The sequence below is a fragment of a genome, unplaced genomic scaffold, assembly GCF_019419815.1.
Source record: "Pyrus x bretschneideri cultivar Hongxiangsu unplaced genomic scaffold, Pyrus_bretschneideri_v1 Contig18, whole genome shotgun sequence".
NCBI classification, from domain to species: Eukaryota; Viridiplantae; Streptophyta; class Magnoliopsida; order Rosales; family Rosaceae; genus Pyrus; species Pyrus x bretschneideri.
The window spans coordinates 6310017-6454195 of record NW_025999479.1 but is presented as its reverse complement, the minus strand read 5'-3'; the positions used below and the strand labels follow the sequence as shown (position 1 = coordinate 6454195).

Here is a 144179-nt window from a genome sequence, read left to right as displayed (position 1 = left end):
TTAGTGTATCGACAAAATTTATGAAATTATGCTACATCATGCGGGATGCACATGTATGCGTACTATGATGGGATGCCTTAATCATATTTATGGCCATAAATAGTATTATGTTGACTAGAATTATCAATTTAATGTTGCATGATCATATATACGTTATCTGCTCATCGTGTACTACACTGATGTAAGTATTCACCCGGCCAGGCCAGGTTTCACGTATATGTTGACATTGCACCATACGTTCACTTTGGATCCATTGTAGGTGCTAATTCTGTCCTAGATTGCTATAGGCAATTAGGACTCATAAGTGATGCTCATAGCGCCAGTTTTCACGTGATTGTAGAACTAGAACGTAAATCATTATTACACCCAGTATTGTTCCTGTCAGGATACCTCGGCATGAACTCATGTGTCAGTATATGTAGATGAGCACTTGATATGATATGTTTGTTAATGCGAGATTATGTGATTACCAGACGTTAGGTGTCTATTTACGAAATATTGTGATGAACTGAATTTTTGAGATACTGCAGGCTACGGTAAGTATTTTCATACTATATGTAGTATGTATATTTTGGAAACTATATTTGTTTCACGGCGAGGGGTTATTATGTTTTCGAAAAGGTTTTTACAAAGCTTTATTTTAGGCCCACTCACCCTTTTTTTTCTTTTCGCCCATCTAGGTTTTAGTGGCAGAGCTTCTGTGTGGACAAGGATTCTTGGCAAATGTTGGTAGAGGAGAGTACCTTCGATGGTATAATCTTTATCCTACTTATATTGTACTTTATACTTATGCTCTGACATCACGTGTGAAATGGGTTCATTCCGGCTCACATGCGCATTCTTCCATTTAGTCACTTTTAGGTTAATTTATTCACGTTTTCCACATCACTACACTTTATGGTTTCGTCACTTCTTGGGGTCAATCAGCATAGCTCGATTCGGAGTCCAAGTGGACCTTCTTGGTCAGGGTGTGTCAAGTGCAACTTGAAAAATAGACAGTTTGGATCATTAAAATTCGATGAGTAGGCCCCATAACTAGTTTTCATTTACAAAAAAAAAAAAAAAAAAAGAAATCCTTTGAATAATTTTTTTTTTAGTACATCGATATTTTTACATTAGGGGTAGGGGGATTTGGCTACGCCACACAATAGGCAACCTAATTTGGTATCGAATTCGCCATCTACGAAATTCAAACCTAAGACTTCTCACTTCTAAGCGAAGAGGAATACCACCAAACCGTAACACTGAGTGACAAAGGATCAATATCTATATATACGTTAATAAACTATTATATTTTAAAAATATGGGAACTGTTATTAGCACTTCAAAAATATCATTCTACAATCCTCACAAGTGTATTTTTCTTTCTAATTATAGAAAGTTTAGAGCGTCAAATGAGATTTTTAGAATGCTAATAACAATTCCCAAAAATATAATCCTTTGAAGTTTGATCTATCTGTTATTGAAGGGTCAGACAAGGAAAGGGGTGCATAATCTTAGAAAGCATGATAACCAAGAATCACAATTGTGAGCAGAAGCACATACTTCATGCAAATTTAAGAGTGTGTACAAAAGCAATGTGGTTGGAAATTTACATGTCGTTTGTGTTCTCAATCCAAAACAAACCAAAAAAGTCATATAATCTTCACATACGTAGACAGAATTCTACGGAATCGTGATTCATGAACCTCAATCTTTAGACATAGTTGCCTTGGTTACAGTAGATTGGAGTGATTGCTTTACTCAATCACATATAGGAACTAGCTTATGGCTGGATGGGTTATAGTCTTATAGAATACCCTAATATTCTCCTTCTAGTTTTATTGGTTATTTTTCATTTTACTTTCGTAACGTAATTCGATTTTCAACTCTTTGTAGTAAAGTTTGTTTTCTCTCAATCCGGTTAGTTTATCCGTTAAGTTCTCATTAAGAGTGCATGTGACTAATAATCCTCAATCTTAACCAGTCTCTTCTATCTCAAACCTAATAAAGAAATTTAAATTTTACTGTAATATATTTTCATGTAAATATCTTACTCATTACGTATGCTGATTACAATAAATATAAATATCATCTAAACATGACAAGAATTGGCTAGTGCGTTGAAACTCGAAAGAAAAAAAGTTGGTGGGTCAATTGAGATTACGTCAATTACTCAATAATGACTCAACAGTCAATAGTAGATAATTATATAAACTGAAATTCCACCGATTTGAATATATAAAGATGCGAAATTCAAATATTGTACGCAACAACAACCCTACTTTTGTAAATTAGTCTGTGAATATCCAGTTCTTAAACATAATAATATTGCCTAACCATGTAGATTTAGCGTTGCTTTTGTGTCAAGCAGGAGTCTCTAAGTTTGACCACATCTTTAAAAAAGTAAGAAAAGCAATCAATACTAATTAGGACAAACCCCACTAACTTTGTTTTTCCTCGTTCTTTCTACTTTTATTTCCCAACATAATAGTATTCCAAAGTGAGTTTCGATCCAATTCGGATGCTCTTTGTAGAGATGATAAGGATTCTTACACTCTATCTGTTCATTATATATCGTGTGATCAGAAATTATTTTTTAAATTTTTTTATTTAAAATAAAACACAAACAATGCCTAACTAAAGCTGACCGCACGATGTACGATGAACGAATATGATATGAGAATTCATAAGTTCCTCACAAAGAGGAAGTGAAAGGATCCTTATCCTCCAAAGGTAACCAACAACAACAACAACAAACTCATCGTATTTAGCCTCGAAGAATACGTAGAGTATTAGGCGATTTTGGGAGAAACTCGACCCCAACGATCCCACTGCCCCAATCAACAATCCCCATTCTCGCCTCTCAAGGTCCCAATTTGTTTGACACTCAGTACGAAGGGTGGAGGAGGATTAAAAAAGTGTGACATTACCAGCAAGATTGCAAATCACATTTTCCTATGTTTTCCTTATAATACCAATTAATTGTACATACCATTATTGTTGTTGTCCTTTTTCAATCAATAGATCAAATTTTTACTAAAGATTTTAGAATCCATGGTGGTGCAGGCGAACCATATGGAGTGACAGACACAGAGGGGCACGCAGTCCTCGCCTCTGAATTATGCATGCAGGCCCGTTGATATTTGACAAAAATGCTCACAAACCTCTATAACTTTTATGGAAAAATCCAGAGTACGTCTCCATTTTTAACAAATTAAACGGTGACAAATCTCGCTAATTTGTAAACGAGAATTCCACAGTACATCAACGCATAGCATGCAATATTGAATTAATGGCCGACGTACTTCTTTGAAAAATTGGAGGAATTAGGGAATAGATCAAGAAGCCCTTCTCTCTCACAAATTCACAATCTCACCATCATCGACTATTCCTCGACCGGATCGACTATCAATCGCTGCCATAGAGACAAGCAGTGCTGGTTCCCCAGCAACAGAAACTCTCTAAATGACCAAAATACCCCTGGCTTATTGTCCCTGTCTTACGCCCTCGCCGGCCCCTACCTCCTCCCCACAGCCCATTGGCCCACCCACCCCCCCAGTCCCTCCCTCGTGTCAAACACTTAATTTTCACCACCAATAGCCATCTCCAACTTAGTGCCCTCCCCCACTCTCTCTCTCTCTCTCTCTCCCTCCCTCCCTCCCCTCATCTCTTTCTCTCTCTAAACACGCACACACGGAATTGCAACACAGTTCCTCAGCTCCCTCTCTCTATTTTTTTTAACACCAATCTCTCTCTCTCTCTGTTTTCTCCAAAGCCCAAAATCCCAAACCTTCAAATTTACCAAAAGCAACCAAAGTTTCCCAAAACTTGACGTTTTTGCCCAGATGGGTTCTGCTCCTACTCCTGCTAGAACTGCTTCTACTTCTGCTATGTTATTGATAACTCTGCTAAACGTCGCTGTTTTCCGACCCACCACATCAGATCCGAGCGACGAGGCGTGCCTAACCCATCTGAGCGAATCCCTCCAAGACCCAACAAAATCCCTCCAGAATTGGACCAAATCCACCTTCGCCAACCCCTGCAGCGGCTTCACCTCCTACCTCCAGGGCGCCACCTGCAACAATGGCCGCATCTACAAGCTCTCTCTCACCAACCTCTCACTCCGCGGCTCCATCTCCCCCTTCCTCGCCAACTGCACCAACCTCCAGGCCCTCGACCTCTCCTCCAACTTCCTCGCCGGCCCCATCCCCTCCGACCTCCAGTACCTCGTCAACCTCGCCGTCCTCAACCTCTCCTCCAACCAATTATCCGGTCCGATTCCGCCGCAGCTCACATTGTGCGCCTACCTCAACGTCATCGACCTCCACGACAACTCCCTCACCGGCCCCATTCCCCAGCAATTGGGCCTTCTCGTCCGCCTCTCCGCCTTCGACGTCTCCAACAACAAGCTCGCGGGTCCGATTCCGGTCTCGCTGGGCAATCGGAGCGGGAACCTGCCGAGATTCAATGCGACATCGTTTGAGGGAAACAAGGAGCTTTATGGGTACCCTTTGCCGCCGCTGAAAAGCAAGGGGCTTTCGATTCTGGCGATCGTCGGCATCGGATTGGGAAGTGGGTTCGCGAGCTTGGTGCTTAGCTTTACCGGCGTCTGCATTTGGTTGAAAATTACAGAGCGGAAGATGGCGCTGGAAGAAGGGAAGATCAGCCACCTCATGCCTGATTACTGAGATGGGAGGAGGAAGAAAGAGAGGCTAATTTGGTAATTTTAATCATCCCCAATTGAAAAGCTTGAGCCAAAAATTTCAGGTATTTTTGGTTGTCTTTTACTGATGAGGGAATTTTTTGGTTTCTTTTTATTTTATTTTATATTTTTTGAGTTTTATTTGGTTTTTCTGAGTTTATTTTTACTTCTATTTTTTGTGCTTTCGATTCTCCATATAACTTCCTCACCAATCCAACTATGTACAAAAACCAAGTTCAAAACACAATGTTTTGGTCACAAAGTGCACTGTATGTAACTTTAGGTATATGGAAACATCACTGTAATGATATTTCAAACTAATTACGCATCGCAACACTGTCTTGAGCCGCTTCATGTAGTTTTAGTGTTTGGCTATTGTGAGCTGGTTGGAGACCAACAGAACCACATGGTCTGGTAATTGTCGACTTCTGAACCTCTCGAAGGCTTTAAATATAGTGATCATTTGCTCTCTCTCTCTCTCTCTGCCTTGCCCAACATTCTGCTCCTCTATCTCTATTTGGAGTTTGATATTAGTATATTACTGTACCAGTTTACAAAAGCATAAATATTTCGAAGTTTTTAATTAAATAAATAAAAAGCTGACTTATTGCACTGAATTTTAACAATAATTGACTGTGCCAATTGCCAAAGCTTCACATTACATTGATGATTACTGAAGGTTCTAAAAGACGTTGGGCGCTAGTCGGACGGCGGGTTGGGACCTAGCACCTAAACGGTTAGGCGGGCACCTAAGCGGATGAGGTAGATTTAACTAAATATATTATATTTCGTGTAAATAAATATCTGTTTATACTTAAAATATATATAATTTTATTATAAACTACAAAATAAAATGACATATATATTATGTAGTATTGGAACATAATGAAAACATGGGGAACAAACATATATGTGTGTTATTTTAATTATTCAACAAGTCTCTGACAATTTACTGAAAAAATTAAAATGCAAAATGAAAGTTATTTATTTTTTGTCTAAGTGAGATGCCCGCCTAGGTGGTCTAAGCGTCATTTCTTAATTTTCAAATGCCTAAGTATTAATTGGGATGATGGCCAACCGCTTAGACGGGGTAGCATGTTTGTATTATGTAGTAGGCTCCAACCTTATTTGCCCCACCCAAATAATTCGAGATTCCTTTTACTTTGTAAATTACAATTAGACATGTCAGTAAAATATGTTAAGAATGTGATTTGCTGACAAGGAGGAATTGTTGGTGTCAATTTTTTTGGTTTTTGTTTTTGTTTTTTGTGAGCGAGGGTCTCAGGCTCGTTGCTGGGACTTTTGTTAAACTATGTAATTAGAAATTTTAAGACAAAGGAGATGTAAAATTAAAGTATTTTCTAGTTCGTTTGTAATGCGTGTATTGGCGAATGCTGACATACATGAGTGGATGACTAATTGATCTTAGCAAAATCCGAGAACAAAAGCCATATTCCAACAATATGGGTAATGAAAAACATATAAAACTTGTTTAGTTAAATCCTCAACTCAACTAAACTGGACAAAGATCCTATGAAGAGACGCATGATGGAATTTTGTGACCAAAAGGGATCATGAAGGGGTATGTCAAATTCTTGAGCTTTCAAACGCTAGCCCCGCCAGACTTGTCTGTGTCTAATTAAAGATTAACTGATCTGATATGATCCGATCCAACGGCTGTGAAGATTCTAAATATTTTGTTATTCAACTTACACCGAAAGTAAAAGATGGTCAAATGAGGTTTCATTCCTCATTGAATGGGGTCCTCCTCCTAGAATGGCATGCATTACATCGTGATTGAGTGTGATTCTTTCAACTTGTGCATTTTCCATTTACTTTTTTCACTTGGGATTATGGTTTTGTCACTTAAACGGGATCTCAAATCATCTACCCTTTACCTTGCACTCCACTCCTAATTATGTTTCTATTTGGGCCTGAAATTCAGGAGGTCGGCCTAGAAGATGTGAGCTCAGAGATAAGGTTGTGGGTCTCGGCCCGGTGGTGATGCGTCTAGCCCAGGAAGTAAAGTACTCTGCCCAATGGTTAGACACTAGTAATTCGATCTAGTCCTAGGGAATTTGTTCTTTTTTTGACAAAGGATATTTTTTACACTAAGGGGAGGGGCGGGTTTAGCCTCATAATGAGCTAGCAATAATGTAGTTCAAATTTGCCTTTAGCGAAAATCAAACCTTAAGACCTCTCACACTTACAAGTGAAGAGGAATACCACTACACCGTAGTAGTAGTGAAATTAACAGAGCTAAAGAATATTTAGATGTTGATTCAGTTGAGTCTTGATTGAGTTAGGACTATTGATGAATTAGCACTAGCGCCGCCTAGACCCCACCTAGGTGCTAGGAACCGGCCACCGCCTCGATTAATGCCTAGGCGTTTGAAAATTAAGAAAGAGCGTCAAGACCTGCTAAGACGCCTGTCTAGCCCACCCAGACTTGCCTAGGCACCCGCCTAAGTTGTGACTCACTTAGACAGAAAATAAATAATTTTCATTTTGCAATTTGTTTTTTTCAAAAAATTGTAAGAGACTTGTTGAATACTTAAATGAGCACACATTATATGCGTGTTCCTCATGTTTTCATTATGTTCCAATACTTCATAATATATAAGTCACTTTATTTTGCAGTTCATGATGAAATTATATATATTTTAAGTATAAACAGACACTTATTTACACGAAATATAATAGATTTACTTAAATTCACCTAGTCCGCCTAGGCGCTAGGCCCCAGCCCGCCACCTGACTAATGCCTAGCGTATTTTAGAACCTTGAGAATTAGGTTGGGTTTTGATAAGATTCGAGTTATTCTAAGAATCAAAACATGTGGCTAATCACATAAGAAAATTAATTGTGTTTTCAATGAGAAAATTATGTAGTTTTATTGTTACAAAATTGCTGGTTTGTTGAAAATGGTAAGGACATTATGGTAGTGTTAATAAGATTTCAGTTAAAGAATATTAGTGGTAAGGGATCAGATCCAAATCTGCCTTTTTTTTATTTTTTTATTTTTTGCATCTTACAGTATGAATAATCATAATTGTCTATCTTGTAAAGTATGTTTTAAAGATTATTATTGTGAAAAAGCAACTAAATCGAAAACTAAAACAGACCAACCAAATGTTTTGAATAAAAACTTGATTGTTACATATTAATAAATGACCATTGGTCATTCACTTATCTTTTCAAGGCTTCTAATGGGGTACCTTGGTTTCTTTTGGTGGATTGAAAAATTATGACTTCATCAAATGAAATTTATTTATACACATATTTATCGAGAAGGAAATTAAACTGCAGATGTTTTAGCTTCATTTAGGGCCAATAATTATGCTTATCACGGTGGTCTCAAATCATCTACTCTTTCCTTTGCATTCCTCTTCTAGTTACGTTTCTATTTGGGCTTGAAATTCAGGAGTTGGGCCGAGAAGATGTGAGCTCAGAGACAAGGTTGTGGGTCTCAGCCGGATGGTGATTTGTCCAGCCAAGGAAGTAATTCGGCCTGGTCCTAGTGAAGTTAAGAGAGCTAAAGAATCAAATTTAGATACTGATTCGGTTCGAGTCTTGATTGAGTCAGGACTATTGAAGGACTAGGTTGGAATTTGATAAGATTTGAATTTTTAAAGATCAAGTCACTCAGTACTACGATCTGATGATATTCCTCTTAACTTAAAAAGAGAGGTTTAAAGTTCGAATCTCGTGGATAGTGAATTCGACACCAAATTAGGCTGTTCATTGCGTGGCTTAGCTGAATTCCCCCTTTCATAATGTAAAAATATCGATGTACTCCTAAAAAAAAAAATCAAAACATGTGGCTGGTCATATAAGGATTAAATTGAAGTATAAGGGGACTAGGTTCGTTGTTGTCAAATGTAAATAATCATATAATCATAGTCGTCACATTGAAAAACAAAAACTGTGGTGCATAATTTATTAAAATCAAACAGAATAAAGTATGGGTACAAATATTACTGATTCAAATTATGGGTAAGTCTCCCGTACGAAATTTCAACGAGAACAACTATCTACAACGTAAATAATTAACTGTGTTTTCAATGAGAATTTTAAGTCGTTTTACGGTTACAAAATTGCTGGTTTGTTTAAAAAGGTACGGACAATAATAGCAGTGTTAATATGCTAATGTATGTTTCAGTTAAAAAATATTAGTGGTAAGGGACCGTAACCAAAAACTTTTTTTTTTTTGACACTTTGGATGCGGTCCTTAACTACCAATGTTCTTTGACGGAAATCTGGTGGTTTTTAGTTTTTTATTGAAGTTTCGGGCATTAATGTAATAATGTATTTCTATATAGGTTATTATATTTTTAAATTAAAAATAAAATTTTTATTTATTTATATTAATGAGATTTTTAATAAAACCCATCATTTATGGGATTAAAAGTATTAAAGATGAATTCTACTCTCCAATATATTTTGTGTGTGTGTGTGTGTATACACACATGCATATGTTCATCAAAACCAACCAAAAAATTATTGTACCAAAGTATGAGTACATTTTTCAAAAGCACAAAAAAAAAAAAAAAAAAAAAAAAAGATATGAGGCTTAATAACATTATTAAATTTCTTTTATTAAACTTGACATGGATACATTCTCAAATCAACGAAATAGAATGTACCCATATAAGTTTGAAAAATGAATTAGAGAAAAATTGAATGAAATTTTATATAAAAAATGGGTACTTTTTAAATTAAAAAAGGGTACATTTTTAACAAATTGGTATATTTAAGAATGGATGCATATAAGATTAAAAAAATTGATTTTTTTTATAAAAATTTAATCGGTGTTGCAATCATATTTAGAATAGGAATGTGATTGTGTGAATCCTAGGGAATTTGGGAAAGTATTATATATATTCCTATTAGGATTAGATCATCTATTAAATGTTGTAATCCTAAAGGGAAATGTTTTACCCTTTCTACTACTATAAATAAAGACACAATGGGGTGAATCAAACACACCTCACAATTAAATCAATCTTTTTTCTCTCTCAATATTGCCAAACCCCTCTCTCTCTAAACCCTAGATCGTTCAATCAAATACGCCTACAATACGTTATCAGCACGCTCTTGCCAGAAGCTGAGGAATTGACGCATCGTAGGAGGAAGCTATCATCCACCACATTCAAAGGCTTATTCGTTTTCTGCTAATCAAGTACGCTTAAAATAAAGGAAGATATTTGAAATGTCCATGAAGCATGAAAACATTCCCCATGATGCATGAACCCTCCTATGTTTATATTTTCCTTCCGATATATATATATATATATATATTGTATATGTTCATATATTTGTTTCATGCATTGCACAATTAAATTGTTATGTGGAATTTGTGAGTCAAATTATATAAAATAAATTAGAAGCATAACTAAACCCTAAGTTTTTTTTTTTTTTTTTTTTTTTTTTTTTTTTTGAAAAAAAAGGGGAAATTGGACATTGGATGGCACCACCCATAACATCGGTAGCAGCCTCTGGGCTTTGCTGCACCTACTTGGATCCCCAGGCCTTCCGCCTGATTGATTAGAATAGGCCTGCAGCCTTAATTCTATCACTGAGGAGGCTCGTAGCATTTATGGATCCATACCAAACCCACAACAAGCCTTGCTTGATGGGTCCTTGTCCCGCATGCATCCAGGCCCACATACCCGCTCTCTCTGGTGCCAGTCCACTCGATTGGGCCTTGTTTCCTTGCGGCTTGCAGCACAGGAAGCCAGCCTATGCAGCTGGGCTCCTATTCGAACCCACATGCCAGCCCATGAGGCTGGGTTTTGTTCCCTCGTGCATCGCCCACAAGGCCAACACCTACTGGGCCTTGTCCCGTGCACCCCCCTTCAGCCTAAACTGAAACCCAATTGCGATTGGAGCTTCTCCCTCACCTATGTGGCCTACAACCCACCCCAAGGTCTTTTGGGCCTTGCCTTATACTTAAGGCACCCAAACCCGTGCCACTTAACCCACGGCACCAAGCCCAATATTATTTTGGGGCTATATTTTTGATCCAATAATATTATTTTAATATTATTTTGCTTCTACAATCGACTCGGTATGGCCCGATTTATTGAATTAATTAAAAGTGACCTGCAGTCCATTAATCTGATAATGAATCCAAAATTATTGACATGAAAATCACTTTTGGACATTAACGATTTAATACTTTATTTTTATACTTTGAACCGTCACATACTTTCGTAGTAACAAAGCTCTCACACTTAAGTTCCCGAAGAAACTCAAATCCACTATACTTAAATCAGCATATTGCATTCAGTGTTTCTTGCAGGAACCTCTCATTATGAACTAATTGTTCATAAAAACTAAATTGAACCTGTAGTTTCAAATTTAGTGCCTTTGAAACCTGAAGTTTTCATTCAAAACATACTACATGAAACCCGTAGTTTTCATGCATAACTTAAACCACTACATGTCTATAAAACCTGTATGTTTTACGATATATGTCTATGGCTTACCATATGACTAATCACGTTTTCTCCCTTCGTTTTAAGGACATGTCGAACTTGATTAAGCTTGATTTCTCCACTCTAGAAGTATCTAGAAGAACCTATCTGAAGTAGGTTCAAGACGTGAAGCTCCATCTCACTGCAAAGGGTATTAGAGCCACTATCGAGGTATCTATCACTGACAAACCTGTTGGCGAAGCTCAGAAGGCTACTGCAATGATCTTCATTCGAAGACATATCCATGATGCACTGCAGACTGAGTATCTCGCTGAGGAGGACCCACGCACCCTCTGGCTGATCGTTTCGATCACCAGAAAGACATATACTTGCCTGAAGCAAGACACGACTGGCAGCATCTTTGTTTCCAAGACTTTAGGTCCGTGAATGAATACAACTTTGAAGTTTGTAGAATCCATTCTTTGTTGAAATTCTGCAAAGTGGAACTAACCGAATTAGATCTCTTGGAGAAGACCTATTCGACCTTCCATGTAATCAATATTGTCCTGCAACAACAATATCGGGCACAGAAATTCACTAAGTTCTCGGATTTGATCTCTGTTTTACTTCTCGCTGAAAAGAAGAACCAGCTTTTGATGAAGAATCATCAAGCTCAACCCACTGGCTCGAACGTCGTGCCTGAAGCGCATACGACCAATTCTAATAGCCATCGACGATGAAAGAACTGTCGTGGCCATGGTAATGGGTGCCAAGCCCAACCACGGGCCCAAGGCCAATAGAGTGCTGCACCTAAAGGAAGAAATTTGACCCAGCAGCGTTCACCACTCTCCCCTAAGGCCCCAAACTTCAAGAACAAGGGCAAAGTTCCTGTTCAGGCTGCTTCTACTGAACTGGACATGTGCTATCGTTGTGGATCCAATGATCATTGGTCACGCGTATGCCGAGCTTCCCCTGAGGCCATTGCTAAGTATCATTCCCGTCATAAGTCTAACTTTGCACATGAGGATCATCCAGAAGATGCAACTACATCCATGGAGATATCGAACTTTTAGGAAGCATCAATGCCTATGGATGAATAAATTGGACACGTTTTTAGGGTGTTTTACCCCTAATGGCCGAACCCACTAGGAGTGGCTGGCCCTACCCGCCTCTTTTGTTAGGTTTATGGTTTAATTTTAAACAACTTTTCTATGTATTTGGAATAATTTGTTTGGTTTTGGTTTGTTTTGATTTATGCATTGTTATTTGAATGGATATTATTTTCTCGAATTGCTTAATTGAATGAATGGACTTATATTTTTGCATGTGACCAATTCAATCAATTTATTTCTTGGTATGTCTAGTGGGGAAGTTAGTTGTCTGGCAGACAGTGCAACCATGCATACCATGTTGCGTGAACGACACTATTTTACTAACTTAATACCCAAGAAAGCTCATTTGACAACTCTCTTAGGCCCATCCAACCTGATTGAAGGATACAGAAAGGCACGTATCATGTTGTCTAATGGTACAATCTTGACCATTAAGGAGGCAATCTATTCTCCAGGTTCCGGCAGAACGTTACTGAGTTTTAGAGATATTCGAGATAATAAATATCATCTTGAAACCACTAAAGATCATGGTTCTGAATTTCTTTGTATCACTTCATACAAATATGGCCAGAAGCATATTCACAAGAAGTTGGAACGTCTGTCGAGTGGGTTATACATCACAACCATTCGCGGCATATAAGCCCACAGTGTGGCCGGCCCTATGCCTGAGTTCTAGGACACTTTGTTGCTTTGGCATGATCGTTTTGGACATCCTAGACGTGACATGATGCGCCATATCCTCAAATATTCTCACGAGCATAAGTTACATCCCTATGTTGGATTTCCGTCATGCAAAACGTGTTCTTTAGAGAAGTTGAATATTCAACTTTCCTATACAAAGATTATTCATGACCCTTCTAAATTTCTTTAGAGGATTCAAGGGGATATTTGAGGACCTATCCAACCAACTTGCGGACCATTTAAATATTTTATGTTGTTGGGTGATGTATTGACAAGATGGTCACATGTTATCTTGTTGTCCACACGCAACGCCGTGTTTGCTAAACTCCTAGCTCAAATCATTAAGCTAAGGGCTCACCACCCTGATTATTCAATTAAGTCGATTCAACTGGATAACGCTGAAGAGTTTACGTCACAGACTTTTGACGATTATTGCATGTCAGTAGGGATTGATGTGGAACATCCTGTGCCCTATGTTCACACCCAAAACGGCTTGGCAGAAGCTTTCATAAAGCGCCTTCAATTGATAGCTCAAACTTTGGTTATGAGAACTAAACTGCCGGTATCTGCTTGGGGCTATGTAATATTGCATGCAGCTATGTTGGTCCACCTGAGGTCCACCATTACCCAACCACATTCATCGTTACAGTTGGTCACTGGATACGAGCCTGACGTCTCGCATTTACGGGTGTTTGGGTGTGCCATTTATGTGTCAATAGCTCCACCACTACGTACCAAAATGGGTCCTCAGAGAAAAATAGGAATCTATGTCGGTTATGATTCGCCATCAATTGTTCAATACTTAGAACCCTTGACAGAAGATCTCTTTACCGCATGTTTTGCGAATTGTCACTTTGATGAGTCAGTCTTCTCGTTATTAGGGGGAAATAAGCATGCTAATGTTCCCGTAGAATGTCGCGAATTGTCGTGGTATGCTCCCACTATGTCTCATTTAGATCCCCACATTGCCCAATCTGAAAATGAGGTACGACGAATTATAGATCTTCAGAGCATTGCTCAAAGCATGCCAGATGCTTTTAATGATCTAGCGAAGGTGACAAGATCACATATACCCACTGCAAACACACCTGCAAGGATAGATGTACTCCGCGTACATCAACTATCTATCAGGGAAGGCTGAACCGTCCCCGAAGGTGGGGTGGCCGCACCCTCCACATGGCAAGGTACATTGACGGTTAGCCAATCATTTGCTCTGACCCTGAAGCGTGGCAGACCCCCTGGTTCAAAGGATTCACAACCTCGGAAAAGGAAAATGGCACCAACTAGTGACCCTAGTTTGAATTCGACCATCGTTCACTCATCCGTTCCAACACATGAGGTTATTCTAGATTACGGTGATGCTTTAGACGAAACATGCAGGCCTTCCGAGAATCGCAAGATTTCGATCCACTACACAGTATTGGATGAGGTTTGGAATAGGAATGAGATAATCATCGACGATGCACTTGTGTACTCAGTAGCTACTGACATCATGCTTAGCGATGACATTGAACCATGTTCCGTCGATGAATGCCGACGTAGAACCGATTGGTCAAATTGGAAACAAGCAATCCAGGTCGAACTCGATTCGCTCGCGAAACGTAAATTGTTTGGACCTATCGTTCTTACACCATTACGCGTGAAAACTGTTGGCTACAAATGGGTTTTTATGAGGAAGCATAATGAGAAGAATGAAATAATACGATACAAAGCACGCCCCGTAGCGCAAGGCTTCTCTTAGCACCCTGGGATTGATTACGAGGAGACATATTCCCCCGTAATGGACGTTATAACGTTCCGCTACCTAATCAGTTTGGTAGTTTCTGAAAAACTGAATATGCAGCTTATGGATGTGGTAACCGCATATCTCTATGAGGATCTAGATACGGAAATCTATATGAAAGTTCTAGAAGGACTTCCATTGATTGGTTCAAATAGTTCTAGACCATGGAACACTCTCTCAATTAGGTTGATGAGGTCACTCTATGGATTGAAACAATTTGGGCAGATATGGTATAACCGTCTGAATGAATATTTGACAAGTCAGGGTTATGTGAACAATAAACAATGCCCATGCGTGTTCATAAAGAAGTCACATTCCAGATTTGCAATCGTTCTAGTTTATGTTGATGACATGAATTTCATTGGGACTCTTGCAGAGCTTGAGGAAATTGCTACACACCTGAAATCAGAATTTGAGATGAAGGATCTTGGGAAAACTCGATACTGTCTAGGCCTGAAGATCGAGCATTGTTCGAATGGAATCCTAGTACATCAATCGAACTACACCTAGAAGGTGTTGCGTCGTTTTAATGAGGATAAAGTGAAGCCTTCGAGTACACCCATGGTCATTCGGACTCTAGATGCTAAATGAGATCCTTTCCATCTAAAGAAGGATGAGGAAGAGATTTTGGAGCCCGAAGTTCCTTACCTAAGTGCAATTGAGGCTTTATTGTACTTGGCTCAGTGCACTAGACCCGACATCTCTTTCCCTGCGAATCTATTGGCTAGATACAGCAATGCGCTCATACGCATACACTGGAATGGTGTTAAAGACAATTTCCGCTACCTCAAAGGTACTACGGATTTGAGATTGTTCTATACCCGCGAATCTTCGATTGTTACCACCCCCTATAGCTCTCAGATTGATTCTTGCCTTGTTGGTTACCCAGATGCTGGATATCTGTCTAACCCACATAGAGCACGTTCTCAAACGGGCTATGTCTTTACCGTTGGAGACACCGCTATATCTTAGAGGTTTACCAAGCAAACGCTAGTTGTGACTTTGTCTAACCATGCTGAGATCTCGCCCTGCATGAAGCATCGCATGAGTGTTTTTGGCTGAGAGAAGTTATGGGACATATTCGAAGCACTAGTGGTCTTACATTAGTCGTTGACCTTCCTACGATGATCTTTGAAGACAATGCAGCATGTATCGAGCAGTTGAAGAAAGGATACATCAAGGGAGACAACACCAAGCATATAGCGCTGAAGTTCTTTTACTCACACCAGCAGCAGCAGCATCAGAACATTGAAGTCAAGCAAATCTGTTCCGAAGACAACTTGGTTGATCTTTTTACCAAGTCATTGCCCAAGTCAACATTTCAGAAGCTCGTCCAAGGAATCGGTATGCGTAAATTATCTCAGTTGAATCGCTTGTAGTTCTCTTATTTAGAAGTTATGTCTAACTCAAGGGAAGTATCTTGAAACATACTCACATGATCTTAATGTACTCTTTTTTCCTATGATTAGGAGCATTTTTCCCACTAAGTTTTTGCTACCTAACTAGGTTTTAATGAGACACCCATCCCGGGATGATCATACTTCATTGAGTTCACTATCTTCGTCCAGTTTGATGAGCGTTTTAGACATTATGCATATTTTCTTACTTTTCTCCTTAGTCTATAGGTTTTCCTCATTCCTTGAGTTTTACCATAGCAAGATTTTAGTGAGTTTTTACAAATGCATACTTCAAAGTAAATTTGAGACTCGCGATCACTTGTTGTGCCGATGACTTCATCAAGGGGAAGTGTTGCAGTTATTTTTAGAATAAGAATGTGATTGTATAAATCCTAGGGAATTTGGGAAAGTATTATATATTCCTATTAGGATTAGATTACCTATTAAATATTGTAATCCTAAAGGGCCCTTTCTACTACTATAAATAAAGGCACAATGGGGTGAATCAAACACACCTCACAATTAATCAATCTCTCTTCTCTCTCAATATTTCCGAACCCCTCTCTCTCTCTAAACCCTAGATCGTTCAATCAAATAGGCCTAGAACAATGGGTACAAACTTATTCTAATTTTATTTTTTATATTTGGCAAATATTTGAATTGAAAATTAATTAGGAGTTTAATAAGGTGTATAGTGAAGCGTTTGGTGCAGTATTGGACTAAGAAGCTGGATAATAACAAATTCTAATATTATTTTATTTAATATATAAATTATTAATATTTTATTATGATCTTATCTTTTTCTCCATCTTTTCCTACCATTTCCGTCCCACTCTTTTCCTCTTCTCTCATCGTCCCACCCTCTCCCTCTTTTTTTCCTCTCAGACCTTTCAATTCATGTCTCTTTCTCATTTCTGGTCAAACTCCTTATTGATTCCAGTCTCTATTTCTCTGTCCTCCCTCCCTCTCTAGCTATGCATTGTTCGAACGGAACCTCACGGCTCCAATTTTCCCGACGAGTTGCAGGTTTCCCGATGTGTTTTTTGGCCAACCCTCATTAAATTGGATGAAGTTAGCACCGCCAAAAAATTCATCACCATCCCTGGACCGAGATCTTAGCTTTGCATGCTCGAATTTGTCATGGATTTGAAGAAGCCCAAACAGGCCGAGACTTCCAGGCCATTTTCCGGCCACATTCGACCATATTTTGGCCTCGATTCAAGTAAAATCGTAATCTTGTCACTCCCAGCTTCAATTTGGTATATTTTATATGAAAGTTGGTTGTGAAATTGATCTGAAAGATAGTCGGGAAGTTAATGATTGATCTAGGTGACCGGCGATGACGAGGAGTCTGTCGGGAGTGGTCGTTGAGCATGACAAGGACGAGAAATAGAGGATAGTCTTAGCTAGTCCCATGGTTATTGGGGGGTCTCACTAAGACCTCTTAGTGAAGGGTTTTGTCCATGCTAGTCCCCTTTAGTCTCATTAATGTTAGTCCCAGCATGGAACAAACACAGTATTGGACTAATAGCTAGTTCAGTCCAGTCCAGTCCGAGTTAGTGAGGGCAAACAAACGCCCCCTAAGTCAATCACTATTTTTTTTATAAAAATTATGTAACTTACATGTAATCAATTAATATATTAATGCTAGGGACTTTGATCAAAATATAAAAACTGATAAGATCCAAAAATTTGATGCGAACTAAATAAGCACACAAATTAAAACCCTCTTGTGACAATTGCAGTATATGTATAAGTAGGGATCGTTCTAAACCGGGGATTAGGAGGGATTACTAAATCACTTGGAAACTGACTCAAAAACATAAAACAAAGGTTAAAACACTAAACTAGACTCAAAGAATGCAAAACTAAACACTTAAACACTAAAACAAATCAAAAGACTCAAAACAACACCAAAACACTCAAAACTGCCTTAAAAACACAATCTGGGCAGTTTTGAGCACTTTGACTACTTTGGACGAATTTGGGTAATAAATTGAATCAAAACACTTAGAAACACAAACTAAGACACTTTCTAACTAAATTGGACACTAAAGTAAATGGGGATTTAGTTTTTTAACGAAATTAAATAAAATTAGAAACTAGGGACCGAAAACTAATTTTTCCCTTTTTTTTTTTTTTTTTTTTTTTTCTTCCTTCATCCTACAATATGAGTAATCACAATTCAGGCCAACCAAATGTTTTGAATCAAAAGTTGATTGTTGCATTATTAATAAATCACTATTGGTTATTCACTATCTTTTCAAGACTTCTAATGCAATACCTTGGTTTTTTATGGTGAACTGAAAAAAATTGTCTATAATAACTTCATCAAATGTGATTTATTTGTACACATATTTATTAAGCAGGAAACTGGGCTGCAGATGTTTTAGCTTCATTTAGGGCAGATATTTTTAGATAATATATACTAAATTTATTTAAATCCGTCTAGCCGCCTAGATCGTTGCCTAAGTGATAGGCCATGTCCGCTGTCCAACTAGTGCTTAGCGTTATTTAGAACTTTGCTCATTATATAGTTATGTAATGGAACGATACAACAAGAAACAGTGCTTAAATCCTCCTTCAAATAATACTGTTAGTTTAAATCATTCTTCGAATTTTTCGTGTAGTTCAAGTCCTCTATTGAATATTTCAGTTTGTTCAAATCCTTCTTTGAATATTCTAGGTAGTTCACATAGTCTTTTGCAAACCTTGGACTTAGACCTCAAATGGGTGTCCCAATTTTAGCGGAACCTTTTACCCTTTTAAATTTTGTCCCTCCTGCTGACAATTCCTAGCTTTGCCACTGTCTATGGTTCTAGACTTTGTAGCCTCTACCCATGCTTGTGACATTTTGCTTTGTCCTTATTATTGTTTTCGTTGATTGTTTTGTCTTTGCATTGCTTGGCATAGTCACCACTTGAATCATTTTTGTTTACTTTCATGTTATCAATAAAATTAGTGGAGGGATAGGCATGAGGATTCTAGATGTAATGGTCTTCACCTCTTTTGGGGAGGGTAGGTGCCTTACATGTGATCATTGCCGAAGGATTAATTATCTATCATACATTGGAAGGGAACAATTTAATTATATATCATACAACATTGCAAATTAAAAAAAACAGAAAAAAAAAGATTTTCACTATTTTTTTATAGGGTCGGCTACAATGGTACATACCATTCAGAGTTTTATACAAAATCTAACCATTTATTTTTTGTACTACTCAATAGTTCGTACTATGTATTATGGAAGAAAAATTGTTCTTTCTTAGCCCAAATGGAATGTGGAGCTTCAACATATTTAATTGTAAGCAAATTGTAGCCATTTAGTACGGTCTAGTGATATTCCTTTTACTAGTAAGTGAGAGGTCTTAGGTTTAGATTCTTGCCAAAGGTGAATTCGAACCACATTAGTAAGCAAATTGTATGGTGAGCAAATTATAGTTTGTTTAAAAAAATTGTAGATAATATCGTTTGTTTAAAAAAAAAAAATTGTAAGCAAATTGTACGGGAAATAAAACCAGAAAAAAAAATTGTTTTATTACCTTTTCTTTTGGGTAAATTACATTTTACCCCTTCAGATTTGTGTTCAATTTCAATTCCTTACAACATCTTTAAAACATTTCAATTTCGTACATCCGTTAGAAAATCCGTTAAGGGATGACGTGTTAAATATGAGATCCACATTTGAACTGATGTGGCTGCCAAATTTATGTCACGTGGCAAAAAAAAAAAAAAAAAAAAAAAGAAAAATTTATGCATTTAAAATATTATAATAATTTACCCTATTTAAGAAAAAAAAGACCATCTTCCCCGAGCCCTTTCCCCTCCTTGCAACCCAAACACCACATCCCCCACCCCACCCAAAACCCCAAAAAACCTAGCTATTCACCTCCCCTCCCATCCAAAAAACCCACCACAAATTTCTCTAACACTGCCTCCACCATCTTCTCCCTTAACAGAGCTCTGCCATGCCTTTTAACCAAATCGAGATTTAGGTCAACCTCATCGGCACCGTTGACCTAATTGGCAAGCTTGGTCCTCCGTGCGCTTGGAAGTTGGGACTCCAACAATGTCCTTCAATTTGCCGGATTTAAGGAGCTCACTGAACTTGGAGACCACGAAGGTTGTGGTGGAGCCGATGCCGAGGCCGAGGACCATTCTTGATTTGACGTACTCGAAGGCCTTGTCGGCGGCGAGCTTCTTAAGGCATTGTGGGGGGAGAGGAGGGATAAGGAGGAGGAAGCCATTGGAAAGGTGGAGGGAGAAGTGGGTTGGGGGTTGCAGAGAGGTGAGGAGGAAGGAATGGGATTTGGGTGTGGGTTTGGGTTTTATTTTTATTTTTTATAAATAAATAGGGTAAATTATTATAATATTTTTAATGCATAAAAAATTATTATTTTTACACGTGGCACAAATTTGGCAATCACTTGCCACAAATGTGACAGTCACGTCAGTTCTTAACGGACCAATGGATGAAATGTAACAAATGTATTATATTGAAATAAAATAGTATGTGAGGTATGAAAGTAAAATGTTTTGAAGATGTTGTATGCGGTAAAGTGTAATTTACCTTTTTTCTTTTTGTTCGCTCCAAAAACCAAAACCCTAAACCCTCAGAGAGTTCGGCTCAAAGAGCTACAGACTTCAATGGGTGAACCTACAGAAAAGCCGCCCCAGGAAATTGAAAGTGAAGACGAAGAGGACCAGACCTTCGAAACCCTCGGACTCGACGGTCGTCTTATGCGTGCCCTAAACAAGAAGAAAATTCACAAACCCACGCCCATTCAGCTAGTCGCTATTCCTCTCACCTTGTAAGTTTTCCTTCCCAAAATTAATTTGATTCTATTTTCTGTTTGGATTCCTAGAAAGTTTCAGGAAATGGAAATTGAGTTCGAAGTTGAAAACTTTGTTAATTTTACTGTTTTTGTTGTATTTGGAAATGTGTCTCAGCAAGGTAAGACATTTGCTTCAGAAGCTGTTCGCTTCGGAATCAAAGAAGAAACTTGCTCCGAGTGCAATCGTTCTCGTCCCTACCCGGGAACTCTCTCAGCAGGTTTGTGTATTTTAACATTTGTTAAATGTCCGGTTCGAATTGATTATACCCTTTTGTATTTCTGGGTGTGTTTGGTTATAGAATGCGAATATTTATGGCGCGTATGCAGGTTTATTCAGAGGTTTCATCATCGATTGAATTCTGTAGAGCTCCTTTGAAAGTTGTACAGTTGACAAGCAGCATGCCTGCTCTTGATTGGGTACGTTCACCTTTTTCCAATTACATGAAGCGAACATGTGCGGGTGATTCCAGGACCCATTTGCTGATTCTTATCTTACCTACAATTTTACTTGCAGCGGACAGCTTTAGCGGCACTACCTGAGATTCTGGTTATTACACCAGCTTGCATAAAGAAATGCTTGTCTGATGGTGTTCTTCAACCAGCTTCCATTGATGATTCACTAGAAATTCTCGTTCTCGATGAGGTGAGGGAACTGTCTTTTAAACGGGCGCAGAAACATATTTGTCAGTTTAGTTGAGTGTGATGGCATGCATATTCATTGCTTGCCGCCTCAATAATTTTTTTCACCTTCAAAGACTATTTGCTTCTCACCTGAATTTGTATCTGGTAGTTTATGCCGGATGCGTTATTAATAGAGTTGTAATTGTAACTTGAAAACTCTGCTACATTGTTGTTTTACATGGTTTTATAATTTATAGGTGCATTGAATTTATAATTTCACCACTAATGTATGGCTGTTAGGTATACATACTCTATCACGATATTCACTTTGTTCCCTTTGACAGGTTTTGATGAATGTTGACTTAGTATTATTCCATTGATCGATCGCTAAACTGTATTTTGTTTCAGGCAGATCTTCTGTTGTCATATGGTTATGAGGCAGATATAAAAGCATTTACACCTGACATCCCTAAGCATTGTCAATTTCTTCTTATGTCAGCCACCGCAAAGTTTGTTATTTACAGAATAATTGCACCAGTCTTATTTTCAGAATTCAGAAAATTAAGAGTTGATGTTAAGGATGATGTATTTGGTGTCATTGTTTATCTTTAGATGGATCAACAAGCTATCAATCGCATACCTGGGTCAATCTGCAGCGCGATAGTAAAGGCTCCGTGTTGGCTGGGTGCAGTCGCTGGCTACGGGAGAGGATGAGGATGAGGATGAGGATGAAGGATGAAGAGAAGAGAAAGGCAGCAGGAGAGATGGTTAGAGTTTGTTTTATGATTTGGATGTTGTAAATATTGAAAAAGATAAGGGGCAATTTTGTCTTAAAATGTTAAAAATTTGTGTTTCATAGATGTGAAACTAGTCATTCCAGGGGAAGGATGGAACGAAAAATCAGCCAAATTTTGTCCCGTGGGACAACGCGTTCCATGGTTTTTGGGCACACCAAACGTGAGACGAAACACCTCGTCCCACTACGTTTCGTCCTGTACCACGTACCAAACGGTACCCAAAGCTCGTATCATCCCATCGAACAGTGCCAATTCCTCTTACAAGACATGAAGAGTTGTCCACAATTAAAACTTCCCTACTGCTGACTTCCTTGTAAGTATCGAACCATTCTCTTACTGCACACATATGAAACATGCATCTGGTATCCAAAATCCAATTTGTGCAAGCCTTGGAGCCTAATGTTACTGAAAGAAGCTCCCCATCACTCTCATGCTAGGTGACTGTACTAGCTGAACCTGAGCTTCTTTCCATCTTGGCTTGCTTCTCTTTCCAAATCTTGCAGTTCCTCTTCCAATGATCGGCTAAACCACATTTGAAGCAACCTTCCTTCTTTTCCTTTTTCTTCTTGGATTTTGACCTACCTCTGTTGCCAGTTTTCTCTTCCTTTGTCTTTTCCCACCCTCTCTCCTTGCCTTTTGCATAAAGGCCTTGAGAGCTTTCAGTTAAATCATCCAGTCGATTTTACCCCTTATCTTTTTAAACCAAACTGTTAATCTTCCTCCCAAAATGTCTATAAATACTCAGCTTATCCTCATTTGTATTTATACGCTCCCAAATCTTTAGAACTTCTTACCATTTCCAAAATTACTTGCCATCTGCTCCTAACCCAGAAAATAAACTTTCAAACCCAGAAAAACCTTCAAGTCTTCAACAATGGCCACCAATACTTTCATCACCAAGCTTGCCGAGAAGTGCGACAAATGCCGAAACTTTATCGATTAGAACACGATCAAACTCCTTCGACACGAGGGTGATTCGAGCGCTTTCCACCAAATTCTAGGACCACTATTCAAAGAAAGCATCCCAGAATCCCTCACCAATATGCTGAAGGCCCACTGCCTTGAACCTCTTTTCCAAGGTTACGATTGGTCAAAATGGGAATCAGCCAAACCCTAAGGAGCTTGGCCCTCGACCACTGCAGCCTGGGTCGCTTCGATTACCCACATGGAACCCTATTTCGACAGTGAATGGAAAAACCTTAGCATTTTTGATGCCATGAAGCTTTCGACCTATGAGATTGTCATGGACCGAGAGCTCCTGATGGTCGCCCTAAGTTTCTGGTGCTTGGCCACGAATATAATGGTTCTTCCCTTTATCTTATCGGCCTCACCGTGCTGTACATTGAGGCCATACTTGGCATTTCCCCATTTGGTCTCCCAATCGACGCCGTTTTTTCACAGTATGAATTCGACCTAGACCTGAAGGTGATCCTTGACATGCGTGCCGTCAAAGTTTTGACGAGGAAGAATCAAAGACCGTTGAAAAAAGACGTGCAAAAATTGCACAAAAATTTCTTCAACTACAACATCTTGATCAACCACTTTGGCGGCTTAGAAAGGGAGGGCCTCAAGAAGGGATAACACTGACGCTTTCTTGTTCTACTGGTACAATAAGTTCATCTTTTGCACCAAGTCAAACAAGTGCTTGGCCGAGAACATGTCGGTGGCCGAAGCCCTGGCTAACGGCTATGTCTTGGCCCTTAGTTCGGCTGTCTTTGCAAATCTCACTAGATGTTTGGTTGAGGCCTCTGCTGGGAAGATTTACCTGCTCTGGGTTTTCCAACTCTGGTTACAGGTCTAATTCTGCACGTTGAGGCTGGAGATCCCCAGCTTCAACTTTTCTGAAGCAATGGGTCTTCAACTGGTCTCGCAGCCCCTTCCTGCCCATTCGGTCGAAGACATATGCAAATATTTCTTCGGCCTCGAAGAACTTTCTGATGGGGAATTTCTGGTTTGCCTTTACTAGAAGTATCCGTCTTCTATCAGGCTTCCTATAACGGCGTGTGAAGAAGCAGAAAATGTCGATTTTCGACAGTCTTGGGGGTTATTCGTCTTGGCTTGCGACCTTCCTTTCGGTTGCGGCGCTCGATGGGCCAATTGGGAGATCTACCATCCCCACTTCATGTCTCGTCAACTAGGCTATCTCCAAGTCTGTCCTCTACCACTACTTACTTCTTGCTCACTCTTTGGTCGAGAATGTCTTTCTAGTTCCTCGGAGAGGGAATGCGATGAAGTTGTGAAAGAATTCCAAGAGGGTGTTCCAAATTCTACCTTTGGCCGTATACCCCATAAACTGACTATACTAGCACTTTCACCGATTGGTGGGATGCCTATGTCAAGGATTTCTTCGGTATTCTGGTCAAAGAAATCTCAAAAAAGCTCTTTGGCGATATACTGAAGAAGACTTTCGTCCCAAAATCCAAAGAAACAACACAAGGTAAATACCTTTCACTCCCTCTTGTTCAATCCACTTAATTCAAACTCCATTCTGACTTAAATTTAGTTTTTCCAAGTGGTCACACCATAAAACAGACCGACGTGGTTGCAATGGTCGCGGCTAAAAAGAAACTCACTTATCCTCTTAAAAAGGCTGCGACCATCGCTTATACTTTAGTCGAACTAATTTTAATAGTGGCCCCTGCTCTACTGGTCGCGTCAAGCAAATGGCCTCGCCTGAAGGTCAAAACTACAGGCAGCATTGCCCAGCCTCAAAAGTGCATCAAGAATAAGGCAAAGAAGGGGAAACGAGAAATTCACATCATATTAAGTCAGACCACAGGAGCAACCACTCCTAGTGTCCCTCTCTATTCTCCCTTCTTCCAGGCCTTGATGGGGGTGCTGCAAAACCCTCTAGCTCAAACGCCTGAAGTTTATCCCACCATGGAAGCTATGGTTGAACCAGTCGTTGCACCTATTGACCGAGGATCTTGTGATTCTAGGGCCAGTCGTTGCTCTTGAAGTCAGCCTAGTAACCGCTGCCTTAGAGAAGACGGCCACCACGGTCAAGAAGACCCCTTCCCTTAATCTAAATAAGCTTCCAATGATCATCCTGGAAGAAGAGGTACAACCATTATCCTTTGTCTTTTTATTTAAACTATATCTCCTGACTAACGACCAACTTTCTTTGTCTAGGAGGACGAGAGCGAGTGACCCTTGCTGGTGAGGCTTCCTCGACCGGCTGAACTTCATTCCACCAATCCTCAATCGGTGGTCGAGGCGTTTGGCCATCTCGACATTTCTATAGCCAAAGAAGGTGTAGGACATAGAACGACGCCTCTTGTTAAGCCCGAAGCTACGGTAGAGACGCCAGTTCATCCTTAGGACCAAAATTTCAACATTCCTCCTCATGAGGCTACTTCGGCCTTTGTAAGACTCATTTATCACTCTTATTAATTTTTTGCCTTAGAACTCTAAACCAAGAAAAATATTAAATGTCAGCTGCCCAATCGCTCAGTTTATCGAAAATTCTATGTGTCGAAGGGAGTTATTTACATTTCTTGGCCGGCCCAATGGCCATTAAACATAGATAACCTCTATCGGCCGCATGAACTAAAAGGCTACCTTAAACACTAGGCTCGGCCATTAAGCTCTCTGTGTTCGAGCAACGAACCAGCAGACATGGCCAAAATCTCTTCTAGGCAGGTCTAACACATCCCCTTTTTTTGCAACCCTTTTAACTTAGAACTTTTTCTAACAATTTTCTTTGTGTAGCCTTCATGGGAGATCAAGCTTGATGCCCTCCTTTCCAGTACTTTCGAAGTGGCTAGGCTTTTTGCCACCATGGCCAAGCCTTCTACAACTGTAGCTGAATGCAGGAGATTCTATCCCTTTCGGCCCCGTAAGTCCTTCAACGTAAAAGACTCGACTTCGTAGAAGAATGCCTGAATGACCTTGTAGCCAGCGGCTTGTTGAGCACTGAAAGTGTTGTTCATTTATCCAACGTTCTAGAGCGAACCCGGTAATACTTTACTACTTATGAAAGGGCTCTCCGGGCAGAGGATGACCTTAAGGCTGCAATGGTCTCTCATGAAGGTATTTGGCCGGAGCTCGAGGCTATAAAAGTAAAGACGAAATGATTAGCCGACCTCGATTGTTAAATCGCCGAACTTCAAAGTCAAAGATCGGCTGTTGCTTCGGAGCTTGAGGAGGATTTTGAGTCGAATAAATCTCGATTGACGGACTACGCGGCTGGTGAATAGTAGATACAACAACTACAATATGATAAAAGAACTAGGAAGGCTGCAGTCATGATGAGCGAAGTAAGGTGGTTGAAACTAAAAGCCGCTCTTGAAACCTTTCTTCCCTCGACCTCTTAGGACTTTGTTTTTAGTAGTAGGCTGGTGATTTTTTTTATTTTTTTTATTTTTTGTTTATTATTATTTTTTTTATAATTTTGCTTGTACGTCATTTTGCAAAATTAATGAAATGAATCTTTTATTCTTGCATTTCCCAAGTGACTGGATAATATTTCTTTAAGAATTTCCCATTGATTGGTAATTTATGAATTAAACTAGTTTGATCCTTGAGGTGGTATGCTCCCTTGCCGAGAACCTTGTGGACGATGAATTGTCCTTTCCAATTCGACGACCATTTTTCGAATGTAGGATCTTTAATTCCTACTGGCAACACAGTTTGCCAAACTAACTATCTTTCGCCGAACATCTTTTGTCTAACTCGTCAATTATGCTTGTTCGGCAATCTTTTTCTGCCCTGCTAATAAATTATAGGCATTAAGCCGAACTTCCTCCAAGTCCTCTAACTCTTGCCTCATGGCCTGATTGTACTCAGCACTAAACAAACTACTTTGTTTGATAACTCGCAACGGATTTATGCTTAGCTCGACCAATAACATGGCATCGTGTCCATAGGTTAACGTATATGGGGTCATTCCTATCGTTAATCGGAGTGAAGTTCGATATGCCCATAATGCTTCGTTTAACTACAAATGCCACATACCAAGCTTTACTTTTATCAAATTTTCAGGAATACCGATCAAAACTTTATTACTTGCTTCGGCCTAACCATTTGCATGTGGGTAATATGGCGTAGACTAATCGAGGTGAATTTTCAAACTCACCGTGTATTCCTTGAACCTATCAGATGTAAAAATCGTACCGTTGTCCATTATGATTGTTTCTTGTACGCTGAATCTTGCCACGATGTTTTCTTCCACGAACTTACAAACTTCTTTAAATGTTAACTCGACGTATAACTTTTCTTCTACCCACTTGGTGAAGTAGTTCGTCGAAACGAGTATCTATGCATGCTTTGCTAACCTGGAAGATGGCGTAATTTTGCCAATCACGTCCATGGCCCATCCTTTAAACTGTTATGGTTTGGTGATCGACTGAAGTAATTCAGTCGGGACTTTCTATATAAGCCCATAAATTTGACGTTGTACGCATCTTCGTGTATACTCAATGCAATCTTTCAACATACTCGACCAGAAAAAGCCGTGTCGTTGAAGCAGCGTGTTTTCCGTCCAGATTGATGAGCTCCGCATATTCCTTTGTGTACCTCTTAAATTGCTTGGGTAGCCTCTTGTGGGCCAAGGCATAATAACAATAGACCGTCCTCACCCTTTTGGTACAACTCATTTTGGTACATTACGTAATTTGTGGCATGTACCATTGTCTTGCGGTTATGTTTGCTATTGGGATTATCGAGATATTGCATGATTGGCTTTCTCTAGTCGTCTGGTAATGTCTCGACAACATAAACATCTACTAGATCTTCTTGTTCCAACAACGAAGGTAAGGACATGACTTGTGCACCGATCGCGTAGTCGTGCTGGAAAACTTGTTGATTAACCAAGGTCGGGTGTGGTCGTCGTATTACTAGTATTACTCGGCTTAGCTTGCCCTTCGAGAGTTATGCTTCAGAGGTTATTTGAGCCAGTTCGATTGCGTTAGTATTTCAAACTCGTGAGATGTGCTTGAATGTGATTCCTTCAAACAAGTCGACCAAATAGTTGGCAACCATGTGATAAGGCGCCAGAGTATAACTCATGCAACGAAAGATTCCGTTGAGTTGGTTAATCATAAGTTCTGAATCACCAAGGATGAGTACGCAGGATGCCCTCAAGTTGTTAAGGACGTTAAGGCCGATGATAAGGGCTTCGTATTCGGCTTGATTATATGTATAATCGAAATCTAGCTTGAGAGAAAAATACCAGCGGTGGTAATTTGGGGATTGGATGATAATTCCAACGCAGCCAAGGCTGAGGTACTAGAGCCATCAAAATACATCGTCCAACAATTATCACGTGTTTCCACCATGCCTATTTCGACATCATTGCCCCTAAAGACGTATGGAGAGGGATGTTGAGCTAAGAAATCTGCTAATGATTGTCTTTGACGGTATTTTGGGACACGTATTGTAAACTGAATTCGTATACTGCCATTGTCCATTTCCCAATTAGGCCTTTTATTATTGACCGAGTGAGCATGTAACGAATAACATCTGTTTGGGTGATGACCTGAGTAACCAATAGGAGCATATAATGCCTGAGTTTTGAAGCAGAGAAAAACAAGGCCAGACAAAGCTTCTCGACGGGTGAATAATTTATCTCAGCCGAGTTAAGATTTCAGCTAAGATAAAAAATGGCCTGCTCTTGTCCCATGTCATTGTCTTGTGCAAGAAGATAGCCAAAGGATTCCTTGGCGGCTGAAATATAGAACTTGAGTGGTTTACTGCGCCAAGGTGGCTCAAGGACAGGTGAGGTAGTGAGGGAGACCTTAATTTGTGTGAAAACATCTTGGTGCTCATCACGCCATTCGAATTTTCTGAATCTTTAAGTGTCAAGAGTGTGGAGAAAACTTTCATCTTCCTTGCCGAGTTAGAAATGAAACGGTGGAGGGAATTGATTTTACTAAGTAGTGATTGTAATTGTTTCTTGGTTGTCAGGGTTGGAGCATCGATGATCGCTTGAGGTTTATTTACGTCCACTTCAATGCCACGATGATGTACAAGACAACCTAAAAAGTTGCAGGCCGATACACCAAAGGTGCATTTGGCAGGATTCATTTTATGGTTATGTTGGCGCATACGAATGAAAGCTTGCCGAAGATCATCTAAATGTGTTCAACAAGGTTTCGATATGACTACAAAATCATCAATGAAGACTTTGACGATGGTACTAATTAAATCATGAAAAATAGTGCGAGTTGGTATGTGGCACTGGCGTTTTTCAAGCAGAATGGCATGATGACCCATTCATAAGTCCCGAGTGCCCCCGGGCAACGAAAAGTAGTTTTGTGGACGTCGGCCTCAGCAATGAAAATTTGGTTGTAACCAACATGACCATCTATGAAGGATAACATCTTGTGGTTTGCTGCTACATCGTATATTCATCTTTAGGGGTTGCCAAATTCAAATTTCGAAAATCGATACAAATACATAGAGCACCACTTTTCTTTAAAACTAGGACGATGTTCGCTAGCCATTTGACGTATCGAGCTATCCGAATAAACCCGACTTTTAAAAGTCGAACGAGTTCATCTTTTATGGATAGTTGTACTTTGGTCGAGAATCGTTTGAGGGGTTGGCGGAACGGTTTACAACTAGGTTTGATGCGTAATTCGTGCTTGACGAGCGTTCGGTCTAAACGAAGCATCTTATGGTAACTTCAAGCAAAACAATCCTTAAATTCCTTGAGTAAATTACAAAGTTTGGTTTTCATAGGTTGTGGTAACAAAAGCACTAATAAATAAAGGATGCGGGTCTTCAGCCATTCCAACATTTATTTCCTCTAAAAGGTTTTTGACTTGGGGCCGACTGTCTTGAGCTCGGCTAGGGCAGCTTGAACCTTGTCTAGTGATAGAACTAGACCGTTGTCTGATTCGGCAAGAAACTCTACTAAGTTTACGCCTAAATTTGGTTGCTTGAAAATAGCATACAATGGGCCAGCAGTCATTCTATAGTGGATGAAACTGCGGCCCGGCACCTGTCTTGTTTGGTATTACACATTAGGGTTAGCAATTAGGTAAGCCAACCCGAGTCTCGTCAAATCCTGGTGAACAATCTCGGCACCTACCTCGATGGCTTTCGGCACTGATTTTTGAATCGGTTGTCCTTCCTCGTTATAACCTTGCAGGGTGATGTAGTTGACGTGATCGTCGTAATGGCTGATTATCTGCCACATGATATTGGCTTTAAATGGCTGATTGTCGGCCACATGAATTACGACCAATTTGCGGTCCCAGAAGATAAGGACTTAGTATAATGACGTCGGGATACAACTCATTTGGTGGATCCAATCACCACTTAGCAAGGCATTATATTCAGTCTTTGAATCAACTATGAAAAACACGGTTATGTGATTGCGACCTGCGATATTTACTTCTAAAGGAAACACTCCTTTGGTCTGAGACTTGTCACCGACAAAGTTGATCATGTTTACCCCTGATAAGATAAGTTGGTTGTTGGAGCGTCGTAATGCCTTTATGATGGAAACGGGCATGATGTTGACTGTTGCCCCACAGTCGATGAAAATTTGGAGACTGGGTATCCTTCAATATGAGTCGTAACATACAATAGCTGCCTTAAGTTTATCTTCAATTTGCGGAGGAACTGTTCAGCAAGAGCTGCCTCAAATTTATCTTCTTTGTTTGTTTGCTCGGCCTCCTCGATGGCAACAAAGTTGACTTGAGTCCCTTCATCGGCAACCACGTTGCCATCCAGGAAATTTGGTTGGGATGTGGTTGGCTGGAACTTAGTAGGTAAAACGTGGACATCCTAATTTCCATATTTTTGAGGGCCGAAGGGCCTATCGGGTTGTGATCTTCTTCTTTTGGATTTTTGGGCGAGGTATCCTGTTCTTGAGTATTTTCTGCTTGATCATCTTTTGCTTCAGCAAGCAATTGTTCTTATGGTACGTCCACTGGACCTATTTCGTTTTGAATGTCAATCTCGAGCCCGCTCGACATTGGACTTGGTTATGCTTTTGTGAAGCCTTAAGAGTGCGCTCCTGATAGGCGATGCGGACGTCCCTTGTGTCCAGGAAAGCATCTAGACATGCTACGTGCTTTTTTTCGTCAGTCATAAGGCTGAAGAAAAACACAGCTGAAAAACTTCAAAATGGTATCGCAGATATTGGAGGTTCTCGAGAGAGAAAGGAAGCTCGGCAAGTATCTATATCAGTATATGGTTCAACCTTGAAGTCGAGAACTCGAGCCTCAGTGTATATGTTGGAACCTGGCCTTCATCCTCGGATCTGTTGTCTTCTGGATGATTTGTTCGGTATCAAGGCAAGTTAGCGTCAAGTCAAAAGCATTTTGGCATGCTTTTGGTAGGCCATATAGGTCATTAGCGGAATGCGTCTTATGAAACTTCCTCATGTATTCCATAGCTTCGCCGAGAAATTGTGGGTGAAGATTTCGTTGCACTTTAATTAATGGCTCTTGTGAAGGTAATGGAGGAAGTTTGCTTTCTGCTTCCTTCATGAAGTGCTCGAAATGAGCTTTCTTCTCCCCAGACCGAACGAAGAGTTTGATGCACTTTTTCAGATTCTTCAATTATGGTTTCAAAGTCGCGATTGATCACATTTTTTCCTTGAAGTAACTCGGCCATGATTACCGGAGGTTGTTGATCATCTTCACTACCTGCTATTTCTTTCGGCTGCATTTGGTAGCCAAAGTAGCCTGGGCCACTTGTCAGTGAGCCATGTAGTCTATTCGTTAGCGCCGACGTTTTTGCTATTTAGACAGTGCGGTATATACGTAGTAGGAGAGTTATAGCTATACCAACGTTGGTCGCGTGGCTCAGGTGGCTTGAAGGTTTTTTGGTTCGCGGATGAACTCGAACTGCTAGAGTTGCACGCGTAATAATCCTTATTATAAAATAGTGCGTCGAAATCAAGACGTTGTCTGGTTGAAAGCGGCCTATCATTCTGCATTTGAGGGTCGAGCCTATTGAAAACTTTCTAGCGTTGAGGTGTCGTTGTGGCTGTGGGTGGTTGTTGTGGTATTGTAGCCCAAAGTGGCTTCTCATTTGGCTCGGTTAAGATAATGTTTGCTTTGCACTGACTGCAAAATCATCAGTCCGTTTGTTTCCTCTGCTCTGAAGTCTAGCATGGGCTCAATGATAGCTGGTCCTGAAAAGTCTTCGGGCGACTCATTCGAAAACAAATCAATCTTCAGTCGTGGCCGAGAGTTCTGCTTTTGGATGAATTGCATTTAAAGGAACTCGACCTTCCATTTTCCTTTGTTTTTGGGTAGATGAGCATCTACCATGCTTACTGTTGCCGAAGGGAAATGATCAGCGTCAACTACCATTTGTTTTTCAGGGAAATTGAGCTTGCCATTATTGGTCCAGCTTTGAATGACATCGTGAAATACGACACAGTTGTTTGTTGCATGGTTGTTCGAGTTGTGATATTTGTAGTAAGGTTTTCCTTTAAGTCTTCGGGCTTGGGAATATTATGCCCTGGTTGAAGCTTGATAATTTTTTGCGCACAGTAACTGGTTGAAGATGGCATCGGCCTTGGTAATGTCGAAGGTGTAGACCTTTGATGGTTTAACGACAATTTCCACAGAGGCCGAGCTGGTTTTGACATCTTTGGAGCTATCGTAAACCAACGCTTTGCATACATATGGTTTGTGAATCACTATCTCTTCCGCATCTATGCTGGCGTATTGGGACTCTTCCCCGTTGACCGATGCATAATTGACCGTAGGGTTATTGTAGATTGTTCCTCGGGATGGGAATTTCGAGCTCTTTTCCTCTCGGAGCAAATACTCATATTGCTCGACATATTGAGCCAGTTTGTACATATCTCATAAATTTGCCCCAAGAATTTCTTTTTGTATTCTACATCCAAGCCATTTAGAGTGAGTCTAACAAACTTAACTTTAGGGAGAAATACTCGGCATCAATTTCTAGCCGACTTAAACCTCGTAAGGTATTCTATTGACGACTCGTCAGAGGCTTGATCCATCATGGCTAAAGAAGATACTAACACGTCCATCTCTGGTTGATAAAAATGTTCATGAAATTTCTTGACTAGTTCCTCCTAACTTTGGATGGAGTTGGGTGGGAGGTTGATATACCATGTGAATGCTGAGCCGGTTAACGAAAATTTGAACAATCGTAGCTTATGGAAATCATTGTTAACGTCCTCACATTGAGTAGTGAATCGAGCCACGTGTTTTAATGACGATAGGGACGACTATCCAGTGAAAAGGCTAAAGTCCAGGATCTTGAACCCCGTTGGGGTACTCAAACTTTTCCACATAAACAAGATATGAGTGAATGACTTTCGGAAAGTTCGGTCCCTTTATCAGTGCCGAATCAATCATTCTTTAGACTTTAACCATATCAACAGATGTTGTTTTTACCCTCTGATCGAAGCCGTCCGATTTGCTGGTTAACCCACCACTTTTTTTCCAAGTCAATCATTTTGAGCCAAGCGAATCATGTCTTGACCTGTATCGTTGGTAATGGGTTACTCTTGAAAAAAGGTTGCCTAATTCAATTGGTGGATCCACTATCATGGACTCTACTAACTAGGATATCACTCATTTCTTCACGTATGTTTTTTATTTCTTAGTTGAACATCTGCTCAAATTTCTGAGATTGCTCTTCAAGTCGCCGTCGAAGAAACAATCTGGTTGGTGGGTCAGAAGCATCACCACTGTCTTCATCACAATCATCCACTATTCCTTCAACAAAAATTCCTTTTGATGTTTTGGTGGGGATTTCTGTATCACGAGGTTGACCGTCGAGATTAACTTCATTTTCTTGGTGTGTCGCATTTATTACTTCAGGTGTCACTGCAGCAGGAAGAATCTGTGCCTGTAACAAGCCATCTTATTTTGCGTTCTTGATTGGAAGATTAGTCGTTGATTTTCCCATGGCTGTTTTCTTTTTTACTAACCGTGTCTCAATGGTCATGAACTTTGTTGCTTTAGCACTCGATCCCACCGGGTGTGCCAAAATATTGACCCTAAAAACTGCCAAGACGATGTGGCGCTCACAGAGAAGGCTGATAAGATGACCTCTACTAACAAGGACTCAAAAATCCTTATCGACCGAGACTTGGATAAATAACCAGTCGGTCTCAAAAATCCTTATCGACCGAGAATTTGGAAAATTCCTAAATTGGGACAAGTTGATGGCCCTAACATAAGGCAACTGCATCGAAAGTCACGCATAACGAGAGAATTACAAATCAATTCCATCATTACTCTTCCGCCATCATTACTAAATCTTTAAAGATAGGAAACCACAATTAGTTTTGATTCTTTGGCAGCAGTAATTAGTATACCATTGATAAAAATTCCTACGAAGTTTTCTTTCGTTGAGATTTCAGAAATGTCTTAAGTGACAACCTGGTGCTAAAGTGGTAGCACTCGAAAGAAGAACATCTGGGGGATAGCCACTTTTGGTCCCCAATATCACTAATCTTTTCCAAATGTACTAGTATAGTTTTGAATCTTCAGGAGGAAGATCGAATCTTTTTAGACATGTTCTGAAGTAAGTTTTTAGCAATTCTTTCGATGTTGTACTTATCATTTCAATGAGTATAGGACGGGGAGTATGACTTGTTGTACCTTCGGGTCGTAGAAATCCCAGAAGCAGTAATCAATTTTCCCTAGAAATATTGATACCACCTCACAGAACCAATTCCTTATCAATCATCCGAAATCGTCCACCCGAGCGGACTCTAACCTATAATCAACCTACAGTGGCACTACTAATTAACGATACTGTCTGATATCCAGGAACTGTCAAACAGTATTTAGGCAGTATGATTTTTTGATACTGGACACATACTAGTATCTGGGAGTAATGCCCTTATGCCAGAACCCAGTTCATACTTTCAAGGTAGCAAATAATATCAAAATATTGTATATGCGTTAATTAGCGGAGCTACTGATAGACTGATTAACAATGATTACTGGAGTCGAAGAAACTAAATCTCAAAAGGTTAGGAGCAAGCTTTGTATTAGGACAGTAAACTCATAGTTTTTTTTTACCTTATCACCTATCTTGGTAAACATAACCTCTCTGACTAGCCACCTGTTCGATCACTTCCACTTCTTGAAGTGGATCACTTGGTTGTAAGCAGCGATCAGTTCTTCATCCTGTGCATAAGCAACGGAGTGGAATTCAGAGATGACACGCTCAAGATCTTGAATATGAGGTATGTAACACTCGATCTCTTTCTCTACACTTTCATACTTCACGTGGATCGCGTGAAGCCTAGTCTTCAAATCCACGATCTCTTGGCGAGCGGTCTCAAGCTGCAGAGAAGTGGGGGCAGAGATATTAGACCCCTTCAAAGCAATAAGCTCAGATTCCAATTTCTTGACTGTCTCGGCCGAGGAGTAAGCTTTGGCTGCCATAGTTCTTGCCACCTCCTTAGCAGCCTTGGTATCCTCTTGATCAAAAAAGCATGGACTCAGCTACCAGAATCATCGTTTTCTACATCAAGGCCAGCAAAGCAATCCTCCTATACTCGGTTGTATGCTTTGCAAAGGAACTTGGGCCAACAACTCCTTTGACATCATCAATGAACTTGGCACATACATCAATGTCTTCGAGTAGATATGGTTTCAAAAGTGCACAAATCTCAGCAGCTTCCCTAGAAATAGACTTGGTGGATTTTTCAAGATTATCTACATGAACGGTCTTTTTTTTCTCAGCAGACGAGTCGGTCTCAGCAGCAGAGGGAACAGATTTTGGCCCTACTTTAGCAGGTAAGGGCACCTTGTCATTTTTCATAGTAGCAAGCCTCTCTAAAGGTGAACCAGACTTAGCTCTAAGCAGACGCTTTGGCATAAACTTCAACACTAGAGGCACAAAGGAATTTCTACGTTGGGCAATCCTATCAGCAATCAAACTAGTAACCTTCAGAACGACAGGCACCACTAGCACAAATCTAACAACCTCATCTTTCTCGCCCTTGGAGGAAGTCACGTCAATCACAAGCTTAAGAGCAGCCAATGAATCCTAGCGAGCAGCGGAAGAAGTCTTCGACTTCTTCTCAGCAGGTGTTTCTTGATCAGGTGGGGAATACCTTTTTTTTCCACCTTCATGTGTAGCAGGCTCCACCACAGTGATAGGATGAGCCAATGTCTTAGCTTTGATTGATTTTATCTCCTTTTTCGGAGCAGCCCACATTTTTCCCTACGAAGAGGACTTAGCAGTCAACGCCACTCACGGTACTCGGAGGGAATACCCAGAGCAACATGCACTTTCTTCATATCCATAGAAGTCTTAGGAGTGGAGCTGAATTTCAAATCTACAAAAGCAGTGAAAGACAATCAGAAAATTAAAGAGCAGTTTAGCACAAATACGAAGCAGTCGAGAGATAAAGCAGCTTACTTACAGGATATGAAGACCGTTAGAACATGCAGCTTAGGGGAAGAATCAAACTCCTATTCTCTACTTATCTCCAAAGTTTCCTTGGCCCAGTCAAGATCTCCCTAGCTCGAGTTATCAAAAAGCCTATAGCGAAATCGCAGCTGCCCAACTCATTCAATGTGACCTATGTTAAAGAAGTACCAAAATTTGTTGACAGTTAGATCTAAGTCAAAGAATTGGCTTAGATTATGGAATCCCACCATCACACAGACCGCATTCAGAGAACATTGGGCAATGACACATCTCATGGAGCAAAGCGCTTCTTGAAAGAAAGGCGGCATAGGACAAGTAAACCCCAACACAAAATAGTAAGGGTGGAACTTGATGGCTTTCTGAGCCCCATCACATGGTTCACGGCTGCTACCATCCTTAACATACTTCACACGCATTCCCAACGGAATGGCGTGCCAATATGCCTCGAGGAAGTCTCTAAACAAGTCATCGGAGCTAATCTTGAAGTGAGTAGCCTTGAAGTAACCAACCTTGCTCAAAGACCCGCCTTGACGGTACAATTATGGCACACCATCATAATCCTTGTGGTTCGAGGAAGACATGCTTGAAAAAATTCTACAAAGATACAAAAGGGATTTGTTAGAGGGCTGCCCAAAAAAAAAAAAAAAAAAAAAAAAAGAAAAAAAAAAAAGGGCATGGCATAACAGGCCCCAAGGCCCAAGAGAGTTATCGCCCTATCTTTTCCCCTCACTTGGACACGGGCTCAAGCCCAAGAAACAAATATATGATGATGAAGGCCCAAGTTGTAGGAGCCCAGTGCCCAAACCAGTCAAAGCCACACACGGCACCACCTTGTCGTGACTTCCCAAGTCAACCTCTCACAACTCCTTGACCCTAGTTGAGCCAAGTTTCAAACCCCGAGGCTCCCAAAAAATTAAGAAGACAAGAAAATTATATTTTTCTTACCTAGGAGTGGTGTGAAGATGAAGCACGCAACGAAAGACGATCCTTTGCATGGGCAAGATGTAGAAGATTACTAGAGGATGGGGAACAAATATCCTCTAAGCTTTTTCTCTCTTGTAGGGTAGAGTAAATCGCTCTACAAAGTTGATTTAATAATCCACTTAAGGTGGACTTAAATAGCTTTTGAGAGAAATTTATTTCCCTTTCCTAGAAGGATCTACTTTCCTATTAAAGAGGGAATCTACATCAAAATAGGAAAAAATCCTATATTTCTCAAAGGAAGGAAATCTCTGCACCTATTGCCCTTTTCTATAATCAGCTAACAGGAGTGGGGGCATTTATGGAGCCAAAAATAATCAAGAGGCGACACGTGGATTTTTGGGTTAAAAGGTCAAAATGACCCTCGAGACACATCGGAATTCCTACGCGCAACCAGTGGACAATCATCCCTCAATCAAGTCAAAAGTGCCCAAATAGGTATTTATTTATAACCTATTTCATCCATCCCTCATCATATCTTCTCCACAAGGTAACCCCTAAATCATTCCTTTTTTATTATATTAATTAGCTAATTAATTAATTAATTATTCAATTAATTTGCTAATTAAACACAAATCATGAACTTGACCCACAAATCCATCCAAGTGGCCGGTCCATCTCCTCCCATGGTGGCCGGCCACACTACTATATAAGCACCCTCATTCTCTTCAAAACTCAATTCCAATTCTCTTGCTAAATTCTCTAAATTCTCCAAACACTTTTCCATCAAAATTCTAACTTTGGCATCGAAGGTTCTTCGGCCAAACCCCCCCTCCCCCATTCATCGTGGGCGTGTGAGGCTCTTGGCCTTGACCTAAGGTGTTATTTGTTTTGTAAGTGCAATTTTGTCCAAGAACAATGAGGAAGAAATTTGCATCCACATTAGTGAGTTAGATATTAATTGTTAGAGGAAGAGAAAATCAATAAAGATCGAATCCGGAACATAATATATAAACATAATTGCTAATAACCATTGCAATAAAGCATCATCTACAAAACAAATTGGTACTACGAACTTCTACAACTAATATTTCATTTTTCTTAATAGACAATTCTTTCATCTACAAAACAAATTGGTACTACGAACTTCTACAACTAATATTTCATTTTTCTTAATAGACAATTCTTTCTCTTCTAAAGTTTTCCCAAAAGGTAAGTAATACAAGTCTAAAAACTTCATTCATTTAACACTACTACAATATAGGCTATCACCGGCGAAGCAAAAAGCGACAAGAAATCCAATTTTTGTCGGAACTATGGCAAAAATCCGACATAAAACAATGTAATGTCGGATTATGATAGCGACGCTAATGCTACCGTCACGAAAGGGCTTCAATGTCGGTTTGTTAGCTTAATCCGCCACTACACAACGTCGGTTAAAAGCGACACTAATGTTGACGTCGGTTTAAAGCGACGTATACTTCAACATTGCGTCAGTTTAAAGCGACGCATACTTCAACATTACGTCGGTTTAAAGCGACGTGTACTAGTAATTCAACTATAAAATATTCAACCTATTGTCGGTTTTAACCAACATCGTGATAAAATTAAACAAATAAAATATCCCATAACCGACGTCAGATAACAATTAAATAAATAAAATATGCAAACTAGTAACGGTTTTAACCGACACCACCTTTGTTAATAGTAATAAAAATATTTGGAAATCTGTCTCTGCATTCGTTTTCAATTAATTGTACCTAAAAAAAATTATATAACCAAAATAATAAATTTCAATTAATTTATTCAAGAATTCAACTGAGGTCTTTGGGTGTAGAATTTCTTGTTAAATGCATTCTATTTCATATAAACAAGTAAGTACAAAGCTATTAGAGAACCGGTTACAAGATGAAGATAAAAAAACTAACAATTACATATAATACTAATCAGAGCTCCATGCTTGCGTATAATACTAGCAGCTGCCATGATGCATTCCCGTGCTTGCCTTTGTCGAAGACCACATATTCTGTAGCTCCATGCTGCCATATATAATACTAGTAGCTCCATGCAACCATGCTTGCCATCATATCAATGCTCCAATACTTTACTACTTCAACATTAGGGCTCTAATCTTTATAGATTAAATTCAGGTTTTATACCTTTCAAAAATTATGGATCTGAAATTTCCAGTGTCCTTGCTCTTCAAATCCAAAATGAACATGCATGGATTTTTATATGGATTTTCGAACTGTTGATCTTACTGAACAAGAACATAAAAGAGGAGCTCAGTGGAGATTATAGCTTTAGTGAGTCATGCATTAGACTGCTTAGCATTCACATATTAATAGCTACATGGAAGATTATAAATACATCAAAAGTTCCACTTATTCTTCCTACCTTTTCACCACGAAATCATCCAATTAGAATAGATTTTGTTGTTATACCTTTAAATGATGGATCTAGAACGGAGACAATTCTCTGGTGGTTTTTCCTTGAGATGCGATTTGGGGCTGTACCAATGGTTGCATCGTCTTTTTTTTTTTTTTTCTTTTTTTTTTTTTTTGTACAGATCTCGGGTCCTTGCAAAAGAAACAACACAAGCATGAGGAGTTGAAGATTTTTTTCTTGTATGGTTTATTTCAATCTGTGAACCTGAGTGCATGAATCGGCAAAGGAGGGTGAGAAGTTTACCTGAGTGTGTCGGCACCAAGATCGGTGTTGCTACCCTTCTGGTGATGCAATAAATCCATGGTTGCAAGGTCTTATGGGTTGATGATGGAAGATTAAGGTTTGGTTTACAGAAAAGGAGGTTAGGGTATGAGAAAATGTGGAGAGAGAAGCTGTAGTTTTAGGGTGTGCTTGGAAGAAGGGAGAGATAAATGAGGGAGGTGAGCCTCTTGAAATAAGGAGACTGATATCCTCTTTTTCGTTTAAAAAATGGAGGGGAAATATCCCGCCCAAAAGAGAAGAAGATGGAGGGATGGGAAATGGAGAAGTCGAGGAAAAAGAGAGAGAATAGGAATGAGAGAGGGAAGGATGAAAGAAGCTTGAGTGTGGGTACAGAGAGAGACATTATGGAGACGGAAAAGAGAGGGTGAAGAAGAACCAGTTAAAAAAATAATAATGTGAGAGAAATGAGGCATGTGTGTCAGAGAGAGATAAAGAACCCATGTGAGGAACCGACCAAAGAGAAAGAAAATAAAAAATGATGTGACACTGATGTGTGTGTAAGAGAGAGAGAGTCACGTGAAGTCTGACATTCTTTATTGGAAATCACAGTGTCGGTTTAAATTAATGTTGGTGTCGGTCTAAACCGACACTAACTTCTGACACACTTTTTAAAATTCACGTAGCGTCGGTTTAATGAAACTCGCGTCGAATTAAAAAATGATAGCGTCGCTTAAAACCGACACCAACATTTTAAGATTTTAACAAATAAAATACTTAATAAAAAAACAGAAATATAATTTTATTATAAAATATCATCACATTCTAATTGAAACATAGTCTAATTAATACTTAAAATACATAAAATTAATTAATATATTTTAACTCAGATTTTGATTATTTTTTATAGCTACACTTATTGATCCTATATGAATATAATAAATGAATTCAATCTTCATTTTAAAATATTTATACTAGTGGATACCACAAAATCTTATGTTATACTCAATGAAAGTATAAATAAACTCTAAGTGTTAGTGAATCTATCGTTTTGATGGGATACGCATATTACGAAACTAATTTCAACGATCTAATTGTCAAACTTGTTTGTATATGCTTCGAGATCGCATACACCAAAAATCGCAAAAAACAAACATTCAGAGATCAAGTAACGGTACAAAACTTTTCGACAATTATAAACGAAAAATCACGATTTAACGGTTATTTTAACTTCGATTTTGATGATTTTTTACAGCTACACTCCTTCATCCTATATGAATACAATGAACTAATTTGATCGTCAATTTAAAATATTTACAGAAGTGGATACCACAAAATCTTATGTTATACTTAATGAAAGTATAAATAAATTCTAAGTGTTAGTGAATCTATCGTTTTGATGGGATACGCATCCTTCGAAACTAATTTCTACGATCCAACCGTCAAAATTGTTTATATATGCTTCGAGATCGTATACTCCAAAAATCACAAAAAACAAACATTCAGAGATCAAGTAACGGGACAAAACTTTTCGACGGTTATAAACAAAAAATCACGATTTAACGGTTATTTTAACTCTGATTTTGATTATTTTTTATAGCTACACTCCTTGATCCTATATGAATACAATGGATGAATTCGATCTTCAATTTAAAATATTTACACTAGTAGATACCGCAAAATCTTATGTTATACTTAACAAAAGTATAAATAAACTCTAAGTGTTAGCGAATCTATCGTTTTGATGGGATACGCATATTACGAAACTAATTTCAACGATCCAACCGACAAACTTGTTTGTATATGCTTCAAGATCGCATATGCCAAAAATGACAAAAAATAAACATTCAGATATCAAGTAAGGGGACAAAACTTTTTGACGGTTATAAATGAAAAATCACGATTTAACGGTTATTTTAACTCCAATTTTGATGATTTTTTACAACTACACTCCTTAACCCTATATGAATACAATGAATGAATTCGATCTTCAATTTAAAATATTTACACTAGTGGATACCACAAAATCTTATGTTATATTTAATGAAAGTATAAATAAATTCTAAGTGTTAGTGAATCTATCATTTTGATAGGATACACATTCTACAAAACTAATTTCAATGATCCAACCGTCAAACTTGTTTATATATGCTTCGAGATCGCATACGCCAAAAATCGCAAAAAAACAAACATTCAGAGATCAAGTAACGGGACAAAACTTTTCGACAGTTATCAACGAAAACCCACAATTTAATAGTGATTTTAACTCCGATTTTGATGATTTTTTATAGCTGCACTCCTTGACCCTATATGAATACAATGAATGAACTCGATCTTCAATTTAAAATATTTACATTAGTGGATACCACAAAATCTTATGTTATACTTAATGAAAGTACGAATAAACACTTAAGTGTTAGTTAATCTATTGTTTTGATGGGAAACACATTATACTAAACTAGTTTCAACAATCGAACCATCAAATATGTTTGTATATACTTCGAGATCGGATACGCCAAAAATTGCAAAAAACAAACATTCAGAGATCACGATTTAACGGTTATTTAATAAAAAACTAAAAAGAAAAATTGGAAGAACGAATAAGAAAAATGCAAGCGATGAAGATGAAAACACGGGGGAGAGTACATAAAAACCATCAATTTGTCGCTTACAACCGACACCAGGTTTCAAAATATTTAAAAAAAACTAAAAACTATGTTGCTCAGAACCGACGTAGGCTTTAAAATATTTAAAAACAATACTTTATGTCGCTTAAAAGTGACACCCATACTTTGTGTCACTTAAAAGCGGACTTTTCTTTGTTTAAAGTGACGCTAATATTTAAAAATTATTAAAACATATGTCGGTTATAAGCGACATTAAATGTTTACGTCGGTTTAAAAGCGACGTAGACATTTTATGACGCTTATAAGCGACAGTAAATCCGACGTCATGTTTAGTTAGTGTCGCAACTGTCTTGTTCGCCACTATATTATATTAAACCGACACCACCTACTGACACTATAAGGCCCTTTTGTAGTAGTGTAAAAGAGTAACTTACGTAAATAGAGTTATAGCATTTCCCTAGTACATTGCTATGTGAAAAAAAATTGAAGTATAATAATGCATTATTTAACTAAATTGTGAATTCGTTCCATACAAGTCTTCGTCCTATGTAGTCTAGAGTCGTAGAAGCTGGCAACACTTTATGAAGTTACATGTCTAATTGGAAGTATCATAATCAAAGCCAAATGACTACGACACTATCAATAATCACATACGAAACAAATGAGCCTTCAATTGCCCACCCAACCCAAAAATGGTCCAACAAAACCCCCCCACGCCTACATCCCTTCTCCATCCTCAACCACAACAATTATTTCGAATTCACAGAAGCAGCAACAGAAGCATTCTCACCTTTCACCTCCATAACCACAACTCTCATCCCCCTCCATTCTCTCTCTCCTCCCATAATTCTAAACCAACCACCACACCCACCATAAGAACACCCAAAACTACTAGTTGCACCCTACTCCTGCATTTGTTCATCTGGCTTGTCTTCTTCTTCTTCTTTTTCTCCATCTGGGCCTTCTTCTTTCTCATCTGGGCGTTCCTTTCGTCACCTGGGTTTTCTTCTAAAATGGCGGGAATGGTGGCTGTTGATCCGTACGTTCTCTTGACCTTCTTCGCCTCCCTCTTAGGTTTCCTCGTTCTGTCTGTTCTCCGACGCCGTAATTACAGCAAAGCCAAGAGCAAGGCTCAAAACAACAATAATACGACGAACGTTCCAGAAAAAAGTATCAACCGCTTCGATGACGGAGAAGTCTCGCTAGTTCACGGCTCTGGCACCGACGTCATCGTTGTCGGTGCGGGCGTTGCTGGCGGTGCTCTCGCCCTTACCCTCGCTAAGGTAAACAAAAGAAAAAAAAAAAAAAACGAGAAAGCAAAATTTGAATTTTTATTGTTTTATTTAGGGTGCTTTGGATTTTGGCCCGTACGATTCATTATTTTTAGATAAAAATCCATCTATTTTTAAAGATCTAGTTTAAGCTCAAATTTAAAATTTGCAAACATATAGGAACACTATTGACCTATTAATACAATTTATTTACATTCATGCCACTCATACTTTATGGTCCCTTTTGCAAATTCCTAAATTTATGCCAAATTAAAAGTAGTAGAAAAAGTGAATAAGATGAAAAAAGTGTTTGCATTGACCGTATCTATGTCAAACTAGACAAGTAGTTTTTTTTTTTCGTGATATATTTTGTAGCAATTTTATCCATATTAATTGGTAGGTAAATTAGTTTGTTCCAATTATTTAAAAAAAAAAAATACTACACCTATATTATATATTTTGAATCAAATAACATTCCTCTAACTTGTAGGAAAATTATTTTCTATGTATTGTTATATATGTTAGACACGTTTTGTTGTTGTATAAACATGAGTGGAACATAATATTGTTGATTTTATACATTAAACTGCATTTCTTTTGTTATGGGTAAATTATTTTCCATGTACAAGTACTTATGTTAGGCAAGTTTTGTTGGTACATACAATATTTTGTATCATTGTAAAGAAAGATATTACATTACACCCATGGTATAATTGTTGTAGGTAAATTATTGGAAATTAATTTGTAGTTAGGTAATGAACATTTTGCACCATTGGAAATGAACGTTTCAAAGAGTAGGTAGGTAAATTATTTTGTTCTAATTATATAAAAAAAATTACACTACACCTAGTTATATTTAATTTTTCCAATTATTAAAAAAATTTATACTACACCCAACCAAATAACATTTCTCTAACTTGTAGGTAAATTATGTTTAATGTATTGTTAGATATGTTACGCACGTTTTATTGTTGTATAAATATGGGTGTAACATAGTATTTTTAATACTACGCATGGAACTACATTTCTTCTTAATATAGGTAAATTATTTTCCATGTATTAGTAAATATGTTAGGCACGCTTTGTTGTCGGTATAAACATTATTTTGCATCATTGTTAAAAAGAGATATTATATTACACCCATGGTATAATTGTTCGTAGGTAAATTAATGTGCATGTAGATAATGAAATACAATGTTCTAATATATTAATAAAAAAAAGGATAAATTCAAAAGTATTCAAGAGTATGGTGAAAGAACTGAATCGAATAGTTTCATGAAAATTCAAAACCTTTCTAAAAAATTAAAATGCAATAAATTTTTAACATTAATTTCTTTCTTTTTTTTTTTGGTTACAAAATCATTTACTATTTCCTTACAATTAATTGTCTACATCAAGTATGTAATAGGGGTATTTCAGGCATGTGAAAAATGTAAAATGTGTGAATTAATATGAAGTTAATGAATTTGCTTATGTGGATCCTAGTCATTGGGTTTTCTTTGAGTAAAAAAGTTATGTAGGGTTTTCTATGAAGAAAATTGAGTTTGAAAGGTTAAAGTCATATTTTCACTTTTATTTATTTATTGGAAATTCAGCTTTCTTTGTTTATTTGTGAACGTGGGTAGAGTAACGTGTCAGATTGAGAAAACTTGCTTTTGGTTTGCAAGAAGGTGTTTGCTTATTAAGTTTTCTTTGGTCGTTTTTGTGTTACGAATACTACTATTAACTAACAAGTAATGTTTGCTTATGAATACATATATTTTTCAATATAAAATTAAGAAATTAATTTTTTTATTATAAAATTTGTAAGATAAAAATGCATTATTATTTTTTTAATTACAACAGCTAACACGTGGGATGGACCGCTCTTTTTTCATCATTGTTCTTTCACAAATTTTGAAAATTATATACATGTTACTTTGCAATGAGGATCCTCTCTGAATTTATGATAATTTTTTGTCGCACGATGTACGATGATCCGAATTTACGATGATTTCCAATCGTACGATGTACGATGAGTTTTGACCGCACAATATACGATGAACTAACACGATCGGAGGATCCCAGCATCCTTACAAAGAGGATCGTTACTTTGCCCTTTAACGACCATTCAGCTGCCGTAGCTGTAAAGGTGTTTATGTAGAAATGTAGAAACTTACTTCGTTTGCTGCTGATCCCAGGAGGGAAGACATGTTCATGTAATTGAAAGAGACTTGACAGAGCCGGATCGAATTGTCGGTGAGCTTCTCCAGCCGGGAGGGTACCTGAAATTGATTGAGCTGGGACTTGAAGGTAACCAAAGTTACTATTTCTTAGTATTGGTTTTGGTTTTAATGTTGAATGTTGAATGTTCTGCTTTGTCTTAGCATTGGTTTTGGTTCTGAAATCTTACCATGACATCAACATGAATGAACACTGGTTTCAGATTGTGTGGAGGAAATTGATGCTCAGCGAGTGGTTGGATACGCTCTTTTTAAGGATGGGAAGAACACTTTGCTGACCTATCCTCTGGAACAGTTCCACTCCAATGTGGCGGGGAAAAGTTTCCATAATGGCCGATTCATACAGAAGATGAGAGAAAAAGTTGCCAAGCTTCCCAAGTAAGGTTTCTTGCCTTCTCATTTGAATGCTTATTTTGTTATCCTGCTCGATTCCTTGACACATGATTTTATGTTAAATGATCCGCATTTCTTCAGTGAAGCTTCCTCTTTTTCTAATGCATCCTCTTGTGTTTTGTTTTCTTTTCAGTGTACAACTGGAGCAAGGTACTGTCACATCCCTGCTTGAAGAAAATGGAGCAATTAAGGGGGTTCAATACAAACCTAAGGATGGTCGAGAACTTAAAGTTTACGCTCCTCTTACAATTGTTTGTGATGGTTGCTTTTCAAATCTGCGCCGCACTCTTTGCAAGCCTCAGGTAAAGTTGCTTCCTCAAATCCTTAATTGAACTATTACTTGGTCTGATTAGGTTGCCAATACAATTATTCTTTCAACTCCTGGCGACAGAGATTAATGGTTGAATTATATTCGATCGTCTTGAATTAGTACTGATAAGATTTATGATTGAACTATATCCAATCGTCTTTGATGTGAAATATTCTAACACTCAAATTAAAACCCTATGATTGTAGTATATGAAAGTAGGGATCGTTTTAGGCCGGGGATTAGAAGGGATGCTAATCTACTCAATTTAAACTCTAAATCACTAAACTAGACTCAATAATAGAAAATTAGACTTAGAAACACTCAACTAGACACTAAAATCTCAAAACACACTAAACAGACTCTAAACAGCATAATACTAGCAAATAGACTCAAAATAGACTCTAAGGAGTTATTTGGACAAATTTTAGACTAGTAAGACTCAAAAAACTAAATTGGACAGATTCACACACGTTTCTAACTAATCTAACACACTTAATTAAAGGGGGATTGGATTTTGGATGAAATTAAGGTAAAAACAAGCAAATTGTAAATTAAACTAAGTTGCACGAAATTGGGGTGAATGGATGGGTGATAAGGTAGCTAGAGGGTCCTTCTCCACACATGACACATATGCAACACAAATCGATTTCCAATTATTCTTTCTTTAAACCATGAATGACAATGCCCCAAATTAATCGTGAACAACACTAATTAACCCTCAGATTTTCCTTAAGTCATTGAATTGGATGGGATATGCATCAGCAACCAAATTATTCTTCAAAAGCTCCCTACATGAACAACATAATAGATATACAATCAAAGATCATTAAGCTTTGTGAAAATCATAAGCATTGACAAGGCATTCGTAACTATGAACAGCATGATACTCCTACCAAGAATTTACTTAACACGATCGTGACTAGCAACCTCCACTACTTATGAATATAAGTTCATAACAATTAGGTGAAACTCCTTTATATTCTAGCATCAAATTCATGCATGCAAACTAAGTAGGCCTCCTTAATCAACATACAAGAATAAGTTCTTAATCAAACAGTTAAGTAAATTGCATTCACAATTTATGAAATCACAACTGGAGGTAATCAATTCATATTGTAAATATAATCATGGTTTCAAAGTCTCATCTAGCTAAAACGAGTTTAGCTCCTCATGTTCGCAATTAAACAAAGATAATTAAATTTAAACACTGAAAACAAAGATAGAATACATCTAGAAACGCTCTAACAATCCAACGTCTTGGATGGCAAGCACAACTCCAGGTGGCTCCTTCTTCCTTCCTTGCTGCAGCACAATTAGGATTTTCTGAATTTAGGCTCTTGAGGTGTGGTGATCTGATGGTAGGGGGTGGTGATTGAATTATGCGGCATAGACATATATTTATAGGCTTAGGTGTGGCACAAAAGTAGCTTAGGAAAAGGATCTTAACACTTCAAATCCATAAGGAAAAGGTCAGCTATATGGCAGATACCAAAGAGGAAAAGGAGAGAGAGGTGCGGCAGATTCCTAGGGGGAAAGGGTTACTTGTTTGCATGATTTTAGGACTCCTTAAATTAGATGGGAAGTGATTTAATATGATAAGGAATCCTCCTTGCAGCTGGAGATAAGGTAAGATAGGATTAGGATAAGATAAGATAAGGTTGGATAAGGTTTGAATAAGATAAGGTATTTGGATAATGTTCTTTTTTTGTAGCTGATTCCTTATCTTCAATGCTTCCAAATTTGTTTCTCTAGATATTAAGCACATTCCTAGCCTCTCTTGATCTTCAAATTCGTCCATTCACATTGCTCCATACTTATGCTATCAATTCCAAGCCCAAAACTGCTATAAAATGTTCCAAAATGCCCTTTCTTACCAACTTTGCCATTTGGACCTACAAACATACAAAATAACTTAAATCACTATAATAAATAGAAATTAACTATGTAAATGCAAGAAACCAAGCTAAGTCGCATAAATATGCTCCTATCAGTCTTGAATTAGTACTGACGTTTTTGCTTTACACTTTCTACATTGACAGATAATGTCAATCTTCTTTTTTCACAGGTAGAAGTACCCTCTTGCTTTGTAGGACTAATCTTGCAAAATTGCAAACTCCCATTTGCAAATCATGGGCATGTTATTCTAGGAGATCCCTCTCTGATCCTGTTTTATCAAATCAGCAGTACAGAAGTCCGTTGTTTGGTTGATGTACCCGGGCAAAGGGTACCTCCAATTGCCAATGGTGCGTTGGCCAACTATTTGAAGAATGTGGTGGCTCCACAGGTACCTTTCAATTTCAAAACTAGAATTCTTAATTTCAACATTGAAACATTTTGGTTGGTCCTATTTTGTTAACAGTAGTTTCTTTGTTCCTTTTTGGCCTGAGTTGGCTTCTTGCTTCTATGAATTAATGAAGAAAATATTTGTTTTAGGTTCCACGTGAACTTTATGATGCCTTCATTGCTGCAATTGATAAAGGAAATATTAGAATAATGCCCAACAGAAGCATGCCTGCCAGTCCACATCCAACTCCAGGAGCTCTTTTGCTGGGCGATGCTTTCAATATGCGTCATCCTTTAACTGGTGGAGGAATGACTGTGGCACTGTCAGATATTGTCGTGCTCAGGGATCTTCTTAAGCCGTTGCATGACCTACATGATGCAGCTTCATTATGCACATACCTAGAATCGTTTCATACCTTGCGGAAGGTAAGCCTTGTTGCTCGTGTGTGACTGCTTAATATCATTGTGCAAATACCTAGAATCCTTTTATACCTTGCGAAAGTTACAGAAAGAATGATTACTTTAAACATGATTCCTCTGGAAAAAAAATAATTCTGAACACGTCAAATTGAACTGTTTCAGTTCTGTTTCCTATTAGGCTCCATAACAATTGATTTCATAGTTGCATTGCTTGCAATAGAGATTATTATCACACTACTTATTCATCCTACTGACATTTGATGTTGTTTTCGCAGCCGGTTGCATCTACAATAAATACCTTGGCAGGTGCCCTATATAAGGTGTTCTCTGCCTCCCTTGATGAAGCAAGGACAGAGATGCGCCAAGCATGTTTTGACTATCTCAGCCTCGGAGGTGTTTGTTCAACGGGACCAGTGGCTTTGCTTTCTGGTCTAAACCCTCGTCCGTTGAGTTTAGTCTTTCACTTTTTTTCTGTGGCGGTATATGGTGTTGGTCGTTTGCTACTACCATTTCCTTCACTAAAACGCATCTGGCTTGGAGCTAGATTACTTTGGGTAGGTTTTTCTTTTCCCCCTAATTTCCTTGATGGTCATTGAATATTGAATCATGTTTTGTGTGGTTCATACTTTCAGTGCATAGTAAGAACAATAGTATTCATTAGACTCGCATTTGATATTGTGAATTGCCACGACGTCTAATCAAAGAACAAAATTTCATTATTTGAACAAAATTGTATACAATGTGAAGCCGTTTGGTTTGTTCTTACAAGTACCTTGCATCTCAAGGTGAAGCTTTATATATGAACTTTCGTATGAGCTAGATACCTAATTTTCTAACTGAGCAGATCCTATGGCCGTCATTGTATACAGTATACATGATTTCAATTAGTTTATCTAATTCTTAACAAAGACCATTTTCCTTTTGCCAGAGTGCATCGGGTATTATATTCCCTATCATCAAGGCGGAAGGAGTAAGACAAACCTTCTTTCCTGCTACTATTCCAACTTATCATAGAGCTCCTCCTGCTGAGTAAGCTACAAAAAATGATGTGGGAGAGCAAGGCAATGTCATGCTTCAAATTTGTTGTTGTCAAAAGTCGAGACAAACCAGTCGGTACCTGCAAATTCTTTCTTGTTAATGATAGATAAGAGGAAATCCAATTGTATTTTCCCTAAAGTCATTGAAACATTGTTTCTATGGGCTTAGGACGGTTTTCTCAATGCATGAACCATTGATGTAGGAACTCGAAATATGTATATCTTATGGTGGTATGGCCAAGCGAAAGAAATGTAAGAGTATATGTTAGATGTTTGCATCGAAAATAAAGGAAAAAATATGTTAGAAATTAGTCTTACATTCTGTGCAGTTTTATTGGCATGTTTATAGATAAACATTAGACAATGAGACGATGGAGAGAGTTGTCGCTTCAGGTCACCATTTTACTGCTACATCTTAATCGTTGATCACGGAAGTATTAACTTCATCAATGGCAGTAGTCCTTCAAACTATGATTAGTTCTGTAGAATGGCACGAGGAGGCTTGATTTCCCATTTACACATTTCTATGACTTAATCCAACTTAATCCAGGAATCTTATTAACTCGAGTTCTGTTCATCAATTCTCTCACATTAGCTGCTTCTGACCTAATATTTGGTGACATATCATAAATGAACATGATGGAAATGTTCTGTTCACTCCATTTACAAGACGTATTACAACAAATACATCTCGTGACCATAATAACCACTTGTGTGGAACTAGCTAGCTGCGTTTTAGTTTTACTTAAACCTTGCTTAGTGTGGTTGTATTTCCAACCATCCATCTTGGTCAATGAAAGAAGCTGTATTTGTTCAATATGCCACTTCCTCAGAAGGTGACTTCTAGAGTGAGAAAACTTACTCAGAACCAGAATGATGCCATGCTGACCAACCCTTTGGGTTAATAACATTTTCCATGTAGGCCGAGTCAAACGACACTCTTGCATATGCTCTGTAGGCTCTCCCTAAAAGTGTTAGACGAAGTCAACCTTTGGTGGTGACCAACGGTTCCTGAAGACGTCTTGTGCTTAGGAATCTTATCTCCTTGTTTATAAGACTTCATTTTGAATTATTCTTCTAACTAAAACTGGTTGTAATCTCTGTGGATTTCATTTGTATCTTTTGAATTTTGAATTTCTAAGTAAATAGGGATAGTTCAAACTTTGATTGTAATTTGTCAATAATTATAAATACAGGCATCCCATGCATTGATAAGTAAGCAACTGAACTGAAACCTTCGTGTTCTTAAGTTTTACATGGTATTGAGCCCTATAGTCTAACAACATACGATCAATTTTTTTTTACTCGCTTCCAATGGCTGACAACAATGGTACTTCCTCTCAACCTTCCACTCCTGTCCCCTCAAACAATCTCACCCATCCCTTTTCCTTCATGACTACGTGGTCAACATCAAGCTAGACAGGACCAACTATCCACTGTGGTTGGCCCAAATCCTTCCTATTCTCAAAAATCGAGATTTAATGGGGTATGTTGATGGCACTGTCGTGTGTCCCCCTAAGCACTTTCCTGGTGTGGCAACTATTAATCCTGCCTATACCTCATGGATGCAGCAGGATTAAATGATCCTCAGTTGGATCAATGGCTCTCTTACTACGTCAATTTTATCTGTCGTGGCTAGCAAGCGAAGTGCTCAAGCGACTTGGGAAGCTCTTGAGTAGAGGTATGCTTCTTCTTCATAGAATAGAATTTTGTTTCTCCGGAATGAATTTCTCAAACAAAGAAAGGTGATCTCTCTATGGCAGACTACTTGGATCACATGAATGTGATTGCCGACAACCTTGCCCTCGCCGAGCAACCTGTGAGTGATGATGAGTTAGTACAGATCATGTTGAACAATCTTGGTCCAGCTTTTGAGATGACAGTTAGTGTTGCTCAGGCTCGTGATACATCTACCACGTATCCAACTCTTGAGGCGCTATTGCTGACCACTGAAAGAAGAATGTTGGAGCACGTTGCCCCTGTGGTGGAATAGAATCCTATTAATGTTTTTGTTGCTGCAAAAGGTTGAGGTGGAGGTCGCAGTCGTGGTGTTGGTTGCGGCTCTTCTCCATCAAACCGTGGTGCAGGTTCCTTTCAACGAGGCTTCAATCCTCGTTCAAATAATAATCAGTGACTTGCTTCTGGGAATAGCGATCGCTGTGCTTCCAATGGTGAGCGAATTATTTGCCAAATATGTGGCAAACCTGGCCATCCGGCTCTTGACTGTTATCAACGGATGAATGCTACGTTCGAAGGCCGCATCCCTGCCAAACATCTCTCTACAATGGTGTCGCCCCCTATTATTCTCAATAAACAAAAAAATGGCAATTGGTTATTAGACATAGGAGCTAATGCACATATCACTCCAAATCTGCAAAACATGGTAAGCCCGAAAGAATATAATGGTAATAATGGTGTTAATGGTGTAGGTAATGATTCTGGTATTTTGATCTCACATTATGGTTCTAATAAACTTCATACTGACGCTTGCTCATTTAAGTTACAAGACATCCTACACTGCCGTAAAGCCTTAACTAGTATAATTCCTGCCCATAAATTCACATTAGACAATGACTATTATTTATTAATCTTTCCACATTTCTTTCTTGTCAATGACCTCAAGACCCGGATGACGCTTTTCCGAGGGAGATGTGACAACGGCTTATACCCGTTTTCAAGTGGCGGTGGACAAATTTCATATCCATTTACAGCTTTCGTAGGTGTTCGAGTTTCTGTTCAAAAATGGCATGCACGTCTTGGACATCCTGTCAAGTCTACAATAAAGTTTTTAATTGCAAATAAATTGGTTCCAGTAGATGGTACCACCAATGTAAAGTTTTGTCAGTCTTGTCCTTTAGGAAGAGTACCAAATTGTCTTTCAAAGTGTCCGAGTCTATTTCCCATTATCCTTTGCAACTTTTACATTCTAATGTTTGGTGTTCTCCAATTATTTCCAATGATGGTTTTCATTATTATGTGTTGTTTGTTGATGATTACTCAAGATATTCTTGGATTTTTCCTATGAAAAATAAATCTCAGGTCTTTGAAATATTTATGCAGTTTAAGGCCAAAGTTGAAAATATGTTCAATTTAAAAATTAAAGCCCTTCAATGTGATAAAGGTGGTGAATACAAAAGCATTGCCTTTCAAAAAAAATTAGCACTTCATGGAATTTCTCAAAGATTTTCGTGTCCTAAACATCCAGAACAAAATGGAATTGCAAAGCGCAAACATCGACACATTGTTGAAACTGGAATTGTGATGCTTTCTCAGTCACACATGCCTACTAAGTTTTGGTTTGATGCCCGTAGCACAGCAATATATTTGATCACTAGGTTGCCTACCCATGTGTTGTCTAAGACATCACCTTGTGAGAAGTTATTTCATAAACCACCAAACTATGCTACCTTAAAAATTTTGGTTGTCAATGTTTTCCATGGTTGGTGCCATACACAGCAAATAAACTTCAACCAAAATCAAAATCATGTGTGTTCTTAGGTTATTATTTGAATCATCAAGGCTACAAATGTATGAATTTGTCCACGAGATGAGTTTATTTGTCTCGCCATGCTCTATTCAATGAGAACTTTTATCCTTTTCAAGGACTCACATCTTCCTCTGAGAGCGTTCAAACACAAGGTACACCTTCTTCGCCAGGTCTCTTATTTAATTTTCTTGTCAGCACGCCTCTTACTTTGACCGAGAACCATACTACCGTACCCACCCTAAATCACACTTCATCACAAATCACCTCTGACAATCCAAGTCCAACTATCACCCATCCTATTCCACTTACTTTGACCATGCCACCTACTTCCATTCAAACATTCAACCCTTTCCACCACAAACTTCATCTCCCAACCCATACCACACGGTCACCTACCCTGCTCCTACTTCTTCACCTATACAAACTGACAACCTCGATGTGACTTCATAGCCTAGTCTCCTAGGTTCCTCTTCTATGTTAAATAAGCAAGCCACACTAAGTCATGGACCTATGCCAGTGCCTCACGAGGCTCCTATTGAACCACCACACGTCATGACCACACGTTCCAAGTCGGGAATACATAAATCAAACCCTAAATATGCTATGCATGTACATGTTGTTATTAATGATGTTCATGTTGAGCCTATATGTTTTACTCAGGCAGTCAAATATCCAGAATGGAGAAATACCATGGTCTAAGAATTTAATGCTTTGTAGCATTGTGGGATGTGGAACTTGGTTCCATATTGTTCCAACATGAATGTTTTGCCTAACAAATGGGTGTTCAAAATAAAGAGGAATGCAGATGGTTCAATTGAAAGACATAAAGCACGTTTAGTTGCAAATGGTTTTCATCAATAGGCTGGTGTGGATCATAAAGAGACCTTCAGTCCTTTCGTCAAGCATAGTACCATAAGACTGGTTCTTAATCTTGCAGTCTTGAAAAATTGGCATGTCCGACAGCTTGATGTGCAAAATGCATTTCTGCATGGCTATTTATGTGAAGAAGTATATATGAGACAGCCTGCGAGGTTTGTTGACAAGCAATTTCCCCACCATGTTTGTAAACTGCAGCTGTCCATTTATGGTTTAAAACATGCTCCTAGGGCTTGGTTTCAACGTTTTTCTGAATTTTTGCTTCAACTCGGATTTCAAGAATCCATATATGATTACAGTCTCTTTGTGTTTAATCAGAAAGATGTGTATCTCATCTTGTTAATCTATGTAGATGATATTTTACTTACTAGGAATAGTCTGCGACAAATGGCACATTTGATTACCAAGCTATGTACTTTGTTTTCCATGAAAGATTTAGGACCTTTCCACTATTTTTTGGGTGTTGAAGTTAAGTATATTGGGAATTGCATGCATCTCAGTCAGTCCAAATATGCTTTGGACCTACTCACTCACACAAAGTTCACTGAGGCTAAGCCTATATCAACTCCGGTTTCCTGTGGACAAAAGCTTAGTGTGTATGATGGTGAGGCATATGAAAATCCAGCACATTATAATAGTGTGGTCGGAGCATTGCAGTACATCATTATAACTCAACCTGATTTATCATACTCAGTCAATCAAGTATGCCAGTTTATGCATGCACACAAACTTGCTCACAGGAAGGCTGTGAAACGTATTCTACGATACTTAAAAGCCACGCATAATCATGGACTTCTCTACAAACCTAGAAATGATAGATTGTTTGCGTTTTCTGATGCTGATTATACTGGTAATCCAGATACTAGACATTCCATAGGTGGCTATTGTATTTATTTGGTTCGGTCAAGAAGGCCATTAAATTTTAAAGTCCATTTAGCTTTGGAAAACGAAAAGTTGCGAATCCACTTAAATAGGCTATAGCAAATGACGACGTATAATACAGGTCATTTAAATTATTCATCGTCTTCATCTTGTCACCCTCTGCTCCTGCTAATGCATCTTCTTGTCGGTGGCCACCAGACTTCACGCTTTGCGTTCTGGATGCAATTCTTTTTTAGACAAACCTAATCGCCCAGGTAGATCTTCCAGCCGCCCAGCCCCGCCTGCTCCACCTAGACCCTCGTTTAGGCACCGCCGAATGGATTTTCTGACTTGTTAAACAATTTGACCTTAATTGGAACGGCTGGCCATCGCCCACCACCAAGGCGGTCGCCTAAGCCGATTTTTAGAACATTGCCCCAAATAAAGTACATAGCCCCTTGAATAGTGCAGTTATAAAGTAGTGTCGACCTTTGAAAATAGTCAACCTATCTTGCAAGTTGACGAAAGAACAATTATAAAAAGGGAAAATTAATGAAAATAGTTTGAAAATTTTGAGTTTTAACAATAAGGACAAAATAAAGGGTAAAGTGAATAGTACCAGGATTCATTTTTTAGTGTAAAAATATGGTTTTTCGTTAAAATGAACAATACCATAAGCTTTTATTAAAGTTCCCTTATAAAAACTTGCTTTCTCTGCTTGAATTAAAGTTGCAGGTGCCCAGGTAGTTCTCTTTGAGGCATCCAGATCGATAAGCAGACGGTCATGTACATTCTGTGAGAAACCAAAATTGTGAATTCAAGGATAAATTAATGAGAGTGACTTGAAAAAAATACACTTCCGCAACGAGCACGTAATGCTACAAAATTAGTAATTTAATAATGATGAATGATCTTGATCAAAAAAAAGAAAAAAAAAATGAATGAATGATCATATTTTTTTTTTTATATAATAAACAATATTATATATACCAAGGGTAGGGGGAGAGGAATGGTCTTAACCTCACAATGAGTTAATAGCAATATGGTTCAAATTTGTTATTGGCAATATATATAAACGAAGAAGGTAAAAATGGTACAGCTTTCATAATACCCAAATTCCTCTTCTTCTATTTTTTTTATTTTTTTTTATTTTAACAAACGATAGTGTTTATCCTAAGGCGGTAGAAGAGTGCGCTAAGCCTTACAATGAGTTTGTCATAATAATGTGGTTCAACTTTGCCCTTAGCGATAATCGAACTTAAGATATCTTACTTACAAATGAAGATGAATACCATTGGACCGTAATACTAAGTGACTACTATTCTCTTATTATAATTTCAAAAAAAAATAATAATAATTACACAATAAAACCCTGTATAGTGGGATTGAAGGTGGTTACATTCATTATTTTTTAAAACATATTTCATAAAAAAAACAATAATATCTAAAATAAATAAAGTTATAAACCACAGTAAAAAAAAAAGGGCCAATTGCCACACGTGCAAGTAGACTTGGCATTTTAAACTCGACCCGACCCACCCGTTAAAATTAGTATTCGGATAACTATTTAACGAGTAGGGTTGTTAACTGATCAACTCGTTAATCACTCATTAAATAACGGGTTAGTTTGGGTTAACCCACGAAACCTGTTAACACCCATTATTGAGGACTTTTGTGTAATTTCAATAGTTATAATATGAAGCCTCAAACTCAAAGTCTATCTCTGCGACTTCAAGGAGGTTGCCGATATGCTCTAGGACTGCATTCCCGACTCAAAATGGCAACAAATGACTCTTCCTCCTCCTCCGGTGGCGCTAACACTTGGTCTCAGCTGCTTTCTCGAGTGCGAGTCAAGCTTCTCTCCTCCATCAGCAGCAACTAGTCCTCTGGCTTGCCGGATCGAGATCCTTCCTACAAGTGCTTCTTTGTCTCAGACTTGAAGAAGAAGGTCATGGCAGGCCTCTATTAAATGGCGAAAAGGATGGACAATGGAGATTTCTGTCAAAATGGATTGATTCCATTGGTTTTGCTTATTGGCATTGCGTGTTGGATTTTTGAAGTAGTTTTTCTGTGTTCAGCTTTCTGTGACTTTACTAGTCCCATTATTTATTTTCAAATCAGGCTTCTTGTTGTGCCTTTACGTTTCACTACTAAATGCACTGCCAACTATTGTAAATGAAATCTGAATGTGAGATCTTCTTTGTACATTAAAATGCGTAATTTGAATTGGAATGCAAAATTAAACAAAAAAACAATAAAAATTGTTCATGGGTTTTGACGGGTGAAACGGATGAAACGGGTGACCAATGATCTTCACGGGTTGGGTTTGGGTGACCCGTTAGCTTAACGGATTGAGTTCGGGTGACCCGTAAACTTAACTGATCGGGTGAAACCGACCCAAACCCAATAAATTCGACCTGTTTACAGGTTTACGTGCAAGCTTGTGACAAGAGGCTGGTAATTTTTTAAGTGTCCAATACAACACTTTTATAAAAAGGGATAATACTTGCATCTCCTATTTGCGAATAACGTTATGTGATCGAATAAAATCAACAACCGAAACCGTTTATTTTATTAATCTTCATTTGGAGATCGTTCTATTAATATTACTACTTACATTGTCAATTTGTTCTATACAATTAAATAACTAAATGAACTCTGACTGCAATAAATCTTTATAGCGGTAATCTTTAAATGAAGATTAAGAAATTGAACGGTTCTGATCGTTAATTTTTATCGGTCAAAATACGTTATTTACATATGAAAGAATATGTGCATTCCTCACTTAAACGAATGCAAGTACTATCCATAAAAAGAAAAAGGCACAACTTTTATCATTGATAAATTTTCAATTCATTTGTGTGCTAGGAAATGATAAGATTTAGGATAGATGCGTAACCTTGAATAAAATATTCCGCGCCACGAAATTTTCTGCAAATAGCTCAAACGTAAAACTGGTAGCGCTACTGCCAGAATCCCCAAATTCAACAGTGGGAAGATGTCAAGGGTTTCCTTCAAGAATAATATATGGTTTCTCCCTTGGAATCATGACTTTTTCACTGCATGCAAAAAAAGCATATCAGAGCTTTTTCTTTTCTTTTCGTTTTCGATCAATAGCGTACTATCATAGCTTGAAATTTATTAAACAACTTGGAGAGCAAGTATCTTTTGATTTTGTTTATCCTTTCAAAAAATCTGAAATTTGTTGTATTTAATATTTAACATTGTGTGATTGTGTAAATCGGTGGTTGATTTTGTTTAGGTTTCCTATAATCTGGTTGTACTATCATATTATGTTTTGTAGTACTTGGAGAGCAAGTATCTCTCTCCCTATGATTTATTGTAAATAAAGGCATTGGTACAAGGAAAACATATCTACAATTTCTTTGAGCCATATTCTCTCATTCCTTTATTGCTGCATGTGATAGCAAAATTCTGCTGTCCTTAGTCTTGACAGTATTGTACCTACAAAATAAATAAACACCTTTGATCAACGGCCAAAGCCACGAGCGCCCGTGAGGTGGGGGAAGGAGGAGGAAGAAGGGGTTAGCCAATGGATCTCATATGTCTAAGTCAATTTCTCTTAAAAGAAAGAGAGTTTAAGGCTTAATTCCATGCAAAAACTTATCAGAAATTGGTGGAGATATGGTATTTATAAAGCTAGGGTCGACCACATGTGCAAGGTTTTGTCGTGCCATGCATCAGCATTCGATTGACCAAGGTGCGTCATCTGTATGATGGATGAGGAAAGAATTATCCCAAGATATTATTTAATAAATAATATCTTGGATTATCTTGTGGAATTCCTGATTGGATTTGATCTTCATTTAGGAAAGTATAAAGATAGGATTTAGTAATTAATCTTATATTTAATATCTTCAATTTTTCTCCTTGTCATGGGCAGGAGAGATTGATGAGATCATAGGCAACTGCTTAGACTTCCAAGAAAATTGGACTGCGCGTGGATTAAATGTAGGCCACCCCATTTTAATAAGGGCATTCTCATTTTTGCTGTAATATTCCACATGTCAGCCCCCGAATTTTTTAAATTATTTATGGCTCCACAAATACCCCAACACTTGTTGTGTTGCGCAAGAAAGGGTATGAGGTGTAGAAATCTCAAGTTGAGTAGACAAGTAGAAGGTTGTTTCCTGATTTTCTTTACAGTCTAACCTTCGACTTGAAGTTAAAGTCTTCTGGGAAAGGAGACCAACTGCCTCTCGAACTTATTAAAGTCTACCTTAAGAGCACGTTTACGTACCCATAATTGGAATCAATTTACGAAATTATATTCTGATTACGGGCTACATCTTTGTTTACGTAATCTTGGGGAATTAAAATACATGTGGGGTCCACACGTATTAAGAAATCCAACTCTTATTTTGGAGGAATTGGACTCCCTAGATAAGGGAGGTAATTGACTTCCTGGATTGGTGGAGAATCTGGAATCGACTTCTTTTATCAATTATGCCCTCACTTGGTTTTTATTATTCCAATAATGCCCATCATGTCCTTCACCATCCATCTCACTCCCGACCATTCTCCCTCTCCATCTCCCTTCTCCATCACCCTTCTTCATCACTACTGCATAACCAATACCATGCCCAGGCCACAAACGTTTGCAATCTAAATTTGTCAAATCGCCTCACCCCCACTATCTGATATGACTGTCGAATCACTTCACCCAAAACCCACCAATTGATTCCATAACACCAAAACCTGAGAAAGAAATAGGTATGAGCAAACGAATTTCTTCGAATTTCTGGGTTCTTTCTTCTATGAGGTAGAAAGATGAATGTGGCTAGGATTTTGGCTTTTAATTAGATTATAATCTAATTTATACACAATAAATCAATATTTGTTTTAGGCCTAATTTACTAAATCATATAAAGAACAGAAAGGGAGAGGGGTTGGCGGCAACAAAGAGATAAGAGAGATATGTAATTCTAAGGTGTGTTCTATTCCACCCCATTGTGCCTTTATTTATAGTAGTAGTGAAGGTTAAATCCTTACCCTATTAGGATTACAACTCTAATAGGAATCAAACTGCTAAAGGGAATATACAAGATATCCCTAGATACATTAGGATTTACACAATCACATACCTAATCTAATAGGACTGCATCACTCCCCTTTGAGTGTATAAATACTCAAACAAATGGCACATCAAGTCTTCAGCAATGAAGTAAGTACAATGATGAAGTTGTAGGCACAATGAGCGAATGTGAGTCTCAGATCAACGGAAGAATGCATAAAACGTAAAGCTCACAAAACCTCGCTATAGTAAAACCCAAGGTGAGAGAAAAACCCATAGACTAAGGAGAAAAGTGAGAAGTTACATTAAGTCAAAACTATACGTCTTTGGGATGCAAGTGGAAGAGCTCACAAGGGTATGATCAGCCCAGGATGGGTGCCTCGTCAAAACCTAGTTATGTAGCAAAAACCCAGTGGGAAAAATGCTCCTAATCGTAAGGAAAAGTAGTACATTAAGATCAAGTGAGTATACTTCTAGATACTCCTCCCGAGTTTGACAGAACTTCCAAATGAGAACTACAAGCATTGCATATGAATAGTTAGGCATACCAATTCCTTTGACAAGCTTCTGGAAGGTTGACTTCAACACTGACGTCGTCTAGAGGTCGACAAGTTTGTCTGGGATTGGCTTGCATAATTTCGATCCCTTAATGCTTTGTTGACGTAGATGTAGACGCAATATGTCTTAGCGTTGACTTCGTTGATGTATCATGTCTTGGTCGGGTAGATACATTCAACATAGCCTTCATGGGTCGTCATTGGGGCTCAACGATGGATGAAAACAGCAAGTACTTCGAATATGCTCAACAAGAACTCCTAACCATGTCTCACATGTGACGTAGTGAAGTGAGATGAGTCTTAGAATGATTCGAAGGTTTCACAACTAAGGTCATATCGTGGACCTCCAAGATATTGCGATATCCCTAACGGTAAAGACATAACCATTCGGGGATGTGCCTTGTATTGGTTTGATAAGTAACCTGCATCAGCATAACAAATAAGGCAAACATCATTTCGATGATCAAGAGGGTCGGATCCGCTTGAGATGCATTAGGATTAGCCCAAATCCGTAGTACCTTTCAAGGTAGCGGAAAAATGTCTTTAATACCAAGTCGGTGGTTACGTGTAGGCACAGTGCTGCATCTTTACCAATAGATCAACAACGAAAAAGATGTCCTATCTAATGCAATGAGCTAAGTACAACAAAGCACAAAATTGAACTTAGATATGGAATTTCAGATTGCATAACCTCTTGAAGGGTCTCATTTGCATATAGCGTATGGAAGATCATAGATATACTCAAAGGTAACACCTTCAGGGTGTAGTTCGACTGGTAGACTAAAGTACCATCAAAACAATGCTTCAACTTTAGGTCAAGGCATAAACAAGTTTTCCTAAGATCCTTTATCTCAAATTTTGTCTTCAAGTGCGATACAGTTTTCTCAAGCTCTTCTAGAGTCTTAGTGAGATTCATGCGAATGACATAAACTGCAACTCTAGCAATTCGAAATAAGACTTCATAGTTTAACACACAAGGGTATTCATTCATATCCCTAACTGATCAAATAATCACTTAGGTGGGTATACTACATCTGCCAAATTGCTTCAATCCGTAAGCGAACACCTCAAATGAGTTGAGAGCATGGTCTGTGGTTTAGAACTATTTGAACCAATCCATGTAATTCTTCGAGAACTTACATGTAAATCTCTGTATCAATATCCCCATAGAGAAACACTAAACATATTTCATAATGCTCCAGTTAATCACAGGGTGTTTGAGAGAAACCCTGCGTCGTAAGGTGTGCATTACATCGCACTATTTCATTCATCTCATTACGCTTCATTTCCCACTTGTAACACACTAGGGTTACCTTGGGCAGTATAGGAACAATAGGTCCACACACACTTTGGTAAGAAATTTAACCTCAATTGTAATTTCGGTTGTCTAAGTCAGTTCTACGTTATCACTAATCAACGGAACACGGTTCGATATCGTCGCTTTCATTTATGTTGGTAGCTATCATATAAGTGAAAACATCATCGATGATAATCTCATTCCAATTCTATTATCTCATCCAAACTAGTATACTAGACCAAGAACTTTATGTTTCGGGAGTAATCCAGATTAATCTCATAAGATGTAAATGATTTAAGACAGCAATTGAGTATAGATTCATTGTTGTGTCATGACCTTCCTCTTCTAGGGAACTAAATCCTATTAACCGAGTGATCTATCGTGCTTCAGGCCAAGACAGATTGATTGGATATCCGTCGATGTACCAGACCGTCTCATAGAGGCAGCCAAACCAACAAATAGGGTGCCACACCCTTTGGGGATGTTGACTCGACGTCCGTTAAGTACTTCTATCCTTGTAGGCATGTTTACAGCTGGTATATGGTTTTGTCACTTTAGCTAAATCAGAGGAATGGGTCTGGAGCAACATTCTAAATGCTAGAATTTCATCGTACTTGCTTATCACACTTGTGTGGTACGAGGATTGAGATGAGACATAGTGGGCAATGTCCATGCAAATTCGCGTCGTTCTACAGGAACGTTGACGTTTTTATCTCCCCTTAATGACAGGAAAACTGTCTTATTGAAGTGACAATCTGTAAATGAACAGTAAAGAGATCACTTGCAAGGGCTCTAAGGGAGCTAATGTGAAGGAGAATCGTAATCGACAATGATTCACATCTTTATATGAGGACCCATATTGGTATGTTGCGGCAGCGCAACTTGGCATATAGAATATACAACCAAATGCGTGAGTACGAAATGTTAGGTTCTTACCCAGTAACCAACTGTAACGTCGAATAGGTTTGGTGGCAATGGGCCTCAAGGCGGACCAACATAATTGCGTACAAGATTGCATAGCCTTAGGCAGAAATCAAAAACTTGGTACGTTCACCAAGGTCTGGGCGATCATTTAAATTGTGCTTTATGATCACTATGCGAGGCTATTTAGGGTGAACATGGGAATTCGATGTTCAATTATAAACTCACAAGACATGCAATACTTATCGAAAACCGTTGATATAAACTCTCCAACATTATCTAGTCTTCTAGACTTTATGGGATAAGTAGGTTGGTGAACCCTTAAAATCGGCCAGGAGGTTTAGCAACAATGTGTGTAGACAAACATGTGACCAGTTTGTCGATTCATCAACCAAAACCATAAGTATTGATATGGTCCACATTTTGGTTGGATTAGTCCACATATATTCCCTTATCCACTATGAAAAGATAGTTGTTTCATATCTTTGCTAGGGATGATTTAGAAAATCAATTTCCCAATGAGCAGGCCTGGTCAAGTGTGCTTATAGGCACAAGATCCTTACTTCGGGTAAAGAGATGCATCGTAGCATCATTGTTTGACCAAAGTGTCCCAAAAGGTTGTGCCAAAGCAAGTAAACTACTCGAATCTTTTGGCTTCAGACCAGCCACATGTGGCTTGTTCCCCAGTTGAGACATAGCCTATTGGCTCCAAATCAAAGCTTCAGGCTCATTTTTGGATGTGGTGCAAATATATTTCACTCTATTTTGTTTAGTGGTTTCATTCACGATCATTGTTCTCTCGAATATCCTTAATACTCAACGACATTCTTCCAGAACGGGGAGAATATAAGGTCTCTTAAATTGTAATGTAGTACCATTTATACAATTAGAAGCGTGTCATTGCTGTCAATCAGGTTGGATAAACTTAAAGTCATTGCTAGAGATGTGATTTAGGTATAAAGTTAGTGTGCATAGTATCACATTCATCTAGACAACTAACTTTCCCACATTCGTACCTAATCACGTGTTTAATTGAATTCGGTTACATGTATACAAGAAACATCATTCAATTAACTCATATTCAAGGACAATATCAATAAGAGTATCCATAACTAAAACAAACACCAAATGTGAATCCAAGAACATAGAAAAATGTTCACAAAGTAAATGGTTTACTGATGGATTTGACCAACAAGGCCATCTATGTCAAAATTATGCTCTTCCAACGGTGTTCGGTGAAGCAAAATCAATCTCACATATTGACTACTAGAATGGTACTCCTCAACGACATTGGTATAAGCACAAATAGGTGCATATATAACCAATGATTTATTCCATCAAGACATAAGTAGATTCTGCAGGGTTAAGGTTTGCAAATATTATCCCTTATTCTTGAAGTTTTAGGTCTTAGGTGCTAAGGATGCTTCGGGCATGATGTCACACATTGGCAAGCTCTGATTCTACCATATGTTGTAAAACCAAACTTGAAATTGGATCGTGAGAGAGACAGACCTAGAATTAGGTTCGGTAGGTTCCAACCGAAGCTAGAAGGGTTTGTTCGGTAGGTCTCTGCCAAAACATAGTAGTACCGTTCAATACACCTCTGCCGAAGTAGAGCATACTTTTTCGGCACGTCCCTGTCGAAGTTGGGCAACACTATTCAGTAGGCTTTAACCAAACTGGGTTGAGTTATTCGATAGACTCCAACCGAACTGGGTCTATATCGTTTGGTACACTCCAACCAAAGCTAGGTCTATATCTTTCTCTCATGTTTGTGGTAGTAATCAGATTTGAGAATTTAGTAAACTTCTACTTTCTACACTGCTGCTTTAGAAGTAAGTTAGAAACATGGAAGAACGAGAAAAGTATTCTCCAGTCCAAATTCGATCGGATTTATAAACTTCAGAATTGTACTCATTCATCAGTCCGTATGAGCGAGACAAATAGCCATGGAATCCTGATTTGGGAGGTATTTCAGTGAGTAATGCTTTGGGCATAAGTATTCGAATGAAGATCATGAGTAATGATTTTGGTTGCTTCAGGAACTCAAGTGTAAGTTCTTCGAGACTACGAAAGTAAGTCAACGGTTAAAAAAAAAGATATAATTTATTGAATCGTTAATTGCCAAAAAGTGGGCTTTAGGCTAATAACTTTGGATGTCATGTCAGATTAATGGATTGTTGCTCACTTTAATTAATTCAATAGATCGAGACCATTCAGGTTTGATTGTAGAAGCAAAAATAATAATAACAATCGGGTTAAATTTATAAAGAATGCCAAAAATAACATTGGATTCGGTCCATTCACGATGTCAAGTGTAAAACTGTCATATTGAGCTAAAAGTTTAGAAAGTAATCAGTGAGAATCTATCCAGCATCATAATGCATAAACATAAATATTTTCTACCACTGTGGTAGAACATCATTTGCTTCATACATTTGTAATACTCACACATATACATTCAAACTTAAATTGACAGAACGCGACTCGAACTGAACAGTTCGGTTCGATATACAACCATGAGAAGCAAAACTTAACATTGAGTGGCCTAACGATCGTATTTGGATTCTCTTGGCCCAAATGAAGCTTTACATTTGATAGGCCTAACTCACTGTCTTCCTCATTGAGCTCACTTGTGCATGCTGCATATCAAAGCAACTAGTTTCTTGCAATCGAAAGCAACAGCAGGGAAATTCACACAAGCTGTTCAAATGCTGAGAACCATCTCCTTTTCACGGACTCTTCTCGATCATTTTCTAGAACCTGATCCCTCTATCTTCAACTTCCACCCCCAACCAAACCCCATCACCACTTTCAATTCCAACTTCCCACTCATTCGGCTCATCATTGTCGTTGTCGAAGTAAGACAAGGAGGACAAAAACGAGGTCGTTTCGGTTTTCAACAAAGACCCAACAGTCCCCCAGAAGCTTTTCGTCGTCCAGCCTCACCTTCACCCTGAAACCTTCTTGCAGGCCAAGCTTAACGAAGCTCTCTGTCTCACCAATTCTCTTGAAAAGCAGCGAGATGGGTTTTCGATATCAATTTTTTTGATAAGGAAATTCCTCCACACGTCCTATTGTTAGACGCCAAACCCGCACATGTCTGTCCTTAATTTTATTTTTATTTTTTGTGTTTTTTTTTTCAATTTTTGAAGTAAATTTTCAGAGTAAATTGTAGCAATGGTCCTTTAACTTTAACTCTATTGGAGAAATGTTTCCTCAACTAAAATTCCATTATCATTGGTCCCCCAACTCATCAAAACGTGCAGCTATGGTCCTTTAACTAAAAATCCATTACCTTTAGTCCCTCAACTCATCAAAACGTGCAGCTATGGTCCTTCAACTAAAAATCCAACTAGAGAAATGGTCCCTCAACTTTAACCCAATTCGAGCAATGGTCCTTTAACTTTAACCCAATTGAAGCAATGGTCCTTCCAACATAACTCGTTTTCACAAAATTCTGACGAAGTTGATGAAAAAGACCATAGCTACATGTTTTGATGAGTTGAGGAATCCCACTTGTAGCAATGGTCTTTCCAATATAACTCATTTTGACAAAGTTGATGAAAATGACCATAGCTACACATTTTGATGAGTTGAGGGACCAATGGTAATGGATTTTTAGTTGAGAGACCATTGCTCCAATTTGATTAAAGTTGAAGGACCACTGCTACAATTTACTCAAATTTTAACCCCATTTGACCAAATTATGAATTTTGCAAATACATATTTTGGGAAAACGACTTTGGATGTTGTTAAATGCCATCTGAATGCTGTGGAGCAAAAGGAAAGATGTTTTCTTTTTCTTTTTGTTTTGTTTTACTTTGTTTTTTTTTATTAGTTTTGATCACATTGTATGTGTCGAATGTTGGGGAAGATTATTTATCGCTCTCATAGTTTAGATTAATTTCGTATACACTATCGCTCGAATACAATGTTAATATGCATTTCAAAGTTTGTGTAATCTTAACAGGTGAAGTAGATGTTGTATTTATAAATACAATTATGTTTGGGATTCAGTAGAGGAATTTGGAGGCTAGTAAATTCTCCATATTCATTTTTTCTTGGTGCCCAAGAAAAATTGGATTTTATATTGTCCCACATCAAAGTGTATGAAGAAAATTAAAAAATGGTATTGATTTTATTATTGTTGTTTCGAATGGTAGAAAATTTTGGGAAAGGCGGTGTTGGACCGCATGGGTCTTATAATAGAGATATTCAATGCTCATGCTTGCACAAATGAGGGAAAGCTATAGGTATTAGTGTTATCTTAGTTAAGGAGTTAGTATTTCAATGAAGAGCTTTGAAGGATCTTTCTGTGGTGCTTTTTTTAAATTTTACAGGCTGAGTTGGCAGCGCTAATGTATAAGAAAACAAGACTTGTGCGACTACATGGCAAAGCTGGACGCTTTACTTTTGGAATGGATGGAGAAACTGAAGTTGTTAGTGCCCCAGGGTAATGTATTGTCTAAGTTTGAAAAATTTAAGTAGATCAAAGAATTTACTTAGTTGTTTGGTACATCCATACTTAGAGAAGATTTTTACTAAATGGATTTTGATTGCAGGAGAAGAAGTGGGGGATGTGGCTTCGTTAGTGGTGCAAGAGAAACTGAACCTCAACTCCAACGATGAAGGTTCATTCCTTGACTTTAATATCTTCTGTTAATCTTTATTTCTGGATGCTCTAGTTTTATGGGGCTTCCACGGAAAGTGGCTATTTCATTGAGCTTATGAAGAAAAAGCACTATTTTTTCATAATTGCATCGGTTTTACATGTTACTCTTACTAAAATATTGTGTGATGTGATATTTCAGCCAATTCATTTCCAAACAGTCTTATGCCTATATCAACCACTAGATTCCAACTAATACAATTTTCTTCATTTTACTTGTTCCTTTGTTTCTTTTTTGCTTGTTTCATTTTATTACCTCTTTTCTTTTCTAGATTAAAGCTCAGAGTTTTATGGATACTCGTCTTTTCTTATATATAAAAAAAAAATAGAGTTATTGAGCTAAGAGTGGAGTCTAGATGACTATTATAGTATTATTGCATATGTGCTTCCACTTAATCAAACTATAATCTCAGAATTTCAGAAATGAGGAATAGTATGTTATCACAAATTTAAGATGTTCGTCATACTCGAGTTGTGCAATGCGCTGGTCGTAAGAATCATGGAGAATCTTATGATCAAGGTTTACCTACTGTTGCTGTTGTTGGGCATACAAATGTTGTATGTGGTCTAATCCATTGTATTTACTTTGATTTTGCACAAATTATCCAAACATTTGATTCTCACTTCTTGTGATAGGGGAAATCTACATTAGTTAGTGCCATCTCAAATAGTGATCTGTACAGTGATTCTCGGTAATATATTCCATTCACACAAAATGCTATTTCATGTATAAACCATATGTATTTTAAGCCTTGATGTTGGTTTTTAATATCTTGACGAAGATGTGGTGTGTTTGCAGATTGTTTGCTATAGTTGTAGTTGATCCTAAATCAAGAAGTGTTCTAACTTCAGGGTATATGACCCTCAATGATAACTATATTTCTCGTTCTTTGTATTTTGGAATTGTGATAACGAGTTGTTTCTTCGATGATTTCTAGAACTTCTTTTGCGGTTATTCTGAGTATCTAATCTTCAGGAAGAAAGTGTTCATGAGTGACACGGTCAGATTTATATCAGATTTGCCAGTGCAGGTATATAGAAAGCATGTCCAAACTACTTCACTCATTTAGTGTCTTATCATTAATCTTGTTCATTGCTCATAGAAATTACTTTTGTAGCTAGTGGAAGCATTTCATGCAACTTTAGAAGAAGTTGTGGAAGCTAACTTGCTTATGGTATGATTAATTACTTGTCCATTTTATGATACAAATTAATACAATGCGATCAACATCCTGCTATTGATATGTCTCTGAGCTTCCGTTTGGTATCCTATATTATCTGATGATATGACAGAGAGATAAAACACATTAGCAAAGATATTAATATTTCTGGTTTGGTCTAACTAATACACATAGTGGTTCACAACATGTCACATCTAATAAATGTTTATGTATGATTGTAGCATGTGTTGGATTGTACAGCTCCTAATCTTGATGAGCATCGATCAACTGTATTACAAATTCTTGAGCAAATTGGCGAATCCAAGGAAAAGCTTGAAAACATGATAGAAGTTTGGAATAAGGTATTGTTAGTCTCTCCACTTGTAAACTTACCAAAATGGAACTAAAAGTTGAAAGAACACTGATATAGTTATTTGTATCCTTTGGAATTCCTCAGATTGAATATGAGGATGACAATGTAGATTTTGATGAATGTCTTGTTGGCAGTGAAGATGGGGAGGCTAGCAATTTCTCAGGAGAAGAAGGTATGAAATGTGAGCTCTTTGGAGCAAAAAATGTTCCATCACAGGAGAATCTTGAAGTTATGGATGACCAAGAAGGTGATTACTCTAATGGTTGGTTGTCATCATCAGATGTTGAAGATCCTTAGGGGGGAAGTGGGTCCTGTACAGCCTTGAAAACTACGGATGACCAACAAAGCGAATATCCCAAGGACTCGGGAGCAGAAAAGCAATGGCATTCACCAAGTTCAGTCCAGCCAGCATGTTAGAACATCTGCCTTAATGAGAGTTGGGTCGTAAGAGTTGTTGGTGCTTATAGATGAGAAGCTGTAAAAGCTTCCAAAGGAAAACGTTGTGGAAAGGGGTACATTTACATGGATAGTTGACAACTATAGAGGAATTTCTCATATTCCACATGAAGCAAAGCAAATATTTCTTTTGATGGTAGAAGAAAATGAGAAGATGCTAGGGGTCGTTTGGTATTGTTTTAAAATAACAGCTTCCAGACAACAGCTTTTAAAAAAAGTTTGAAGAGTGCTTTGAAAAACTACTTTTATATAAAGCGAGTTGAACCTTTAATAAATATTTTTAATTTTTATAATAACCTTGTTAATTTTTATACCAAAGTTATTTATCCTTCTACATATCTTTTTTCTTTTGGAGTACAAGCTGACTATCACCACCTATCACTACAACCACTAACCTTACATTAACACGGTCATTACGGTCATCATCATTGCTGTCATCACAATCACAACCACAACTGCCATTACCACCACCATTTTGTCTTCACCATCGCCACCCATCGCCATTGCCACCACAACCACCACTGTCGTTGCCATTGCCTCTACTACCATTGTAACCTCCGCACCCCAACCACTACATGCCACCATACCCTCCCCCCTCTCTCCCCCCCCCCCACCACCCACCGCTGTTGTTGCCACCACCCCCACTACTATGTCAATTTTTGTGATGAGCGAGATAGTTGGATAAGTGCATCACAAAAGAAATGGAGTCACTTTACAAGAACTTTGTTTGGGAGTTAGTTCCTAAGCCCAAAGACATAAGCTAGTTGGATCCAAGTGGGTGTTTAGGAAAAAGGAAGGATTACATGAACAAAAGATCATTGGCATGAAAATTCAGAGAGGTGGGCAGGATTAGTGGTAGAATATCACAAGCCAAGTATATCCAGAAGGTGCTTGAGAAGTTCAACATGCTAGAAGTACAAGTAGTTTCGACTCATTTGGCAACTCACTTCAGATTTAGTGACCAACGATGTCTTAAGTCTAAGAAAGAGAAACAAGCGATGAAGAACTGCCATATGCTAATATTGTGAGCAACCTAATGTATGCAACGGTGTGCACACAACCTTACCTAGGTCAAGCAATCAATGTCGTTTCCAAGTACATGGTAAATCCAATAAGGCAACATTAGGATGCAATCAAGTAGATTCTGTGTCACTTAAAAATCTTGGCAACAAGGGATCTTATTGGAAAAGCAGAAAGAAAATTCATGGGTGTCGGGGTACGTTGATGCCAACTATGTAGGGGATTTGGACAAGAGAAGGTTTACTTCAAGTTATATTTTGTGCAGGTGGACCGATTAGTTAGAGGGCACTATACAGCCAATTATAACTTTGTCAACCACAGAAGCAGAGTATATTGCTCTGGCCAAAGTTAGAAATGAGGCAATTTGGCTTAATGGCTTGGTAAGCCAAATGGGAATCACTCAGGATTTCGTGAAGCTGAAATGTGATAATTAAAGTGCCATTCACTTGGCAAAGAATCTAGTTTTTCATGGAAGATCAAAGCATATTGAAGTGAGGTATTGCAGGATGCCTAAGGAGATTTGGTTGAAAAGGTTTACACGGATGACAATGCCGCATATTTCTTACCAAGATGCTAGTAAAAAAATTCAAGCATTGCTTGAACCTAAGCAATCTGGTTGATTGAGTAAGGGATGGAGCACTTTTTCACTTAAGGTGCAATGAGGCAAGAAGAAGTCTGCCAAGGTGAATGTTCTTGAAGATTTCCAGAGCCGCTTCATAAAGGTTCAAAGATACTCTGGAGTGCAACAATCAATACTTGGTTTGACTCACCAAGGTGGAGATTGATAAGAATTGGCTTGTCAATGTTAGTGTCTTATTTTGTTTTGAATTGTATTTGGAAAGCTAAAGGTGCACATATTCTTGTCCTGCAAGGATTCGGAAAGAATTAAGTTTTCTTGTATAATTAGATTAGGAACCCTAAAAATAGAAACAAGATAGGAATGTAAGTGTACTCTCATAGAGTAGGAAACTTAATATGAAAAAGGCATGTAAACTACACACTACTTATAAAATAGGGTAGGGGGTTTAGAGAAAAAAAAAGAGAAGAAAACAGAGACAATTGAGTTAGAGGATTAGTTATAGGGTCTACAAAAGCACCATACACTCTATTATTAATTCAAAGAAGCATAAATGAGAATTGGACGTAGGCAGAAGTTTTGCCAAACCAGTATATATCTTGCGTGTTTATAGTTATTCTCGATTTACTAAGTTTAGTTTGTTATCGGTTACATTAAAGCACAAGTTCCATAGAGAGTTGAATATCTTATATGGAAAACATTGTGCTCCCTTCAATACACCTTATTTATTTTTAACGAACAATATTATCTACACTATAGGAGTGTAAGAAATGGCCAAGCCTCACAATGAACTAGCAATAATGTGGTTCAAATTCGCCTTTGATGAAAATTGAGCTATGTTCAAATTCTTCATTTTATAATCTAAATTGACTTAAAATATCACTTGAATTAGGGGGGAAAGCCTTATTGTTATTTTTGTGAGTAATGCTACGGAGATTAAAATTTTTAAACCAAATTTGCAAATTAAATGATGTGGTTGTAGATGATTGGATTATTAATTAAATGTCGATTAACGTATTTATTTTTTATTAGTGACACATTATTTGATTTTCAATTTAATTTAAAAATTTTGACCACTCTAGTATTATTCTCTTTTTAGAACAGAATGTCCAAATATCCTTCAATTATTTGCAGGAACTAAAACAAGATCCCGCCGACACACAATGCCAATGCCGCGTGCTATAAACCCATACAAATATAGACATGCATTCCCACTCACTTCCTCAACTCTCTCTCTACTGCTAAAAGCAAAACGATTTTGTTTTCTGAAAAAAAATCCACAGATCTAAGAACCAAAGCCATTGCTGCTGATCAAATCCCTATTGTGCTGCTCCCGTTCGTCGATCTGAATCTGAGGTAACTCCAAAATTCGATCCAATTTCTCCGTTATTTGCAAAATTCAACTTTCTGTTTGTTTCGCGGGAAAATCTGAGAAGATCCAAATCGAATTGGACTTCGAAGCTTCGATTCACATTCATAACAGTAGATATGGATCTAATCCATAATCTGTAATTAATGCTCTCTGTGTACAGTAATTTTCGGACTCGTCTCCTATTAAAGAAGCAGCAGTCATGTCGAGGAGGGCGGTGGGATCCACGCGCCGCAATGGGAGCTTTCCGTTTTCCGGAGCCTTCAACTCTAAATCGAAGTCGTCGCCTTTGTTACCCATTGGCCTTGTAGTCGTGGTAAATTTTTTCGATTCGATTTTTCGATTTCTTGTATGCCAATTCATTGTAATGTAGTTTCTGTTCAGTGTTCAGTGGGTAGCTCCTACATTGTTTAGAAAGTCGCTTTTAAATTATGACGACGAATGGGAAAGATTATGAGTTTCGCGTTGTAACTGTGTTTTCTTTTGGTTTTTGGTTGAAATTTCAGGGAGCCATTCTTCTAATCGGCTATGTTTATAAGGGATCAGGTTTGTGTTAAATTGAATGCAATCTGCATTAGCAAATCCGATTCGCATTTAATGGTGTGAATTTGTTAATTCGATCTGCTAGCACTGCAATCATTATATTCAGATGTCTTTGGTTCTCGGAATTTAATTGCTTCCTATTTTAAGATTTTGATACTTACACATGAATGTGCTGATTGAAATGTTTGTTCTTGAAAATTCAGGTGTCCTCGGGGGTGCCAAAGTAGTTAGTAGAGTTGAAGGTGAGTTTGTGGTCTTTTTCTGCTTGTATTGTTACGTTCGTGTTGTACAATTTATCATTCCTGATGCCGGACTTTTTTCGTTTGTGTGAAGTGCGCTTGTTTGGGTTGACGATTTTTGTATAATAATAGCATTTTTGTCATTTGCTTCTATAATCAGGAGACTTCTCATGCACGCTAGAAGTTCAGAGAACAATACCTTTCCTAAAGAAAGCGTATAGTGGCAGCATGCACAAAGTTTTGCATATTGGCCCCGATACTTGTTCAGTTGTATCTGCATTGTTGAAAGATGAGGAAATTGAAGCATGGGGTGTAGAACCATATGAGATAGAGGATGCTGATAGGACTTGCAGGAGTCTTGTGCGCAAAGGCATTGTGCGGGTGGCTGATATAAAGTTCCATCTACCCTATAAAGCGAAGTCCTTTTCTCTTGTGATTGTCTCGGATGCTTTAGATTACCTCTCTCCGAAGTATCTGAACAGGACTCTTCCAGAATTGGCAAGGGTGTCTTCTGATGGCCTTGTTATTTTTTCAGGTATATTGTTCTATAATGTTCATATAGCTTGTGCAGTGTTAACGTTATAAAGCCTTCGTATAGTTTGTTAGTAGGAGTTTATGTCTGGAACTGATTAGACTCGTATGAGATAAATTGCACTTTGTCAAAAGATTGACAATGATATATTGCATTCTAGTACTTCTCTTTTGATTAATGCCTCGGCATACCATGAATTTGGAGATGTGTAGCCGTTTTAGTTCAGCCAGAAATACATTGATACAAGTGTTTCTGACTCAATGTTCGTTAACCTTTTTCTATTCCAGTAGAAAGTAATTTGTTTTTTTTTTAATCTTTTGATTTTGGTAACAATCATTTCTAATTTCACTGCTATTTTACTTTTATGTTTAGGTTTCCCTGGCCAACAGAAAGCTAAGGTTTCTGAGCTATCCAAATTCGGACGTCCAGTAAGTGATCATATGCTGCCTTTATGATGTCATCATGCTACTTTGTAACTGTTGGATTACTACTCTTACCTATGTGGGGTTTCCTACATTCTGTAAAGTTGATGGTCATTACTCCTGATGCTTATCGTTTACTTGAGTTTAAAATGATAAGCATGTTTCAATCGAAGTGCATTAGTTGGTAAAATGAAGGGGCTATATGAACCCTAATCCTTCTTTTAACTTGAAATAAGTAAAAGATATGCTAGCGATGTAGCATTTGTGATCACTTATGCTCCATTTTTGGTTGTTTAGTCATCAGTTTGTATTGCCGGTTGACCTTATGACTGATATTATCTTTGTTTTCTGTTAGGCCAAAATGCGGAGCTCCTCTTGGTGGATACGTTATTTTGTCCAGACCAGCTTAGAAGAAAATGAAGCTGCCAACAAGAAGTTCGAGCAGGCAACATCAAAGGAATCATACCAGCCAAGCTGCCAAGTGTTTCACCTTAACTCATATCACTAATACACTATCATAGCTTCATTTATTCACAAGTTTTGGTATGCGTAACATGGCTGATACAGGTAAAATTTGTTTTAGCTGTCGTATAAAAGCAAGCCCTCTACTGGGTTAATTTTTAATTTTTATATGATACGTCAAGGACATCGACTTTTGTTGTCAACGATAGAGTCACTATTGATTGACATAGTTGATTGAATATACAGGGTGATTTGTATTAAGGCCTCGAACTGATCTGTATTCCGTTTGATATAAAACGGTTGTATCAAGGAAATTTGTTTTACACACCATGCTTTCTTTCTTTCTTGGAATCCTTCAGCTCCACTTCTTCACTAGCAATTTTGTTTGTCTGGCTTGAAAAAAGGTTTGTTCTATAGCTGTATGAGAATGTAATTGTAATGAAAAATCGGTGACATCGTGTTTGCAGAAGCTGCAACTTCATTTTATGGAGAAAGAAAACTGAAATTCACATACACTGTCACCAATAATCCGCACAAGAGCAATGTCCGTCCTTAAAGCAATGAAACCTGTGGGCATCTCGCACAGTGATTTCTCTCCCAGCAATGGCAGAGATAAATTTGGTTGCATTGTGGCAGTCCCCACAAATCCTCAGGTTCTTCACCACAAGTAAAGGCTCCCACTCTCTCGTCGAGAGCAACCCAAACGCATCCGCTAGCTTTTCGCTGTGATGACCTAACCTTATCTCCCCCACTTCTTGCAGACTCATCATCCTTTACCAAGGTCCATCGTAAATAAGGCACATAGCCCGCTCGCTTCATCTTCCTCAACATCTCCTCCAAGTATTCATGAATTTCTTTGATCATCGGGTGGTAAATCTCTTCAGCCACAAAAACATGTACCCTTGTATTCACCTCGATCCAACTACAACCTGGTTTCCTCTTCACTCCTCTATCTCGCATATGCTTTCTAATTGTTGCTAGCTCTTCCCATTTGCCTGCTCTAGGAGCAGCATTTAGAGGTTCCAGCTGAAGAAGCTGGTTGGATGCCTTTACTGCTAGTTCAATATTTCCATGCGTTCTACAGGCGCCGAGTAATGTAGCCCAGCCAATGGAGCCAGGGCAGAATGGCATCATCTCGATGAGTCTCTCAACTTCACTCAGTTTGCCTGCTCGACCTAAAAGATCAATCATGCATATTGGAAGTTGTCTAATGTACTTTAGGGTTTCGGGTTGCATGCATGGCTGAGTGTGATTTCTTAGTGACATGTTGTCAACTCCTTAATTCATGGAGTTGGTATTTAACTTCCCAAAGTATTTTGTAAGGATCTCAAGGATGGGTTGTCATCCTCACTTTAGCTAAGTTATGGGCTAAAGTGATGGTCTTAACCCTACTCTCTTGTCTTCCCATACCTTGTCTTGTCCCTTACCTCTTAGGACTTCCTACTTACTTGTAGGAGCTTCTTTCCTTATTTTATTCTTCTTGCTTCTCACCGGTCTAGGGCAGGTTCTTAGGGATTGTGTTTGCTCCTCCCATGTAACTTCTCTTTGTGTTTCTTTATAAGAGTGTTCTCACTCTCTTGTAATACTTACAATGAATATACATCTCAATCTTTGAAAAGCAACATGGTATCAGAGCAGGAACTTTAACCTGCTCCTGCTATACTGCTTTCCAAAAGTTTTCAATCTCAAAAATGTCTCAAGAAAATCCGGCAGCATCAACGGCTGATAGCTCTCCGGAAATTTCCTCCGTAAATGTGCATGAAGTGGATGTCAACCCAAATCAAAGGTTAAGCTCAGTCGTATTGAATGAGTTCAATTACTTGCCATGGTCAAGAGCTGTGTCGTTGGCATTGGGTGGCAGGTCCAAGTTAGGGTTCATAAATGGAAGCATCAAAGTTCCTGATACTTCCTCGTCAAACTATGAATCCTGGCTGAGCAAGGATCAGCTAGTGATGTCATGGCTCTTGAATTCCATGGAGCGAAAGCTAGCTGAAATTTTCAGCTACTCCGAATCCTCTTATCAACTATGGGAAGTAGTCAAGGAAATGTATGGCAGCCAAAATAATGCTGCTCGGGTCTTCCAATTAAAAAAGGACATCTCTGATCTGCAACAAGATGGTAAGTCATTCGTGCAACTCCTGGGAAGCATAAAGACCATGTGGAACGAGTTGGAAACCTATCGTCCTCATACGACCGATGCAGCGTTGCTATGAAAGAGGGCAGAAGAAGACAAGATATTCCAACTCTTGTCCAGTCTTGACTCAACATATGAAGATCTGCGATGTCACATGCTCATGAACACTGAACTACCTTCCTTTCCAAGTGTGTGTGCAACGATTCAACGTGAGGAAGTAAGAAGGAAAGTCATGAACATGAGTACAATGCCAAATGTACCTGAGTCTAGGGCATATGTAACCAACGAAAGAAGGTACAAAGGAAAGCACCCTCACCTAAAGTGTCAACACTGCAATAACACAGGTCATGTTAGGGACACATGCTGGATTTTACATCCAGAATTAAAGCCTGACTTCATGAAGGGTGTACAAAGAGTGAATCGTACTCCACATCAAGCAAATCATTCATCCACCTTCATCTCCAACAAGTCAAATTCATTCAAGAACTTCACAGCAAATCCAACAGAACTCATGAATGAGTTCATGTCATTTCTTCAAGGCAAGAAAGGAGGTGCTCAAAGAGACAGTACTAATAGCATGGAAGAAGGAACATCGACAGCAATGCTTGGCAAGTTTACAGGATTCTTGACAGACACAAATCCTGTACCCCAAGAAGACATGCCAGGAATTATGAAAGCCTTTAAAACTGCTCTCAAATTAAATATGTTGCATGATTTTTGGGTTATAGATTCAGGTGCCACAGATCATATGACTAACCATGGGTCTAATTCTCAAAAGTTTGAAAGATTGACAAAACCTTCTCAAGTCTCAATAGCAGATGGAAATCACGTAAAGGTTTTAGGGAGAGAAAAAATCAAGTTGATGTCTGATGAAATCGAGTCAGTATCATTGTATGTTCCTTCCTTCCCATTCCAACTTCTATCTGTGGGAAGGATCACAAATACCTTGAATTGTTTAGCCATTTTTTCTCCTCACAATGTGATTTTTCAGGACTGTGCCACAAAAAGGACGATTAGTGAAGGGTTTTACTTAGATGGTCTCTATTACATGTCAAAGAGCAATCCCAGAGGCTTTCAAGCCAAGTTCGACTCCACTCGTGATACTTGGTTGTGGCATCAACGTTTAGCTCATCCTTCCTCACCCATTTTGTCAGCTTTATTCCCAAACTTAGGAAAGGATGATATGATTTGTGAAACTTGTCACTTGTCTAAAGACACTAGATTATCCTCTAAATCTTCTCTTTCTAGAACAAGTAAGTGTTTTGAACTAGTTCATTCCGATGTATGGGGACCAACTAGTGAATCTTTTGATGGTTACAAGTATTTTGTGATTTTTGTGGATGATTTCTCTCGAGTCACATGGTTGTATCTGCTAAAGTCTAAGAGTGAAGTTGTAGAAGTATTTAAAGATTTCCATAACCTTGTAAAAAACCATTTCTCATCTCAAATACAAACCTTACGATCTGACAATGGCACCGAATACATGTCCCATATCATGAAACATTATTTGAGTGCACATGGCATCATGCATCAAACGAGTTGTGTTGGAACCCCTCAACAAAATGGGGTAGCCGAACGAAAAAACCGAGATCTTCTTGAGAAAACAAGAGCACTGATGTTGCAAATGCATGTACCAAAGAGTTTTTGGTCCCAAGGTGTTATGACAGCTGCATACATCATCAATAGGTTACCTAGTCGAGTCTTGGAACTCAAGTCTCCCCTAGAGGTCCTGAAAGGAAGAAAAATTGATGTCTCACATCTTAAAGTGTTTGGTTGCATTTGTTTTGTGCATGTTCAATCTCAATACCGAGATAAATTGGATCCCAGAGCTGCTAAATGTATCTTTCTTGGTTATTCATCTACTCAAAAGGGATATAAGTGCTATAATCCCCAACTAAGGAAAGTGATTGTGTCAAAAGATGTTAGGTTCCATGAGACTAACTCTTTTTTTAATAAAGCAAGTGAAATCATAGACCAAAGGGATGGCATCCTGGACCTGTTCCCATTACCAAGAATCGGACCTGAGGATCTACATCACCAAGAGCTCAGTCATGACAACACTGATACTGGTCTCCAAAGCTCTCAGCCTGATGGTTTCATACAAGATGAAGGCAGCGAGAACCAAGAAAACCCTCAAGATGTTGCTGAAAGGTTACACGAGAGTGAGCCATCTCTCCCAGAACCTCGACGCAATCTTCGGCGTGATAGGCAGCCCCCCACCAGGTTCCAAGATTTTGATATATATAAGCCAAAGCATCCAATGTCAAGTTATGTGTCATATCAACAGGTGACCCCATCGCATGCTGCCTTTCTTAACAACATTTCCAGTTACAGGGAGCCTCAAAGTTTCCATGAGGCTAATAATCAGGCTGTGTGGCAAAAAGCAATGAGAGATGAACTCAAAGCTCTAGACCAGCACAACACCTGGAGCATCACCAAACTTCCAACAGGAAAAAGGGCAGTGGGTTGCAAGTGGATCTATAAGATCAAGTTTAATGCAGATGGTTCAATCGAGAGGCATAAAGCTAGGCTAGTGGCTCGGGGGTTCACTCAAACTTTTGAGGTGGACTACAAAGAAACATTCGCGCCTGTTGCAAAAATGAACTCAGTTAGGGTGTTATTGTCTGTTGCTGTCAATAAAGGTTGGTCTATGTATCAAATGGACGTAAAGAACGCCTTTCTTCACGGTGATCTCGAAGAAGAAGTTTACATGCGATTGCCTCCTGGACATCCTCAAAGTCAAGTCCCTGATCTGGTGTGTAAGTTACATAAGTCCATTTATGGACTGAAGCAATCGCCTCGTGCTTGGTATGCTAAACTAAGTTCAGTCCTTCATAGTGCTGGTTTCAAAAGAAGTGGTGCTGATTTATCATTATTTGTTCGTACTGGAGCTGGTGGGAAATTAGTGGTGCTGATTTATGTGGACGATTTAATAATCACAGGTGATAATGCTGCTGAGATCTTCAAACTCAAACAGTCACTTCAACAAAAGTTTGCGATTAAAGATCTTGGGGTGTTGAAATATTTTCTTGGAATTGCAATGGCATCTTCTCACAAGGGTTTATTTCTTAATCAACGAAAATATGTCATGGATCTTCTCAAGGATGCTAACATGAGTGAGTCCAAGCCTGCCACTACTCCTCTCGATAGCAAGCTTAAACTTAACGTGGGCGGAACTCCACTCTCAAATATCAGTTCATACCAGAGGCTCGTGGGTAAGCTAATCTACCTAACTATCACCAGACCCGATATCTCATATGCAGTGAGCATTGTCAGTCAATTCATGCACACTCCTTCCATCGATCATTTGAATCTTGTAAAGAGGATCTTACGTTACTTGAAAGGGTCTGTTGGTCGTGGTATTCTCATGACAAAGAATGATCACACTCACATCATGGGATACTGTGATGCAGATTGGGCAGGCAATGCCATTGATCGCAAATCCACTAGTGGTTACTGCACCTTTGTTGGTGGAAACTTGGTCACCTGGAAAAGTAAGAAGCAAACTGTCATTGCCAGATCCAGTGCCGAAGCTGAGTATCGTGCAATGGCTTCAATAGCATGTGAATTAATCTGGCTCAAGGGTCTTCTAAGCGATTTAGGGTTTTCTGCAACTCTTCCCATGTCTCTATTCTGTGACAACCAAGCTGCCATGCACATAGCTTCCAATCCCGTGTTTCACGAACGAAAGAAGCACATTGAAGTTGACTGTCATTACATTCGTGAGCAGGTGCAATCACAAGTAATTCAGACACACTACACCAGAAGCTCCGACCAATTGGCTGACATTCTCACAAAGCCCTTGCCTTCTCATCAGTTTCAGCGACTTCTGTCCAAGCTTGGATCCATCAACCTTCTGGATCTAGCTTGAGGGGGAGTATTGGAAGTTGTCTAATGTACTTTAGGGTTTCGGGTTGCATGCATGGCTGAGTGTGATTTCTTAGTGACATGTTGTCAACTCCTTAATTCATGGAATTGGTATTTAACTTCCCAAAGTATTTTGTAAGGATCTCAAGGATGGGTTGTCATCCTCACTTTAGCTAAGTTATGGGCTAAAGTGATGGTCTTAACCCTACTCTCTTGTCTTCCCATACCTTGTCTTGTCCCTTACCTCTTAGGACTTCCTACTTACTTGTAGGAGCTTCTTTCCTTATTTTATTCTTCTTGCTTCTCATGGGTCTAGGGCAGGTTCTTAGGGATTGTGTTTGCTTCTCCCTTGTAACTTCTCTTTGTGTTTCTTTATAAGAGTGTTCTCACTCTCTTGTAATACTTACAATGAATATACATCTCAATCTTTGAAAAGCAACAATGCATGAATAGTGTTCTGCTTCCGGTTCAATCCCGAACTTCTCCTTCATCATATTGAAATACTTCTGACCCTCCTCAACTTTTCCAGTGTGAGCACAAGCAGAAGGGACAGAGATAAAGGTTACCCTTGTAGGAACAATATCCATCTGAAGCATCTGTTCAAATAGCCGTAGCGATTCTCTTCCGATCCCATGCTGTGCAAAACCTGCAATGATTGAATTCAAAGAGAGAGTGTTATGCTCTGGCATTCTATCAAATAACCTTCTTGCATCGCAAAGATTTCCGCACTTCAAGTACATTGCAACAATAGCTTTATTCACCGAAATTTTATTTGAAGGGATGTCAGATTTGATTTGTAAGGCATGAATCTGCTTTCCCTGAGAGAGGGATGACAAATTGGAGCATGCGCTAATCACACAGACGAAGCTGCAATCATCAGGGCTGTGACCAACGCATTGCATTTGCCGGAAACAATGAAGAGCGTCTTCAGAGTACTCATCATTTTGAGAATACCCAGAAATCATCGTGTTCCAAAGAAACAAATCCGGAAAAGGGATCTCTTGAAACACTTTCCTGCATTCCGACATGCCGCCAGCACACCTTGAATATAAATCAATCAAGCCATTCCCAACATGCGAATTCTGGTGGAAACCAGTTTTGATCAACTTAGCATGAAACTAAAGTCCACCCAACAAGTCCTCCACACACGTAAATGCAGTCAAAACACTTGCCAATGTAAACATGTCGACATTGAACCCCCTCCGAACCATTTCCTGCAACAATCCCAGCGCTTTCAGTCCTTGGTGGTGCTGGCCACACGCCACAATCATCGAATTCCAAGACACTTCATCTCTCACCTCTCCCATCACCAAGAACACCCACTTCGCCTCTTCCTAAAACCCATTTCTACTGTAGTACGTTACAAGAGAATTGTTTACCGAAACATATGAATCAAAGCCACCTGACACGACCGCGGAATGCAGTTGCCTAAGCAAACTGACATCATCGCCACAGCCCGTGATCGCAACAGAGATGGTAAACCCATCCATGTCAAGACCCAAATTTCTCATCCCAGCGAGCAAGCTCAATGCCGGCTCAGTCTCTCCCTTATATAGGAGACCAACACTCAACTCGAATAGTTCAACCCAAAAACTACGTATTTTGGAGGCAATTCTTCGGCTAGAAGGCTTAACTCCCCGTGCAATCAACCAGATAGTCTTGTGTTTCTACTGGGATCATGCAATGGTTTGGCATTAGTATCTCTAGATTCTTATGAAAACTTGTCTATCTGGAACCCATCAACTGGATTCCTCCACCACTTACATAACCCAGGTTTACTGGGAGTAGGGGACAAAAAAATTTGCAAACATGTGGTTTCAGCTATGTATCAGCCACAAATGACTGCAAAGCTTTCATTGGTTATTTTAGTTATGAAGATGATGTGTGGACGTTCCGGGTGAGTTGTTGATCTTCTCCTTGAGAGCCAACTCCTGGGAAAAGATTGAAGAACCTCACCCTTGTTACTTGTACTATGAGCCCCAAGTCTTCCGAGTATGAGTCGGTAGCGGGTTTGACACCGACCTTTCATACGGAAAGCAGTACAGTTGTGGCGATACGGTATATATGGAAGAAATAAGTTGATAAGGATTGACAGGTATAAAAATGTTGAGGTTTGCAGTCACCAATATACTGCAGAGGATGTTTTACGTTCTTCCATCCAGTATGACGAGATCCTAATTTCTCTTGTTGAGTACCAAAACCCAGCACAAGGCAAATAAACAAATGGGAAATATCATACATGATTATTTGCGGTTTAATTAAAGTTGTCGTTCATTGTTTGCCAATCCACTGGCACTGTTTTTGATTACTCAAATCTCCCAAATAATGCGGATGATTATGTTGAGATTTTCGATGATTTGCAAAAACAACCCCAGGCCAATAAGTTTTGACTACTTCAGCCAAAGTTCATCCCGAGTTTTATCTTATTCTCTAACTTATTTTATTCAGATTGTATTTCTTGCATGCAAAAGGATTTCCACGTAGTCTTTATAAATTTGGAGGGAATCTCTCCTTTACGAAGATTGGTAAAACGATATAGAGATATGCAAAAGGATTTGCACATGATCTTTATAGATTTAGAAAATCGTATGATAGGGTCTCAAGAGAAGTTATTTAGAGGATTCTAGAGAAAAAGAAGTACGAGTAGCATATGTATGATGGAGAAAGGATATCGGTAAAAAATCATGAAGGACCAACCAAAAGCTTTTCCATAACCATAGGGTTACACCAAGACTTAGCTTTAAGTCTTACCTTTTGGCATTGTTAAAGGATGAGTTAATGAGACATATTCAAGATGATATCCCTAGGTGTCTACTTTTTGCAAATGTTATAGTGATGATAGATAAAACGCATGAGGGAGTAAATGTGATGCTTAACCTTTGGCGGAAAGTGTTGGACTCTAAAGGTCTTCGCCTAAGTAGGTCAAAGATAGAATATACGTCATGCAAGCTGGAATGAGGGTTCAAATGAGATAGGGGGTGAAGATTGGAGATCAAGAAGTACCAAAGAGTTAGCGCTTTCATTATCTTGGATCTATATTGCAAAAGAACGAAGTATTAGATGAAGATCTCAACCATAGAATAAAAGTTGGATAGATGAAGTGGAAGAGTGCATGGGGTGTGTTGTGAAATTATCGTATGCTACTAAAGCTCAAGGGAAAATTTCATAGAACACCAATAAGGCTAGCCATGTTTTACGGCATGGAATGTTGAGCGGTTAGGTATCTACACATCCAAAAAATGAGTGTTGTAGAGAAGAGAATGCTTTGTTGGATGTGTTGGTACATGAGAAATGACATGATTAAGAATGAGGTTACCCGACGTAAGGTAGGAGTGGTCGCAATTGAATATAAGATGAGAGAAAATCGATTAAGGTGGTTTTGATATATGAACCGAAGACCTATAGATGCTTTGTTTAGAAAATGCGGTTGTGAGACTGAGGATTAGAGCAAAAGCAGTAGAGGAAGACCTATAAAGACTTGGAAAAAGACCTTAAGAAATGACATGAGGTACTTGGAGCTAACGGAAGACTTGGTGCAAAACCGAGCGTAACGGTGTTCTAGAATTCATACAACCAAAGAATAAGTGTAGCTCCTCCAAGATGAAGAAGAATACAGTGTAAGAGTGTTTTAAAGTTTAACCTGTGTTTTAGCATGATTATCCTACCAACTTAATTTAACTTTTGAACAAACACAAACAAGTTTCAGGAGCAAAGATAATAGGAAATTTGAAAAAAAAAAAAAAATTAATAAAAAAAAAAACAAAGATAATAGAAATTTTGAAAAATTATGTCCTTAAAGCAATTGCATGCTTTAGCCTTGGGGTATAGTTTGGTAACTTTAAGTTATTTTGTTTACCCAGATCAATTAACCAATTGGAGAAGTAAATTACCATTCTCATAAGGTTTGTGCTATTTAGATACCATTTTTTTATCTCTTACAGATCTTTATTAATTTTATTTATTGATCTTCTTCAATTCATTTGATCTGACGATCGAAAATTAAGAGGGGTGTGTGAGAGATAAAATTGGATGTGTGGATAGTACCACCCTTCTCATAATTGCATGATGAGTTATACGCTTTGTGTATTTTAGTGATGATCTTAGCCTAATTTAAACTTGGCGGGGAAAATTTTGAATTTGAGTAGAGCACATTTGATCTAGCGAACGTGGCTATAGCATCCACGTCTATACTATAATTTCATGTTACAAATTTTATGGCGCATACTTAGTGTAATATAACAAGTTATAGTGAACTAAACAAGTTATATGGAACTTAATTACTAAAGTTGGAACTACATCCTTCTCACTGTTAGGATGGAATTATATAACGGGAGTATTTTTTTTATCACCACCTTAACTTTTTTGTATGGTGAAAAGACACATGACAAATGATTAGGTGTATGGTGAATATATACACCCTTATATAACTGTGAACGAACCCTTACAAGTTACAAATGTTACAAGAATCTCTTTTGCATATTTCGTGAAAAGTCCTTATACCATTTATTTGTTTTTGTGTTACATTTGTTTTCTTTATCTCAGTCGATTAACCTACTGCACATGTCATACTCTTTTTCCTAATAATACTTGTATTATTTCCTGGAAGATGAACTCACTCTCTCACTTATGATTTTTAATGGTTTTGGAATTTCTTCTTTTTACTTCAATACAAAATTTTCTTATGAATTATTATCCCTTATCATAGAAAGAAATTCAACTTTACACACATGCATTTGACCTTCTTGCTGAGGAGTAATGGCTTTGCCAACCTTGGTCTTAATCCAATTGCCATTTCCATGCACACAGCTAATTTCAGCGCTTTGAGATATAGGGAAACAAATAGACTCAACACACCCTAATTGACCATAAGTTATTAAAAAAATAATAATCATTGCTGAGGTTGAGTGGATTGGTTGGTTTTACATTTATTTCATTTTTCATCTAACAATTTCATTCATTGTGACCTTCTCCTAATTCACCGTCAGATTAGAACAAGAAAATACTGCAATTTCTTCAACAATGGCTTGTTTAACCCAGGAAACTGATGACTGCCCGACCACATATTCCCCTACCACTCCCCATTTCTTCAAGATCATTGTAAATGACACTTCCAAATACAACAAAATTGTAAGCACCTCTCTCTTTCTCTCTCATGTTTGCTGCAGTAGTTAGGTTATACAGTATTGACATGATTCATTTCTTAGACACAAAAGATCAACTAATTTTTCACACTTCAAAATTAAAGTCGAAACTTTCTCTGTTTTGCAGAAAATTCCAACGAAATTTGTGATGAAATATGGAGATGGTCTGTCAAATTCAGTAGTTCTTAAGGTTCCAAGTGGTTTGGAATGGGAGATGGAACCTAGAAGATATGATGGTGAGGTTTGGTTTGAGAAAGGTTGGCCAGACTTCTCACATTTTTACTCTCTAGACTTTGCTTACTGGCTGGTTTTTGGGTACGAAGGGAACTCAAAATTCCTGGTTCGCATATTTGATAGAAGCTGCACAGAGATTGACTATCCACTACAAACTCCTGAGGAGGAAGAAACTGATGAAGATTCCATTTCCAATAATTCTGATCATGATTCTAGTGATGATGCTCGTGATGATTATGAGGCTTATTCTGGCGATGATTCTGTTCAAATCTTAGACGAATTTTCACCCTGCCAAAGAGAAACAAAAGGGAGATCTCCATTGCCGTGTCCTCGACCTCACAAGGAGAATATAACAAGTTCAGGTGGTAAGGCAAAAACCAATATCAAACTTGTACAATGTGGTTCCATAGCTATACATACCAATCAGAAATTCTGATTCTGTGAAATGATGCTCAAGATATCAATGAAAAACAAAGATCCACAATGACCGATATCAGAAGCGGAAGTTACAAATTTTAATTTTATTCCCTATTTTTTTCCTTATTGTGTTTTCTGCGTCATTCTTGTTTAACTTAAAATATCCTCATTATATTCTTTAACAGGCAAAGCTGGTCCCTCTGCAAGGGCAAAGGCTAAAGCTCTTCAGATGGTTAGTTCCTTTACATCTGAATACCCTTTTCTCAAGGTTGCCATGCAGCCCACATATCTCCAATATTGCTATTTGGTAAGCTTGCTATAAAGCCCTCAAAAATTTGGTTAACATATCTATCCCTACCGAGAAAATTTAATCGTAAGCATTCTTGCCTAAATTATTGACTTTCTGCATTACCCCTTTTGTTTTTCCAGAGCTTGCGATCCAAGTTTGTCAAGAAACATCTTAGCAAGACTTGTGATCATGTCTTCCTTCGGCGTTCAGATGGGAGAACTTGGCGTGTCAAACTAGAACAATATGAGACTGGAAGATGCAGATTGCTGAGTGGTTGGAAGAAATTTGTGCAAGAGAATAGTTTGGCGATTGGTGATGTGTGTGTATTTGTGTTGATTGACAACATCAAACCTTTATTCAATGTTATCTTCTTCCCCACCGCGTAGAAAGCTGCAAATTGCACCTCCAATAATTGCAAGAGAAGAGTGATGGATGAAGTCGTTGAAGTTGAATATTGCAACATGAATACTACCTAGTTTAAGATCATTATAGATATAGTTCTTTATGCAGAAGTATCTAGTTAGTTCTTGATTTCTTTCTATTAGAAAGAGAAGCAACAAGATGATCGGTCGAGTCTCCTACTGTCTTGGGCATTCCCCTAAATTTCTAGTCTACTTTATGATTGATCATTCTGTTTATTCAAATATTAGTTAATCTGTGCATGTTTACTTTCCTTTATTAATCCATCATGTTCTTGGTTCTCCATTGAAGCAGATTGAGCCAGTTTTTAATATTATTTATCATGTTCGAGCCTTTGTTTGATGTACACGGCAAGTTGTGGAACGATATCGTTTGTGAAATTTGACTGGAAATCCTTTCAGCTTTAAACAAATCCAAGGTTTTCAACAAAACTCAGGGGATACAAGAAGATCATACTTCTAACACTGCAAATGGAATGGAAATGTTTAATGAAAATGTTTGCCATGCTGATGGTGCACATATGTTGCCTGAAAATGTTTGATTATCCTAACTGTAACTTACATATTTATTGGAATCCTTTTAGTACTTTGCAATAATATACAGCACAAGCTTGGCGATAATTCTTCTTCTTCACTGATGATTCGGGTTGACTTGAATCCCAAGAGGTTTGAGAAAGGTATTGATAATTTTTGTCCATTTTGATTTACCATGACTTAACAGGTAGTTTACTGGGATAAAATGGAAAACATTTTATCCTTTACAGAAGGACAATGACAAACCTATACAGAAGATGAAAAATCATGGCGTTCTTAGTAGATGTCGTCGTATATATCAACATAGATAATCAAGTTTTACAGCTTTCTAACTTATAAATTTGATTTTTGAAACCAACATGTTATTACTAAGATGACCAATGGTGGAGTTCACAGGAGGATAGCAAATCTCAAGTTTGTGCACAGTCAATCTTCTAAATCAGGTTCAATTGTGCCTCAAATATATTGTCTTGCACCATTTCCTTTTCTACTTATGGTACAAGAAATCAGGATTCAATTTTGAATCGTTGTGCAGGTACATTTTTGTCACATCACCAACTACTACTACTACACCTGAGGGACAATTAAACAATCGTATTCTCAAATCCATACAAAAAAAAAAAAAAAAAATCATGTAAATTGTAATAGTTAGGACTTAGAAATTTCGATTTGCATGGTACATAGACTCTTAATGTAAATCTAATAGAATATAGATGAAACTAAAAAACTTATTTCACCATGTGAATTTAATTGCTTTGATTGATTTCTAAATAATTTAGAAACGGGTGTGTTAAATTGTGGGTTACAATTTGAAAACCCGCAGTAGAGCGCGGGCATATTTGCTAGTTATCCCCAAAAAGTGTAAGCCATTTCAGTAGCCAGTACAATTCTAGCCGGGTTTGACATTTTCCTATAAAATTCTAGGATTTATGTCAATAATTTCTCAGTCTAATTGTCTAAGTAGTTAGGCCATCTCCAACCGAAGGGTCTAGTAGAGAGCCGGAGGGTTGAAAATAGTCCGAAAATCGTCTTCAACCGAGGGTCAGGCTAAAGGGCCAACCGTCCGGCCCAAACTAGCCAACCAACCGGCCCTGGCAAAATTTGCCCTTTTTTTTAAAATTTTTTTTTTTACAAAATTTAAAAAAAAATCTTTTTTTTTTCCTATAACTTCCTAAGCCATTAAACAACATTAAATAACATTAAGTAACATGAAACAACATTAAACAATATTAAACAACATTAAATAACATTAAACAACATAAAAATTATACAACATAAAAAAAACACTTAACAGCATGAAACTTAAACAACATTTTTAAGAACATTTAACAACATAAAACTTAAACGTCTATTCCATACTTCTTTTGGCCCTCTTTTGGCCCAAAGATGTGCAACAAGATCTTGTTGTAGGTATTTGTTTGTAGTACGGGAACGTATCATAACGCCTCATGTACTTATTTAAAGAGATACTACCAGTTCTTGGATTGAAAGGCAAATTAGGCCAATCATATATTTTTGCACGAGCCCTTCTTAACCTATTTGGATCATTTTGGTTGTCATCAGACTCTCCATCAATATACCCATCTCACTCATCCTCCACAATCATGTTGTGTAATATGATTAAAGACATCATGATGGGAGTCCAAATTTTCTTGACTCCACCTTCTTGCCGGTTCCTTGATGATCTTCCACCATGTTTGTATATTACCGAAAGCCCTTTCAACATCTTTCCAGTATGCCTTTTAGTGTAAGGTAAAACACTTTTTGGCATCATTTGCAGGGTTTGGAATTGCTTGGACAAGTGTCGCCCACTTTGGGTAGATGTCGTCTACCAAGTAATACCCCATATTGTACCAATGACCGTTAATGTAGTAATCAAGTTGAGATGATTTACCTTCCGTCAGGTTATTGAAGAAGGGTGAACGCCCAAGAACTACAATGTCATTTTGGGATCCAAGGACTTCAAAGAAATCATGCCATATCCATATGTCATACAAGACAACCGCCTCTAACACAATAATTGGCTTTCTCAGCCTTTCGCTAAAGCTTCATTGCCATTAGGTGGGACAGTTCTTCCAATTCCAATGGATGCAGTCTAATGACCCTATCATGCCCATAAAACCATAGTCTTCAGCTTTGCGAATAAGCCAATCCATATCTTCTTGATTTGGCTCACGGAGGTACTCCTCTTTGTAAAGATAAGTAATTGTGTCATAGAATTCAGTAAGAGTATCAAGGCATGTAGACTCAGACATACTGTATGTATCATCCATCACATCAGCTGGGTAGGCATAAGCCATCATTCGGAGTGCAATAGTAACCTTCTGATGAGGTAAGAAACCAGGGCGGCCTGCTCTGTTCTGCTTCTGTTGAAAGTATGGATTGACATGTTGGACATCATGAAGTAAACGCTCGAACACAAAACGTCTCATCCGAAAGCGACGTCTAAAATCCTCTTCTGTGTACATCGAGTTGGGGTTGAAGTAGTTGTTCATCAGATTATCATGAGCCATCTCTCTGTTTCGTGATTTGTAAGAGCGACAAGCAACAAAGCCACCCCATTGAGGTTGTTCCTCAGTTGGCTGACATACCATGGATGCAGCCATGGCTGCCACATATTTTCTGTTGCACCATGCTTCATGTTCTTCATCAGACTCCTCATCTTCTCATCTCATCTGCGCCCATTTTTCTACTAATTCGGAATTGGATTCAGACCCCCAGTTGGAATTCAAAGAGGATCCAAAGTTGGAATTCATTGCAAACTTGAATTGAAAGAGATTAAATTGAAAGAGTTTGAATTAAAAGAGATTGAATTCAAATGTGTGTGAATTATAACCCAATATCCACCATATTTATAGCCCAAAAAATTTCAAATCCAATGGCTAGTTGACATCAGTTACCGTTGGATTTGAATTCTTTCTTTTGGCCAATTTTTTTTTTAAAAAAAATTCTCATTTTTTCCTATAAATTTAAGTTGTTATAGTTTTTAAATTTAACTTGTAGTTTTTAAATTTAAGTTGTTGTAGTTTTTAATTTAAGTGGTTGTAGTTGTTAAATTTAAATAATAAATTATGTTTGGCCCTTTGGCCCTCGGTTAGAGATGTTTTTTTTTGACAGGGCTAAAATGAGTCATATGGCCCTTTAACTCTCGGTTGGAGATAATAAGAAATATGCCCCTGCACCGTTCATTAAAATACTAATTTATTGGATGGCCAGAGGACTAAGACGAGCCCTCTAGCCCTTCTTCGGTTGAATATGGCCTTAATTTCTCAATTTAAGCCAATATTAGAGCATCCCCAATGGGGGCTTTATCCTCCATGAGGCTACCACATTTCTAGTCTTAGCGAGATATTTCATCCCCAATGAGCCGAAAATGGGGCTGGATCCACCATTGGGGCTAGCAACTTCCTTTCTTGGGTAGCATAAAATCGGCCTATATCTAGCCCCAAAAAATAGTGGGTCCCACAAAAAAACTAGCAACTCATGTAAGCAAAATTTTATCACTCTCCATCCACTTGCGAATACACTTATACTCTCCTTTTATTATTTTTTTTAATTCTTTTTTCTTACTTATTTTTCTTACAATTTCGCTAATTAATGATTGTTTTAAATTCCATAAGAATGGAAATTTCAAATTGATTTGATGTTCATAGGCATTGATGGGTGAAATTTTCAAATATTTTTTTTTTCAAAATTGTATGATGCTAAATTACCAATTGGTGCTAGGTAAATTGTTGTGTTATACGTGAAAATCAAATTATTTTAGAGGGCGAAGTAGATGTTTGTTTCTTTTAATGGATGAGATTGAGATAAGGGAATCTAATCCAACAAACGATTCATAAGTGATGAAATCTAACTTTATCACAATTTGAACTTTTTAGGTTGAAGGGTTCGTAAAAAAATTTAAGATAGCATGTTCAAAATCAACTTAAGAGTAGATAACACACAAAAAAAAAATTATCGCTTAATCAAATTACTACATAAATATATATATATATATATATAGCCCCGTATAGAGCCTAAATAATATAGCCCCCCATTGGGAAAGATTCTTTAATAAAGCTCCACTGATTTCTCGAAGCTCTAAAATGGGTTATATCCACAAGTTTTTCAGTCTCATATAGAGCTCCTTACTTAGGATGCTCTTAGGTCACTATTTACTCCATTATCATCGTTTCATGTCAATCGCAACTTCTTGCCAAACCATTCATTCATGGGTAATGCTAGAGAGATCATCTATTTAAATCATATTTTGTAAATTATATGATGCAATTATTAATAATTGGATTATCATTTAAGTGTCGATCATTGTACTTTTTGCTATTGGTAACACATCACTTAATTTGCAAATTTAATTTAAAAAATTAGTCTACCTATCATTACTCTTCATTAAATTATCTAGTGGGATGAAGCGAGAGGTTCGAGCAAGTTCAACGGCAGTTATTTCACAGGTTCAACCGCTCAAGTAAAGGTGCGTGACGATATGGGTTCATGTTGCAGGTTCAAGGCGAAGATGAAGTACCTGTGGAATCTGGATAGGTTGTGACGGATTCGACTCGTGGGAGTCAGTGCAGGATCGTTCAAATCTGGTGTGTGGGTCGATTGGGTTGGAGTGCGGTGCAGTGTGAATCTGGGCTTCAATTGGGTTTTTGAAAATGTAGAAGCGGCGACTGATGGTGCGACGACATCGGGGTCAGAGAGAGATTCCAACTATATATCTTTTGTTTTTGGAATATTTTCCAAGTGATATATAAAATTAAGAATCTCAACTATCCATTTTTCCGGCTAGAAGAATTTCCCTTGGGTTGGTCAAATAAATTTCAAGCATTTTCATTTGATAGACTATGGAGGACTATCCATGTTGGGGAGAGATTTTTTCATGTACATGGAGCATAAGCCAGCATATCAAGTGTCCTAATTACATAACAGCTACAATGTTCAACGGTTTTTCACAGGATTTTTTTTTTTTTTTTTTGAAAGTATACATAAAGTTAAATTAATTCTTTGAAAGTATTTTCCAAAAAAATATATACATATATATATACACATACATATATACATATATATATATGTATATTCTTTGAAAGTATAGAAACTACTTCTACAGATAGCTAAACTAATTATAGTAAGAAATGTTGGATTTTTGGATCGTCGGACCTGTTCCACTCTAACGATACCGATATTGTCCTCAACTTTACCACCTACCCAATCCATCAGGTGTGAAGTTTTACCACAAAAGGCTCCGATATTAATTAGAGTAGGGTAATCCTATTTAAATCCATTGGGTTTCCTTGAACCACTGATGTGAGACTTTAACACTCATCCTCCGTGTAACCCCATTTAGTGGTTCACATGTGGAGATCCACATCGGTAATTGAAACTTAAAGGTTGGCTCACGTTGGGCCCACTTGTTTTCAATGGAGCTCAACAATTATCTCTAAGAGTTCAAACTTGTTTCCTCAGGCCCAAACCTTGGCTCTGATATCATGTTGGATTTTCGGATCACCGGGCATGCCCTACTCTAACGACACTGATATTGTCCCCAACTTAACCACCTGCCCAATTTGTCAGGTGTGGGGTTTTACCATAAAAGACCTCAGTATTAGTTAGAGTAGAGTAATTCTATTTAAACCCGTTGGGTTTCTTTGAACCCATTGATGTGGGACTTTAACAGTCCCCCTCACGTGTAACCCCATTTAGTGGTTCACACATGGAGATCCACATTGGTAATTGAAACTCAAAGGTCGGCTCACGTTGGGTCCACTTGTTTTCAATGGAACTCAACGGTCGTCTCTATATTAAGAGTTCAGACTTGTTTCCTTGGGCACGAACCTTGGCTTTGATACGATACTTGATTTTTGGATCGCCGGGCACGCCCCACTCTAATGACACCGATACTGTCCCCAACTTAATCACCTGCCCAATCCATCAGGTGTGGGGTTTTACCACAAAAGGCCTTGGTATTAGTTAGAGTAAGGTAATTTTATTTAAACCCATTGGGTTTCTTTGAACCCACCGATGTGGGACTTTAACACTCCCCCTCACGTGTAACCTCATTTTTAGTGATTCACACGTGGAGATCCACATCGGTAATTGAAACTCAGAGGTCGGCTCCCGTTAGGCCCACTTGTTTTCAATGGAACTCAACAGTCGTCTCTACATTAAGAGTTCATACTTGTTTCCTTATGGGTGACAAGCTCGTTGGCTTGTAGGGGCTCGAACTGTGGGCTCTGATACCATGTTGTATTTTTGGATCGCCGAGCCCACCCCACTCTAACGATACTGATATTGTTCCCAACTTTACCACCTGCCTAATCCGTTAGGTGTGGGGTTTTACCACAAAATGCCTCAATATTAGTTAGAGTAGGGTAATCCTATTTAAATCCATTGGGTTTGTTTGAACACACTAATGTGGGACTTTAACAATAAATTATACAAACTAATTCTAAATATAGTTTTGATAGTGCCCTTGTCGAAGTGGTCAGAAAAGGGTTGGGTTGATGGCAGGGTGTAAATTCGTTAAAGTTATGTTGGATGGGCTATGTTAAGTAATAGGTCTGTTCAGGACACGGACTAAAATTTAAAGTTTGGTTTGCTTGTTTTTATTGTTAGGTTTGTTGAAGTTTGAGCTTTAGTCTCCCCATGAAATGATCTAAAACTAATGAAGTTCGTAAGTTATGTTTTTATCTAGAGTAACGTTAGGAAGACTAAATTTTTAAATCAAATGATGTGTCACCAATAAGAAACAAAACATGTTAATCGACACTTAATTAATAATCCAATCATCTACAACCATATCATTTAGTTTAAAAAATTTGATCTCTCTAGCATTACTCTTTTATCTATAGTTAAAACTCCCAAGTATTTCTAATAAGGATAATGGTAGGGAGACCAAAATTTTAAACTAAATTTACAAACAAAACAATACGTCACTAATAGAAAATAAGTACGTTAATTAAAACTTAAGTAATAATTTAATTATTAACAACTATGTCATTTGATTTGCAAATTTAGTTTAAAAAATTGGTCTTCCTAACATTACCCTTCTAATAAACGTACTTGGATTGGGGTCTTGCAAACACGGTTCAGAGATAGAGCTAGAGATATTGAGTCATTTTGTGTCCTTTACCCGTAAATTCTATCTATTCTTTTGATTTGGCTTAAGGAGGAGTTCTCTGGTGTGCTTTAGCTTGACTGAAATCCCAGAATATATACCGGACAAACATTTATGCTGTGTATATAGTTACCAAAATTAAATTTCAAAGCATATGCAAGGAGTGTCGAGCTTAACTGGTATTAGGTGCTCAAAACTTATTGTTTTCTGCTGTATTCTTTCAAATTTTTACTTTTTCTCAGGAATGTAAAACTTATTCCTTTCATAGAACAATAATTTTTTGCAGTACTAGTCGAAGGGCCAGTTTGGGGCGCAGCTCATAGAACATCTCCAATTGGCTGCTTACTCATCACCTGTAAAAAAATTAGAAAAGGTTACAAGCATTTGCCAAAATTGTATTAGTCTTGATGAAGATCTCAAGAAAGGAAAATTGAAAAGGAAAATTTTCTAAAATAGTTAGTGATTCAATCTTAGGAAGAAGAAATAAAAACAACATATGGAAAGAGAGATCATCAACATCTGGAGTGGATGACATGAAGGGAAAAGGGAGAGACTCCCATAAACAATAGAAATGGGTGGCATGGGAGGGAAGTCCTATCATGTCACCTCCATAATTTTCATGAAGAAGATGAAAGGAAAATTATGAGGCCGCTTCCAGCCGCCCATTTCCATTGGCCTATGGGAGGCCTATCTTCCATTTCGGCTCAGCCAATTCTTTGAGCATAGGTTATGGTCATAGGACTAGGTCCCTCAATTTATAGGGAAGCCTTAAGCATACACAAGTTCGAAGAAACAACCTAGAATCACATGATTTCCATTCTTTCCAGTTTCCACGTCAATATTTGCTATTTGTATCTCCCCAGGATAAAACATGCTTTCTGTGTCACTCTAGCAATGCTGGAACGATTGCATGCCTTCCACGTATGTGCTAGAACTTAGGGCTTTCCGTCAAGAAACACGCATGTATTATGAGTGTACAGACTATTTAACGTGAAGAGGAAGATAGAGTGCATACGTTACGCCTAAGTTTCACTTGAGAAACGAATCTAAGACTATGATGAGTTGGTGAGTGTCTTTTTATTTTGTAATTTTTCTTTTTAAAAATTGGTAAGCTATAAAAGGAAACTAATAGGCAAGTCGGAAATCTTGAAGGCTCTCAGCCATCACATCAATGATTCTAATTAGAATAAATTGTAGTAATGATCCATCAACTTAAACTCAATTGAAGCAATGGTCCCTCAACTAAAAATTCATTACAATTGGTCCCTGAACTCATCAAAACGTGCAACTATGGTCATTTTCGTTAACTCCGTTAGAACTTCCGTCAAAATGAGTCACATGCCATACACATGAGGGTAAATCAAGGGGCAAATATAAAAAATCAAATAAGAAAAATTGTATCAATAGTCCCTCAACTTTAGTCCAACTCGAGAAATGGTCCCTCAACTAACCCAATTGAAGCATTGGTTCCTCAACTTTAACCCAATTATAGCAATGGTCATTCTAACATAACTCATTTTGACGGAGTTGAAGAAAATGACCATAGCTACACGTTTTGATAAGTAGGGACCAATGGTAATGAATTTTTAATTAGGGGACTATTGCTTTAATTTAATTAAAATTGAGGAACTATTATTACAATTTACTCTTCTAATTAAGTACCCATCTTTTTACATAAAAAAAAATATTATTGTTAAAGAAGGGGGAGATTCGAAACTACTAAAATAATTTAGGGGAAGGGACGAATGGTGAAAACTTAACATCCTATTCATTAGGATATTGGATACATATGTGAAAACCCAACATCTTATCCACTAGAAATTGAAACAGTCATGAGATGGGCCTAGAATAGTTATGAGATTAAGGGCCAACTCATAATTATTTCAATTTCTAGTTTTGAATTTTCATTTAAAATAAAATAGACTTATTTAGTAACTAATTTAGTTTTCATTGAAAACTGAAAAATCATTTGAAGGTTGTTTGGTAACTGTTTTCTATGTTAAAGTTTTCATTGTATATGGAACTTTGTCCATAAAATTGTCAAATTGTGAATGTGAAGTTATAGAATGAAGGGGTATATGATGAAGAGTCTGCATCACTTTTCAATGAATTTTTCTATATCCAAAAAAATGCAATGTCAAGATAAATTTTAAGATGAAAAAAATATTAAGAAAACTATATGGGACCACGATCTTCTAGGGTCCGAGTAAGGCTGATCCGAATATCGATACCTCAAAAGTCCAGCCATGGACTCACTAGCTTCGAGCAGGGCTGGATTAGACAGGGTAGCGGCGCCACAATCACCTTTTTATGGGACAATTGGCGACGCTTGAGTGACTCCACTAAATGACCACACTTGTTCTGCAAGACATGAGATCTGACCCGGATAAGGACAATCAGATCCTCATAAGTCTTGGAGTTCCTACAATCTAAGAATTGGCATGCACCTAAGTAATCACAACGCCTAAGAGGGTGCAATATTTACTTCTAGATATCCTCTAGGATTCTCTTGACTTAGAATGAGGATTATATACTAAAAAGGTCTATGTCCCCACAATATAAATAGACTCATCTAGGATTTGTCTCTGCTTATGCAATATCAATACTATAATTCTGTTGCCCACCGCTTGAGTCTAAAACTGCTTACTAACTTGACCATCAGAGAACCTTTGGCCGGCACACCCTTGGTCTTAGGCTTGTTCACGGTTGTTCTCTGTTTTGCATGTTTCTCGAATTTGCATCTCCACGATTCGCAGTGATGTGCAAATTTAATTCCAACAAACTAGATTATAATCCTTGAAATGTTTAGATAAATTCCTTGTGCAAGATTAAAAATTGAATATAATTCTTTGACCATGTATTTATGTTAGCACATCCATATTTCACATTACAATTTGTTTTCAAAAATTTATTATGGGCTTTTTATATTAGCACTTCACAAAATGTTGAATGAACTCCATATTAAATTTTAATACTAAATGATTTATGTATCCTATTATGCAATGACCATTTTGACCTTATTAGGTTTTAAAAAATAAAAAATTTCTAAATACACCACAAATCACTTTTATTATTTATCTTCATCAACTATCAAAACTCCTCACACCCTCTATTTTTTTTATGGTTATTTTCAACTAGGTTTATCTAACATAATATAAAGTACAGAACATTTAGGAAACATGAATACTATAAATTGGATGAACACAGATATCCAATAGCTATAAAATTTGTTAGCAAACCATGATTTTTCATATAAAAATGCCTACAAATTGGTAAGAGCTTTTGGTTTCACTACAAGGGCTAAATATTGCTTCGTAAGATACTACATCAAAGCACAACTTAAAAGTTCACATGTATCAAAATCACCATCGAAAATTAATAGGCTACATAGGAAGACCCTTACCTGAACAATAGAGTAGAACGAAAAGCAAATTCATAAGATGTTTAATTTCAAAGATGTTAGAGCGTGATTCGGATGGTGAAGCAGTAAACTTGAGTCGTAGTTCAATGAGCCAACTAAGCCGTTTAAAAATGAACGAAAAACAATAGAGTAGAATGAAAAACAAAATCATAAGACGTTTAAAAATAAGTGTTATAAGATTTGAAAAATGTGCGGTGTATGGAGAAAATATGAGGTGTTTGTTAAGAACGTGGGGGTAAGAGGGTGTTATGGGGAAGTATATGAGGTGTATTAAGAAATTTTTTTTATTGAAAAAGCAAATGTAGGGTGTATTAAGTATGTGGGGTTTATTCAAAAATATGTGGGGTGTTAATATAATAAGCTTTTTCATTAAGAAAAAAAGTTACTAGTATTACACTTTTAAAATCTCATTTATAACCTGATTTCTTATTGTTTTAATTAGATTGAACTTCACATATTTGAGCATCAACTACACTACTGTTGATCTTCCTTCAAAATTTAACCCATTGGAGAAATTGTTGGAATTCTATGAAAGATCTGACTCTCTAGAGTCATTGAGAGCCAACGTTTGTGAAAGGATTGAAGCCCTTAATGATCACTTGGACATGGAGTCACTCTGTTGATCAATGAGGCACCGCATTGGCTCGGATTACACTATAGACAACCTAATATCTTTACTTTTGATTTGGCCAAGGAGGAGTTCCGGGTGGTGCCTCTGCCTTTCATTACCGAAAACAAGTACGATAGGTCTTTCCGCCATCTAGGGATTGTTGGAGGATACCTCTGTATATCCCTGTGTAAGTATGATGGTTGTGACAATACTAATTTCTGGATCATGACAGAATATAACGTGCCTAAATTTTGGACTAATTAAGCTCTATAATTAAATATTTTCAAAACGTTTGAGCTTGTATTGTCTCCAATCTAGGTAAAGGAAAGTGGTACAGTTGCGGTCAGAAGATGTTCACCAACGGACATGGAGTTGATAAGGATCGATAACCAAGAAGAGAAGTGATAGGAATTTTACCACCTGCAAAAGTAGAGATAAAAACATAAAAAATACTTGCAAGAAAATAGAGTAGTTATAGTATAAATGGCTCAAGTAATTAAGGTCGTTTTCCGCAGGAATTGAATGAATAATATGTATTTAAACTAATTCTTAGTTAATTATTTGAAAACAAAGATTGGAAAAGGTTGATTTTGAATTTAAAAATAATAAAAACGAATTTAATTAAAATGATTAAAGAAAATAGCAAAGTAAAGAAAACAAAGGAAAACGTTTTGAAAACCAAATTGTAAAAAGCCTAAGGTTCCGCCGTTCTCTTAACAATCCTATGTAGATTTACCAATTACTTATGAGTTACCCATGCAACTTTGAATGTTAGGTTTTCCTAATGCATATTCTATTTGTGGCATTCAAGTTAGAACGTATATCAAACATGCAATCCATCTGTGGCATTCAGATTAAATATAAACATGCATGACTCATTATGCTTTGTGAAAACCCTTTGAAAAACCATGCAACCCTTAAGACGTGGCATTCGCCCTAGATGAACTTACAACTATCACAAGAAGCAATAATACTCAATTCCCTGGTGGCATTCCGACTGAATTTGTCACGCATCGATCCCGACATACGTCCAGAATCGACACGTGACGTCACCCAAATACTCGTATAACTCACATACCCTGTCTCAGGAATATGGCAATCACAATTTAAGGATCAAATTACAAAGAAATCTTTCGTTTACCTTATGGCTGCATCTAAACTCCTCGTTAGACTGCCTACGTACCCTCAAATAGGGATCAAGCCATTCGTAGTTCATTTCCACAAAATCAGACGTTTATTCTGCTAAGTTCAAGCAGAGAAGCATAGCATTCCTTAATCATTTATTATAACCTGACAACATGTAATTCCTGGACTCAAGCTACATAACCAACCGCCATAAAAACATGATTTCTCTCACATCCAACGTATAAATCAGATTTGATATCACAACATATAAATCATGATATCACAATTCACAACATACATCAGATTTGATTAAATTAATTAATTATGTACAGCCACGTTTTGGACCCAAATTAGCTCCAAAATTGATTCAAAATAGTTAGATTTAAAGCTTGGACTATTCTGAACACTTATCTAGAAAGCCACGAATCTGAGGTCATCTTGGGCTCCAAAAAGTGTATTTAAGCCCAAAAACGTCAATTTTCAACAATTCGCACTGCTTCTTTATGTGATCTCCAGAAAATAACTGCTTGGTAGAAAAATCCCAAATTTTGACACGTACAAGCCAAGAGACACACGAGCGTCCTCCAATTTAAATCATTCCAAAATTTATCCGTTTGATCATGTTTTTCTCCAGAGGAAGTCGAATATTCTATATTGAAAATATAAAGCAAAGTATCAAAATTCTACTAAAATAATTACCAAATTATACTAAGAATAGAGTAAAATATATAATATAATATTGACTTATCAAGAAGGATAATGGCAACAATGACTATGACTAGGGTGTGGTTCGTAGTGGCCAATGTACATTACAGCGGTGTTGTGAGATTCATGACATGATTGCATACAACGAGACTAATCTGGCTCAACGATTATGATGGGCTCGAATGGAAGGACAAAAAGACTCAAAAGACTCAAATCCCATGGAAGAAAGACGATAGATAAGCAGCATGAACATCGAAAGACAATGTCTACTACTGGTAGGTCTGTGGACTGTTCTCTCAATTTTCCATGTATTTTTCTTTTCTTTTTCTTTTTGCTTCTTTTTGGTCAATTTCTATTCATTTTTCGATTGCCTTTTCGCTATTATTCTGCTGAAAAATGAAATTAAATACTGAATTTTCAGATATGCTTCAATCCTTCTTCTTGTATTCTTGCCTGTATATTTTGATGTGCTAGTGAATATGATAATCATATAGTCGCTGCAGTAATTTTCTTAATAATAATCTTCCTTAAAGTTGGTTTTTATGTTCATTTCCTTTTAGCTTTATTTGTTTGATGCAGCACAAGTAAATTGGTTTTTGTTCCAGCCGATGCATACTTGTATTTAATTGACTGAAGAAGTCGTATGCTCTTAATCTAAAAATAATAATAAAAATAAATCTATATATGCTTTTGATTTGGCAAGGGAGTAGTTCCCAAGTGTGCTAGCTTTGCTTGACTGAAATCCCAGAATATATATTTGACAAATAAAAAAAAAAAATCCTAGCATATGCTGTATATATAATTACTAATTGTTATCAAGCAAGTGCTCAAAACTAATTTATTTGTTTCATGCTATCTTTCTTTCAATTTTTTTTTTCAGGCATGTACAACTCATATTCCTTTCATAGAACAATTTCTAATTGCAATGCTAGTTGAAGGGCCAACTTGGTGCACATACATCTCTAATTAGCTGCTTAATCATCACCTGTAAAAAAAAAATAACAAAACATTGCAAGCATTTACCAAAATTGCATTAGTCTTGAATCTTGTTGAAGACCTCAAGAAATTGGAAAGGAAATTTTTCTAAGATAGTTGGCCATGTTTAGTATTCTTCTTAGAACCAATTTTTATTTTCAAAAATAATGAATATAGCTACATTACTCAATATTTATTAATTTTATAACTGGATTCAAGAAGCATACCAAACGATCCCTTAGTGATTATCACATGCCTTCATAATTTCAAGTAGAAGAAATCAGAAATAACATATATATATATACAGAGAGAGAGAGAGAGAGAGAGAGAGAGAGAGAGAGAGATCATCAACCTGGGGAGTGGATGGCATGAAGGGAAAAGGGAGAGACTCCCAAAAGCAATAGATATGGGTGGCAGGGGAGGGAGGTCATCTCCATAATTTTCATGAAGGAGATGAAAAGAAATTATGAGGCCGCTCCCAGCTACCCATTTCCATTGGCTTCTGAGAGGCCTGTCTCTCATTTCGGCTCTACCAATTCTTTAATAGTCTGTTATAGTCACATGACTACTATTAGCTCCTTTAATTTATAGGGAAGCCTCAAGGGTACACAAGTTTGACGAAACAACCTAGAATCGTATGGTTTTCGTGCTTTCCAGTTTCGACGTCACTTTTTGCTATTTGTCACCATTGCATGTCTTCTGCGTCACTCTAGCTATCTTGGCACCATTGCATGCCTTTCGTGTAAAAGAATTTAGGGGCTATCCATCAAGAAAAACATGTTATACGCATTATTTCATGTGAAGAGAGAGATAAAGTGCATACGTTACGTCTAAGTTTTACTTTACAATAAGAGAAACGAATCTAAGACCTTAATGAGTTGATGAGGAAGTTGTTTTTTTATAATGTAGTTTTTATTCTTTTTACAAATTGGATAATGAAATATGGAAAAACTAAATTTTAAAAGAAACGAATGCACAAGTGCAAATCTTGTAAGTGTCTATTATGATATGAGTTGTAAATAGGAGTCTCCTTAATAACAAAAATGTTATTCATTATTATTTTTTTTATTTTTTATTTTTTTCTTATTTTTTTAACGAATGGTATTATCTATACTAAAGGGGAATGGGGATGGGATAAGTCTCACAATGGGCTAATAATAATGTAGTTCAAATTCGCCTTTAACAAGAATCAAACCTAAGACCTCTCACTTACAAAAAGAGGAATACCACTAGACCGTAGTACTAAGTGGCTTGTACCACATTTTTTCTTTTTTTTACTATTTTAGGCAGCTTATGTGGAAAGCTACATAATTTAATGGTAATTCTAGGGAGACCAAATTTTTTTAACTAAATTTATAAATCAAATGATGCGTCACCAATAGAAAATAAACATGTTAATCAACGTTTAAGTAATAATTTAATCATCAATAACCACATCATTTGGTTTGCAAATTTGATTTAAAAAATTTGCCTCCTATCATTATTCTTCTTTATTACTTTTGATGACACTTGGACGATGTCTGTTCTGTGACACAAAATTGGTAAATGAAAAAGGGTGAGAAAAAAATGAAAACAAAAACTGAAATTAATTTCAAAGAGACTTCAAAATCTGGCATGGCAGATTTTGAAATTAGTTTTTGTTAACAAAGCGAGATTCTACTCTTACAAACTACATGGAGGGGGATTTGTCAATTCAAACTTAAGTGCAAAAGAAAGAAGCATTATTTTAACCAACTTGGTTACACTCAAGTCTGCAACCAATAGATAGTGCAGCTGTGATGTTCTATTCATTATTAGTACATCAATGAACTATTGCAATCTAGCGAATGAAAATCCTAAAGCCTCGCATATCCATTTGAGCCATGGATGCCAATTTCTTGGAAATTGACGCAACGGGAGAGTGCAGCTGTGAACCTCTCGACATCGTTCCTCGTGTGCGTTGCGCTCAATGTCACACGTAACCTGGTCAGAAAAAATAAATGAAGATGTAAAGGACACAGAGAAACAATATAGTACTTATAAGGTCAAATAGCAAACCATCATAAAACGAAACGAACAAGATGAGTATAACCTGAACTTGTAAATGCACTGTAGCAGAACGGAAAGTGTAAAGAAGATTTGTCACAGACCTGCATGAGTTGGGTGGCACTGTTGGGGGTCTGATTGCAGTCACATGGAAGCCAGATTTTAGCAAACTCCTGTTCGTTGATGATAACAAAGTTAGAAGCAGTTGTTGAATGATCTACAAATCACAGATAAACAGATAGAGTGGGAAATCGAACTGGCTGGCTTGCAGAGCCTTCTCTTCGCTCCCTACTATGAGCGATATTATGGGACTGTTTATGGGAATTCCAGTGAGAGCACGAAAGTCTTTCACCCGATTCCAAATTTCCCTTCTACGCCATGTTTCCTTTCTTGCCACAAAAACAGCAGCTGCAAAGTTCAATTTGTATTATTAACCACAGGAAGTACAACAAAAGAGGGGGGAAATGCTACAATCACACCAAGTGAACAATTGATGATAAATTACTGATAAAGTAATGGAGCGCCGGCCTGTTTGATAACCATTTGGTTTTTTGTTTTTGGTTTTCACCTTTTGTGTTAGAGATAAAGGGGAAATGCATAGGAGAAATGAAGGATGAAGAAGAGTGGACACGAATTATGAGAGAGAAGTATAGGGAAAGAGACAAAATGAAAACTAAAAACCAAATGCCAAAAACTATCCCATCACCCTTCTTCATCCGTCCTTTCCCCATATACTTCCCTTATTTCTCACACACCACCGCCCGTAGAAAGACTACTCAACATGACGATATTATTGCGTCATCCGTCTAAACAGTAACACGGTTTCCACAAGTCTGCAACCCAAGCTTGACCCATGCTCAAGCCGGCTTGCAAGTTGGCCAAAGCTAATGTGGCAATAAGTTGCACATGTTTGAAAGCAATTATATTCAAGTAAGCACCCTAACCAAACAAAATTATATAAATTACCATGAGCAGCAGCAGCAATTGGTATTGGCGTAGCAGTTGAAAATATAAAAGAACGACCCCTTGATTGTATGAATTGCTTCCACCTTTTGCTGTTTATATGACAATAAAGAAAATGAGTAATTACATTTCATAACTTTCCACAAACTGAGATGAAACACACAAGAATCCAAAACATCGACACCTAAAGTCTGAAGTTTTGACATTGGCACCTAAAGTATGAAGTTTTGACACAAATTGCGACAGTTTTTTCCTCTATATTTATCATTTTAAAGGAATTTAGTAAATCACGAATAGAGCACATCATTTCCATTTCATATTTGCTACAACTACTGTACACCAAACATTTACATTATGTATTATTTACTAAGAAAAAGCTAGAATGAATAATTGCCTGCATGCGATGAATCCGCCATGGCAACCTGCAGCCTTACTTAAAGTCCCAACGCATATGTCAACATCACCTTCACAATTGTATTCCTCAGCCACTCCACCACCATTTTTTCCACAAACAAATGTTCCATGAGCCTGAGTAGAGGAGTATATTTTCTTTTTATCATTAATACCTTAGACCACATAAATAAAAAATGAAAGAAAACAGCAACTTTTTCCTGCAATATGGACATAGTTACTCGAGGACTAGTTGAATTGCGAGTGTAACTAGACAACTCAACCGTAACACAACTATGACAATTTGATGTGTACCATATGTACAAGATTTGACAAGTTTTTTACTAGGACTTACATCATCAATAACTAACAGAAAGTCATGCTCCCTGCGTAGCTTCACAAGCTCAGTGATTGGTGCAAAGTCTCCGTCCATACTAAACAAGCTGCAGTGACAGACAAATACAAGTCATGAGAAAGATAACAAACAAAACAAAATAGAACATTGTATGAAGATGAAATTGATTCCGACTGAAATGAGGATATAGAAAGTAGAATCTAAAAATAGCAACATTTACCTATCAGTCACAACGACTTTCTTCCTCATTGTGCAACTTGATCTGTCAAACAACAATTGCATTTTTAGCCAACGGAGATAGTGAAGTAGATATCCAATAAGAAGAGGGACACAAAGATTTAAACCAAAAGTTTAAGACCTACAACAACGCATTAAGGTGTGTCATGTCACAATGTCTATAGATGAATATCTCTACAGATTTTTGTCGTTCAGCAAGACGAATACCATCGATTATTGACGCATGGTTCAGTGCATCAGAAAAAATTGCAATCTTTTCATTCGTTAAAGGCATTTTTCCAGCGGACAAAAGAGAGCCAAGATTTCCCAAAGCTACCATCAAGGCCATATTGGCTGCAAACCCTGTGGGACAAAGAAGGCAATCCTAGTGGATACAGTTTAAACAAGATTTCATCAGTTTTCAGGTAAAACACGAAAAAGTAATTGAGTAAATAAAAAAAGGTCAAAACAATATTACCCAACGCCTTAGACTGCCAATAAATCAAGCAATTATGTCAAAGGACTTCGCCCAAAAACTTAACTTTGTAATCAAAATTCAGACGGTCATACTCAGTTGAGTAAATCATGCAAATCAAAACTGTAATCTTCATCTTGAAATGGAAAAGGAAATGATATTCATTGTATGGGGAATCCGTTCGTAAAAGGGGATACAGTCTAAAAGTAAGTCTCAGGTTACGGTCCCTTGTCACCATTGTTACATAACAGCACAAAAGGGAATGACAAAATCCAAATAAAGAGGGCAAATTAGTAGTGTGTATTATCTATACAGAGCAGCTTATACCTCTTTCTTCTTTAAGTCTGCTAAGCATGACTCCAATCGCCTATGGTAATCAGTGTATCCACAAATTAAAGCAGAACCCCTCGGGCCCATTCCATGTTCTAGCGCTGCCTGGTTGAATATAAATTCTCATTACATGGTTTTAGAACATGGTGAATTAAAGATATCTTTTGAGAAGTGGTGTCCGAAAGAGAACCTTAGCAGCAGCTTTTCCAATAGTAGGATGTGAACTCAAGCCTAAATAGTCATTTCCAGAGAAAAGTAGCAGCTTTTTAAACTTCTGGGTACCTTCCTCATCTCCTAAAAACTCCACAAATGTAATTTAGACCAAATTCCAAGAAAATAATATAATGGAAAATGGTTGTATTGAACTGTACCGGAACTGGGAATGTCATGGAGCCATTTTTCGAATGTGGGTTCGGGAATGTGAACCTCCACAGACGAGCGGTCCCATGTCTGCATTTCATCGAACACGTTGAATTCATCTTCGGCAGATTTCTGGGCTTCTTGGATCGGTCCATTATGGAGGTAAATGGGTCTGAGAGAACGAAGAAGCTGCAGACGATCAAGCTTGTGAAGAGCCTCTTCGGCCCACTGGTCCCAATGCCTCATCGTCTCAAGTTCTGCAATTTGCAGAGCAGAGAGAGAAGCCGGCTGCGGTAGTTGGACTGTTGGAGTAGCGCCTTCAACTCTCTTGGGATGCAGTTGCAGTTCAATTTTCAGGTTGTTCCTATCCAGTACTAGTCTCTACTCTCTGTCATCAAATCATGGAATGCCATAAAAGCAATCCACAACAGAGAAAAAACAGCTTAACTTCGTAAAACAAAAAAACCAAAACTCAAAATTCCAATTCTGAAATTAACCTAACATTGGTTCCAGACATGGTAAGATTTCACATCAAAATTGAAGGGGAAAAACAGTAGCCAACTGACCTGGGCCGAAAGAACAGAATTCAGAAGCTGTGAGAGTCTGAGTAAATATCGCTTGGAGTTGGAGACAAGCCAGACGACGAGACGACGTGTGCTACTTTGCTTCAAATGACGCACCTTCTTCCTGCTTTGAAGTCTTTGGACCCATCTTTCTTCCAAACCCATCCTGATTCCTAATGCTATGTCCAAATTTTAGGGGTGGAAAAAAAAACATCCCGACAAAATCCCGAAGCCGGACCCAAAAAATCCCGAACCGAAAATCTTGAAAATTTTGATATCGATCCCAAACTATTTGGTACGGGAATCGGTCTCACATTGTCTTTTTCGATATTTCCAAACTGAATCAAAATTAAAATATATATAGTTTTAGATATTATAAGCCGTTTATTCAAAATGAAACCTAACATCACCTTCACTCTCTAACTTCTCCGCCAAACTCTTTGACCTCATCTTTTATTCAAAATGAAACCTAACGTCACCTTCACTCTCTAACTTCTCCGCCAAACTCTTTGACCTCACCTTTTATTCGAAATGAAACCTAACCTCACCTTCACTCTCTAACTTATCCGCCAAACTCTTTGACCTCACCTCACCTTCACTTCCTTCCCTACCTACTCATGTACTCCTTTCAGTTCAGATCCACAAATCTCTCTCTCCCTCCACTCTTTCACTCTCTCCCCTTTACCTTCATACTACATCCAAACTCCAGTCTTCCATTTTCTTTTTGCATTGGACAACTTCCTCTACATTTGATAATCAATACAGCCACCTCTACTTCCTTCTACTTCTCTCTTCCTTAAGGTAATATTCTTGTCTTCATCTGGTAATCTTGATGTGATAAAGTCTGTTTGCGACTTCAATTCGTTTTTAAGTTGGGCATTTGAATTCTAGGGTTTTGGATTTGGGGGGTTTTCAATTTTTGAAATTTGGGGCATTTTAACCATATCTTGCAAGTTCGTCATTTTCTTTATTTTTCTATTCTTTTGCAGCATCAATGCTGGAAATAGCAGGCTAAGGGTGGATTCTGGATGGATTCCTCGTCGACCTGTTATTTTTCTTTTTAATGGGGCTGAAGAGCTTTTCTTGTTGGTAAGTTATTTCTATAATATTTAGTCTGGAAGTTATTCCATCAGTTGCTACCAATTCAGGTTTTATATAGTTATTGCGTCTAATTGAAAAAGACGAAGGATTTGGCATAAGGTATAGCTCTGTATCTGGTTTGTAATTTGCATAGCTTTGTCGTTTTGTTACTTTAGTTTAGCAGATCTTAAGGCAATTTATGCATTGGTCACTATTTTGGGATTCTCGATTTGTCCCGAAATCCATAAACTATTTCGGGATTTCTGAAATTTGGAATTTCCGAAAATTTTGTTTGGGATCGGTCATGAAATTTTTGATTCTCGAAAACTTTGGTTTGGGAATCGGGACATGGTTTTCGGTTCGGTATCCCATACTGAACCAGCCCTATGTCTAATAAAGAGAGCTAAAAAATCAAAAGCCAAAAAATGACCTTAGCCTAAAAATTAATTCCCAATAAAGAGAGCTAAAATATCAAAAGCCAAAAAATGACCTTAGCCTAAAAATTAATTCCCAATCGATGGCTGATCTATAATTTGATGGAATTTATCAAGTCATTATTTGGCCAATAAGGTATCAGGCTAGCCAAATGTAGCCACACCAATTGCAATAATTAATTAAAATTCAATGGTTAGATTTGAAAACGTTCAACAGTAGTTTAATTAAATTAACCAACAAATTTAAGGTATAAACTTAAAACTAATAAATTATTGAGAAGACTATGTTTAGCCTTTTCGGTTGAAGATAGTATATGAGTATGACTTGATACTGTTTGTTTAAAGATTCTATTTTGCAAGCCTATAATTCTCCATGGGGAGGCCATGTCTAGTCATTTCGGTTGGAGATGGCTTCAGTGAAAGTCTAGTGGAAAGAGTAAGGACTAAGAGTAAGATTTTAGAGGAATTACATTGACCTTCAACCAGTGGTGAGATCCAAGATTCTAACACCGGGTAGTCCTAATCAAGGTATGTTAGGTGCTAGTCGGGCGGCAGATTGTGGCCTAGCACCTATGCACCTAGACGGATCTAAGCGGAATAGGCAAATTTAATTTAATTTATTATATCATATAAATAGTATATGTTTACACATAAAAAAAAAATAAAAAATAAATAAATAAATAAATAAATAAAACTATACTTGTGTTGAGAATTTAAATTTATTATTTTAGGTTTATTGTTTAACATATAACATATAAAAATATCAAAAAATTTGCTTTAACATTTTAGTGAATTTGAAGTTATGAGATGAAAGTTCAAGTGATTACATGTTCGTAGCACTTTACGAAATATTTTTCAAATATCGTATAAATTTATAGTGAATTAAAAAAAAATAACGGTGTCAAACATATTGTATAAAAAGTATTTGTTTAGTAATACACCATCAATTTATTAATTAAATGTTAGGTGGCACAACCTGATTAGACAACAATTAAAAAACAAAAAAGAAAAATGGGGAGTTAGTCACTTTAGAAATGGAGAGAGAAAGTTTTTCTTCGTTGGAACAAAGGTCTAAGAACAACAAGACCATGATAATCTTCTATGTGTTCCTCTTCGTCTAAAAAAAAAAAAATATATATATATATATATTTGTTATTGGTTTAAAGCTTGTGTTACACAACATGCACAGCCATGGTGGTCTTCTTTCTTCCACCAGCTACCAAGATCGTTGGGTGATCCTCAAAAATCCTTACATGCATTTCTTCGAACTTCTGGGACCAACCAAGTCCATGATGGATTCGCTTATGTCTCTTACCTTCGCGAATTTATCTTTCATACTCATTAAATGACATGTGTATGGTAGCAAATTTTCGTCGTCTTCAATCTTGATGAAATGTACGTACAAAACAATCAACACCTTTGATCAAAGACCTAAACCTCAAGCGCCCACGAGGTGGGTTTTGGAGGGAATGTGGGGTTAGGCTAATGGATCTTCAATGCCTAAGTTAGTTTCTCTGAGGTGCTGGTGGTGCGAGCTAGGGCTCAGCGTGCGTTAGCATGGGCCGAATGCACGGGGGCGCTGAGCTGGGCTTGGGCCCGTTGGAGGTGAAGGAGAGGGAGAGAGGCTATGGGCACTCGCTCCCCTCTAACAAACTAGGTCGAGAGAACCTTGGGCTTGGCTAAGCACGAGAAAGAGAAAAAATGGACCATGTCATAAGGCCTGGCATGTTGCTGAGCTCCTATTATTTGGCCCACGATGGAGGAAAAGCTAAACTTTTGGGCTGCTGAGAATTGGTTGGGGCTTGGCGTGCGAATGTTGTGCTTCTGCGATTCTTCATATATATTCTTTTTGTTTTCTTTTTCCCAAGCTGCCTTGTAAATATTTATTTTCGTACTTCATAATTTTTTAGATTTCTTCCTTTAATAGCATGAGTGACGAATATCCTCTGCCCTTGTATCGTCAAGGTGGTTCCTTCGGCAAAGTAGGTTGCTTCAAGGCTGCTTATGTCAAGATCAATTGCGATGAATTGTTTTGGGATTTCATCGAGACATACAAACATGCAATTCCATAAGGGGTTCGCATCAAGTGGGTAAAGGATGATAGTAGCCATAAACCATGTAGTGAAGTTGCCAAGGCTTGGAATAGAGCTATCAAATTCCATCCATACTACTTTGTGTGGGGATTCACTTTTCCCACGTCGTGCTTTTCCAAGAGGTGATATGTTACATGAAGTGCAGGCCTGCTCAATGTTCCCCGAATGCTTGCGTAATGGTGGAGTTCGCAAACTTAAACAAGTTCTTTGATCTAGGCTTGACCATTAATGAGTTATGGTACTTTTTCAAGATTGGCCATAAGGAAAGTGTGGGGCAATTGAGGTCTCACTAGAGGTTGTTTAATGCTTCCTGCAAAGGTGATCATGAGTAGGTGAGAGATACCTTAGAGGTTAGCGAGGAATGAGAGTTCAACTCCTCGCCTGAGCTACGCGTTCTGATTGAAATTATCAATGGTAAGTAAATTGCTTCATTCTTGGTCTGCTTGGAATTTTGGTTGAGCTGCCCTCGACTTTAATTTATTGATCATCCTTCTTACTTTGTCTAGATTCAAAATTTGGCTCAACTCCAAGAACTTCATCGATTGAGAAAAAGCCGAAGACTTTTTCTGCTGCTTGTGAAGGCCCATTTGCTACTAAAAAGCTTGTCATTGATCTGACTTATCCCAAAGGGGAGAAAAACATTGTTAAGTCTAACCTTGCAAAATCTGTTGCTCTGAAGGTGGCCACGACCATTGCCGAGAGGATTGCTCAGCGTAAGGGTTCTATGGTGCCCCTAATGTCTAGGTTTGTATCGAAACATCCGTTTGGAGCCAAGTCTGGTTTGGCTTTTGAGAAACTCGCCACTATGAAGAGTGGAAATGTGGATTCTGCTGCTAAGGTGGCACTAGGGCCTGTTCATCATACATATATGACTGATTCGTTTGTTGAGAAGGAGAAGTCTACTCATGTGGACAGTTATGAAAAGTCCACCAAATCTGTTTATGAGGAATTTCCCGAGATTTGTGCACTGCTGAAAGTTGACTTGTTTGAGGACGTTAATGTATACACCAAGTTTGTTAATAGTGTTGTGAAGGTATTTCGCTCAAACTATTTTAAGGAGCATCCTGCCTATTCAAGAATGTCTTCCCTGCTTACTACTATGCAAAATATTTTGATCTTGGTAGTTGAGTCCATGCGATTGATCTGGATGCTACTAAAGTTGCCAAGGAGGTCAAGGCGGTGTTGATGGCTCAACTTAGCTTAGCTGCTAAAAAGATTGAAAAACTCAAATATGAACTCGCTATTTTGAAGGGTATGATGTCTCTACCCCCACTTTTGTTCAGTTGGAAACCATTCACTAGGAAGTTGGCAGTTTGAAAGCTAAGCTTAATGCGATTGGGGCGATGTTGGAAGCTACAAAAAAGGAAGTTGATTGGTTTGCACCAATGGTTCAGGACTTTGAGTGTGTCGACTTGTTATGCCAAGGACAAGAATTTATCTTCCCGCCTAATTGTCGATGCAAATTTCCTCCTTGTTCTTGGACAAAATTGCACCTACAAAACAAATAACAGCTTAAGTCAAGGCCAAGAGCCTTACACACCCACGATGATTTTTGGGGGGGGGGGTTTGGCCGAAGAACCTCCAATACCAAAGTTAGAATTTTGAGGGAAAAGTGTTTGGAGAATTTAGCAAGAGGATTCAACTTGGGTTTTTGGAGAAAATGGGGTGATATTTATAAGGATGTGGCCGGCCGCTTTGGGAGAGATGGGGACCAGCCACTTATGTGGTTTTTTGGGTGTGATTCACAATTTATTAGCTAATTAATAAATTAATTGAGTAATAAATCAATTAATTAGCTAATTAATATAATTTGAAAGGAATGATTTGGGGGTTACCTTATGGAGAGGATTTAATGAGGATAGATAAAATAGGTTTTGAATAATTATCTATTTTGGCACTTTTGACCTTGATTGAATTATGATTGTCCATTGCTTGCGTGTAGGAGTTCCAGTATTCATCAAGGGTAATTTTGTCATTTTCACCCTAGAATCCACGTGTCGCCTCCATATTTTTCTCAATTATTTTTGGCTCCACAATAATGAAGTGTCTTGTCTCAAGGATGTTGCCAGTAAGCTTGAATCCAAGGAAGTGGAATTGCAAGGTACGTTGTCTGATAGCGAGAACCTGAATCATGAATTAGATAAGTTGTAGGATTGTCACACTAGTCTTGTTAAAGAGAATGAGCAGCTGAAAAATGAGAGGGTCAGTCACGACGTTGCACTTTCTTCTTGTCAGACTGATTTCTACAAGCTTGGCTATGTAGACTATTTCTAGGGTAGGCCGTTGAATTATGAATTTTCCAAGAAAGAATTCGGGACTCACTCCATTTTTCCAGTGAATCTGCCTAACTTCTCATTGAGGCTACCTTTGGTGGAGCAATTGAGGGTGAGACTGTCCAGGCAGAGGCGACTAAGGATGAAATGATGGAATCTTTGGCTATTGAGAGCGGTATGGTTGCTGAAGGCATGACAATCGAGGATCCAATGATCGTGCAGGTTGTCAATGAGTAGTCTTCCTACTCAGACTTAGGAATTTTCTTGTTTCTTTCCTTTTGCTCTGCTTTGTTTAAACTTTGTTGGCATTTGAGCTAGTTTATCAATTTGCTAGAAATTTAATAAACTACTTACTTTGCTTTACTTAATTCTTGCAATTTCGCTATGTTTTTGCAAAACTTTACCGTAGGATGGGTGGTTGGGCGAGCTGCTTTGATGAAGCAATCGATCCCATGCAACCACTTTAGGTTTTAGTTTTGGCTTGAGGGCTTCAAGAGCCTTGCTTGCTTGGGGCGATTTGCAAAACTTTGCCATAAGACGAGTGGCTGGGCAAGTTGCTTCGACAAAGCAATTGATCCCACATCGTCACTTTAGGCTTGACTCTTGGCTTTGATGCTTCAAGTGCCTTGCCTACTTGAGATAATTTGTAAGACTTTGCCATAGGACGGGCGGCTGGGCGAGCTGCTTCGACGAAGCAGTTGAATCGACGTCGTCACTTTAGGCTTTAGTCTGTCTTTACTAGTTCCCAGTATTCATGTTCTATTGCAAAAATGCTAATATGATTTTTCATCTTTAAACACTTAGGAAAAATTGTTCTGGACAACAATGTTCCCACGATGATTTTCATCAATGGGGACATACCAAAAGCAGCCCCTTACAAATGAATAGGCTTCTCAGAAGTCTCAAATAAGTATAACGTTTATTTAATATGTTGAAATTGATTGTGAATGTAAAAAAAAAATAAAAAATTAAGTATATGTGATAATTTTTAAGTTTTGCACCAAAACCTATTAACTATTCGACCTATTAACCATTTGGAACAAGTCTTTTGATTCATACTTCAGCAACGCAGGTTTGAATTTTATAGAGCTATGTTTTATGAATTTGTTTTCATGATTATTATCCGGTTTAGAGTTATTGTTAATTAACGAAGAATTGTTTCAATTAGGGTTATCTGAATTATAAATTTGAACTATGGGTGAAATGGATTTGTGTTGGTGCTATGCAAATTGTTAAGATTGTTGAAGGTACAAGTGACCATTATTTTGATTGATATTGATATCATGTGCCTACGGAAGACGCACCTTTTCAAGATCCTGCAACTGCTGAGTTTGTTCCCTTGGAGACAAAGACATGCGTGCTGCCATTGAGAGTAATTCTAAGGATGAAGATTTAGAAAATGATGCTGTCTCCTATCCGAACAAGGTCCAGAAGAAGCTGATCCAACTCAAACTTAGACTCTGCAGCATCAACCATACCTTTGTACTTATCTCTGCAGCATCAACCATGCTTTTGTGCTCTAGGTTTCAAGATAGTTTGCCGCTTGAGGCTCCTGGAATCTACTCATTAAACAAATTTGATGTTTCGATTCCACTGGTTTTACTTTGTACAGAAAATTAAATGGGTGAATGTAAATGAAATTTAATCTTGCCATCACACTTTAACACCTTTCCAGTTTGGAACTGTCCTCAACATACCACCTGATTTGCAGGAAATGGAAAGAATGGAGCTCAAATGAACTGGGTCCAGTGTTTGTGTGTCCAGTATTGGTCTTTGTGGGTCTGGGCCTGTGAATATATTTCAGGGTTTACTTGTCCTGCTCCCATGTCCTAGTGTCCTCTTGTCAGCAATCCAGAGTGTCTTAAATTATTAATCAAACATATTCTCATTAGTCCAAAGTTTTTCTTTTAAACTCCTTTTTTTTCTTTTTTTTTCTCTCTCTCTAGGGGGAAAGACTACTCAGGAGATGGTACCATCAACATTAAGCCTGCACCATGTCACAACAACTATGATCTAGTGGTTTCTTTTTTGTTTTAACTTACAAGTTAGGTCTTAGTTCAATTTTCAAGAACAACAAGTTCCACAACACATTATTATGACTTGTCAATTGGGTGACTTAGCCTAAATTCTTCACCCTTTAATATAAAATATGATTTTATCAAAAAGCTGAAACAAATGCAAGCATAAGTCAATGCTCCAAAGTTTGATTCGATTCTGTTGGATGCCCCAGTGAATTCAAAGCATGTCATGAAATTAGTTTCTCTAATGGCGAAATTACATATTATAATAGCTCGAAAAACGATGTCAACTCATTCAACATTGTTTTTAGTTATTCAAACAATTCTTGTTCATGATATTTAAATTTAGTATTTCATCTAACTAAGAAAAAACAAATGTTGTTCATGATATTTAAATTTAGTATATCACTAGACCAAATGACTTATGCCAATCAAGCGAACATGCAATCGTCCAATTTCAAAGGTCAGAGAAACTAAAATTTAAAACAGCGAATATACGCGTACTATCTAGCCACGCAATAAAAAAACATTGAAGGAATAAAACAAAGCAAGCAACTCTCACTCTCAAAGATTGGCTGGAAGAGTCCGCCATAAGGAGAAAACTGCATGCATGACTCGGCTGGGCCGCTGGGATTACTGTTGATTTGGATGCTTTGGATTCCTGCAGCTTGCAAATAATTACAAAAACTTGTTCATAAAATGTGACTCCTTGACGAGCAATTGAGGCACACTCCATGCTTGACTGCTCCTTCAGTGACCCACTTGGCCAATAACAAGACAAAATTTGACCTGGTGCGAAAGAACCGTGCACGACTGAGACTATATAACGAAAATGAAATGGTCCTCTGTATATAAATCATAAGTCGCTTATTGGTAGATATAGGTTATAGCTAGTGGAGGTGTGACTTCGAACAACTTGATTTGATTCGATTATATAGAAAGGATGAAGGGACACCTGCTATGCTTACTGATTAATTTGGTTTTTTGTCAACCGTGTATATATGATAAATCAGTCAATATTCATGTAGAGGAATACATATACATGAGGATTGAGAATTACAAAAATACTATTTATCTAGTTTTGTTATTCACTACCCTCTTGTCACACGCGAAGTCGTGTGACAATTGGCCTTTGTACGTTAAATTAAAGTTTTATTTTTTTTAAATATTTTTTTACAAAATAAATTAAAATTTTTAATTTTTTTCTATATATATATATATATATTTTTTTTATTAAAGGTATTTTTGAAAATAAATTAGAAGTTAAACATAAACCACCCACTAACGTGGAGTTTTGTTATTTGTTGAATTATTTTAACTCCTTTTAATTCAATTGTAATTTTAACATTCTTGAGGGGCAATTTATGGTATTTTAAATGTTTCACCATTTTAGGGTGCTCCCTTTATATATACTAGCATGTTGCCGCACAAACCGCGAGAATTGGCCTTTTTTAATAATTTTTTTATTTAAATAACTAATTTATATTTTATTAAAAAAAAATTAAGCAAAAATATGAAACCACCCACAAACGTTAGAGTTTTTTTTTTCTTTTCTATATTTTAAATTTTAAATTCTTCAAATTTAAAATGTGGTGAATTATTCAAATGTAATTTTTGAAATTCTTAAAGGGTAATTTATGGTATTTTAAATGTTTCATCATTTTAGGATGCTCACTTTATATATATAGCTGCTAGACCTACTCCATTGTCTTATTTCCCTATCCATTTTATAATCTCACCCACCATAAAAAGTTAAAAAATTGAAATGTTATTTCCCACCCACTATTATTCCTAAAATGACCCTCAATATACATATACACACACAGAGGAAATCGAAGCGATCCCCAAATTTTTATAAAAATGGGGATTAGTTGTGGGGTCCACACAACATTGAACTTTAACGATATGAACCATCTATTTTTCAAGTTGCACCTCATAGATTATCCTTGCAAAATATTAGCCAAATCGAAAATGTTTAAGACATCTAATTAGGTTTAAACAAATTAACGAATACTTGTTATATAAGAAACAATGTAATTTTATCCTGATAATTAAATAAGCAAATAGTTTCGAATTGAATTGAATTTTTGTAAGGATGATCTATGAATCGAGACTTACAAAATAGATGATTCAGATCATTGAAGTGTGGAGTGAGCCTCACACCTAATTCCCATTTAAAAAAAAAAATGGGAATAGATTTTTTTTGAACACCAGATACCATGTTATAAAAGGCCTACAAAGAGGCAAACAAACATACAATTAACAAGCAGTGACAAGGGGTAAACCACACAGACCCCTCCACCAAGTAGAGGCGTTACCCCCGGCACCACCAAAACAAATTAATGAGGACAAGGTAGCCCGTCATTATTCAATACAAAGACAAACGAAGATGGGGGCCTAACGACCCAAACGACATCACTCATCTCCGTAAAACTACCCGATGCAATCTTGTGAGCCACGCCATTAGCAGAACAGGGCACCCAAGACCATCGGCAATCAAGGAACTTCCCCCCGAGCTGTTTAACCCGAGCCAGCACCGGGAATGCCTCCCAACTACCCCTAGACAGCGAGCTAGATAAACAATTAATCGCTTCAAGGGAGTCCGACTCAAGAATTACATACCTTACACCCAAGTCTTCACCGAGCTGGCACCTGTGCAACAACGCATAAGCCTCCGCTGCAGCAGCAGAAGGAGCAGATATAGCATACCGCGCTGCAGCCACGAATTTTCTCTCCATGTCCCGCGCAATCAATCCAACAAATCCCATCTTTGAGGCCTTGGACCAGCTAGCATCCACATTAATCTTCACAAAAGGAGAGGCCGGAGCACACCACCGTGCCACCTGGGTACCCCTCCTCCCGTCACCCCCTCCCCTCACCCCAGCCATAGCCTTAGCACCAAAAAATGAGCTCATAGCCGCAGAAACATCAGCCAAAACTTTTAAAGGGTTAAGAGACATCCCTTTGAAAACAAGATCACAACGAGCTTTCCAAATACACCAACAGGTAAAAACAATATATGATTGTCTCCACATTGTATCTCCAAAGTTGCATAAATTCGGAAAGAATACCTTCTGAATCCATTCCAGCCAAGACGGAAGAGAAAGGCGATCCAATTTATACCCCAAAGCCCCACCAAACCAAATTGGCTCAACCCAAGAGCAAGAAAGGAAAATGTGCTCAATGGTTTCGTCATGGCAGCAGCAAATAGGACAAGTAGAGGTCAGAGAGGACCGTCGTCGGTATAGGGCTTCCCGAGTAGGAAGACAATTATGCATCGTTAGCCACAGGAAATGTCGCAGCTTGGGGGGCACCTCCAGCTTCCAAATCCCCTTCCAAAACTCCTTAGGAACCCCACGAACAGAAGGCCGATGCTTGTCCTTCCTGGCCAGTGATCTACCTTGCAGCCATCTATAACCCGACTTGACCGAATACGTGCCGTTCTTACTCAAATCCCAGATGAGCCTATCATTACGACTTAGATCCCCCAGAGGCGTCTCCTCAATAGCCTTCAAAGCCTCCCCCGATATGAATGGCTGTAAAAAACTAAGATTCCACCGCCCCGACTCCGAACAAATAAGCGCACTGACCCTCAAACTGGGAGTAACCGCAACCTGGCCAACCGGCACCGGATGTCCAAGGGGCAAGGATGGAAGCCACCTATCCTGCCACACCCGCACCTCCTGATCGCCCAAAATCTGCCAATGAGAACCCTCCTTGATCACGTCCCTGCCACAGATAAGGCTACTCCATGCCCAAGAAGCCCGACCACCTTTCTTTGCATCCCATATCGAGCAATGGGGAAAATACCGGGCTTTAATCACCCTAGCCCACAGCGAGTCGGGTTCCGTGATTAACCGCCAACACTGTTTAGCGAGCAGAGCATCATTAAATTCCATAAAGTTTCTAAAGCCTAAACCACCCAAGTCTTTTGGTAAACCCAAAACCTCCTTTGAGACCCAATGAATCTTTTGGGCTCCCTCCTTGCAACCCCACCAAAATCCAGCCACCAACGCATCCAATTCCTGACAAACGGCGGCGGGGAATTTAAAAATGCACATTGGGTACGCCGGAATAGCTTGGATAACAGCCTTAATTAAAACCTCTTTACCGGCACGAGATAGAGTACTTTGTTTCCACCCTTGTAGCTTTTCCATTACTCTTCCTTTCACATAAGCAAGACCACGCTTTTTCGACCGGCCCCAAATAGCAGGGACCCCCAAATAGGTCCCCGGATTGCTAACCACCGCCATACCAAGGGCATTCCCCATCTGATCTGCGTTCACCTTCGGAACATTTGCCCCAAAGAAAACACTGGATTTCTTCAAATTAACCTTCTACCCAGACGCCACACAAAATTTGTCCAGCATGTGTTTCAAATTCCTGCAGTTTTTCACATCTGCCCGCAAAAACAGAAGGGTATCATCCGCAAAGAAGAGGTGAGAAATCACGGGTCCGGATCCACCAATCTTAACACCCTCCAGCCTACCTTGGTCCACCGCACCCTGAAACAGTTTGGAAAGAACTTCCCCCACCAAAATGAATAAATAAGGAGAAAGAGGATCCCCCTGACGGAGACCCCGCGAGGGAGCAAAAGACTCTCCAGCCTGCCCATTTAGGAGAACAGCGAACTTCACAGACAAAATACATCCATTAATTAGCGATCTCCAACTACTGCTGAACCCCATTCTTTCCATTATCGCATCCAAAAAGTCTCATTCAACCCTATCATACGCCTTCTGCATATCCAGTTTAATCCCCATTTCAAATCTGTTCTTAGCTTTCCTTCCCTTCAGATAATGAAACATCTCATGGGCTATGCCAATGCAATCCTGAATTTGTCTACCTGCCACAAAAGCATTCTGAGATGGCGATATGATTTTAGGCAATAATACCTTCAACCGGTTAGCAAGAATCTTTGACAGTATCTTGTATGAATAGTTACATAGGCTGATAGGCCTGAACTGCGACACAAATTCCGGATTAGGAACTTTGGGAATCAGAACTATATTAGTCCGATTTATCAATCTCGAACCCGCAACGTCCTGAAGCAACTCTCTGACCAGAGCCGAAACATCCTCCTTCACAATCTCCCAATATGTCTGATAAAAGATCCCCTGGAAACCATCAGGGCCAGGAGCCTTAAGACCTCCCATATTCCCAGCAGCCTCCTTTATCTCCTCCTCCGTGACCGGTGCAGTTAGCACCTCATTCATTTCTGTCGAGACCGAGGGATTAATGCAATCTAGCAGCGACCCCCAGTTACGATCCCCTGCCGAGCTAAAAACTGAAGAGAAATGATTATCCACTAAATGGCGCACCTGAGACGGATTTTCCACCCATTTCCCATTCTCATCCCTAAGCTTCACAATCTTATTTCTCCTACGTCTCTGAAGGGTTGAAGAGTGAAAAAACTAAGTGTTTGCATCCCCCTCCCTCAACCATTTAACCCTCGATCGCTGGCACCAATAACTCTCCTCTTGGAGTCTTAACTCATCAATCTGCCTAGATATCTCCCTTATCTCATCATAGTTTGGACCCCAGTCTCGCTGGAGTGAGTCTAACTGAGAAAGGAGATTATGGATCCTGCTACCCCGCCCCTTAAATTTGGTACGATTCCATCTGCTCAAACGATGACGACATTCGTTTAAAGATCTCACCCACCTATTCACAGGGCTACCATGATGCCGCCGGTCCCAGCTCATTTCCACCAATTTCTTGCACTCTTCCTCCGTGACCCAAAACGCCTCAAACCTGAACATCTTCCTTCCTTTCTGCCCATCAACTATAGAACTAAGAACAATTGGGCAGTGATCCGAGGCTAAAACCGTTTCATGCATAACATGGGAGTTCGGCCAGAGTTGCTGCCACTTTTCATTCGCCATGACCCTGTCTAATCGCTCCTCCACCCAATCCCCTTTTCTCAGCCCTCTCCACGTGAATGTTGGCCCATTGAAACCCAAGTCCATCAACTGAGAGGAAGACAGAAACTCTTCTAAGAATCTTGGTCTATTGTACAAGACCTCAACTCCTCCAGACTTCTCATAATCCCATAGGAATTCGTTGAAATCCCCACCACAAATCCAAGGTATGTCTGTGGGGGTAAAGTGGTTACCCATCCAATCCCAAAATAGATTTTTCTCAACTCTATACGACGTTCCGTACACACCCGTAATCCTACTCCATTGCATTTGCCCTTTAATTCTCATCACAGCATCAATAATATGCTTGGACGAAAAGATAATATTCACCTCCAGGTTGTCCTCCCACCATAAGCTCAACCCTCCAGAAATTCCAATTGGCGAAACATCAAATCCATGTAAGTAACCCAATCGCCTCCTCACACCTAGAATTCTATGATCTTTCATCTTAGTCTCTGATAAAAAGATCATAGAGGGTCTCTTTTTTCGAATAAGCCCATGAAGAGCCCTGACTGTCGTGTCCGACCCTAGCCCACGACAGTTCCAGAATATATAACTCATGGCTGGCCTGCGGCTGTTGAAGGCCAGCCGCCACCGCCCCGAGCCAACTTGCCCGCCTTCCTTGTCACCATCCTTTCTTTAGCAATATTTGACCCCCCTTCCAGTACTTCATGTCCTCCAAGATTCTCACTTATTTCTTCCTTATCTTCACCCGTCGTACGGACCGCTCGTTCCACCGATAGGTCTCCTTCCTTGCAATTTAACCTCCTCCCTGTCTTTGCCGCCCTTCCTTGGTAATTCTCTTCCGTATCCGGGCCTTTGAATTTCTTCTGGGGAGCTTGAGTTAGCATCATATCCTGTGCTTCCCCACTTCTTTTACTACCCCATAAAGGTTCATCATCCTGGGCAGACAGAATGTTTTTACCCCCTGGACCTCGCCCGAACTTCCTTCCCCCACTGTTTTAATGCTTTCCATGTCAGAGCAGGAAGACGTATCCTCTGCCTCCCCCCGCATTCTTCTACGCCATTTTTTTTTGACCTGTACCTCGACTCTTTGATGCTCCCCCTGACTCCATGGTTTGATTACGCTTCATTCCTTGAGCCTTCGACATCCGTAAACTACCTTGATTCTGTGCAGCCGTGATGCCCGATCCGCGCACCGCCCCGGCCTGCCGGCGTTCCCCCCTGCCCACATACTCCACTCTCGTCGATATCACCACCTCCCTTACCGGCGGTGCCTTCATCCACTCTCCATACGCCACCTCCCTATCTCCAGACATCTCAACGGAACATTCAGTATTGATATGCCCAATCCGTCCACACCTGTAGCAAAAATCTTGAAGCCGTTCATACCGAAATTCCACCCAGGTTTCCTTATTTGAATCCCTTCGAATCCAGCATCCCTTGAATAATGGTTTCTCCGTATCAACTAAGATTCTGATTCGCACAAAACCACGAGCTTGTCCGGGATCCTCCATGGCTATAAATTTCCCAGCCTCTTTGGTTACACGCTGCACATTCTCGATAGAGGCTAAGCCCAGCAGAATTCCCCTTATTTGAACCCAAAATGGAACAGCATCCAGCTCCAGCTCCTCTAAAGCGAGCTCCGGAGGCCATTTCACGACACAGAACACCTTTTTCATCACTGCCCAGGGAACCTGCTCAAGGATTTTTGAAGCTACATGTTCATCTTTGACCGAAATAATAAAGACATTCTCCCTTACCCATTTTATTTCCACCTCACCCAATTCTTTCCAAGCCGCTCTGAGAATATTCCTGACTCCCCACTTGTTCAATGGTTTTGGCGTAAGGACTTTCCCAACCAATTTGACTCCCTGTTCCATGGTTGATAATTCTAGTGTTTGGTTCAGTTGAACCACCAGTTCATCCACTCCACTTGTCGCCATCCCAAAGTAACAGTATGCCCCACTCCCCCAGCCTGAGACGAATATAAACCTTGACTTTCTGGACACAAACGAACCACAAACGAAATCAGTTGGTAAACCAGCTAACGGATTCCACCTCCCCCCAAACGAACCACAACAGCAGAAACCCCCAAGCGCACAGATCCCACAAACCCAAATTGATAGAAGTAAAACCCCCAATCAGATCAACACAACAGCCTCTGCAACCCTCGAGGAGTACAACACACCAATTTGATCAGCCCCAAATCCTTTCCGTCACCCTAGGCCCTGTCACCCCACGCCATCCTGCTTTCAGAGCCTCAGTTACCCAACTCCCCAAGATCTTAACCTGAAAAGCACAAAAACACACGATCGAAACTAACCTGTTGCCACACGAACAGAGGCGGAACTCACAGAGGAGCAAGCACTCTCACACCTGGAGAGAAAAGTGACCAGAGACGGCTTATTTTGGACACGAAGAAACGGTCCTTTTAGCCCGATCTGTTGCAGCGGCTCTATCAGACAAGCAAATTGAGAAGAAGAACACGAAGGAGGTAAAGGGCAAAAGAGAGAGAAGAAATGGGTTGGATTGGTGAGAGCGTGGACTCCATCAAATCCCTTCAGATCCGGCAGGTCGTCACCCAGGCCGTCAGTCTCGGTTGTTTACGTTAGCAGAAAACCGATGAAACCAAACACAAATCCCTGCTTTAAACCCGTGACCAAACAATAGTCTTCCTCCTCTCCAACAAGTCTGCGTAGATCTTCATAGCCGGTCACGGCGACCTCGTCGGCTCTGCCATCATCTTCCAGACACAAGCCATAGACTTCACTTCACCAATCTTGTCCTCCACAGCCACGCCGAGCTCGATCTCACTCGCCAAGATGAAGTCGGGTCCTTCACCAGCCTTGCTGCTGACAAACCCACATAGCTGCAGATTTACTCGATCCTCCTGAGCCCAGCGTCATAGATGATGACGATGATCAGTTGGGTGGGTGGGTGGTTGGATTCTCAGGTGGGTGTGCCGAGAACTAACGAAAGCAAGAGGTATCGGAGGTGGGCGGAGGCTCCTTGAGAGGCGGTGTTTTTGACTGTACAGAGAGAGAGAGAGAGATAGGTTTACTCAACGAGATGAGACTCGTCCTTTTGCTGCTTCTTTGTGTTTTGCCTTCATTTTTTTCTTGTTTGTCAAGTCGTGGTCAAAGAAAGTAGATCTTCATAGCCGGTCATGGTGACCTCGTCGGCTCTGCCATCATCTTCCAGACACAAGCCATAGACTTCACTTCACCAATCTTGTCCTCCACAGCCACGCCGAGCTCGATCTCACTCGCCAAGATGAAGTCGACTGAGGGCGAGCGGAATAGATTTACATAAAGGGCCTGCACACACACATGCATATATAAAATATGCATGTGAACAGACGTAAACCAATCCACCATGGTAGCTCCAAGTGACTTGCACTATTGACCTAAACCCTAACTGATTATAATATTGTAGGCAAAAGTTAAATATTAAATCATAGCCAGAGAGGTATGCGAATTCAAATGAAAAATCACAGAGCTATGCAAATTTAAATGAAAAGTTTGATAGCGATAAATTCAATTATACGGTCGCGACAAATTCAAATGACTAACACATAAAATTAATCTTCTACCTCTTCAGTGAAAACATAATTAAGATTCTACTTCGTCCATAAAACATCACCTTCTACATCTTCAATAAAAATGTCATTTTCTAAGTTCATTCTTTTTGCTTTCTACGAATGAAAAGAGATGGGAAGATGAGTTAGGGTTTAAGGTAGATAAATTTTCAAAACAGAGTGTGAGAGTTATCATGCCCAAACCTTTCTTTAAAAAAAATAACACAAAAGAGGGTAAGTAGTCATTTTACAAATGGACAAATATGCAATTGAAAATTCATTCAAAGATGGATGGGAAGATAAGACATTAGGGTGGGATATATAGATATTAGATTAGCTAATATGACCAAATTATGTCGAATAATTAAGGAATCATAACCCTATCCCACACTCATGACAGTCCTAATGTGTGAGCTAAATGCCTTAGCATTGAAGCGATAACTCTAAAGTTTTTGTTAATACCGTAACTCTAACGTTAACACACCATCAAAGTGGGAAACGTGTATATTGAACTTAGAAAAACATAAGGCCTCGTTTGGTATAGATGATTGTATTGGAATAAGTCAGTAGTTTTAAGGTAAAACTTAAAAGGTAGTAATGAAAATTATGGCTAGGAGAAGAATTTTTTATTTATTTTAATTAACAAACAACATTATTTACACTGAAGGGGTAGGAGAGTATGCTAAGTTTCACAATGGGCTAGCAATAATGTGGTTCAAATTCACTTTTAGTGAAAATCAAACCTAAGACCTCTCACTTATAAATAAAAAGGAATATCACTAGATTATAGTACTAAGTGGCGATCAGAGAGGAATTATTCAAGAAGAATACTCATTCATTCCAATCATTTATAAAATTGAGAAGTATCCTTCGCGTCTAATTACCTCAATATAAAGTTTGCTCGACAAACATGTCGTCGGGCATATGTTTAAAACCAAAATAAAAAATATATAAATTTTGCTCAACGAAATTATTCGTCAGGCTAATTTTGTTCATTTGTTTTAGAAAAAATCGTTTTCGAAACAATATTAATAGGAAATAACTATTTAGTTCTAATTATAGTAACTTAAAATGCTAAAATCAATGACAATTTTTAAATTTATTTAATTACATTCAAAATAAAATTCTTTGTACAATTATGTTACAAAAACTAAACTAATAAACCTAAGCAACTTGGGTACGTGGGTGCTGAGGTGGCTAAGGGAATGGCGCTTAAAGGTCGCTCAGGGATTCAAGAATGCGAATGCTAGAAACAGACAAGGATAGGGCTATCCCAGCAATGTAGAGGCACACTAATTCTCAGTCATGTGTAGCAATTTCTTGCTCGCGAGCAGCTTTTTCTCCCAATCGCGCCCCGCTTCTTCTCTTTGGCGTGCTACCTCCATCTTATTCTCTTTAGCGCGCTAGTTCCACCTCCATCTGCTACAATCTTGAAGACGATTTGGTCGAAGGATGAGAGCTTGCTGAACAAAAAAACCCACTGATGTCCCAAACCTGACCCGCTCCAAGGTAGCTGAGTTTCTTGCCTTTCCATCGCCCAAACTCGTCCATCAACAATTGTAGAAACCTTGATCAGGTGTCAGCTCCTCCATAGGCACGTATGTAGTAAGGGTGGGTCCAAAAAACTGAAAACCGAAAAAAATCGGACCAAACACATAACCAAAACTCAAAAACTGTAAAAAAAAAAAAAATCGAGAAAAAAAGAAACCCGAATTGAACCGAACTTTATTGGTTCGGTTTCGGTTTTGGAGGTTCGAAAACCAAACCGAATCAAATCCTTTTACACTTAAGGAATCCTTTTAGAGTAGGAAGAAGAAGATGGGATTTAGTCATCCTTAACGCCACCTTAACCTTCTTGGACATGTAAGTATAACAAACAAGGTGCTGATATTTTACTTTAATAAAACAAGTGAATTAGACGGTGTAAACTTCGAAGCACCCCCTTTAATAATGACATGCCATTTAACATTATAAAAAATCTGCAGCAAAGCCCCTTTTACATGTTATCCTACTAACATATCATACATGTTTCAATTTGTTTTAATGCATGGACACTATAAATTCAAGATAAACGACTAGAACTGATCGGTGAGACGTTTTGTAATTCGTGCAACATATCTGAAGTGGTAAGGTGTTTTCATTTGGGGCTGTTATGTGTGCAAAGAGTACCTAAGGATAGACCAAGCACGTCATATGTGGTTTTGTTTTTGTGATTTCTCATTTTCTTACTATTAATGTGCCAATGCAAGCCTCTTTTTCAAATCCATATTTTTTTTTTGTTTAAAATCAGGTTTTATAAAATAAAAAAAGGAAACCGAATCAAAACAAAACCAAACAACAAAAAAAAAAAAAAAAAAAAAAACGAACCCAAAAAAAAAAAAGAAACGAACCGAATCGAATTGAACCAAAATTTTGATTCAGTTTTGGCAAAAAACCGAACCCCCCTAGCTGCTAGGAGAGGTTGGCGAGGAACTCGTCCTTTTTCTATGTCATAGAAGTCTACAACAAAAAAGAGAGAAACCAATTAAGATTACCGATCATAATTTCAACCATTTTTATTATAATAAAATTTAAACTTAAAACGTAAAACGAAATACTTACAAAAATGTCGTCCGCAACCTGGTTACCATAATTGGCAGGCGTCTCCCCCAAACCTCCACTTCCAGGAAATGCAAACCACTCGTCCGCTATTCCTCAACGTGGTAAGATAAAAGTCGAGAACTAAAATAATGACGGTATGGCTTCTTCTCCCAATTGCCTTTATTTGTCACTAATTTTTCTATAAATTACCAAATTTAATTAAACCTAACTAAAAGAATTGAAAAACTAAACTAAAATTAAAATATAAATAAAACTTACCTTAAATTTTTCACCAGAAAATGAGTGCATATCCATTGCCACTCACGTATCCTCTCCCGAAAGTCTACAGGTGGATCAGTAAAAGCTGCATCAGGAGATGCACAGGTCTTGTAGCAGCAGTGTAGCTCATACTTCGACCCCTTATACCGCTCCCTTCACACCTACCCTAGGCAGTCAGTATTCCATTGTCCTCCATGTTGTTTTCGAAGTTGGCTTGAAATGCCAAAAAAAAAAAAAAAGACACCAAAAAATCAGTTAAAACCACATTAAAAAGTAAAGTTAAAGATATTAATAAATTAAAAAAGTTGTATATTTGCCAAAATCTGTCTCAGCATCTCGGCACTAACCTGTTGACTTTATTACTCGTTCATTGATGATTCGGGATCGGGAGGTAATCAACTGGGATCCAAGCCTGTGATACTTGGGTGATTCGGATGCTCGCTAACCCTTTACAAATCCCCTGGACTCTCCGGCCCGGTGGAAAGCTCTTTGTCACCCAGTTGTTGCACGACCGTCGAATTGGCCCTTGCGCCCTCAGCAGGTTGAGGAAGGGCTAAGGCTTCCACAGGCTCATGCTTGTGGTTGTGAGGGTGACTAGCAGATCGGAATACCAGCTCGGTTTGCACAAAACTATCAAGGCTGGCTACTGACTCGATAGTGGGAGCCTGGGTGACATTGTCGTCAGGTCAAGTTGACCAGCTTTGCCGACCATTTGGATATTTCGTCGAGTCAAGTTGTTTTACTTAACCAAAATTTTGAATTTTTTGAAATATTTGCCGATTTGCCTAATGAATGATTAGGGTAACGAACATGTGTCAAAATTTTAAAAGGTTTTACCCGACGAACCGTCTATCGGGTAAGGGTTTAAAATGTTACAACCCCATGACCTTCTTCTTTCTTCTTCATTGCGTCTTTCTCACTCTTGATCTTAGTGCTCTCACTCTCGTTCTTAGTTCTCTCTCAATCTCTCTCAATTTTTTCCAATCTTTCTAGGTACTCTTTCAATCTCTCTCAGTATTTTCCCCCTTAAACCTATATCCTTTTCATCTCACTCAGTGGTCTCAACCGTCATGATGCTATCTCTTAAACTCAGAATCCCTGATGAACCTCCCTATTAATCTCTTTGTCACTGTAAGTTTTAATTTCATTTACATTTGTGAATTTGTTTTTGGATTTAAGAAATTGAGATGGATTTGTGGATTTGTATGAATTTGTGAATTTTAGATAAATATGTGGATTTAGGATGTTCGTGTATATTCCATATGTGAATTTATGAATTGGGTTGTGGAATTGTGAATCATGGATGCATTTATGGATTTGTGAATTTGTGAATCAGGGGTGCTACTTGTGGATATAGGTTGGATTTGTTAATTTGTTTGTGAATCATGGGTTTGTGGATTTGTGGATTTGAAAATTTGATTTAGGGTTCTTTAGATATAGACCCTTGAAACTCCTATTTTCCAAATAAAAACCCATCTAAATTTAAACAATCAAATAAAACCCAAATTTCAAATAGCCTACCATGTAGACAAATATATGACCAACTATTACAATACAATTACAACTTATGCCATAGAATACTAATTTGGTCAATAAATGTTATTACTCATCATAATTATGATGAGCAATTAAATCCATATGGATATTTTACCTTTCTTGTATAATAAATATTAGCAACATATATAAATTAATTTACCAAATTTAAAAGAGAAAGACAATCTTGTATGGAAAAAATAATATTGTTTGAATTATGTAATTACCTACATACAAATTAATTTACCTACTTATAAAATATTGTACTAATAAACCTGCATTTTGAATCATGTAATTACCTACATACAAATATTATACTAATTTACCAACATTTAAATTAATTTACCTACTTATAAAATATTATACTAATTTACCTACATTTAAATTAATTTACCTACTTATTAATATTATACTAATTTACCTACTTGTTAATATTATACTAATTTACCTACATTTAAATTAATTTACCTATTCCAAAAAAAAAATAGTGATATTAGATAATGTTCGAATGTTGTGGGTTTGTGCTTGTAGGCAATTAAATAAACTTTTAATCTAATGCACTTAAATCATGTAGGTAAATTAGACCATTTTGAAAGTAAACTAGACCCTTTAAATTTTGGTTTGATGTAATAGGTAAATTAGACTATTTTGTAGGTAAGAATTGTGTGGAACATATAGCTTTTGTTTTGTGTATTAGGGATTGGAATATTAGCCGAAGCTGTTTTAGGTTTATTGTTGTGTTGGTAGGTAAATTAAGTTATATATGTAAAGCACAAAATTATGAAATTAGTATTATTATTTTTCAATTGGCACGTTATAACAATTTGAAAGTTAATACATTGAATATACAATGAATGGCATGAATTATTTTGTAAAATATATAAAATTAATTAAATGAATATAACAAGTAACTGATCCAAAAACCTCATCCAAGTATTAATAGGGGTAGTTTAGGCATTCGAAAAATACACAATTTGAAAAGTCAAACTTAATTAAAGAATTTGTTTAATTGGAGGCTAGTCAATGGGCTTTATTCAAGAAAACAAAAGGAGATGGGTTTTAGTAGAGGAAAATATAGTTTCAAGGGGTAATATCAAATTTTCAGTTTGATTTATGAATTTCTAACCCTGATAAATTGTAAGTGATGCATATAGGTTACAAGTTGAAAGTCATGCATATAGGTTGAATGTGAATTGATAGTGAATTGAAAGTCATGCATATAGGTTGAAAGTGAATTGATAGTGAATTGAATGTGATGCATATAGGTTACAAGTTGCTTATACAACTCAGCAATCATATGTGTGAGTTGTAGCTGCCACTTTCTTCCTTAGGGTTTGTGTTTTGTATAGAGCCTTGTTCCTTATTCCTTGTTGTCATGCTTTGTCTAGCGGCTTTCAGCCTTACTCGAGCTCTCTGAAGAGCCTTCTTCTTGTAATTATTTGACATGGTTTTGAAATGGTTTTTTGATAGATGGATCCTCGATAGATCACGAGTGTTCACTGTTCTGCTTTCACTTTCTCTTAGAGTGAGCGGTCGGTCCCCAGTGCCACTGTGAGGGCTAATGGGACCTAGGCCGCGACTACCAAGTCATCCACCGACACCAGTTCGTCAGTGTCATTGCCCCAGCCAGCCCGATCTGCTAGGTGACTCCACAGTAGTCTTCGTAACCAGCCACTCCCACCACCCATCTTGGTCACATCTCAGCTTTCTAAGGGCAGCTTAGAAGCTGGATCGACCTCCGTGAAGGCAATGGATAAGGAAAGACACCTCCCTACCATCCTTAAGAGTTAGAACACTTGGGGCATTTGTCGTCCTTAAAGACAAATTTGATCAGTCGGACCACTCCGCAAAGGATCCGGATTGTATACCCCCAACCACCGCCGAATGTGTGCCAATTTCAATAGTTTGTTGACTCATGACTACGGTACCCTCATCTGCAACAAATGCCTTATAGACGCTGATTTCTGGATTACGCATAGGGCGTCGATTCGTGCCGAGATGAACCGCCAGCTTTCGATAAATGTACAAATACTTGTTCAATTTAATAATATTTTTTTAAAATTTATTTTTTGTCATTTTAAACCAACTCTTTGATTTTGATTTTGAAAATTGTAGTCCAACTTTAAGTAGAACGAGCATGATAAAGCTTGTGTGGATTTCATCGACCGAGTCTAGAGAAGTCGATTCAAGGAATGAAAGATGAGCTCCACAAGTACTACGAGACTTGTCTGACGCCTAAGGCAGCACTTGTAGACCCTCCCCAGGAGTTATTGGAGAGGGTATTGATAAACCGACTCCAACTCAGTCTATGTCTGTTGCACAAATAGAATTCCAGTCTAACACGAAATCCCAGTCCAACACGGAATCCTCACCGCTTGCTGCACCGATTGTTGCAGATCATGTTTTGTCCTGATTCAACTACTTGTAATCCTAGTTCTACATATGTATGACTTGTAATCCTATAAATATTAATGCACGACGCTCACTCGATTATTGAGTTGAGATTTATAATTACTATCTTTCATGGTATCACGAGCCAGCGTCTCACGACAAAGGTTCATATTATAATTTTTTTTTTCTTTCTTTTCTTCTCAGTCTTCTACAGTTATGGCGTCTTCTTCCTCTGCTACTGCTGCTCCCTCTGTCATGAATTTTCTCACCATCAAGCTCGACCGCAACAACTACCCTCTCTGGCGTGCTCAGTTCCTTCCCTTGCTGTGCAGCCGCAACTTACTATCTTATGTTACTGGTGAAAATCACTGCCCATCTGCTTTTCTTCTTGATGACAATGGTAAACTCATAGACAAGGTCAATCCATTATATGCTGAATGGATACAGACTGATCAGATGATCCTTTCTTGGATTACGAGTTCCCTTACTCCCAAGGTTCTTGCTACAATCGTCAACAAAATTGATTCGGCTTCTGCCTGGTCGTCTCTTCAAGAACGATATGCTTCTACGTCTCAAAATCGTATTATCCAAATGCATACAGAATTGATGAATACTGCTCGTGGTAATCTTTCTATCGATGACTATCTCGACCAAGTCAACGCCATCGCCGACAACCTTGCTCTTTCTGGCGCCCCAGTCTCTGAATCCGACTTAGTTGCCATTATTATGAGTAAAGTAGGTCCACAATATGAGACCACTGTTGCTTCCGCACAGGCTCGTGACACTCCCATCACCTACAATTCATTGGAAGCATTATTACTGAGTGCCGAGCAACCTTACAACGCCTTTTCTCTTCCCTCTGATAGCGGCACCTCTGCTTTTGCTGCTGTCCGTGGCGGTCGCGGTGGCTTCCGTGGCCGTGGTAATTCTTTTCGTGGTGGACGTGGTGGAAGCTTCTTCCGTGGTGGTGCTGGTAACTTCTCACGCCCAAATTTGGCTGCTCATGACTCCGGTTCTGCTGCCCCTGCAACATCCACCTCTGCAGCCCCTTCCCGCGGGTCATCTTCTTCCTACAATGGACTTCTTGGTCCAGCACCTGGCTCCAGCACATCTCATGGTTCCTTGCCTGTTTTTTCCTCCTCTGGGCGTATTCAATGTCAGATTTGTCAACGCTTTGGGCACTCGGCTATTGATTGCTTCAATCGTCTCAATATGTCCTACGAAGGTCGGGTTCCCTCCTCTCGTCTTCAAGCCTACACAGCTGCACCATCTTCCCGTGCTTCCGCCGCTGCACCCTCTGTCCAGCAATGGCGTTTTGACTCCGGCGCAAATTCTCACATAACCAATGATGTCAACCAACTCCAAAATCCTCGTGAGTATCATGGCACCGATCAAATTCGTGGTGTGCATGGTGGTCCAGGTTTGAACATCTCAAAAATTGGTGACTCATACCTTCGAACTAAATATGCTTCTTTTCGTTTGCCTAACACCCTCTATTGTCCCCAAGCCTCAACTAATGTGATTTCTTTGAACCGTTTTTCGGATGATAATAACTGCTTCTTTACTTTCCATCCCCATTTTTATCGTGTGCAGGATTCACGGACGGGGAGGATCCTTTTACAAGGCCGGAGTAACAATGGACTCTACCCGTGTTCTAATCACCCCTCTCATCAAACCCATGGTGTTTTTGCTTTCTTAGGTGAACGTGTAACTGATGCCTTGTGGCATAGTAGGTTAGGTCATCCTTCGTTTTCAATTTTAAAACATTTAATTTCTGTAAATAAATTGCCCATTCAAGGCTCGTTTCAAAATAAATTTTAAGAGTGAAAAAGTATCAAGTAATGAAATATAGTTTTTATTTTTATTTATTTTTTATAATTTTTTACTTTAGTTAAACAAATATTTTAGTTTTTATTTTAATGTAATTTTTTTACTCAAGTTAAACAAATATTTTGTAATGGATAGAAAAAATCGGCGACAAATATAGAAAACCAAGACAAGAAGTCGTACGATCACCATTTTGGTTCTCGACCCCCTACCTTGCTGGGTCGGCGGGAGGCTGGGGAGAAGTTCTTGGTGCCGGTGATTTGGGGGGAGAGCCACGCTAATCATGGCAATGAGGTTGCGGACGAAAATTTACGTAAGTGTATTTTCATATTTTTTATTTATAATTTCATTACAATAATCATGGTTTTAATTATAATTGATAATCTAACTTTGTATTCTTTTGTTTTTTTATAGGTTTCTATGGTATAGAAGAAGGATGAGTACATCGCCAATCTCTCCCAGAATCATCCTGACATGCCTATAGAGGAGCTAACACTGGATCTAGAGGTGTCTCTCCAGGTGCTGATGGACAAGGTTGGGTGAAGGAAGGGCAATGAATTATGCGGCCTAGAGCGAGACGGGTTCAGGAAGTCGAGTCATGTTCTTCATCCAGCTTCACTCCATCGACCGGGATTGATTCAAGACTTCAATAGGTGGAGAGGAGCTGGTGCGCCTAAGGGAATTAGTGAGCCAGTACTTCATTGTCATATGTCAAATTGCATGCGTATGCAGGGGAAGAGTATGAACACGTACGTCCGTGTATGGGAGAAGAGAACCATATATATAGCTTAATTTAAATCCGACGGAATTACCTAACTATATATATGTTATAATTAAGATATATATGGAGGATTCATGAATCTATGAGTCTCTGAATCTATATCTGAATACGCTGTAACTAAGATACATACGAGGAGGGTTATTCATGAATGTGTGGACGTGAATGTGATCTCCACTCGCACGCAATAGGGTTGAATTTACATTCTGCTTCTTGTAGTGAAATGGCCGGTATCCATAGCTTTCGTTGACCTTCAAACGGTTAATATTATAAAATTAGAATATATAACAAAATGTATGCATATATATACAAATTAACAAATGTAAATTGGATTGGAGTGTAACTAACCAATACACTAAACATGTTCTAGTCACTCACCATTTGATCTTAATTCAATTGTACTTTTTTTTTTCTGCGGTTAGGTTAATATTGAACAGTGAATGACCATGGTTTTTTTGGACATTAGAGTTAACGAGAACAGGGACTCCTAATCAATATATGAACGAGGAATTATGAATTAATTAAGGGACCTACGTAATTGAAGAAAAGGGGGCAAATGGTCCATGGCAATGTCTCCTGGAATGGTCTAACGTGAGCATCATGTTAGTTGTCGGCATGGACTACGTCTCTCATGGTCCCCCAACTGTAAATGTATATCTTGCTTACAGAGAGCTCGCTGCGTGTGGTTGGGGGGGACTTAAACGAGAGTTTCACGTGCCCTAATAACCCCCTCTCTACTACAAACCACGTGGCTACTATCACATGTTCTTTAATTATTTCCCTCTTCATCATTCTATCTGTGTTCATGTTTAACAACAGTCCTTTTCATCATGCGTTTTTTGCTAGCTAGCCAGCAATGGCTAATACGAGATTAAGTAAATTGATTTGATCGTTTAAAACACTAATAGTTGATTAGATTATTTGGGAATTGAAGTATCTGGTCATATCTTAATTGTCGTCCCATAACCATGCTTCAATCCAGCAAAGTGGCCCAACCTTAATTAGTTTTCACATATTTGCATCAATGAGATCATTCTAGCCAAATGAGAGACCAGACTTCACGTATGGTTTTAAATGCATGGGTAATAATTTTAATTAGCTTGGACAATAATGCAAGGAATATTGATTACATACATGATCAATTTCAAAGCATTACACTGGACGCTAATGAAAAAAAAAAAAAAAATTAAATCTCAACACATTGTTATTAGAGTACAACAAACATTGTCAACATATGTAAATTTAAACTTTATTTAAAAAAAGGGCGAGCTTTAGTGAAAGAAGGTGATAGTCATATCTTCAGATCCATTATGCCAAGATATTCATCGTCTGTGAAAGGTGAATGCGTTGGGGCGGGGGCGGGTGGGTGTGTGTGATGATCTTTTAAGGGTTCCTCAAATAAGTTGATACGAGGGATTCTCTTTATGCCCACTCGGACCACTCTGCGGGAGATTTTTTTAGTGTAATAATATACCGGATGGTATACTACGTGTCATTATACAAATGGTAAGATATGTAAATTAAAAAGTTAATAATTTAAAAAATAAAAATTTTCACTTCTATTAAAACACGTGGTATACCACTTGTGTTCCCGTCATAATGAAAAATTTATCCTCTAGAATGTACTTTCGGATTCTCGAACTGTTTGGTTGTCTTTTGGTCTTCCCCTAACGATATTGCAATTTTTTTCTAAAATTCAAAGCCTCGTGATTTAATTTTTGTCTGTTTTTTTTTTTTTTGGGTATTTTGGATCTAGGTCCAGAAACATAGGTTGTTTTTAGATTGAGTCCAGTTATTCAATTACATGCCTTGATTCCAATTTTGTCCTTCCAATTAAAAATGTTTTAATATTTTAATTTTTGTATCATTTATTCAGCTTTTGAAATTAAAGTATTATCTGGTAACTACCTACTATATATGAAGAGAAAAGATGTCTACCTACAAAACTGATATAATCTAATAATTAACTAAAAGGAATAAAAACATAATATACTTACAAGCTAGACACATTAATCTGTGATGCGTGTTGATTATAAAACAAAATCTAGCATATATGTATACATAAATACGATTAACATATACTATAGGTTGATTATAAAAATTAAATCTATGAATAGGTTTAGAGCAAGAAGAACAAGAAATAACAAAAAAGAAAAAAAGAAAAAAATTAAAGAGATAATTAAGAAAAAAATTCAATTTTTATTATAAGTCCTTTTTTTTTTTTTTTTGAATAGAAAGCAATATATTCATTAATCACACTCATGAAGAGTACATAAATCTTGGAAGAGAAGCTTCTGAATAATGATAAGAGGCTGCTCAAACCAAACTAAGTTATTGCCACTAGACAAAGCAAACTTGGCAAGATAGTGTGCAACACCATTACATAAGCGGTTAACATGGATAAATCTCACCATAGGGAAATTGGATGCTAGCTGAGACGTCAGAAAGAGTATGATTGAGTGTTGTAATGACCTTCAAACAGTCGCTCTCCACAACCACCTGTTAGAAACCTTGCTATTGAGCCAACTACAAACCAAACCTAATTGAATACATCTTAAGGATCGGAACCGAGACAATGCTCAGGTACTGTTGCACCCCTGCCATCAAGTGTCCTCCCCGAATCACCACCCCCACCCCACCGAGCTTATCTCGATCTCTTAGCACCCCGTCAGTGTTGAGCTTAACCTACCATTGGGAAGGGGGAGTCCACCATGGGGAAGAGAGACCCTTTGTCCTAGTTGTTTTTTCGTATTAGCCTCCTAAAACGCCAACAACCATGATAACACCCGCTACCAAACAACTATGGGTGGGATGTTGGATCCCTTCCACACTCGTGCATTCCTTTCCTGCCAAATACGCCACAACATCATGCATGCCAACTCAAAATCCACCTCCCTCCGTTCAAGCACCTCTAACATCCATTCTTTTAACAGAAAACAAGAGCTCCCAAACCCTCTCAGACCTAACGGAGAACTAAACCATACTACTTTGGCAAATGAACAAGTAAAAATGACATGTTTCGCAACCTCCTGCTCTCCCTGATATATCCTACACTTTGGCTCCACCCTCACACCTTTCCTCTTAAGATTCACTTTAGTGGGAAAAATGTTGTGACAAACCCTCCAAGTGAAGTTTTTCACTTTAGGTGGGATATTAGCCTTCCAAAGATGCTTCCACAGTTTCGCATAACCACTAGCATTGGAAGAAGAGAAAGCACAACTATCTGTAGACTGTAGCCATTGCCGAGCCACCTAATACCCACTCTTGACGGAGAAACGTCCATGTTCGTCATAGTGCCAAACCAACTTGTCCTTCGGAGCACGAAAGCTAAGCGGGAGAGAAAGAATAAGAGATACATTTTTCGGGCTAAATAATTCCGATAGCAAATTGGTACCCCACGCCCTTGTGGAAGTATCAATTAACTCCTCAACTTTCATATGAACCTGCTCTGGATGAGGCACTAAGAGGACCTTGAAAGTGTTAGGTTTCGGTAACCACCTATCCGTCCAAACCTGAATCTGACGCCCGTCTCCTACCATCCACCTCGACCCCTTACTAATAATTCTCGAGCCCTAACAATGGTTTGCTAGCAAAACGATGACGATGGGGGAGCCTCCACTTCCCAAAATGAAGAAATTGGGAAGTACCTTGCCTTAAAGATTTGTGTTATTAGTGATGAGGGATGGTGAATGACCCTTCACCCTTGCTTTGCCAACACCACCATATTAAACGCATAGAAGTCATGGAAGCCTAACCCACCTTCACCTTTAGGTTTACACATCTTATCCCAAGGACGCCAATGAATTTTCCTATCTTCTGATCCATTCCCCCACCAAAACTGTGCCATAAGTTGATGCAACTCATCACAAAAAGTCTTCGGGAGCATAAAACAATTCATGGCATAAGTAGGAAGAGATTAGGCAACCACCTTTATAAGAAGTTCTTTCCCTGCATGGCTTAGAAGCTTGCCCTTCCACCCATTCAAGTGCTACACCACTCTCTCCTTGATATACGAAAACGTTTGCTTTTATTCTTCCCCACACAAGTCGGCAAGCCCAGGTATCCCTTATGCCGCTCCACCAACTGAACCCCCAAAAAACATGCTAACATTCCTTGATCATATGAACTTATATTTGCACTAAAAGCAACACTACTCTTGCCAAATTTTATCGACTGCAGCGATTCCTGAGAGTAAATATTAAGGATTTGTGGAATCACCACACATTCATCCACATTTGCTTTTCCAAAAAGGAAACTATCATCCGCAAACAGAAGGTTATGAATTATAAGAGCATCACCACACAACCAAATGCCACTCAAAGCCCCATCTTGCTCCTCTTTCGTAGTAAGCGCTGATAAACCTTCAACACACAATAGGAATAAATATAATGACAATGGATTTCCTTGCTGGAGTCCCTGGGTCGGCAATATATAACCACATGGCTAACCATTGACCAAGAAGGAGTACGACAGGGATGTAACATAAGCCATCACCATCTTAATCCATTCGCCAACAAATCTCAACTTCTCCATCATAACCTCTAGGAATCTCCATTGAACCCGATCATATGTTTTACTAAGATCAAGTTTAAGTGCAAGGAAGGCATCATGACCATTTCTCTTATTTTGAAATAAATGTCCAATTTCCGCCATCACCAAAGATAAGCGTTACTGGCACAAAAGCCCTCTGATTTGGCGAGATTAGCGTGACCATTATACCCTTAAGGTGATTTGCAATCACTTTAGCTCCAATTTCATAAAGCACGTTACACAAACTAATAGGGCGTAGCTGAGACAAATCATATGGCTAATTAACTTTAGGAACCAACACCACATAGGTAAAACACATTTCCTTGCCAAAATACCCAGACTGCAAGAAATACCGAACCGCCTCGACAACATCCAACACAACCATATGCCAAAATTGTTGATAACAGAGTGGGGACATACCATCTGGCCCTGCAGATTTGGATGGGTGCCTTTGGAACACAACCACTTTAATTTCCTCAGCAGAATATGGCTGTAACAATAAATTATTCATCTCTAGGGTAACACGACGTGAAACTGCCCCCAGTACCTCCTGTAACGCATTATTAAGAACTCATTGTGTCTTAAAAATCCTCTAAAAGTAGCTCACCACCATGTCTTTTATCCCTTCCTGTGAATCATACCACACCTCATCCTCCCCCTATAACCCCTTTATTGTATTCTTCCTCTGTCTATTTGAAGCACAAGTATGGAAAAACTTCGTATTTCAATCCCTTCCTTGAGCCACTGGGTCCGCGCCTTCTGTCTCCAATACATTTCTTCTCAGCCAAGCAAAGTATCAAGCTCATGCATTAACACTCATCGATGTTCAATAAGGTTCAACGATGGAAGATATTCGAATAGCACGCCCAGTTTGTCCTTTACCTTCGCAATCTCTAATTTAGTATTCCCAAAAATAGAGTGATGTCATTCGAGCAAAGCCACCCTAGTGGCTCTAATCTTGTCACAAACCCGCATTAAGGTTGTCTCCCCTTCACTGCACATTCCACATAGTCGTTATAGTTTCTTCATAACTAGCTTGAAGCAACCACATCTCCTCAAAGTGGAATCGATGAGGCTTCCAAGAAACACCATCCACCGAGTCTCGAATCTCCACCATAATAGGTAAATGATCCGATTTGGATGGATTAAGTTGACAAACCCGAGAGCATAGAAACAAACTGATCCAGGATTGTGTGGCAAGTTCACGATCTAGACGACAATGCACCTTATCCTTTCTATTAACCATCCACGTGTAATCACTACCAACAAACCCTAGATCCACCAACTGGCACTCGTGCACTACTTCAGGAAAACCATGCATTTGACTCTCCCTCCGTCCCGCCCCTCCAAGCTGCTCCGAACCACTGAGCACCTCATTAAAATCTCCTACACACAACCATAGAAGTGAGTATTGTTGACTTAATGTAGCCAATAACACCCAGGACAGATGGCGATCAGCAGTGTTCGGATACCCATAGAACCCCGTGAACCACCACCAACCCGAGGCCCCTCCAAACCTACACTCAACATCAATATGATTTGGGGATAAAGACCGAACCACCAACTCGACTTCCTCCTTCCAAAGCAAGCAAAGACTTTCTGACCTTCCATTACTAGCCATCGTAACTGAATTTTGGAACCCCAATCCACTTCTCTTAATCTCCATAACTTGAGAACTACATTTGGTTTCACAAAGGAAGACCGAAACGGGATGTCATCGCTGGATAATTTCCAGCAACACTTGAACTGCACAAGAGTCCCCCAACCCCTGGCAGTTCCAACTTAGGCAATTCACTGTGAACGGTGGGGTTGTTAACCGACAAACCCCACTGATGAACTAGAGCACCTCTTCTTAGAACCAATAGGAACCTCGTCTCTAGAATGAGAATCCCTATCTCTGCACCTTTTATTGCCCACTACCAACCGTTCTCCTAACTCCAAGGTAACGAGCCCCCTTGGGTTAGGAACTTCCCCAAGTAATGCACCACCCTCACATCATTTGAGAAAGGCCCAAACCATCGGAAGGGATCCTCTAGTGGAAAAACACCACCCAACAACATTCGGGACCCTGCATTATCCCCCTCGCCACCTCCATCTTGAAACACCTCTTTCTTCGAGAGCTCCTTGGCTCCAAGTTCCTCCCGAGCCTCCCTATCCTGCTCATCCCAAGTCTCGTTAGGGATATTATAATTCTTATCATTAAAGAAATAATCTAAAACTTAAGAGAATGAACTTATTTAAATGAAGTAGATTATTCTTAATTATGCCTTAAAAAGTTGGACTCACATCAAGTTTTCTCTTTTTTTTTAGATATTCCATGTTTGTCTTTTCTTTTCTTTTTTTTTTTTTTTGGCTATCACTAAATGGTTTAATAGTTTTAATTTGATTTCTTCTTTTTTTTTTTTTTTTTTTTTGTAAAAATGATCTTTAAATAAAGAATAACAATATAACTATATATATATATATATATATATATGTACACAGTTGGGTTTATTAAAATAAAATCTGAAATTGATCCCACAATATATTTATATGTATAAAAGAATCAAAGTCTACAGTTCTTCATGCGATTGAAATGGACTTTTTGTTTTCTTTTATGGTGAAATGTAGTGGAACCTTATTCGGATCTAATTACAACGTATTTGTCCGACTAGGTCTTCACCCGTTGGGAAGATCTCAATGAAAATTGCAAATTTGAATAGTAAAAAAGACATTATTCTGTTTATTTTCAGGAAATGATGTAATTTTGGGTCCAACTGATAGATATAAATTTAAATTTATAAGTTTTACATTTTTTTACATCTTCCGATCTAGATGGTTAATTTACATCATTTAAACTTGCTCACTGAAAAATTTTCCAGCAGAAAGGAAATTTATATATACTATACATACCTATATACAACCAAGACCATAAATGCTTGTAAGGGTGTTAAACCTTCATATATAATAGCCAATATTAGGGTTACTTCATAGTTGTTTCTGTAAACGTGAGTCGGTATTTAGGGAAAAAAAAGGAATGTAAAATATTGTAAATATTAGGAGTCCTTATTAGGTAGGATATGATTTGTGTCCTTTATTTGTTTCCTTATGGAACAAGGATTGTATATGTATATATTTCAATGAAGTAATAAAATGAAAATTACCCCGTAAAATTCTATTTGGCATCAAAGCCAAGCTGCCGTAATCCTAGAAACTATAAAACAATATTTTTCTTTCACTGCTGTGTTCAGTCGACTTGGTTCTTGCGTTGTTGTTGCAGAAATCGATCAGGCTGTATATCCTAGTATTACAGCGCAGTGTCTTGCTGCTGCCATGAAGGTTTTATTGCACAACTTAGGTGTTGTGATTCTTTCCTTCTTCTATGTAAGTCGTGATGGCAAATATAGGAGATGACTTAACCTTGAAGTTGGAAGGCGGTTCCCACATACCAACCAACGACCCGGTAATGAGTCCCATTGTGATTTAGAACGATGCATCAGCCGTACCAGGCACCGCGAAGTTGAATGGATCAAATTATCCTCTTTGTCCAAGGTATTGGAGATGCACATTGCTGGACGTGGTAGAAAAGGCTTCGTGACAGGGAGCACCAAGGAACTTGCTACGGATAGTGTTAAATATGAGACATGGGAGACAGGGAATGCAATAATGAAAGGCTGGCTGATTAATTTCATGGAACCTGTTATCATGGGATTTTTTATTCACCTACGTATGGTTAAAGAAATTTGGGAAGAGGTGGCTTTGACCTATTATGATAGTTCGGATATTTCTCAAATTTATGAATTGAAGCTCAAATCATTCAGACTTCGTTAAGAGGGCCGGCCGGTTGATGTGTATTACGCTGACCTCAAGTTCGTATGGCAAGAGTTAGATCAACGGAGACCAATTAAGATGGAATGTGCTACAGATCTTAAGACACTTCAGGAAGAGATTCAAATCGATCGTGTGTATGCTTTTTTGGCGGGTTTGGATGAAATATTTGATAAAGTATGTAGTGATATTTTACGTACTCAACCTTTACCATATGTTGAGGAGGTGTTTTCTGTTGTTAAGCGTGAAGCACAACGACATGCCACTATGATGGGTAGGAGTAACAACCAAGGAGGACTGTCGTCCGTGGCCATGGTCTCTCGGCCACCTACACTGATCCATCCTACTAATGCTTCTAATCAATCTTTAATTTCTCATCGTTTTTCCTAAGAAAATAAAGATGATTTAAAGTGTACCTTCTATGTCAAACTTGTCAAATTGAAGAAACATGTTTCACCAAGCATAGGGTGCCTGAGTGGTTTCTAGAATACAAGAAGAAGTTGCATGTTAAGGAACATGGAACATCAGGAACCAGTGGAGGTCGTGCCTGTCTTACCGCTGCTACATCGACCGCCAAGAGGCCGAGCCTAGTTCTAGTGATCCTAGTCAAACTTTGTTGACTCGTACTACTTAGGGTGACTTGGTTTCCAACACAGGTACTACGAGACATGTTCTTTTAACCTCTGAAACTGAGCAACATAGAAATTGGATTCTAGTGCAACATATCGCATGACGTATGATAAAAATATG

The 144179-nt window shown here is 38.3% G+C and overlaps 8 protein-coding genes, 5 long non-coding RNA genes and 3 pseudogenes across 21 annotated transcripts; 9 read left to right on the top strand and 7 right to left on the bottom strand.

Annotated features, from left to right (window-relative positions):
• The first annotated feature begins 3260 nt into the window (after positions 1–3260).
• Positions 3261–7174, top strand: LOC103931591 (receptor-like protein 44). Of its 3 annotated transcripts, XM_048582019.1 has the most exons (3): positions 3261–4749; positions 5364–5446; positions 6630–7174. In XM_048582019.1, the coding sequence occupies exon 1, from the start codon at positions 3828–3830 to the stop codon at positions 4668–4670; it is 843 nt and encodes a 280-aa protein (XP_048437976.1). In that variant the 5' UTR covers positions 3261–3827; the 3' UTR covers positions 4671–4749; positions 5364–5446; positions 6630–7174. The 3 variants fall into 3 exon arrangements, with proteins under 3 accessions (XP_048437976.1, XP_048437977.1, XP_048437975.1); XM_048582020.1 differs by lacking the exon at positions 5364–5446 and having other exon boundaries at positions 6630–7173; XM_048582018.1 differs by lacking the exon at positions 6630–7174 and having other exon boundaries at positions 5364–6051.
• A 13552-nt stretch (positions 7175–20726) lies between these two features.
• On the top strand, positions 20727–22414 carry LOC125476232 (DEAD-box ATP-dependent RNA helicase 16-like). The gene is made up of 5 exons (XM_048582095.1): positions 20727–20890; positions 21030–21132; positions 21242–21331; positions 21429–21557; positions 22148–22414. The coding sequence occupies exons 1-5, from the start codon at positions 20727–20729 to the stop codon at positions 22247–22249; spliced, it is 588 nt and encodes a 195-aa protein (XP_048438052.1). The 3' UTR covers positions 22250–22414.
• A 17018-nt stretch (positions 22415–39432) lies between these two features.
• On the bottom strand, positions 39433–40932 carry LOC108865878. The gene is made up of 2 exons (XR_001951725.2): positions 40285–40932; positions 39433–40172 (listed from the first exon to the last, which is right to left on the bottom strand). It is a non-coding gene; the product is annotated as an uncharacterized LOC108865878 (long non-coding RNA).
• A 2706-nt stretch (positions 40933–43638) lies between these two features.
• Positions 43639–51140, top strand: LOC103931412 (squalene epoxidase 3-like). The gene is made up of 8 exons (XM_009340888.3): positions 43639–44170; positions 46339–46450; positions 46584–46758; positions 46907–47075; positions 49149–49367; positions 49517–49792; positions 50062–50340; positions 50715–51140. The coding sequence occupies exons 1-8, from the start codon at positions 43901–43903 to the stop codon at positions 50817–50819; spliced, it is 1605 nt and encodes a 534-aa protein (XP_009339163.2). The 5' UTR covers positions 43639–43900; the 3' UTR covers positions 50820–51140.
• Positions 51141–66568: 15428 nt separating this feature from the next.
• LOC103931419 lies at positions 66569–70741 on the top strand (annotated as a pseudogene).
• A 2552-nt stretch (positions 70742–73293) lies between these two features.
• On the top strand, positions 73294–76007 carry LOC103931589 (probable pectin methylesterase CGR2). The gene is made up of 7 exons (XM_009341107.3): positions 73294–73471; positions 73648–73800; positions 73991–74030; positions 74231–74269; positions 74427–74801; positions 75171–75226; positions 75576–76007. Exons 2-7 carry the CDS (start codon positions 73687–73689, stop codon positions 75726–75728), a joined length of 777 nt encoding a protein of 258 aa, XP_009339382.2. The 5' UTR covers positions 73294–73471; positions 73648–73686; the 3' UTR covers positions 75729–76007.
• A 136-nt stretch (positions 76008–76143) lies between these two features.
• Positions 76144–77448, bottom strand: LOC103931607 (annotated as a pseudogene).
• A 4621-nt stretch (positions 77449–82069) lies between these two features.
• On the bottom strand, positions 82070–84062 carry LOC108865876 (annotated as a pseudogene).
• Positions 84063–86592: 2530 nt separating this feature from the next.
• LOC103931588 (B3 domain-containing transcription factor VRN1) lies at positions 86593–88526 on the top strand. 2 transcript variants are annotated; one of them, XM_048582115.1, is made up of 4 exons: positions 86593–86810; positions 86952–87420; positions 87661–87782; positions 87905–88526. In XM_048582115.1, the coding sequence occupies exons 1-4, from the start codon at positions 86703–86705 to the stop codon at positions 88148–88150; spliced, it is 945 nt and encodes a 314-aa protein (XP_048438072.1). In that variant the 5' UTR covers positions 86593–86702; the 3' UTR covers positions 88151–88526. The 2 variants fall into 2 exon arrangements, with proteins under 2 accessions (XP_048438072.1, XP_009339380.2); XM_009341105.2 differs by having other exon boundaries at positions 86595–86810; positions 86952–87423.
• A 2248-nt stretch (positions 88527–90774) lies between these two features.
• On the bottom strand, positions 90775–91323 carry LOC103931417. Its single transcript, XM_009340893.1, has one exon. The coding sequence runs from the start codon at positions 91321–91323 to the stop codon at positions 90775–90777; it is 549 nt and encodes a 182-aa protein (XP_009339168.1).
• Positions 91324–102005: 10682 nt separating this feature from the next.
• On the bottom strand, positions 102006–103202 carry LOC125476152. The gene is made up of 2 exons (XR_007257469.1): positions 103020–103202; positions 102006–102677 (listed from the first exon to the last, which is right to left on the bottom strand). It is a non-coding gene; the product is annotated as an uncharacterized LOC125476152 (long non-coding RNA).
• Positions 103203–104234: 1032 nt separating this feature from the next.
• On the bottom strand, positions 104235–108505 carry LOC103931587 (8-amino-7-oxononanoate synthase). 2 transcript variants are annotated; one of them, XM_048582017.1, is made up of 12 exons: positions 108348–108505; positions 107793–108169; positions 107612–107715; positions 107419–107526; positions 106763–107001; positions 106621–106662; positions 106401–106488; positions 106050–106183; positions 105659–105747; positions 104950–105100; positions 104739–104865; positions 104235–104629 (listed from the first exon to the last, which is right to left on the bottom strand). In XM_048582017.1, exons 2-12 carry the CDS (start codon positions 108025–108027, stop codon positions 104477–104479), a joined length of 1470 nt encoding a protein of 489 aa, XP_048437974.1. In that variant the 5' UTR covers positions 108028–108169; positions 108348–108505; the 3' UTR covers positions 104235–104476. The 2 variants fall into 2 exon arrangements, with proteins under 2 accessions (XP_048437974.1, XP_018499061.1); XM_018643545.2 differs by having other exon boundaries at positions 104797–104865; positions 108348–108504.
• A 384-nt stretch (positions 108506–108889) lies between these two features.
• Positions 108890–115880, top strand: LOC108865891. Of its 5 annotated transcripts, none has more exons than XR_007257522.1 (4): positions 109004–109145; positions 109334–109433; positions 111824–112365; positions 112458–115880. It is a non-coding gene; the product is annotated as an uncharacterized LOC108865891 (long non-coding RNA). The 5 variants fall into 5 exon arrangements; XR_007257524.1 differs by having other exon boundaries at positions 111824–114052; positions 114287–115880; XR_007257523.1 differs by lacking the exon at positions 111824–112365 and having other exon boundaries at positions 108890–109145; positions 113894–115880.
• Positions 109782–111826, bottom strand: LOC125476194. The gene is made up of 2 exons (XR_007257525.1): positions 109915–111826; positions 109782–109854 (listed from the first exon to the last, which is right to left on the bottom strand). It is a non-coding gene; the product is annotated as an uncharacterized LOC125476194 (long non-coding RNA).
• Positions 115881–132703: 16823 nt separating the features above from the next.
• Positions 132704–133932, top strand: LOC103931416. Its single transcript, XM_048582093.1, has 2 exons — positions 132704–133797; positions 133908–133932. Exons 1-2 carry the CDS (start codon positions 132704–132706, stop codon positions 133930–133932), a joined length of 1119 nt encoding a protein of 372 aa, XP_048438050.1.
• A 13-nt stretch (positions 133933–133945) lies between these two features.
• LOC125476255 lies at positions 133946–135174 on the top strand. The gene is made up of 2 exons (XR_007257558.1): positions 133946–134627; positions 134729–135174. It is a non-coding gene; the product is annotated as an uncharacterized LOC125476255 (long non-coding RNA).
• The last annotated feature ends 9005 nt before the right edge of the window (positions 135175–144179 follow it).

What these genes read in the sequence shown, in the direction of transcription:
- LOC103931412 (XM_009340888.3), top strand. Translation starts at nt 43,901, where the DNA reads ATGGCGGGAATGGTGGCTGTTGATCCGTACGTTCTCTTGACCTTCTTC. An exon ending in GATTGAGCTGGGACTTGAAG is followed by an intron (nt 46,451 to 46,583) that starts GTAACCAAAGTT and finishes CACTGGTTTCAG; the next exon opens with ATTGTGTGGAGGAAATTGAT. An exon ending in AAAGTTGCCAAGCTTCCCAA is followed by an intron (nt 46,759 to 46,906) that starts GTAAGGTTTCTT and finishes TTTTCTTTTCAG; the next exon opens with TGTACAACTGGAGCAAGGTA.
- LOC103931587 (XM_048582017.1), bottom strand. Translation starts at nt 108,027, where the DNA reads ATGAGGCATTGGGACCAGTGGGCCGAAGAGGCTCTTCACAAGCTTGAT. An exon ending in TTCTGTTAGTTATTGATGAT is followed by an intron (nt 106,184 to 106,400) that starts GTAAGTCCTAGT and finishes TCCTCTACTCAG; the next exon opens with GCTCATGGAACATTTGTTTG. An exon ending in CAGTGCATTTACAAGTTCAG is followed by an intron (nt 104,630 to 104,738) that starts GTTATACTCATC and finishes TTTTCTGACCAG; the next exon opens with GTTACGTGTGACATTGAGCG.
- LOC125476232 (XM_048582095.1), top strand. Translation starts at nt 20,727, where the DNA reads ATGGGTGAACCTACAGAAAAGCCGCCCCAGGAAATTGAAAGTGAAGAC. An exon ending in CCCGGGAACTCTCTCAGCAG is followed by an intron (nt 21,133 to 21,241) that starts GTTTGTGTATTT and finishes GCGCGTATGCAG; the next exon opens with GTTTATTCAGAGGTTTCATC. An exon ending in AAATTCTCGTTCTCGATGAG is followed by an intron (nt 21,558 to 22,147) that starts GTGAGGGAACTG and finishes GTTTATCTTTAG; the next exon opens with ATGGATCAACAAGCTATCAA.
- LOC103931591 (XM_048582019.1), top strand. Translation starts at nt 3,828, where the DNA reads ATGGGTTCTGCTCCTACTCCTGCTAGAACTGCTTCTACTTCTGCTATG.
- LOC103931589 (XM_009341107.3), top strand. Translation starts at nt 73,687, where the DNA reads ATGTCGAGGAGGGCGGTGGGATCCACGCGCCGCAATGGGAGCTTTCCG. An exon ending in TGGCCTTGTTATTTTTTCAG is followed by an intron (nt 74,802 to 75,170) that starts GTATATTGTTCT and finishes TTTTATGTTTAG; the next exon opens with GTTTCCCTGGCCAACAGAAA. An exon ending in TATCCAAATTCGGACGTCCA is followed by an intron (nt 75,227 to 75,575) that starts GTAAGTGATCAT and finishes GTTTTCTGTTAG; the next exon opens with GCCAAAATGCGGAGCTCCTC.
- LOC103931588 (XM_009341105.2), top strand. Translation starts at nt 86,703, where the DNA reads ATGGCTTGTTTAACCCAGGAAACTGATGACTGCCCGACCACATATTCC. An exon ending in CTTCCAAATACAACAAAATT is followed by an intron (nt 86,811 to 86,951) that starts GTAAGCACCTCT and finishes TCTGTTTTGCAG; the next exon opens with AAAATTCCAACGAAATTTGT. An exon ending in ATCTCCAATATTGCTATTTG is followed by an intron (nt 87,783 to 87,904) that starts GTAAGCTTGCTA and finishes TTGTTTTTCCAG; the next exon opens with AGCTTGCGATCCAAGTTTGT.
- LOC103931416 (XM_048582093.1), top strand. Translation starts at nt 132,704, where the DNA reads ATGGCGTCTTCTTCCTCTGCTACTGCTGCTCCCTCTGTCATGAATTTT. An exon ending in GCACCCTCTGTCCAGCAATG is followed by an intron (nt 133,798 to 133,907) that starts GCGTTTTGACTC and finishes ATGGTGGTCCAG; the next exon opens with GTTTGAACATCTCAAAAATT.
- LOC103931417 (XM_009340893.1), bottom strand. Translation starts at nt 91,323, where the DNA reads ATGGCTGCATCCATGGTATGTCAGCCAACTGAGGAACAACCTCAATGG.